Source organism: Sparus aurata, chromosome 1, assembly GCF_900880675.1.
Source record: "Sparus aurata chromosome 1, fSpaAur1.1, whole genome shotgun sequence".
NCBI lineage: Eukaryota > Metazoa > Chordata > Actinopteri > Spariformes > Sparidae > Sparus > Sparus aurata.
Genome location: NC_044187.1, coordinates 23,223,393 through 23,367,571, shown reverse-complemented (window position 1 = coordinate 23,367,571; position 144,179 = coordinate 23,223,393). Strand labels below are relative to the sequence as shown.

Sequence of the window (144,179 nt, the reverse complement as noted above, 5' to 3'; positions counted from 1 at the left end):
TAGCACTTGTAAGGGTTGATTTGTGAGTGGATGTGTGTAAGTTTTTCTATGAATGCATGATTAGTCAGATGAAGATGAGGCAGACATGAAGATAAATTGCAGTGATATTACATCAAAAAATAAAAATCCTTTGAAGGTGAATTTTGAATTTTTGTTGAAGACATAAAGAAATTGGGGGAGGCCTGATCAGAGGAGCTACCTTAGGCTAGGCTACGCTAGGTCAGGCATATGGTGCTATATCCAATTTCAGTTTTTAACCTTCATAGTGAGGACCTTTTTCATCGTGAGGACATTTGTCTGGTCCCCACTACTTTAAAGGGCTGCTTGAAGGTTAAACACGCTTTTGGCTGGAGCTTGAGTTGTAATGGTAAATGTGATCGAAGGGGCTTGAGCATTTGATACACAACAATAAGGGTCCTCACAAGTATAGGAGGATGAGCATGTGAGTGTGTGTGTGTGTGTGTGTGTGCGTGTGTGTGTGTGTGTGTGTGTGTGTGTGTGTGCGCGTTCATCTTAACCCCACACCTTGTGACACTCTGCAGTATTTTTTTCTCATCCTGGTCCAGACAAACAGCAAAGGTTGTGTTTTCAGCACCGCTGACTTGAACCTTGTCCACTTTTACCTCGGTCATGCTCAGCTGCTACAAAAGGAAAGAACAGAGAAAAAGTAAATGCATTGCACCTGATGAATACATCTTTTGGAGAATAAAAAACAAAGAAAAAATGATAGAGGGAAGAGTATTCTTTTTAAACATATGTTTGCACATTGTTGTAGAATTTTACATGATTGTCATTGGTACTGCAGCTTGCCTGAGTTGTTTTTGTCTCTAAGTAGTAAAATACATTTTTGAGCTAAATATCAATCATTTAAACACTCCACGTTCTGCTGAGGTGTGTAATGACTGTCACAAATCAAGGCTCTAAATCTTAATGGGGTTAAGAGATTAAGCGGTGACAGTGAGCAAATAATATTATTGTCTGAACACAAACGAACAAAACAGACTCCAGTCTCGCCTCTGTTGTGGCTTTTTGTTCCATCAAGCTGTCAGTTTGAAAAACCTTGTTCTCAGCATATCTGAGATGAGAGATTCAGCTCAGATGCTTTAGAGATGCTATCAAGAACGCATTGAGGTCTCTGTCTTTATATAGAGAATGCATTGCAGAGTTGTTTGTGAAAACGTGCTGCCGCGGAGCATTCTGAACCACAAACCACCGAGATAGGCTGATGTCACGTCTAGCTCACCTGGTTGTAGCCCTTCTTGCTTTTACCACTCTGTCTCTTCAGGACTTCAGTCATTGTGAGCTGCAGGCACTCCATCTTAGAGTCTGACAGAGATTGTTTCAAATAAATTATGAGGACACTTACACAACAATTGCTTATTATCACCTTGTGCAGGTATCAAAAGGAAAATATAATTTACAGGTAGCTGAACCTTTACAGTTCCAAGGAGATGTAACATACCTAGTTCCTCAGGATTCTTGCATGCTTTGGTTAAGTTTACCGAAGTACAAACTTTGGTTTCTCTTTTCCACTGGCTTCTCCCACTAATCACCACCTGAATGGGACGGGAAGGAAGAATGGAATTATAGCTGTTCTGGAAAAACACTAATATACTGGGGACTGAGACACAGATTAAAGAGTATGATTGCAGTCTAACTAGCACAGGAATTTTGTATTGGGAATATTTTTGTAAAATATGGGAAATATAAAAGACTAACAGCTATTATAACAACAGTACAAGAGAGACATCTTAGTCTCTAATGCTTCATACCACAGACAGAGACCACTAGCTTTATCAGTTCGAAGCACGTGCGCATTGCTTTTTAGCAGACTTTGCATTTTATCACTACATTTTCATGTGTCATTTCCTGTTGGTGCAGAAGTGTTTATAACTGAAACCACTTGAATAAGAGCAAACAGCAAGAGCCTGCACCCTCCTATGTGATCGTATGTGTGCACATATGTGTGTGCATGATATCCACTCTCAAACTAGACTGTGTATATATGGATGTAAATGTGTTTGTTGATGTATATATATACATATATGTTTTTTTCTTCTCTTTTTCTCCCTCTTTCCCCCCTCTCGCTACACTCTAATCACTCCCTCTGGACACTGACCGACCCCATTATGTTTGTTATTGTTTGTATTTTCTGACCATAATCAACCATGTTTGTCTTCCTCATTGTTGTTTGGGGTTTTATGTTCCTTTTCCTTTTGTTTATTTGTTTTTGTTTGTTTGTGTTTGTGTTTGTGTGCTTTTGTTGTTTTGTCTGCGCTAGTGTGTTACGTAAACTTTATCACCAGTAGAAAAAAAGAAGTAACTTGCACTCTAACCAAAGAGGTATAGGAATTTTTTTGTGTTGATAAAATACTGTGCTTATGAGGCAATTCTTGCAAAATTGCAGCTTCAAGATACCAATTTTGATAGAGAATAAAATCAAACAGCATCTTACCCTGTTGTACACCACCTCCAACTTCAGAGGAACTGCTTCTCGGTCACCGTCAATACCAAACCGTTTACTGGCAGCACCTATATGAAAAATGAAAATAGACACATTGGTGAGCAAACAAAATAATGCTTCTGTACTGTTAAATATGACTACTAACGTCAAAGGAGCATCCATCATGTTTTTCGTTTTTTGTCCTTTCCTTCAGTGTTTTATATTGGTTCTTGTGTATGTAAAAGAGCTTCAGAGTTCTTAAAGAGACAGGAGCTAAAACAGAGCAATTCATGTCAGAGGATGAATACAGTGCTGCGGCACTGGAGAGTATGAGTAAACTGGCAGGTATTTTTGCATTGTGACGGATGTTTCACAGACTTTTTGTGTAAACAACATATTGTGAGCGACGGTAACCACCCATATGAGGAATAAACAGTTTTCCCTGAGTTTTTTACCCTTCAGAGGAAATCAAAAATCAGAAGTGCAAGTAGTGTCGGCAACAAGTGAAACCAAAAAAAAAGTAGAAGTGGACTGAGTCACAATATAGAAATAGCAGATGTTCCTCTACCATAAATTTAGTCCAGTCTGGACCTCATAAAAACTGATGATGCATTTCACTGCGTTGAAAATGTGGAAGATTTTATTTATTGTGGCAAGGTTGCTAGGACATGCGGGTGTGTTTGGTGTGTGTGTGTCAAACTCACCCATGGCCTTGATGGCTCGTGTTCCTGCGGTGTGACCCAACTCCAGGGAGTGGACGAACACCTCAGTCCTCCTCTCTCCACAAGCTAATGTCAACTACAACAGCAAAGATCCTCAGTCAGTGACATCATTTGAACCAGTGTTTCAAAAGTTAGTAAAAACAGCCAGAGGGAATCAGGGTCCTATTTCTGCTCACACGGGTGCCAAAGTCAGGATACCAGGGCTTGTGTAAGTTTAAACTTAGCATAGTAATGATGTAAATATTATTACTAAGTTGCGATTTGTACATTATCATGAAACTAGTCGCATCAGGCAGATACGATACAATATAACTCAAAGTAATTTTTAAATGCATTGCTTATATATAGCTGGCGCAAACCTTGGGCAGAAAAAAGTCAAGGAAAAGGGCTGTAAGGCAAAGATGTATACTGTTTGAGAGCTGTGTGAGTGTTTTTGTGTTTCTGTGTGAAAGCGTGTCTGACCTCAGCCTGGTAGAGCTGGATCAGAGCCGGCCGGGCAGCGTAGCGGCAGTAGTACAGGACCAAGTCCGCCAAGATGGGCAGACGCTGCTCGTATGAGCTATCATATGATTCTGACTCTGTCTTTGAGGTTTGCTGCAGAGAAATACAAAACATTCTAACACTTAACACATTTAGACAGCAGGACGATTAACGCCATACAGATTCTTTGACTACATCAGAAATTAGTCACGTTCTTAGTTGGATACACCTGAATAACAGACTTTTGGATTGGCTTTGATCATGCAATGTAAAAGTAATATTGCAGTTGTACCTGGCAGACAACGTTGGCGGGCAGTTTGAGCAGGCTGAGGGTGTTTCTTTCGTACCAAGGGTCCAACATGCCGAGGAGATGGGCGATGTCATTAGTACTATCCCCTGTGAGGGGAAGAACCTGCTGGAGCAAAGGTAACAATTTCAACCAAACAGTGTAGTTCTCCTATAGTTACGTGTTTCATTGCATTAACATCTGCTGTTTTTCTTCACTCTGTACCCAGCTCTTTGACAGCTTAGTTAATATGGAAAACCTGTGTTAAATGTATGGAGTTTGGTTAGCTGTTTCTTCTACTTACATTAGATATGACTGCTCCTTTTCCAGGACTAGAAGACCTCCGACCCCCTGGCCCTGCTGCCGAGTCCTTCTTCACAGGCACAAAGTAGAACTGAAGCTTGAAGGCCCTGCTGAGACGTGGACAAGCACTCTCCTTCCTCCTTAAGCTATTGTAGGCCCGTGCCACCTTCCCTGCTACGTGATCAGCACCAAACACCACCACCCTCAGCGTAGTATTCTTACTGTCCTCATCACTACTGAGAATAGGCCTCCTTCGGAAGCAGACATGTCTGAGAGTTTGACTTTGTAGTTGGGGCTCAGGGCTACGTAACTTAACTTGCTGTGGTAGGGAGTTAGAGCGCTTCTCTCGCACCACTAAAATGTCTTTTGATTCTGTGTTTCCTAAGCTTTTGGCCCGATACAGTAACCGAGGGCTCTTGGGTTTGATGAACAGCCGGTAAAAGTGCTGACTGAGTCGAGCAGACGTTTTGTTGTGAGACTTTGGTGAACACTTGTCAGCAATGGGAGAGGAGCAGAGATAGTCATCCGAGTCTTCATAGTAGTCACTATCAGCTCCAGAAGCGACGGAGTAGAGGGACGGAGCGTAGGACTCCGAGGTCGCTGACAAGGTTGAGAACATGGAGTCTTTGGAGGCAGTGGACACCGAGGAGATGGTGGAGAAGGTGGAAGCACGGGGGTTGGAGCTGTAGCCAATAGGGATGAGAGACATTGAAGGCAATTCCACTCTGCGCTCCTCATTGTCTTTGTCTTCTTCCTCCTCCTCCTCTTCCTCTGTAAGATCCTCCTCCTCATCATCATCATCTATGTCTACATCCTCTTCCTCCTCAGGTTGCCCGTTAGTCACCAGTTGGTCAGGGTCATGATCCAAAAGGGTGTTCAGAACATCTGCATCAAAGTAGATACACCAATCATAGTTAGCAATATTCAAAAAAAGACACAAAATCTACTCAAATACATTAAATACTGGAAATATGATTTGGATTTGTCTTGTGTTAGATTTGGGGATTGGATTCATGATGCTGAAAGAAGGAGGGGTGACTGATAATTCCCATATATGAACAAATAGTATCAGTGTCACGCAGAGTACTTTACCAAAATTATCTTTTTCCCAGTGAAACATGTAACATTTGGCTGTAGGCAATGGTAGAGTCTGTAGCATTCCTGAAAACAATGATAGCAAAAAGAGAGAAAAAAGGGAAATAATTGAAATTGAACATCATTGCCATGTATAAACGTTCTATATCATTTCCCCCAGTTCATGAAACATGCCCTCCTACCATCAGACTTCCTCCCATTGGATGCTGGGATTCTCATCCCCTCCCTTAGTAGCTCAAGTTCCTGGATCACATGACTGCGGCCCTTCAGAGGGTCGCTCATTGCAACAGCTGCCTCTAAGACATCAGTTACAGTGGAGAAGATCTCCTCCAGTTCATGCACAGTTCTTGCCTGCAAAGAGTGTTCATGATATGGTTCAAGGTTCACGTCTTGACACATTCTTGTATTGACATATTGTCTTCACACTTACAATCAACAAGCTTTTTGCAGTAACATATCTTTATGAAGTAAACATAGACTGCACGATGCAATGGTTATAGAATAATGATCTGATTTTTGATGGCTTCCCTTTAAACCTTGCTTTTACAGTGTAATCTTGTCTCCCACTGGGCACAAAGGCTGTTGCCACCTTGAATGATTACACATTTTCCTCTTCCTCAAAAGTATGGATGCAATGAAGAGTACATTTATGATACAGATTTTGACAAGTTGGGAAACAGACTCAACAATCAACTTTCTTATAAGTTGGATTTTAAATTTAAAAGAGGAATCAAATCAAATCCTGAATCACGACACTACAATTATACACTAATGAAAACAAAATTACAAATATTGTTTTCCATTTCTTCTTAGAGATACACTTAAATCCTACACACCTGACCTTTAATGGACAAAATAGTTCTTACTGATGGGTCAGATTATATCATAAACTCTGCCTATAAAATAACAGTTTATTCCATAAAGTCATGGCATACCGCAAAGGACATTATTTGCAAATTAAACTTAAAATATGATGTTTGTATCTTTGAGAACTCTCTGCAGATTCTGACTCTGCTCTGAGAACATACCTGCAGGGCTCTGTGGATGTGATCAAGGGGGTACTTGGGGCCTAGTGTGGACTGGAAGGCGTGTTTGATCAGGGTGATGTAGGTCTCCCTCTGCGAGTGCTGAACGCGACTGAGCTGCTCAGCCACTGAGAGAAAGTCAGCGGGCACCTCACTCGGCTTCATCAGCAGCACCGTCCTGCAAGGCAACAGTCGGACAGAGTTATTGTTGACATAAACTCACATGGTAGAAGATGCAAACAGGTTGCTATTGCAGGGTTAGATGGTATTGCATGTAGAGGGCGATGAATGGGGACTTACCTACTGTAAGTGCTAACCAGGCACGTGCCATAATTCAGATAACGGGCAAAAAAACTGTGCTGATATCTTAACAGTAAAAGTACGGCACCAAATCAGATAAGTTTACTGTGAACTACTGATGTGTATTTAAACAAGAAATCAGAAGGTGTAAAGATATCAAACAGGCTGAACTGGACTGGAAATAGATTTTGATGAAAATGCAGTGTTTACATGCGTACTGCATGTTCTTTGCGAATACAAAATGAATATGCATGTGTTAAGCATTAAAACAAGAAGGTCTTCTCATTCTACTAGACATCCTAAATTATGTAAACTCTATAAAAAAGTACATTGAGGTTTGTTGTGTCGACTTACATTGTCTTGGAGCAGTGTCTAGAGGTGATAAGGCCCTGCTCCTCTCTGACCATCCTTTGAAAAGAAATGCCTGTGGGGAAAACAGAAAAATAATTAGATTTTATCTATAGATGGTTTTTGATGAAACAACTTGACCTAATACAATGTTGTGAATCTTACAGTCCTGGTGGATTGGACACATGAAAATACAGCATTTAAGACATTTTGATCAATGAGCTGCTGAAGAAGTCAGCGTTGTATTTGCTCAAAGAGTCAAAATAGTTTTAAAGTGCTTACTGTAATTACCAGGCTACTTCTGTCTTCATATGTGTCATGAAGTGGGTTAAGTCAGTAATGTCACTGAAATTTCTTTAGAAATGAACGAATAACATGTTTTAAATGTATTTAAAAAAGATACCTAAAAAACACAATCTGACATTAATTCTTTAGGTTAATTAATGCATTCATTCACAACCGTTGCTTTGTTTTTTGCACTTCCTTTCACCCGTCCTCTGAGCTTCACCGCGGGTGGCTTCCGCTTTTTTGTTTTGTAACTGCTGTAAAAAGTTTTATTCACATTCAAATAATTATCAGCCTTATCATCTTCCTGCCATTGCTGTTGTTGATACCAGTGTTTATGCTATAAGCAGTGACCTTTTGACACGTGTCTCTAAGTGCATTACTCTAAGTGGTCACAAGGGGGAAGACCATTACAAGAGTTGACAGACAACAGCATACTAGAGAAATAGGAACACATAATATCGCAGAGCGACCCTTAAACAAAATGAATCTAAATGTATTTACCTGGGGCCTTCATCTCCAGCTGTAGTGTGGAGAGGAGGTTCCTGCACACACTGCTGTAAGGCTCAGGCCAGGTGAGAAAGCAGCGAAACACCTGAATAGCTTCCTCCAGCAGCTCAGTATCCGGTGGACAGTACGGTGTCTGCGGACAAACCATAGATCACGTATTTTGTGGTTTATATTTGGGGAAGAACCTGTTTGAGGCTTCATGGGTTATTGTTTTGCATTCAGGGGGATTTTTTTTATGTTTGGTGGACCAATACCAGTAATTGATTGACAAAAATAAGTTGCCACACCAAAATACAGCCTTTTTCCCTCGCCAGCAGTTAAAAGACTGAAATCAGTGTGAAATGCTAAACTTTGAGTATAAATGAATGGACTAGTCACTGGACCAATCACTGGTCAGATGAAGCAACAAAGTTTGCCTCATAGCAGCTTACAATAAAATTATTTTACATAAATGACTCTCTTGATGGATCTAATATTTGATAAAATCTGTAAATTCAACCAATGGCTTTACTGAAAAAATAGCTTAAATGGACAATATAACAACAATATTGGCTTATACGACTGATTCCTCTTCTTCTTATCCATTATGACATCATTAACCAAAATCACGTCACACACCTTTTGAGGTAATTCACCCAGTTTAGTGTAATAATGTGCTTTTGTTTCACTATCCAGTGTTTTAGCATATTACAGGCTTAATGACAAACAACCAAAGGTACATTCGTCACCTCATTACAAAACCTCAAAGCTGTAACATGATCTGTTGCTACACATCTCAAACTGAACTCTTGGTTCTCACTTCCTACTGAGCAACACAACGCAAAAACACAAGGACAGTCGAAACAAGTTTGTTGCATTATAGTCAAACAGGTTGATGAAGGTTCTCAGTCATCCAGGTCATGGTAATTCTAAGTGCTGTATCGTAGGCAACTGGACGTGTTTTAGTTTCTTGAAAATTCCAAGTCTCATCTTAAAGGCTTCTTCAGTTTTAACCAATTTACAGAGTCGTTAAGGACACATATGAGCTCTGGGTTTCAGAGTTATGGGGGCCACTTGCACGCCGTTGATCCAACTGGCCTTTATGTGGGTTGCTAATGCTAGGTGGGCCCAGTTGTGAATGGTTGTTGAGCTGCTTGGAACACAGTACTGCATTGTAGGTGGGTGGTAAGTAGTGACGTAGGCCACCTCCTCTGTTCAAAGACAGTTCCAGTTCCAGTTTGGCATACATGGATTCTCTATTCCTCTTTCATACCATTATGTGTATAGAATCCTAATAACCTAATGAACCTAACGAAGCAGTGTTGGCTCTGACAGCCCAGTGTGTTTTCTCTTCACCAGCCAGCTGTCTAACCAGCAATCAATGAATTAATCAATGAGATTTCTAAAGACATTCTTTTTTTGCTAGACGCTTGTCTAACATTAACAGATTGTAGTGGTTTGAACTGAGTAACTGAATGACCTTTGGATGGACTGTGCTCTACAAATATGAATCATCCTAATGGTTAAAAAGAGGTGTCAAACTGTTGAAGGTTTTTATAACATTTGGATGATTTCTACCTGAAGCAGCGTGGAGGAGAACATGATGGCGAGCGGAGCCACCAGCTCATATTGACACTGCTCCTGAGCCTAAACACACACACATTGAGAGAAACAGAAAGACAACAAGACATTAATACACAAACCATACAACGCACAATGCATCCTCTTTGACCATGGACTTTGACCTTTGCCCTCTCACCTCTTTGGTCTTCCTGATGATCTGTTGTAAGAGGATGAGGAAGTTCTCGGGGTCCCTCTTCACCATCTCCTCCAGGCTCCAGCGGTTCATTGACTGACCCGCCGAGCACATCAGCACTGAAGGGGTGGATTCATGTTAATGCACAAATATGACTGCACAGAAAGCCACACAGTAAACACTGAAACAGATACACAGAAGTGACATGGTTTTAGGCTACCACAATAATTTTGCTTTACTCATCGCTGCGTGTGAAAGCAAACACAAAACCTTCTCAGGGCAGTAAAGCTTTCATCAGTGTAAAATCTCAAGCCCCTCACTTTAACCATGAAATCTTCTGAGGATAAGAATAATGCCACACCATATAGATCAATCAGTGGGTAAAATTTAAGGAAATACAACACTACAGTTGCAGGATTAAGTCTCACCAGTGCAGAGGGAGGGTTCAAACTTTCTAGGGATGTAAACTCAACGGACTAGTTGTTTTTGTAAACTGTAGTTATATCTGTGTGTGACCATGAGTGTAAAAAAATACATTATTTACTGTGGTTATCACTTCTTAATTGGGCTGGTGTATATTTTGACAACAGCAAAGCGGATTATAGAACGCTCTGCTGAGCAATGTATTGGTAGTACAACTGAGCAGGTTCTGGACAGTCCAAAAAGAACATAGAATTGATAAAGAGTGCTCGTTTCCAATGTTTTAACATCTTTTAGCAACACTGGGTAGGACCATTAGTGAGATATTTGGATTCCACGGCCATATTGGTTTTGCTTTCTGAGAGTATTGGAACCAGTCTAGGTGGAATTTCTGAATCAAAGTCACCCAGTGAGGTTGCCTATGCACGCGCAGTGATGACCACTCATTTGTAGCATTGATAACACTGATCGATGGTGTACAAGTGGTAAAGCGTAAGAGCACAACCATATACAATAGGTTAAACACACTTTCTGCATCTTTCAAGAAACAAGAAGGAAATAATAACACAAACATTTACTGTCTACTGCAACCTGAAACTTTGGTTCATATGAGGTATTTCATTTCCTTTGTGAAATCATACACATCTTAGCTCAAAACACTGAAAGCGCACACACAACACTGTGTTTACGAAGAAGGTGTCAGACAACATTTGGGTCTCAGCTCTGGCATGAGGCATCTGCAGGTTTTAAGTTACTCACACCAGGGCTATAAATCTCATAACTGTCAATTCTGGTCTGTCTTCTTTATCACCCTTTGTTCAGTGTTTCAGTTAGGATGTTTGTACACTGGCAGGACAGATTTCCTGTCGCAAGAAAACAGAGTTAAGGTATCCTCCCCGGAGACAGTGTTTTGGAACTTTGCGTTTCAAAGATAAAGAAAATTTGAAGAATCAGAAAGACAATTTGCAGTTAACAAGGCCAAATAATAATAAAAGAGAGAATAATCAGACTCACAGGTTGGACAAGTTTACAAACTGTTAAATAACTTTTTTCCAATAAAAGTCAAGGATCAAGCTCTGATTGCAAGTTTTCGACCATAGGCTGAAATGGATACATTATTTACAGAGATAGAGAGCTGCGACTACAGTATCTCAACCACAAAACTGAGTGTTTGCTGACTCCTCACAAGCGCCACACTTTCCATTCCTTCCCTCGGTCTCAACGACTCCGAGCGCATCTCTAAGGAGCTCAGTTTCCAAGGAAGTAACACATCAGCAGTTGTTCGGGTTACAGAGAAATGTTTTCCAAGAAACATGTCGGCTGCCATTTTTCTCTAAAGTTCTTTGCACCCATCACGAGTGTTTACCGAGGGACTCTTTGGGTTTATTTATTCATAGGACACCAGCACTGGAAATGAAGTGGCTGTGAGCTTTGATGATCCTGGTGATGTGTCAATTTGATCATCTCAGTTCTTGAGTAGATGGCTACTGGCTAACAAGTGCAAATTGATGACACAACATACACAAACCTAGAGATCTTCTAAAGAGACACTAGAGTCATGAAGGCCTATGTCATGAAAAAGCAGTGAAGTGGAGACGAAATCATGAAAAACAAACTTGTTTTGAATGTCAAAATCACGCCGTGACAACCTCTCAGCATATAAAACCAACAACGCGTGTGCACATCACTCCACCTGGCACAGGTTGGTGGGCGGGAGGCTGATGCCGATTTGATCTCTCGACATGTTTTCACACCCTGCGCCACATTGGCTCCTGCCTCACGATGCCTCACTCACACACTGCGGTCTGTGCCACCACCACTTCCTCCCAGCTGTCTATTCACACAACTTCCTCCAGCACCCAATAACACGGTCCCCATATGATCTTAGAGCAACAGTGTCATCAACAACAAGCTCAGACACTTCTTATGCTCATATGCCTTGTGCGCCTGTCACACGCCGCGCTTGTGTTGAAAGGGTGAGAACAAACAACTGCCTTCTGTTCGCATCAGCACTGCAAATGGCACGTATGACATCCAAATGTGTGTACTGGGGTCGAATTTTCTGAGAAATTGTGTTGCTTTTAGTACCTCCTTACAAACAGAAAATAACAGGTTTAACCTAACGGCAAAGCCACAAGGACCTGAGCAGAACAGCTCATTATCTGTTAGTGGCTCTAGATCAACACAGCAGTCGAAAAACATGAATAAAAGGCTTATATTTGATTTCAAATTCATTTGGCTGAGTTGAATTAAACTTTCAGAGTTGGCATTTTGACTTGTTATGGCAGGAAACACACAATAGCTTTTAAGATCTCCACACATAGTAATACATGAAAAACTAATGTGGGTCTGACGTGGGTTTTGCAGGGAAAGCAAGTATAACAACCGTCATGATTATGATTTTTGGTGAGGCTGTTTTGTGTGTTTTTCTGTTCTCAGAAGTGCTCTGCAGTGGCTGGGCGTGGCTTTCCTTCTGGTTGGAGCTGCCCACTCTCCAACACCTGCAGCACATCTGATCATCAGTGTCATTTTAAATACTCTGCTCTTCTCTCTGCTCACTGCCAATGTATTGCGTCTCCCTGATGTGGTACACGGCTTCTTCGATTGTGCTATCTCCTGTGAACCTAGTCTCTTGTGTCATTTGACCTCTCCAGTGATCGAACTAGCTCCAAGTTCCAGCGTCTTTGCCACCCTACCACGCCTCTGCAACCTGCCTACACTCCACTGTGGATCCTCGGTGTTACACTTTCCAGAGCCTCCACCTACACTTTTACACATTTAACTGCTGGAAACAAGATGTCTTCTTCACAGTAAAGTCCATTTTCAGGGTAGGAACACTGTGAGCTTCAAGTTTCCAAATCGCATGTCATAAATAACACTTGCAGGCGTAGATAATGTACTGTTTTTTTAACCTTAAAATAACAGCTTCAAATCATGTTGATGGTGCAGTGTAAGAGGGTGAATGGTGTCTCTGTCTCGCTCTGCCACTTAAGCTCAAACATTCGAATGAAGGAGGAGGACAAACACATGTTTGACTGCAGGAAGATTTATAGACTTATATAGGACAATAGCTCAGTGACTCAGAAAGGTATTCCTGTGAACTGGCACACACAGTTTGGGGACATCCCCTTAAGTGGAGGGCAGCCATAGTTAATGCTATTAAATACACTTATGCTTATCCTGCTATGACATATAAACATTCCTGCTGTGAAAAAGTTGATAATCTGCTCTACCACCTGAGCCACAGCGGGCTGCAAACACTAGACATAGGACAACTAAATTAAACTGTGAAACAGCGGTTTGTTATTTATCTTGAAAGGCCATGGACCAAAGAACTGATATGATTTGGTGTAGCTGCAAATACAGTTTACTTTTTTTTTTTATGCAGGTCTAGATGCAGATGTGGACAAAAATTGTTCTCTTTATTAAAATAGATTTAAAGGAAGTTGCATATCGCCTGAGTTACACACATTTAACATGTGTAGCTGGTAGATTTGGTTTATTCACCAGCCAATGGTAATCTATTAAGTAGTGTGTGAAATGTAAATATCCACTAGCTATTTGGCCTGTCGATGAAAAATTCCTTTTGTACACAGCAAAATAATTTCTAGTCAAAAATATCATATCATATTTTTAAGAAACAGTGACCTAGAAAGCAGCATTTCAGTGATAAAGGGTTAGTTTGTTATAAGTGGTATTTTTCCAGCGTATGCAACTGATTTTGAAGTATTGAAGAGGTACATGCATTAGAGAAACATTCCTACACCATCAGACACAGTCTAACATATTTTTTAACCACATTTTCTCACCTCTAAGAAGGAAGGTTTTGACTAAAAATTAAACACAGGAACTGAAGCATCCTCATTGTTGCAGTGAAAAAACCTATTTAGTCGTTACACGCTTCACTGCTACCTGCCCTGACAGTCAAATCTCAGCTGTGGTTCTAATCACTACTGCAGTCTTACCGTTCCAGTGGTGTGCAGCTGTGGGGCTTTGTCTCAGCCCGTCCAGACACCTGTCCAGAGCGTGCTGGATCCTGTCCTCTGTGCACGAGGTGTGCTGCATCTTCACCGCTCAGCTTCTGTGGAGGGATGAGAGGTCGAGTGGATATTTAGCATCAAAACATGTTACATAACTCCACTTACATTCATGGATTCTGCGGAATATTATCTCTATAGATAATATTGACATGCATTCACAAGGGGCATTCATAGGCATTATGGGCTGCAGTATGTTTTGCATGCGATCAGTTCACCCGCTGCGTATGGAAATTAGTTGAGAAAATTTGATACACAAACCATAAAAGGAGATTTCTAAGGGGAAGGAAAACAGACAAGGGGTTGCTTGTTTTGCTTTTCTGTTGTCATAGTTCCTGAAATGTCAGTACACATGATTGACCTCTGTCTCTGAAACTCCTTAAAAAATATCGACGGATGTCACATTAGCAAATAATGTCCTGTGATGTGTTTAAATATGTTAAATCGTACAACAAACCACATCTACCTCTGGATGCAAAATACATCCAGACATTTACATTAACAGATATACCCTCACATTGGCAGTAAATACATTATTAGTTGTTTGTTACCTGAATGAAATTTTAACTTTACTCAACAACCTTTGAAAGCCACATTTAGGCAAAGAAAAACAAGCCCACTCAATTTTCACTGTATGACTTTATTGTGAGAGAAAAACAGCCGTCAGTGATTTCAGTTATTAGAATCAGTTGTGAAACAAAGCTGCAGATCATAGAGACGCATTGAGTAGTGAAATATATAATTCCAGTATGACCACAACATTGTAAGTACATGACGGCTCCACCACACTGACTCATCAGGACATGCTGAACTTCACTTTTATAACTTTCAGTCTATCAGCGCATTTGGCCGTTTTTCACACAGCATCTGAGGACAACACAGGTGTGGTGACTTGTTTCAGTTCTGTTATGAACACATCCCATCAGAAGCTATGTACATAGCAAGGTGCCAGGGAAGTCCCATCAGTGACTTAAAAGACTTGAGTGACTGATTTATGAATCCTGGCGGGCTTTAGAAAAACAACACTCCTGGTTCGTGATATCGCATAACAAACTGGAACAGGGGTGTGACCTGTGATCAGTTGAAAGATGATTTAAACAAACATGTTTTTAAGATGTCTGTCTGAGCAATGAGACATAAATAAAGTCAGAAATATCAGCAATGGGGAAACATCTGAGTGAATTATGAGTGATGTTGAATTAAAATAAATCTGATATACTTTGTCAGCGTGTGTAAGACCTTGTTGTTTTAGATATTAAACCAGCACTAAAGATATACTGCAGCGGTTCATAAATACTCACTGGGGTGACATCAGAACAGAAGTTCCATGGTGGTTGGTAGCGTGACGTGTCACTGCTTGATATATTTTTAAAGTTCCTCTTACCACATGTTAGACTTTTCCATATTGTGTATATTGGAAAACATCCAAATTTAAGAAGCAGAAGAGACATAGTTCCCAAAATAAAGACAGATTTATCAAGATTTCCTGTTTGAGAACTTGAGCAGCTCAGCATTTATCTGCTGTTGTCAGTGACACATAAAGCCAACTTCTCCCAAAAATGGAATTCTCTTCATTGGCTCTAACAAACGTACGTTATTCATCAGCTTGTTTCGATGATGAAAAATGAACAATCCGATTGATTGCTTGTTAGCGGAGTTCTTACAGAGTGAAGTCAGAAATGAGACAGAGGTGAGAAATAACATCAAACTCTGTTTTTGCCTGATTACATCTTGTCAAACTTTCCCCAGAACGCTTGACGAACTCCCCATTTCACATGAAAGCCAGAAATAAATGGTGCCTGTCAAATGAGTGTTAATGGGTGACTCACTTGCTTTTAACCACCCACCCACCTGATAACCCTACCTGACACACATGCTCACACACACACGCTCACACGCACACACACACACACGTTCACTGACTGCACCCAGCTGACAAACCCTGTAAAACAACAACGTTTTGTTTTTATTGTGTCCCTTTAAGATGAATCAAACAAACAAGATATAACTTATAATACATGAGCTTTAGAGATGTATTTTGTCACCCTGCACAGAGCCAGGGTAGCCCTCACTCCACATTTTCAGTTTTAATCCGTAGCTATTTCCCATCTAATGCTCGACAAGAAAGCTAAAAACTGTCGAACTGTTATTTTTAATGCACAATATGTAATTCTTTTTTGTGTGGGGAGTGATGGACTGCAGATATTCAGAGAGTCGGGGGCAGAGCCAAACCTTGGGGATGCATTAACAACTGCAGTCACTTCGGATTATGCTCTAATTTGGAGCCGTACTCACACACGTAGTGTATGCTTGCACAGACATAGTACACAGTACTGCCACACACACACACACACACACACACACTGTACAAACATCCGACCCACGATCTCATCATTACCACCGGTGAAGAAGTGGGGCAGGAAGCTCGTGCAAACCCAAGTTCAGGAGGCCAGAGGAATGAAGCTCAATTATCCCCCCCACCACTTCATTCTTTTTCCTACAGTTACCATTCAATAACAATACCAACAGCTCAAGACATAAACACATCCATGTAGCTCCCCTTTTCTCAGCGGTCCCACCTCCCCTGAGGGGTATTGTGTCTAAGAGGTGTCCCGAGTGGCACTGAGCAGGGGTATAGAGCCAAGCGTGTTGGACACTTGTGCTGAGGGCTCCGGTCATTGTCAGGGTCGGACAGAGCTGGACGAGAGCCCGGTGAGAGTGGAAGGAACTAATAAGTCAGAGCCGTGATGACTTCTGCATTCAGGATGCAGTTCAATGGACATATGTAAAGGTAATAAAAGAGGTAATGACCTGATATGTGGTGGCACCATCCAGTGAAAGTGTTGTTCTCAACTCTATCAGCACTAACTGGGGTAATATTTCTGCTGACGTCAACAGGGTACTGATTTGGTGTATGTGTACCTGCGTTTTTCCTCAGAAAGCTAAGGTGCCATGGTAACACAAGTAGTGCTTCAGTAAAGTTCTGTCCCAACTCCAGAGTGTCAGGACAGTTGTTGACGTAGATTTTCTCGTGGTGTTGCAAATGCATGAGTCTGTGGTGTTTCATAAGAGGATGTATGCAGCACATCCCTAAGAGTCAACAAGGTCACTTCCACTTTTTCTACTCACAATAGTCAGACAATAACAACCAGCGTTTGTGTGGTGGAAGAACAATTTGAAATCGTCCTTACAACAGATTTACACTGGACTGTCTTGTGGCACTATAGGCCATAAGTTGAATTCTGCAATGGTGCAACATTTTGACCTTGAAGGTCAGGCAAACATCCATGTGGGCGACAATTAAGGCACAATTAAGAGATCACACGAGGCAAAATAACATCCATCATCAAATGTTTGGAAGGGATATTGCCTCCTCAGCCAATTCACACAAAGACAGAAACCATCCTGATCCTGACCTCAACAAGCAAACGATTCAAGAATAGTTTTTGTGTCTCTCATGGCCAACATTGCATAAACTACCAATCTTTCACCCACTAATGTTTGCTTCCATACCATTTCCCTTCCTTTTTCGCTTACCTCAGTGGTTGTCAAGATAAAGTTAAGCCTAAAAAAGCACAAAACTTCAGAACATGATGTTGTGGAGACTCTCCTGAACACAAGTGAGTACATTGACCCCCAACACTCAAACTTCTATGAATAGCTGTGAGGTATTACAAGTTTCCCACGCAGACCGAGTTTTGCCAGCACTCCACCTCCACCTGTGTTTTTCTGTCTCATTCTCATGCCGATCTCTTTCTCCCCTCCTTCCATCTCCTCACAGGCTGCTTCCCATCTCTCCCACTGATCCCATAACCAACTGCTTCCTAACAGGAAGAGAGCTTCCCTGCTCAGCTGAGGAAGCAGGTGCCTCCCTATTGTTGTGGTGTGATCAGACTCTGAGATATACTCCCACAGACCAGGGAGGAGAGCTTATGTGTGTGTATATATTTGTGTGTGTGTACAGTATGCGTGTCTGTCATTTTAACTGAACTGATAGAGTCTGATATTCACATCCAGTCTTCCTCTGCTGGAAAGGGGGGGTCCCTTTCTCTCCACTGACCCACTGGATGTGAACTGGCCTCTTATGGCTTTAGGAAACAACAGTGGTCCAACTCCAAAGCTCCACTGAAACTAAGTGCTTCCTTTTAGTTCAAACAACCGCTACCGGTGAGAGCTCAGCAGTCACATAAACTTAAGCTGGAGTTTAAGATGCATGGCATAAAACAAATCTTTTGTTTTTGCCCTTGCAGAGAACTGCAGTAAATTTCGCAGATGAGTATTTAAAGTGTATCCTTGATATATGAAACAGCGGTTGAGTTTTCACTCATATCACGTGATCAGCATCAGCAGCAGACAGAGTTGTCATGGAATTGCAGATGTTGAAATTCCCATTTTTCTTGTTCATGTTGGTCATTAGGAGAGGTTGTTCTTTCATTCTCAGATGTAACTTCTGCCGCTAGGGGGCTCTCTACCAAACAAAACAAAACAAAAGAAAGTGTTGCATGGAGGGCTGGGTGGAGCGGGAGGGGACAAGAGCCGCTGCCTAGCTGCTTAAAGCCGGCACCTGGAGCCCCTTCAGACTCTGCTCTGATCCAAAACCGTTTACAGACAGGGCAAAAACTCAGAGATTACTTTGAAACTTTTGGGATTACAAAGTGGATTTATCCTCACTCCTGTTTATCAACCTGACCTATCAAGCTGATATCCATTGGCAGGTGTTTATATACTGTACTGTTGTCGGCTGACATCACTGTTGATGTACACACCATTAAACAACCACTGCTGCCGATGAAAATCTATCTGACGTGACTCGGGTTTAAAAGTTTACAGTTGAGGTAATGTTTTCAAGTTTTATTCACCTTAAATCTAATCTTGTTTGCCTACTTTCTTATCCTGGAAGTATCAGGAGTGATAAATGCTACCTGACGTTGAGTAAACTTGTAGATTTCTCTGGGATGATCATTGTTAGAAACATCTGGGATAACATAAGCACGCAACTCAATAAAATATATTAAGACTAAGACATACAAATGAGAGATTTAATGCAAAATTAATGCATATTAAATCTTAAACCCTTTCTTTAAGCTTTACAAAAAAAATATTTCCTTCAATATCTTTCTGCGTCTCTTATTTTATCTGTTTTACCTGAAACTTAAATAAACCTATAGTGTCTTCTTATTTGCTACTGCTAAGAAGTGGCTCAGGTAGCTTTAAAAATAAAATGAGTCGCAGCAATCTAACTTCAGCACCAAAGCATAGAGGTTGTTTTGTCGCTTAGAGAAGAGAGAGACACTCTATATAAACTTTGGTCTCCACTTCCTCAATAACCCAGATAAACACATGATGAAACTATCATGAATGCAAATATCAGACGGTGTTACATCAGTTTATGACACGGTGACAACGGGGAGTCAGTTGTGACCCTGTTATAGAGTTCTTGTCTGCTCAGTTTTACACTAAACAGCACTGGGTTCATCATGCAAAAATGATGAGGATGAGGGTATCCATGATTTCCAGTTGAAATCCATATCCTGTAAAAATCTGTTCTAATATGTGCAAAAAATGTTTGCTTATAGTTTACATCAATGAAACTATGTAGTTTTGCAACAACAGGTGTGGTGTGCAGAAATGCATATGCACGCACACACACACACACACACGGGGGTGTTGACCTCAAAGTAAGTGCCGTAAAGGTGAAATGCAGATTTTAGTGATACCACAGACGTAAAGAGACAAACAGGAAGCAATGTTGTGAATAACACACAAGAGTGTTGCACCAGGATACAGTCATCCTCTGCTAGCTGTGAAATAAGAAAAAAACAAAAAGGCTCTGACAGAGTTTGCTCTTCATATCTAATATATCTGCGGTAAACAACAAAGAGCGGCAATATCTGCCGCCTCCAGTGAACGTCATCAATCTATGTATTTTTTTCTTCGTAAGCCCGACACATGACCTACACTGGCAGTTTTAATTTCTCAACAGGAAGAGAGCTGGTACTCAAACCGATTGTGTAATTGAAGCATTTCTAAGAAAATAAGATGATCTCTTCCTTTCGTTGCACAGGAAGGGTGTGTTGTCATCTGACAGGCAGGCATTTAATGCTTCGGATTTTCTTACAGAAAAAACTTGTAGTATTGGATTTTTTTCGGTCATTACATAGTTGGCTACCAATGACGGAAATCAAACATGAGGCAGTATGTACCTCAGGGCTATGGACATTGATCCAATTTAAGTTAAGCCACTTGTTATTTTGATTTTAATCCAGAGCAGAGCTGTAGAGATTGTGAAAATTGACAGGTGGACTCAAGTCAGAATCACAAAAATGGGAATTTGTGACTTGAAAATTGGACAGACTCGATGGGTTGGTCAATTTATTGAGAATTTATTGAGAAAAACTGGTCCTAGATGAAGAAAACAAAAAGCTTTGAAGAACAATAAAGACCAGTTTACAGGTCAGCATTCTGAACTGAAAGTCCTGCCATTTCCTTTCTTATTTGCTTATGAAGATCTGACTTGGATCTTGTTTTGTTGAGACTTGAGACTTGACTTGGACCTGACTGACTGAAGACTTAAAGGGAAACCACTAATTTTACACTTTTCAGCTGTTTACTACCACTGCATATCTGAAAAAAGTGTTATAAAGCCTTTTGTTGCTCCAGAGGGAACTGAGTGAATTACCTCAAGTGATGCCACTTGAGTCGGTGTTTGTCTGAGGACTACATGTTTGAGCATAAGGAGTTAGAAAGAAGTTGCTTACTTGTTCGATGCTACATAAGCCGCCACGGGCATCACACACCTGAAAGTTCAACTGAACTGGTCGAGTTGAATTGTGGGTAATGTAGGCGACAGGTTTTGTGAGTGATGAAAAAGTATTTTTGTTTTTTTTTAAATAGTCCATCGTGAGTCAAAAAGAGTGACAATATTTAAATGGTAGAGAAGCTTGCTCATCTTGTGACCTGAACTTGACAAATAAAATAAATGTTTAGTTCTTTTTCATATGGTAATTTGTCCCTTTAGGCAACAATTCACCATCTTTAGTTATTACCACTTATGCATACCTGAATTAAGAGTCAGTTCTTGTACTTGTACTGCACTTGTACTGCTGCTTTTGCGGCTGAGAAGTTGTTAGTTTACGTAGTAAAAAGGATGTCGAGTTCAGGCGTTGGCTAGGTACAGTTTCTATGGGGTGGAGTCCTCAAAGATCACTGACAGACTGTCGTGACAGACTGAACTTCAGCTTCAGTGACAGTTAAGAAGACTCAGCATCCTGGCTGCCACTTTTCAGTGGAGTATTTGTAAAACCAACTAACTAGCCAATGAACTTACCCCACAACCCTATATCACCACATCATGCGCTTTAAGGTGCTGACAAAGATCGTGCCATCTGACATATATGTTCCCGTTAATAGATCCAAACACAGACACAGATGAGATAAGGCAAGATCATGTCCAGGCGACTAACACGTGCCTCTGCTTCTCTACTTCCTCAGTGGTTATTGAAAACATGAATCATATTGAGCTTATGAAAAAGCAGAAGTTCCCAAAATGGTATCACAGTGGGGGGTCTGTGAGCTTACAGAGGGCAGAGCTGTCGACATCAGTCCCTCTGACAAAAAACGAGACGGCAGAGGCTTTCACATTGCAGAGAAATAAAAAACATATTTATATGAATCAAAACAAGATGACACAGAAAACTGACAGACAAAATCAGCTTTGAGTCTCCAAGATGTCATTATAACATCATAATAGATTAATGAAGCTATACAATATTGTCTCAAACCGTCATATTCTCAGATATTCATATATCGATGCAAAAATGTTAACTCTAGTTTAGTGTTGGTCAGGGAGTCACTAAACTCATCAGGCTGACAGTCAGTGACTGCTGTCCCCGTCCAAGCCCAAAGAGAAGGGAGCACATGCCCTTCAAAATAAAACAAACCCATCACTGCCTCGTTGTCTTACCTGCAGTTTACTGTCCAGCATCCATAGTGTCTGTATGTGTCCAAAGAGTCCCAGGCAAAATGTCTCCAGCTCAGTGCCGCTGCCATTCATTCACCACGTAGACATCGTTTAACAGACAAACCCACATCCTGGGCACAGCGGAGGAGCAGTGCAGTCAAACAAGACTGAAATCAGCCCTTAGTATCTGGTTGTAGCTCTCTGCTGCGTTCAAACGCTTCTGCGCTTCACACTCACACACTGCGGCTCACAAACAGGGCAAACAGGAAGTGTATGAGAGAGGTGCATGTGAGCACAATGAGGGAGGCTGCTGGCGTGTATAGGTGGGAAGTGCAATTGTGTGTGTGTGTGTATGTGTGTGGTTCTACATGCGTGTCTGAGAAGCTGCATGTGGATTTTGAAGGGATGTTGGCCCCAAAAAGGAAGTCATCTGTTTGACGTGTTTGTTTTCATGCTATTTTCACAGTTGTGAGTGAAGTGTCTTTGTTCATTATTTTCTGAAGCTGGACCAGTATTACTAGTTTAATTCTTTTAACACAATAAAAACAAAATTAGCTTCAGTTTTTTGGTGATTTTTGACCCATCCAAAGTTAAAAAATCAGTGACCAAGACCATTAAACATCTTCTAATACTCTCTTATCGAATGCTTACAGATTGTGGCTATTAATACTACTAGTGCATTGCCCGTAGGAAGCATGTATTCCTATAGAAAAGTGGGAGGTTAAGTAGCTTTTTCATGGATGGCCAAACGAGGCTGTGTTTGAAGGTGGGACGTCAGGGATATAATTGGCTGTTTTTGACTACTTTTGATTATACCATTATATTTCACCTTAAAAACTATTTACCTTGCCTTACTTTGTGTAATTATTTTGAGCACAACCTCACATGTGTGACTGTACAGTTATTTTTTCATTTTAAGGTACTATATTAACACTATGGACCTAAAATCACAAAATAACATAAAATCAGAGTAGAAAAAGTTATTTTTTTTACTGTGAAAACCACAAATATGTTTAATGAACCAATTGTATTAGTTATAATGCAAATATAAATTGTTGTTTACTAAATTGGTGCATAAGTTTTTGAAATTTACAAAGTTATGTGTAACTATTTACATTTAAATGCAGGCAATGCCTCAGGCTCCTCAGCTCATTCCTGCCTGTTCCACATTCAGCCGTCTCCTCCTTGGTTTGCCTCACAACACGACTCCACTACTCACTAAACACACCACACCAAATACTACATAACACACTAACTATACACTCCAAACATGCTATATGTCACAAATCTCTCAACTCTCAAAACTCGCTATCTCTGTCGCCGTCTCCAACACATCACTGCTGTTGTCAATCATCCGCCGATGTCCCTCCCACATCTTCCTGTTCCTCAACAACCAAACTTGCTGCTTGGACACTTTCGTGACAAAAGCACATTTTTACTGTTTCTTCTTGCACCAGGCATAAAGCAAACGTAACGGCAATGTTCGCGAAAAAGCGTGGCGGACATTATTTACCCTAGGTCCGGTTTTGGATGTGCCCGTGCATCCGCTCCGTCAACTCGGGAGGTGGGCCGTGTGGGTCGGTTAGCGGCTAGCAAGCTAGCTACACACGAACATCCACAGATTCAGATCCCACATGGTTGACCGCGCGTCTCCGGATCTCCTCAGACCCAAACAGACTCGGTCTGGACTTGTTTAATCTCATTACAATCCACAACAGTCAGTTTAGATGCACAGAACAGAACGGGACCGAACCGCCGGCAAAATCCCGGTCCAGCTCGCGCTGCTGCAGGTATAAATCCGCTTGTGACAAAAGCGCATTTTTACTGTTTCTTCCTGCACCAGACATAAAGCAAACGTAACGGCAATGTTCACGAAAAAGCGTGTTGGACATTATTTACCCTAAATCCGGTTTTGGACGTGCCAGTGCGTCCGCTCCGTCGACTCGGGCGGTGGGTCGTGTAGCTAGCGCTAGCTAGCGGCTAGCTACACACGAACATCCACAGATTCCGATCCCACTTTGTTGTCCGTGCGTCTCCAGATCTCCTCAGACCCGAACAGACTTGGACTTGTTTAATCTCATTAATGATTGGCTCTGGTGCGCACGTGGCCACGGTGTGCAGTGGTTGGCTCTGGTGCGCACATGACTGTGGTGGCTCCGGTGGACAATGCTTGCAGAATTTGTAAAGCATTTATGAAATAATTTATTCACATTATCATTGCAGTCCAAGCAAATGCTTAATTGCACACCACTGAACCACGCAGCAGCCATGTTGAAAGTCTCAGGTCAGTCTGATCCTGATCCGCAGAGATATTTGAGGAACACACACACACACACACACACACACACACAGACAGACAGAGATTTCTCGCTTTTATTGAGAGATTATATACAACATGTTATTGTGAGGCTACAACAACTTTTTCTTTGATTTTATTTTTATACATATCGAATTGTGCGTGTTAAAGGGGCACTGTGTAGTTCTGAAAAATAACTCAAACATTTTGCTATTTATAATATTAATGATAATGATGTAATAATGAAAACTCAGAAGTATTCATTTTTTCCATAACTGAATTATCAACCTGTTCTCAGAGAAAAATAAGGTCCCCAGGACACTGTGTGAAGCTAGAAGGGTGGAAGGGTCCGCCAAATTCGAAACAAAGTATGAAGTATAAAACAGTATGAAGCCGTGTTGTCCTTTGAGGTGAGTTTGTTTATTCAGTTTATTCAGTCATGAAAACAAAGAGACTTTGTTTGTTGAGTTTGTTTAGGCATAAAACGATCTTTCTCTTCTGATTAACTTTATTCCCCACAGTGCACCTTTAACTAAGAATGCATTTGTCCTCCATATTTATTTCCACTGAGTTCGTGAGATCCATATTCCCACTCTCGCTCTGTAACCCCCTCAGTCAGGGAAACACTGGCCTTACTTCCCCCTCCTGCTTTGCCTCTCATTTACATTTCATGTATTAGTGCAACTGTGAATTCCCCTTCTCTTGAAGAGAGGGAAACGCGTTGACAAGCCATACAAAACAGTGACAGTAAACCCTGAATAGTGTTTTAGATTGAAGAGTATGAGCTGACCATCTGAACTCAAAGCTCATTTTTCAGTATATGTGTTAATGAGAAACTGTGATTTAAACAGGTGAGGAAACATAACTATAACTAAATGGATGATAATTAGAGAATGTATCCTTTTTTTTATTAGGAAATAATCTTTTGACACAAATGTATTTGAGCTACAAGGTCACTTATCTGATGTCAGTCAGTGTAATCATACTTTATTTGATCATGCAGCCAGGTATGCTATCCAAGACACTAAGAGCTCCACCAAAGAAATGATAAGTTTACAGGAAAATGGCTGAAAGAAAGTGAATGCAAAAGAGAGAAAAAAATAGGTTGTGATTAAAAAATCCAGAAAGATGAAATTGAGGAAAACACAGAGAAGCAAGGTGCTGACTCTTAGAAAGAAAACAAACAAACAAAAAAAAACAATGAACAGGCTCCCAAACGAAGACATAAATCTGATATTATTGTCCACAATAACAGAAGGTAAATCTTAGCAAACTTTTTTTTTACATCTTACCATTGGCAAAAACTTTGTTTTCTTAAGGTCTCTTTATGATGTCCACAAGCTTATCCATGTGTAGGATTTTCATTATGTTCAAATGAGTCTGGTTAATTTCATTCTCCAAAGTTTTCTTTTTTTTTAAATGAATTTCTCTTTTACATGTCTTTCAGTTCTAGATGATTTACAAATAAAGGAAGTTTCACAAAATTAAATTGAATACACATTGTGTGTTTCATTATAGCAGTTATTGTGTGGTCCTGCCGTAGGTGTAAATTTATTGTTTCGCATCAGCCTTCTCGGCCCTACATGGACATGTTATTCACCCCAGAGGCCAACAGCTGTCTCTTCCTAGCTGGTGAAGTGTGTCTCCACAGCAGAGCTGAACTGACCGAGATAAGATAAAACTGTTTTACAGATATGAAGCAAATAGCTCATAACAGTGAAACAGAGAAGTGAGGGCAGATAATTCCTCTTCATACCTGAATATGGGAGGAGGAAGGAGAGTGGAAGTTAGAGAACTGATGTGAAGGCTTTTGTTTAAACTTTAAACTTGTATAACTTGTGAAACTCTTTTTATAGCTACTTATTTACACCATGATGCAGCCTCTATCTTTATACAGTGTTATAACTACTTATACACACTGTGCTCTTGACAAGCGATCCTATGTGCTTGGTTTCAGTCTCGTAACACTTTATTTCAGAACAATGAATTCGTTCAGCCTCTCTGACAGGATCGGCTGGTATTGTTTTCAGTTTGTGAGTCTGTGTGTGTGTGTCATCTTCGCAAAATCTGGTCCCGGAGACACCTCTTGTGGCAGGAACTAAAACCGAAGCGATATTCAGTCGATCCTGATACTGAAGCGATACTGACTGTCTGTGCGATAGAGTCACAACTGTGCAGGAGACTGTCATTCAGTTTTTACTGGTGTGCAATTCACATCAATATTGAACCATTTCTTTCTTTCTTTCTTTCTTTCTTTCTTTCTTTTTGATTCAGCAGTTTGAGTGCTCTACTCTTAGGGGCAGACATAATTAATTTATATATTTTGTAATTATTTAAAGTTGAATGTATCAATAATAATTAATAATACAACATTTGTAACCAGGACAAAATTTGACAGAAAGGAGTTTGATGTAACCAAAGCCCTAACTACCTGCATGGTTTGGTTACCAAGTAAACAAATGAGAAAATCTCTCTTGTCATTCAGATTGGCCAACTATACCTTGAGATGTGACTGTAACTTTTGAAAGAATTAATAAAGTTTTTCCACTTTTCAATGACAAGTTTCATAAACAACAAAACCAACGCAATCATTGTTTTTGCTTCTACAGCCGTACTTTATATTAATTTTGGTGCATTTAATTGCATTTATTTATTTATTTATTCATTCATTCATTTATTTATTTATTTTGTTGGCAGCTTTAGTCCTCCATACAACACAAGGAAGGAATATGATATTAGATGGAATGTAACTTGTTTAAATTCTATACAGTTAAATGAAATTTAAAAACACAACATTTTCATGAGGCCTACATGATTTGTACTCTTATTATCAAGTGTTAGCGGGAAAATCGTAGAAATGCAGCGTTACCTCTTAACATTAAAAGTATCTTGAATTCTGACCTGCTGTCGTGCTGCATCAGCCAATCAGCTTCACGTTCATAAAAAACACGGTGTTTTGCCTCCACCGCCTGGGAGAAGTGAAGAGAAAGCGCTTTCTGCACGGCTTTGTCTTTCTACGGACACAAGATGGCGCTGTTACCTCTGTGGCCACATTCAACAGGTCCGAGTGAGGCTGCAGCAGATCGGACTGCGCCAGGCAGCCACAGTACAGCAGGGATGTCTCCTGCAAAACAGCGCGGTTAAATGTGGTCTGGAAACGCTTTTTCTTGTTTGTTTTTTGAAGACCTAATGTTTATCGCAGGTAAGCAGAAGCTTTTAGCGTCACTTCATATCCTATTAGGATAGCTGGCGCCCAGCTGATCACGACTGTGAGGGGTTTGGATCAGTAAAACCTCAGGTTGGAGAGCCGAAAAGAAACAAAATACCTGAAAATTGAATAATTCACCGCAACTGCGGCCAACAAGAAATTATGCAAACAGCCACACGTCGATCAACGTCATACTTTTATTTTGAAGGAACTCCTCCATATGTTCGAAGCTGGACAGTGACTCGCTCAGGTGCTGATCCGATCATCTGGTGTGTTTATGGTTTTCAAAGTGGCTTTAGTTGATAAGGACATTTTTATTTTTATTTTATCTTCTGAAAACACCACAATAATCACGTTGTATAATTATGTTTGAATAATCATAACCCGATAATAGCCTTGTTGAGACGTGACAACAATTAAATTCTTCAGGCAGTGTTCATCACCAGGATAAATAAATAAATACAGGACAGGCACAAAAATAATTATAATAAAGAAAAGAATAAGTAGTTGATGGTTTATTGTGTAAACGGCGAAACTGCAGTAATTATCGCTTGTCTGTAATTTGCTCGCGGTATAACAGGCCTAATAATAGTCTCTTGTTTTGGTTGCTCGATGTGCTTCGCTGCACATCCAGGTGACCAAACCACAAATTATCGCAGGTATCACGATGCAGTCGTTTGAGCCAATCTCCTGACGCGCCACCGGTGGATGGCGGTGCGTCACCCCTCGGGATGAGCTGACCTGAAGCACCGGTGCCAAGACAGATCCGAGCCGATCACACACACACACACACACACACACACACACACACACACACACACACACACAGAAAGAGAGACTGAGACTGTGTGTGTGTGTGTGTGTGTGTGTGTGTGTGTGTGTGTGAGAGAGAGAGAGAGAGAGAGAGAGAGAGAGAGACTGAGACTGTGTGTGTGTGTGTGTGTGTGTGTGTGTGTGTGTGTGTGAGAGAGAGAGAGAGAGAGAGAGAGAGAGAGAGAGACTGAGACTGTGTGTGTGTGTGTGTGTGTGTGTGTGTGTGTGTGTGTGTGTGTGTGAGAGAGAGAGAGAGAGAGAGAGGGAGAGAGAGAGGTTGTGAAAAGACCGGCAGGAGGAGTGGGACTTGCTATAAGGACACTAGCGACTCTTAAAATCCAGCCGCTCTTCTGTTTTCACACAGGAGATTTGGGGAAACAAACAAGAAAACAGGAGCAGCTGTGATTGAAACCCGATAGAGAAACAGTGTTTTGACAATTCTCTTTTTTTTGTTTTTCTTCTAATTATTCTCAGGTAAAGTGAGATTTACAGACATGCATGCGGTGTGACTGAATGTTACTTTTATCTGACTGTCAACTACTAGATTCTCGCCCCGGGGCAGCCCGTCCATGACTGTGCCATGACCTAACTTAACTCTCTCCCTCTCTCTCTTTCTCTCGCTCTCTCTCTTCCCACATGCTCTCCACTGTCTCCCCCGGCGGCACAGACACTTGAGGACCTACCATGATAAGGGCTGTGGATATTGTGCTGACTGCGCTGCTCGCCGCGTCCCTGTCGTGCCGGAGCGCCCTCGGCGGCTACGGGATGAGCCTGTTCGCGGCGCAGACGTCCCCCCCGGACCCCTGCTACGACGAGCACGGCAACCCGCGGCGCTGCATCCCGGACTTCGTCAACTCCGCTTTCGGGAAGGAGGTGAAGGTGTCCAGCACCTGCGGCAAGGCGCCCGGCCGCTACTGCGTGGTGACATCGGCGGAGAAGGGGGACGAGAGGACCAGGAACTGTCACACCTGCGACGCCTCGGACCCCAAGAAGTACCACCCTCCGGCGTACCTCACGGACCTCAACAACCCGCACAACCTCACCTGCTGGCAGTCCGAGAACTTCATCCAGTACCCGCAGAACGTCACCCTGACTCTGTCCCTCGGTAAGAAGTTTGAGGTCACTTATGTGAGCCTGCAGTTCTGCTCGCCTCGACCCGAATCCATGGTGATTTACAAGTCCATGGACTACGGTAAAACCTGGGTGCCCTTTCAGTTCTACTCGACCCAGTGCAGGAAGATGTACAACAAGCCGAACAGAGCTGTTATCACGAAGCAGAACGAGCAGGAGGCCGTGTGCACGGACTCCCACACCGACATGTACCCTCTAACCGGCGGGCTCATCGCCTTCAGCACGCTGGACGGCAGACCGTCGGCGCACGACTTCGACAACTCCCCGGTGCTGCAGGACTGGGTGACGGCCACCGACATTAAGGTCATCTTCAGCCGGCTGCACACTTTCGGCGACGAGAACGAGGACGACTCGGAGCTGGCCCGGGACTCGTACTTCTACGCCGTGTCGGACCTGCAGGTCGGAGGGAGATGCAAATGCAACGGGCACGCGTCCCGGTGCGTAAAAGACCGGGACGGGAGTCTGGTGTGTGAGTGCAAGCACAACACCGCCGGGCCCGAGTGCGACAGGTGCAAACCCTTCCACTACGACAGACCGTGGCAGAGAGCCACAGCCAGGGAGGCCAACGAGTGTGTCGGTGAGTCAGTCCTCCGTGTGATGCTCAACGTGCTGGTTGCGTTTTATTTCTGTTTGACGGGCGATCTCGGTTTATTTAATTAACTGCAGATTAACTGCAGCCGAAATATTTCAAAGTATAATGATAGTAATAATAATAATAATAATAATAATGATAATAATAATAAAAATAATAATAATAATAAAAAGAACGATCAGGAATTCATAGATTGATAGATGTAATGTTTGTAATGTAGCTGCTGGTTTTTTAATAAATGTAATACACATAATAGTACTACTACTACTAATAATAATGTATATTTTATGACTTATCTGCGACTAGTTTTACAGCTTCACTCCATGAATCCCCAAACTTGATCGCTCCCTTTTCTTTTTTTTTTTTTTTGGAGCATAAAATTGCGCTGAAGACACGTGCATCATGAACAACGGAATCCGACAGTTCATTGAGCTGCTGCAGGCCACGATTGAAGCTTTCAAACCACCTCAAACGGGACCATTGAGCCCTAATCACCCACAGCAACATTTCTCAGAGCTCGACGCAATAAAGCGACGCCTTTTTCATTTATGTGAGGAATCCGGAGACAAACTTACCGCAACTGGTAATTACACGCATATTTCTGTATAATCACGCAATTATTTTCCACGTCGAAATCGAGCTGACAGGTGTATTAAAGTGTCAGGTAGAACATATATGTGTGTATAAATTATGAGTTTATTTTTAAATTAATCAAAATCGTTTTCATAATTGCTCATTCCAATAATGCCACTCGGATCAAGTTGCACTGCATCAATTCTATATTTTAAATATAATGAACAAAATAAGAACAGGGAAAATACTTGGAAACAACCTGAGAAAATGTGCATTTAGATATAGAGTTTATATATGAAAGAAAACGCTGGTGTCACCAGAAAAAATAAATCTCCTGATCTTATCTTTGTGCCTGAGAGCCAACATGTTTCATCAGCTGCTGAGAGATCAAAGTGATCACAGTTACAGTAGTTTCTGTGGTTTTATTAAGACCTGGCACAGTGTAGCAACCTGAAGGTTGCAGATCCTGCAGGATCCACTATCACTGGCCAGGTTTCTGTCAATTATGAAGCCTCTACTGTGCAGATACACAAAGAAAAGAAGCCTGGCGTTGTGAGGGGTGATCGGAAGATTATTTGTACGGATTGTTTGTGTTCTGACTGGAGTGTGCGTCACCAGATTGTGGGAATGTCACACAAACTGTGTTTCAAGTGTTCCTGTGTGATGAGCTCTGTAACCACCCTCCACCCTTAGGCCTGTGATCTTAGCCTTTTCATCAAATTTACTGTTTGTTTTCATTTAAACAATATATATATATATATATATATGTATATATATATATATATATATATATATATATATGTATATGTATATATATATATATATATATATATATATATAGCAACGTGTATGAATTGTAACGACTGCAGAGTAGCAAAGGCTTGTTGTCATTTGCACGAGATGTGCAGTGAGGAGGATGAGAAGGGGACAGAGGGGCAGAGACATCTTCATAGAGGACAGTCAACACCAATGTAAACCTGTCTGTTTCTGCAGTGAGAAGAGGATCCATATTGTTTGACTATCATGTCAGCCGATTCGACACTTTGCAGCCGTCTAAAAGCTTTTTGTGCGTTGGCATTGTCCGTTTCTAAAGCTGTGGCATATTCTCACTGGCAGACGTGACGGTGTTGCTAAACCAACAGCCGTGGTTTCGTGGAAATGTGCATACTGTCAGTATGTCGAAGAGGGCAGTGAAATTGAGGAATAAGGTGTTGTCTCGCTCCTTAAATTTGGGTTGTTGTGAGGTAACAAATGGCAGTTTGCAGGCTCTTTTTATTATTGAAGCCAACTTTGCCCGTCCAGTAAAATTAGATGCCGTTTCTACACAGGTGGAAGTTTTCAAAACTATATTTCAAAGTGTTTTGCAAAAAGAAGACAAATGAAACTGAATCAGAAAGTAATTTGTTTCTATTTGCCTGATAAATCTTTCTCTCCATCTCTCTTATCAAGAAAAACAACATAAAACACTTTAAGTTCTTACTGGCGAACATTAGAGGCATAACATTTCTTCTTCCTGTTTTTGATATCCTTTACACTTTTTTTTTTCTGGGCCACTATGTGTATAATTTCATACTGAAGCCATGGAAGCCTGTCACTTACTTCATCCATCATGTTGTCAGCAAGATAGTTTTTGACATTGCGTAGGTTACGGAAATGTGTGTCTGTGTGTGTCTGAGCTAAAGCAAAAATCTGAGTCCTGAGGAGAAGAAGAATTAACCCCTCTGTCAGTGCCATGAACAATGGAAGGAGGTGTGTTAGAGCTATGGGTGTGTTCAGTGAGACAACTTTAGGGATCGCGCAGAAATTCAAGAGATTGTCGCTGGACTCCCATTAATGACGGAGCTGTGAGTGTCGCTGGGCTCTCGTAAGGATGCAGTTATCACAGAAGTGTAGTAAAAGGTCTGGCACTGTGTGGGGTCAGAGCTGACGTAAGGCACTGACTCCTCCAACAGTCCCTGATCTTCAATTCCGACCCAAAAAAAGCAAAGAAAGGCAGAAAAAAAATCTCAAAAGCACGTTCGAACACAGGGGGTTTGTCTTGAAGTGCACTTTGCTGATTGCTTCCATCAAGATGTTAAAGGACACTCATGCGCTCCTGAGCATTCACCTCGATCCATTTGGGTTATTGATTCCTCACAGCAGAGGAAAAGCTTCTAATGCAATGAGTTCAGCAGGCAGCAGTACAGACATGACAGAGACCTCAGTTTCAGAGGTGTTAATCATGTATCAAGCAACGGAAATGTGTCGTTTCACTATCAGAAAATTATGGGTGCACCGTCAATCCTCCTGCAAGCTCCTCCGCAGAACTCCCACTCAACTCAGGGTGACATTGTTTCAGCTGCAGTCAGAAGAGAAAATCCTTTCACTGCATATGAACTCTAGATGTCATTTTTATCCCCTCAGCAACCCCGTTGTCAGGTTTGTAGTTTACTTTAGGTGTTACAAAAAAAAAAAAACAGAAGTAGAAGAGGAGAAAGTCTTGAATAATTCAGGGAGATTAGAAAAAGACAGCTTTAGGGCATGAAGAATGAGGCGACCGGCACTGAGAGAGAGGGAGACGCAGAGACAGAGGGAGGGGCTGGGGACAGAGCAGGACGACAATAGTGAAAATGAAAGAGACGGACATAAGCGAGAGGGGGAGTATGATGAGGAAAATGTGTGAGGTAGAGGAACGGGGTTGAAATAAAGAGGCAGGAGAGTGACACTTCCATGGCCTGTGGGCCAGCAGAGCATTTTGACAATTGTCTTTTTTTTCGCAGGTGCCCCTTATTCAACCAGTGGGAAAGTAAATGCTGAGGGGACAGAGGAAACTTTTTCTTCCTTTCTTCCAGTTCACGGCTCTTTCGCTGCATTGTTACTGTAAAGGATCAGTGACTTTGAAAAGATTTGCCGTAACCTTCTTCCCAGCCTTGCTGCTGTTACCTGTATGCACTTCTTGCATACTCATAAACCCATTCTCATCTGGATGATTTGAACAGACCTGCTGCTTGTTTTTGCCTCGCTGTCTCATAATCTACACTGCACAAATCAGACTCAAATGTTGCCAGGTGCTGCTCAGAGGCATCTGACTGACAGGAGCAAACATGCAGTGCAGAAAAGTTGACATGGCTGATTTGATGCCCATTAAAATAATTGGGTTTTAAAGCCGCATTTTAAATACTTTAAGTCATTATAATGCCCTTGTGATGTGTGGGTGCATTTCCAACTTTGAAAAAGTCTTGAACAGGTCTTTCTGAGTAGCCTGACGAGATGTGAATATTACCTCAAGCAAACATACACAACCACTTAAAAACAGCTGTGCCTTAACTAATGCTTGGTAGTGTATTTTTGCTTTTTTCAAGGATTACCGCCCGGACCTTAATGAGGTTTAAGATAATTCCAGAACAACTTAAGTGGACTTTGATAACAGAACATTTTCCAGGAACAGCCAGTTGAGGATTTCATGCAGTTTTAAAATAAAAGACAGAGTTTCTTGCTGAGTGTTGTGAGCCAACTTTTAACTCTTGGTTAGAGGAGAAATCTAGCGCAGGAAATTGCAGAACATCATCAGATAGGCAGCTGTTGCGCAAGGATAACATTTTGGCAGGTACCATTGCTGCAAAGCACGAATACCTTCACATTTTCTATGCCTCATAGGCCACGTACCATATTGAGGTATGGGAAGGTGGACAGGATGTTGGTAGGTACAGGCGAGAGGGCTGCCAAGCCAGTGACCGCTGTTCAGGACTGCGTTTCAACATTTTTATGTGTGAAACCAGTGGACGTTAGCTTTGGTAAAAGAGAACCCAAATGCAGAACACCGAGACAAATGGGTAAAAATAAAAGGCAGGCAACAAAAACGACAAAGGTAGGCTGGAGCAAATGCAAATAACTAAAGAGAAAGACAAAGCTAGATTAAGTACCAACCAGGATGAAGCTCGGTGAAAACACAAGCAGAAAACACGAGAAGCAAACACAGAAAGTGACATGAAGAAGAAAACAGACATACTGACAAACCGAATGAGAAACACACACTTAAACCCTCAAGGGAGGGAAGACTAATAGGGGGCAGGTGAAATGAATAGGCCATCCAAAAAGGCGGGGGAAAAAAACAAGTACTAACCAGTACATTAACCAAGTATTTTTTGTGCTTAAAACCTAACCAGAGCATAACCGTAGAGTTGTCAAAACATAAAATTGAAAATGGAAGCTGGTGAAATGTATAATTGCAACAAAAATAAATGTGAAGTTACAACATATCCGCGGTTTGAGGAAATGTACATTACAGAGTTGCCTCAACTTACGATACGTCGAAAGTTGTTGAGTTTGTTTCTATTTCTTGCTTATATTCTCTGTCAGATGTTGCTGAACTCGAAGAAACGGGCAATTCATGTTGATGAAAAGTTATTTGACAAAAGTCCTTTGATAGTGTAAATCAAGAAGTACACTATCAAAGATGTAGACAGTGTTAAAATATAAGATGGTGTTTTTTTCCTTTGTAATACTTTTTGCTGATCAGATAATGATGATGAAACCTGCGTTATGTATGAATCTACCAGTCGGACAAGTTTGCACATAGAAGTGATGCTTTTCATGTAAAACGCATCGAGCCGGTGGGGTAACAGAGATGTTCTACAGGCCTTCCCTCAGACACATCCTCGCTGTCATGTTCATTCAGTACCTTCCAGACGTGACTGAAGGTCTGGTTAATGTTTGAGCTTCTCACCGTGCACCATTATAAACCGGCATCCTTCATCTTCAAAGGTGCCGGCGTCCTGATGCATTGTTAGTCCCAGGCCACAGCAAACAAAGCTGGGAATAAACTGACTGAGTAGCTTTGTACTTTGCACTGACTTCCTCACCTCCACTTCTTCTCCCTCAGTCAGCACTCACCTCTCTCTACGCACACCTGTAAGCATTCACGCACGCACGGTTTCTCCTTCAGGTCTTTAGCCGCCAGTTCAAACAGGGGGGAACGGCCTCGCTCTCACTTCAGGAATCTCTTTTCGCCTGAGCTCTTATCAGTGTTTATGACTCGTTTTGTAAACCGCCGCAAAAAATAAGTCGCTCGTGGTCCAGACGACCGGCTCAGCCTTCTGTTTTAGATTCTGAGAGCTGTTATATCTCTCCAGCAGACAGAAACATGGCCACTGAGCCAGCACATACTGTAAGCAAGGCTGACGCTTCGGTATATCAAGTGCTGAAACCAAACAGAAGGAAGGACAGCCAGAAAGATACACACAGATGCACACCAACACGCAGTGAGGAGGCAGGAATGATGGGAAACTCTCTGCAGCATGGTTTGGGATTACAGGAGACTCTTTAGTTCCGCATGTGTGCGTTGAAATGTCCATTTGTTGGCAATGCGGCCCATCACTAAAAATTACATTTATTCATATCATTTAATTTATCCTTTCAAAGCTCAGCCAATGATGTGCTCTGAGGCAAAAAGGGAAAATTCAGGGGTCAGTCAGATTTCAGGTAGGACCAGTACCCCTGTGCCGCGGCCCCTGGATCAGCACGTCGGAGTATCGGGTCATTGCTTTTTGCCTTGTGGACTGAAAATAGATTTAAAAGGCCTGGTTGGTGACCGGAGGTAAATTATGTTTCTGGCCCATGAATCCTCCTCTTAGAGCCAAAATAGTCACCAGGCCTGGGTCAGAGGAAGACGGGAGTAAATCCAATTTGGATTTCCAGCGTCATGATTGTGATGTCTGACTCGAGAAGGATATCAACGATACTGGTGATTAAATAAAGCCATTACAATCAGAGGACTTTCATAAAGCTGCTACTTTGAGCACTTCTGTAACCGCAGACCATCCACTCCCAGAAGTGAGATCATTTGTAATTGCAATAATTCAGGCTCAAATGGAAGCAATAGATGTGACAAATAATGCAGATACTGTTGAGTATGTTGAAGCCTGGGAGATCTTGAAGCTATTAATGTCAGTGTTTGGCAGCAGCTCCTGTGAGCTGGAATTTTGGAGCTAGTTGTTGCTTGTCATGAGGCCTGTTTAAGAAACAATTCAGTTTCAATGGAATTCAAGTTTTCCACAGATAATAAATTGTGACAGGCCTTTGAAGATTGTAAATGAGTTTGGATTAAAAAAAGTCTGAGGGTAATAATATACAGATAAGGTAGGCAGTAAACATGCAGAACGGTAATTAGAAAGTGCGCATGTCTGTATCTGTGCTGAGAGAAATACAAGGAAGGCTGCCACCATTCAAGCTCCAGATCCAAAAGACATCTGTAACTGTGTTTTATGGAGCCATATCTGCCTGTGTTCTGGTGTCAGTCTGCAGTGGGAAAAGATCGTTTTCATTACAATCCGTTTGAAAAAGCTCAGGTGACACTGCTAGCGGTGTTGGAATGTGTTCACTTGTCAGAAAAGACAAAATCTCATCTGAGATTTCACAGTCAGGGTGACTTGTTGAATTCAGGGTCCTTTGGGCAAAGTGAAAATTTCTGCTGCTGTGGTTTTGTTTCATTGCTTTGGCTACAGCACATAATGCAACACAGATCCCACTCACAGTGTGAGTCCGCATTTTTCGCCAGTGCCTGTGTCCAAGAAATGGAACCTCGGCCTTGTTTTTGAGAAACGGTTTGGTCAGGAGCCATATTAATTCTGAAGGAAAGCCATATTGCGTTACTCCGTTGGCTTCTGGCCTGCACTCACTTCCTCTTGTCACCCTGGCTGGTGCTTGAACTCAACGTGGACTGTTGCTGGTTTATCACAACATTCATCCAGGCCAGAAACTCATGATTGTCCCCGTCGTTATTATCATTACTCTGCAATTTGTTCTGATCAGAATTATCGCAGCTGCACACCTGCTGTAAAACGTTTGTGTCCAACCTGTGGCGGACCAGCTGGTGGTAATTGGATCTTTTTCTTTTTCTCTCTGTCCGTCAAACACTCCACACTGCTCTTACCAGTAGTGCAGAAAGAGCTCACACTCACACACACTTCCGTACTGTGTTTTTACACTGTCAGGTGTGTTCTCGAGAGAGAACTCCGGGCGTGCTGCACACTCAAGATTTTCATCAATCTGATTAATCTCTTTCAAACCACAGACATGAAATAGGCTGTCTTTACAGCGATGACAGCTGTTCCATTATTTTCGTTGGACGGTGTGCTCTTTGACAGCGCCGATCGCCTTAGGTGAAAAAAGTTAAATGCATTACAAATTTACCAAAACAGTCCTCAAACATGACCGGGATGGCTCCCAAATATCTGCAACAGTGCCGCTAGCTGTCGCAGAAAAAAGTGTTTGAAGGACACGAGGTACACAGGCAAGGTTTTCACACACACTTGTAAACACTACTCAACAGGTCTCTCTAGACACAAGATGCTGTCTCTGTCTCTGTCTCTGCCGCTTAACTGTTTATGTTTGTGTGTGCGTGATTGTGTAAGTGTTTCCATGTGTCTCTCTCCACCGCCAGTACATTGTACAGCGTATTCATCTTCTGTACAGTTAATGTGGGTGTGTGTGCGAGAGAGAGAGAGAGAGAGAGAGAAAGAGATTGTGCAAGCATGTGCAAGTGTGTCTCCTAATCGGCGTTGTCTGCCAGTGGGTTTTTTTTATCTACAAACACTAATTCTGTCCAGGATGTGAGCAGCTATTCAGCGCCTGGGGAGGCGTCTGTTAATGAATTAATTGGTGACTTGATGCCATAGTGAAAGCTCGTATTAGCCGAGGGAGGATCTCTGTGTGCTGTGGGTTTGGCATGAACCGTGGTATGACTGTGTGAGAGACTGAGCACGAGAGAGACAGAGGTGTTTGTCTGTAATGGAAAGGTTTGGTGGGTACCAGATGATTAGGGGTGATCAAAAGCCACGCCAGACAACATCAGCATGTGTTCACACATTAGACACAGTGCTTCACTCATCAGCTCTATGAATCACAGCCTGCCTGTCTCTTGCATATATATCAAACAACCACATTTTGCACCGCAGAGTAAATGCTGTCACACAGAGGTGACAGATGCTAATCAGGCCATTTTACTGGAAGTGAACAGTAGACATGTTCTGACAGTGTTTGGAGCTCCGTGTCTTGGACTTGGGGAAATGTAAGAAGAAAAACAGTTTTCTGTGTCCTTGCTTTATTCTTTTTGATACAACAGCTGGACACAATCTGTACATAAACAACCCGCGGAGCTTAAGTCATTGTTACTATAAATGTGAGAAAGATACAGAAGGCTTTACTGCACGCAACATTGAGTTCATGTTGCACCAAAGCTCAAATTTTGTCTTCCATTCATAGCGCCAAAAGAAGCTTTTTGCCCCCAAACGCTTTTGTGAATCACAGGGGATAAATAGCTGGGCACCCAGTGGCCATGCTGGAAGATAGAGTGAGGATTGATGCTTAACAAGAGACTGCTAAAGTGGCTACCGCTGCAGCTGTTTCATTTCTTGTTAAGAGTCCTCTGCCAATTTAGCATTGCACTCCTATTACATTGTTGGGCTCACAGTGGGAAAAAAAATAATCAAAATCAATGCAGCTGAACCAGAGAAACCAGCGTCTTTTTTATTCCGCGCATTCTCCTTCCAAAATCAACAGTTCAGTCAGAGATTCGGGCGTGTAATGCTAGTAGCGGCTAATGTAGCCTGGAGGTGCTGTCCTACATCAGGGATGAGGATCTTTCTTACACCACAACTGCAGATTTGATTCATTTTCAAACTTGTAGACTGCAGCCCTAGCTGATGCTGACTCAAGTGACATCACTTGAGTCTGTTAACAGACTTCGATGAATAAAATCAGTGTAGTTCGCCTTTAAAATGGCCAGTTTATGCCTCAAACCAGCATCACTCATTCATCCAATCATCAGGTCTGGTAGCACCATCCGGATTAACTGCTGCCATGATAGAAAAACCAGAGCGCTCTCACTTGTTAACAGGAGGTCATAAAGGGACCAGTAAACAGGGAAGGAAAACACCGTGCGTGAGTGTCTGTGACAGCGCCTGGTCCTGTGCATGTGTGTGGGATGATGAATACTTGCGTGCTGGCAGCTTTTTAGAGTTAAAAAGCAGCGAGTGTGTGTTCGTCAGTGTGTGAGACCTGATCCCCAGGCCGGGGCCAGCTGTGCTGTAGAGGATCAGGCTTGATGACCTCAGCAGCTCTGTGTGGCAGCGGGTTACTGCACGGTTACCAAGAGGAGGGCGAGTGTTTGCTGCCAAAGCAAATACTGTATATAAGGTGGACTGGAGGCAGAGACAGAGCGAGGAAGTAAGGAAGCGAGAAGGAGTGGTTTTAAGCTCTGAGCTTTGCCTTGCAGTGATTATTCAATGGTCATTAATAATGAAATTAACTGTTAAATATCTGCATGATGCATTCCTTCCTTCTCTACTTTCAGGTAGAAGAAACACATCACAACAAGCACTGAGGCCGGTGCTGCATGTGTTGTTACATTGCGCTGAAATTATCCGAGTCTGTTCACACTTAAAAATGAAAGCCTTGGCACTGCTTGTTACAACTCCTCCAAACTCTCCCCGTAGCTGATAGGGGGCTGCAACAGCATCAACAACAACAATAAAAAACAGACCCTTGTGTCTCATGCGTGTGTGAGAGAGAGAAATAAAAGAGAAGGAGGCTTTTGTGTTTGCTGCAGCACAGCGTTTGATTCAAGGTGAAAGTCCTGGCAAAAACGTCCCTCTGGCAACAGTCGCGCTGCTCGCCGACAGGACCACCTAGCACGAGCGTGAGCGCATCGGGCCCAAAGCAGGGGTCCTTAACACTCACAGCTATCGATGATTAATGGTTGGACGAAGTTAAACCCCCACACAGCAGCCGGCTGTGCAGATCAGAGCGCCCCCCGCTGTTGCTGTAGCACACTGCTGTCGTCATCTGAGTGAACTGTAACCAGCTGGAACCTGCCTCTGAGGGATAAAGTGTCTGCGGTGGTTAATTATGTTGTAAATGTTTAGACTGTAGATGCACATTAAGTTGCAATGGGTCTCTTTAATGATAATGGATTTCAGTGAGCTGAATATGCACGAGTTAATCTGTCCATTTTTCCTTTTTTAAGCATCTCCCATGCACATTTTCTCTCTTTCTCTTTTTCTTTCTCTCTCCATCTCAAAACACAAACACACACAGAGTCGCAGAAAGCACCTGTGACAAATCAAGCCGAGTCAAACAATTTCATTTTGCGTCAAACATGCTCACACGCTGCCAGAAAAAAACCTTCCCAGGAATTTCTTGTGCGTGGGGATGTGTGTGTGTGTGTGTGTGTTGGTGAATAGCCGGCGGTGATTTATCACCAATGTCTTTGTCTTTCCCATATAAGTCATGGCACAGGCTGTGTGTGTGTGTGTTTGTGTGTGTGTGTGTGTGTGTGTGTGTGTGTGTTCTGGTCACCAGAAGTTTGTTGCACCCGGTAGTCATGGATGCCTTCAAGTCACAGTTGCATTTGGTTTTGTTTGTGTGTGTGTGTGTGTGTGTGTATGTGAGTGTGGGCCTGTGATTGTCTCTGTCACCAACAGTAATGAAGGCAGTTGCGAGTCATACATCAGCTTTTCGTCTTTGTTTTATAAGGACGGCAGCCTCTGTTGGACTGAAAACAGGCTGGTAGATAAATTTGCAGGCAGCAGGTTGACACGGTTGCACAAAGAGATCTCAGTCAGCAGAGGTCAGTACAAAGTAGACAGATTTACAATAAACTGGAGGAAAGGATGCTGTGAATGCAATACTCTCGCTGGGATTTATGTGCGTGATCTTCTAATTAAAGGCGAGAATCTCATAGCTTGTTCACGGCCATCAGACTTCACACTTTCTTTGCGGTCTTGGCTTTTGGTCTTTCTTTCAGTATGTTGGTGGTGGCATCTGGCATGCTGTGTTGTCTTATTTAAGTTTCTATATTATAAATCATTGGTTATTCTCTTTATATGTGATCAAATTGATACTTAGTTTGCAGGACAATTAAAAAAAAATAGGGAAACGTCTATAAAAGGTGAAGTCAGGTGAGATTGATTGAACTTTTTAAGAGTGACATGAAGAACAATTTTGTTTAGCATCAAAGAACCTAAAGTTTCTTTCAAATCAACCTCTAAAATGATTCTTTGTCAACACGTTCTCACTCCCAATGAAATACGCAGCAACATCAGTGGCCATTGGCTTCAATCTATGACGCTCTACTTACCTCTCTACGGTCGGTTCTGTACATGAAAGGCTCTACAGTGAAGTTACCGTCGTCGAACTGTCATGGTTGGGTGAGGTTTAGGCAAGAAAACATCTTGGTTAGATTTAGTGAAAAAAACAACTTGTTAGGTTTAGGCAACAAAACTACTTGCACCGTCCAGTTAGACTTTCACAATCAAGCTTTCTGCCAAACATTTCACATATAATTACATCTGATGACAATTTTAGACATTTCTGACATTGTTAAATGGTCATGGTTGAGGTTAGGTGTAGGCAACAAAATTACTTGGTTAGGTATAGGAGCCAGTTCTAGACTCAGACTCAGACAACTTTTTTAATCCCACCAGGGGCAATTGGTTTTTTCTACTGCAAGAAAGTATTGTACATTACCCATCCTGACACCCCGACTTTGACTTTTCCTGCTCTTTACTACACTAAAGGGGAGCTTTCAAAAATGACTTTGAAGGGGTACCTACAGCATCAAACATGAAGCGCAAGGGTAGCGCATGTAAACAGGCCGCTGTATTTTCCACGTTGAGAGTGATGACAGGCTGTCATTATGGAACTCCTTATTCTCTGAGTACTGAGAACTTGAGGACTTTCAGGACCATTTGAGAAATTACAAATTTGTATAACTTTTTTGCCTAATGATTGACGTTATAGCCTAATCTTTACGGATCCCTGCTTTTAAGGAGGATGAGATTTTCCCGAGAGAAAATAAATCACCAAAAGCCAGTGTGTGTATGTGTGTATTGTTGCTGTGTGACGTGGAATGCAGACTTCAGGCAGGGTGCTTGGGATAAGTTTGCGGGGTCATCTCAATTTGCCAGGGGTGATCCCAGGTTAATCCATCACTCATTAGCTCTTGCAGATAAGACACATAGTGGGGTGAGGGGCTGCGAGTCCATACTTTCTCTCAGACGGCGTACATGAGAACACACAATGTTTTCCTTCTCTGTCTTCCGGAAAAAGACTCATAAAGGAGAAATGCAGAGCATCTGATGAAATGAATGAAAGCCATGCCCTCCGCTGCTTTGCCCAACACTTTTTCTCCCTCATTAACCTCTTCCCCTAGCTGGCCCCGCTCCCTGTGGGACAATGCAGCCAATTAATTAGGCTCGGTGTCCAGCGGAGAGCAGAGAGAAGCAGCTGATTTAGCTCCTCTGTGCAAGGCCCATTATGGAGAGAGAGGAAAGAGAAAGAGAGACCATGGGGTGGTTTGACGAGGCAGAGAGAGTGAGGGAGGGTGAGAGAGATAAAGACAGAGAGGCTCTTGACTCAGCGTGCTACCAGTAAGTGCTGCTGCTGCTGCTGCTGCATCCGGGTGTTGCAGCATGAGGGCTGCCTCTGTAGGCATAATGTGGTGTGTGTGTTTGTGTGTGTGTGTGTGCGTGTGTGTGTGTGTGTGTGTGTGTGTGTGTGTGTGTGATAGTGTGTTACAGGGGCTCCCCAGCAGCTGTGGAGGCAGAATCAGTCATCAGGTTCCTGTGTGAGCCCCCTCTTTGCTTCTAATAACAAAAGGCCTGTATCACTGGAGGATGACAAAGCAAACAAATGGGAATAATTACGGGGGGGGGGGGGGGGGGGGGTGCATAATGAGGAAATTATAAGGAAATTGAGTCATTCATGGTAATATTTGTGTTATGAGATGATAGTTCATGGTGAAAATTAATTTCCAAACGGGGGCCCCTCTGTGTTTTCTCTGAGGCTAAGACCCGGACCTGTATGTCACGGGGAGAAACACTTGGCCTCTGCCTCGTTCTCTCCGTCTCTCTCCTGCTTTCTAACCTCAAGAGACACTCGCCGATATTGAAATGATTATGCGCCAGGTCTCTGTAGATATCCAGATGTCCATCGGACGATAAAAAAATAGAGCCTGGAGAATGCATTTTAACCTTCTTTTATTCTCCCCTTGGAGCTGCCCTCCCTTGTTTTGGTTGGCTTTTTTCTTCTCCTATTTTCTCCTGCACGGCCAAGACAGGTCCTTGGCTAGAGATGAAAGTTGAGGTGGAGCATGAGGGATAACCGACAGGAGATGATTCTCCTGACTCCAAGGGTCTCGGAGGAAGACGGGAAAAGCGGGGTGAAGAAAGAGGTAGATGAAAAAAAGAGATGGAGCTCAGCCAGAGGTAGCAGTGAGGGGATAGAGTGCTCCCGGCGTTCTCTCCTCCTCTGCCTCATCTTTCCCCTGGTCTGTGGGAGTGTCAACAGTAGCTGATGCAGCCCATGTTCCTCTCAGTAATTTGTGGCTTTGTAGTATATTAATGCTGTCTTTTTTATATATATATATAAATATATATATATATATATATATGAAAGCGCTCATTTATTCTTACAACCCTTTCTCCCAGAAAATACCCTGACATTCTTTGTAGAAATACAATTTTTGCCTGAATTATGTTCCCTGACAAGATTTTCTTTTCTTCTACAGTAGCACTTCACTTATGTATGCACTGTGTACAGGTCATTTAGAGGTGGTCAAGGTGGATGTCAAGTTTAATCAGGTCACTTTCATTTATATAACTCAGAACCACAATCACATAGCCTCAGGGGGCTTTACAATCTATACAATATGTGACAGCCTCTGTCCTTAAAGCCTCAAAGAGAACCTCTGGAAGTCGGTTGTGCAGGATATACAGATGACAGTGACAGAGCTTCCAATACAAGATGCATTCATGAAACCTCTCGCATATATACAAGCAATATACCATTAATAAATTATTATCGTAGTAACAGTGTGTTCAGTATACTTGTGTTTTTTATTCAAGTGAACTACAAGTACATTTTAAATATACTTTAAATTAAGCAAAAAAAAATCATAGTTTTGTTGTGATAAGTTCTCTATACATAAAATATATTTTTTATTACAATAATGTATACATTTTTTTCTACAACGAAGAACAGGCCACACACAGAAAATAACACACAAATAACAAAACAAAGGCAGCCAGATTTTAATGACAAAAAAAATAACAATATCAGATTGTAAATTGAGCTGTGACGCATAAGAGCCAACATCTGCACGAGGTATCGACAGCCAGGAGAGAGAGGAAGGTTCGCAGGCAGACGTTTGTCCAGCATGTGTGCGAGAGAAGAGGAGATGAAGGGGAAAACTGGGAGAAAAGAAACATTTTTCGCAACCCAAGTCTTGCTTGAAGTTAGGTTTAGGCATCGAAGGCACTTTTAGGCTTAGTTTGGGGAAAATTGTGCTTTCAGTTAAATGTTAATATTTAAGTGACTTATTTAACCAAGAGCACAATCCTTCCCCAACTCTCACCTGAGTGCTGCGGGGGCCTTAACAAAGAAAGAAGAGATAGCAGATAACAAGAACATGAATTGTATTTTCTAGGAGACAGAGTTGATGCTTGGTATTTCAATGGTATGCAAAAGTATCCTTTTACATGCGAGTCATGCTTCACTTCTTAACCTTTGAGAAATGCAAGAAATAAGGCGCAAAATCAACAATAGAGACAGGTTTTTGTTCACAACAAGCCTTTCATTAGTAAGTGATTTAATGATTGCACCATTTTTGGCAGGTTTTTGACTTGCAGGTAAGATAATGTATGAAGACATTTCTAGTAATTGGTTATATGTTAGATATTTAATCGTTGAATCTAATGACTGTGCAACATTTTGCAGTGATGTTTTGTAAATCAACAGGTGGTTTCAGTACGTCAACTAAAATGAAGAATTACTTTGAGTCAAGGATCCCTGTCAGGATGTTCTTAGACATTTCATTACTCTTCCCATCAGAAGAGTTAATAACTGATTTGTCTGACGGATACTTAAAGAACGTAATGATTACTTCAACAGTTAGTCTTTAAAGCGCATCCTGTGTCCTGTGACAGCCACCGTTTTATTGTCCAGCACAGTTTCCTCTTTTAGAGAGAAAGACAGTATTGGGTTTCTGTGAGCGGTTTCCATAGCAGTGGGCGGGAAATGAAAATTAACTCAGAGCCCCAATAACAAACAAGGTCAGTGAAAAAATAAAGAATGAGGTGATGGCAAACAGAGATAGAGAGAAAAGAGAAACAGAAGAGTGGGATTTAAGGAAAAGAATAACATTGGCTAGTGTTTGGGTTGCGGCCTGGGCTGATGACCTCATCGGAAATGACACCTCGCTTGCCAGCACAGAGGATTTCACATTTTAGACACAACAGTGCAAACTACAGTACAATGGGCATGTTGTGAATGTGTTGACGGGGGGTATTTGCACAGATGGGGAAATAGATATCGAAACAAATGTTTTCAGAAACACAAAAAGTTGATCTATATTGACAACATGATCACACTGATCCATATCAAATGTCATGGAAACAGCCCTCTGTTGGGATTCATCAGCTGCAAGATGCTTAGACAAAAAAAAATAAAAACCTGCATTAAGAGGTCAAACTATTTTCTGAAGTCACTTTCATTAGACTAAGTTTAAGTGGCCTATTTGATAATTATACTAAATTTTCCAGGCCCACTAAGCAGCGCAATCATCCTGTAGCTGAGAGTCAACCTCCTGCCAGAGCAAGTATAAAGGGCATCTACAGTTTCCTTCCATTCGCACAAAAACTGCATTTGTGCAATGAAAAGAATATTTTTAAATTTCCTTCAAAAGTGCAGATTTTTTAAAACTCCAGTCCCCTCTTATTCTTGTGGACATGCAAAATGGAGCGTTTGGAAGCGTTGACGTCATCGCCTCTGTAATGACCATTCGGCTGAAACAAAAACAATGGACTACCAGTTTGTTTAGCACCAATCTGTTAGCACCGCTAGGACTTTACAAGTTAGCGTTTTCTACACTTTTGGGTCATGGATCCCTAAGGAGGTTAAGTTTTTCCACATGTCCGTTTGCTTGTTGGTTGGTTTGGATCGTCAACAGGGTTACTAAAAAAAAACTACTGAACAGATTTGCACGAAACTTGGATGTAGGATGGGTCTCGGCCCAGAATAGACCCCATTAACATTTTGGTGTTGATCCTGAAAAAGGGACAGATCCAACCATTTTTGTTAATTTGTCGCAATAAGAATAACGCATGGCTCTTGATGTACAAAATGAGGCATATTCAGTTGGCTGGTATCTATGAGTGAGTACAGTTTGATTTGGATCATAATGAAAATCCAGATCTAGCAGAGTTAAAGATGTTGTTTTAAAAAGGACTGGCTGGCCGTTGTGGAGGTATGGGAGTGCCATTCTAGCGTTTTGGATCGTTTGTTGTTTTTTCGTGCTGTTGGATTTGAATAAAGCATCATGTGCACGTTCAAAGTGTTCTTCTCTGGTATTTGACATATTATTGGAGTAGCACTTATTGCCACCTACTGGTTTGGCACATTTTCTTGAGAGTTTGGAATTGTTTTTGCTTTCTCGTGTGTGCAGAGATAGTTTGTAAACCCAATTTGTGTGTATGGAATTTTTTTAAAAGAGTGGGGGCAAAATCTTGAAAAATATCTGGAAACATTTGTGTTTTAATTTTGTTTGTTGGGCAAGAGTCATTTTTTTTGGATCTCTCATCTTGAAATGAATCCTATCATACAGTGTATCCACAACGATGAGATGGACTGAGAGGTGTAGCTCTTTTGTCACCCAGGACAACCCAGTTCTGTGGCTCCGCAACATGTAGCTGCTGCAGTCGTGTCCAGTAACTGTGAACTTTTGGCCTGGCCTTGTCTGCGTGAATCCTCGTTTGAAATGAGACATATGACAAATAGAGAGGCGTTCCAACTCTTGCCTTTAATCTTCTGCGTGATAGGGGGATATCAATAAATCTTCAGTTCATTTCCCCGAGCAATGCGGTCTTTCTGTTCAGAAAATGCTGCTAGCCTCCTGTTTGCTTTTTCTTTCCACTAGGATAAAACTTTCTTGCTCTTTCTTTCTCAGTTTCAACTTGCATTTGCTATATTCCCCTAGGAATAACAACCATTGTCTGTTGTCACGTTATTAGCTCGGCAAAAATGTGGTTTCATTACAAAACGCAGGGTTTGCTCTCAGCGTCTGTCAGCCGTTTGCTTGCTCTGGCAAAGACCAGTCCTTCCCTCACTAATTGCCTTCTACCGATGACTAAATTACAATATGGGTTTTGGGTTTCTGGATCAGAGGGGTCTATTTTCCTCCTTCTCCACTTCCCCAACTGTATCCTTCCTGCCTGAGTCACAAGTGTCACATTCGGTTACGGAAGACATGAAGTGCTGCGACTTTTGTTTCCCCCTTGAAAAAAGGGAATCAACCTTGAAGGGCTACTGTTCCAACGCTGCAGCTAGAGCAGTGGATGTATGTAAATGTGTGTGTGTAGAAATATCCGCCAATGATTGCTCATGTGCAAGAGGACAAAATTCGCACCGGGCAGTAGGCACTGTGCCACAGCAGACGAGTGAAGTAAATGTGTTTCTGGAGCCAGTACAGTAAAAACATCTCGGCTCCATCAGTGTCAGAAACAATCTGGATGGACCAAACCAGCTGCCACACCGCCGTAACACACAGAAACCCGTCTGGTGGAGCTGCTGCAGGTGCCAGCGCACTCCTGTTTTTACACTCATAATGAACCCCGCCGAAATTTTACAGAGTTATTGGCAGATTCTTATTCTGAAAGGGAGCTGCATACTTCTTACTAAATTAAATGTGCAGTGATAGAAAAATCAAGTCAATAATGAAAACTAACCAAACTGAAATTAACAAGAATGTGGATTCATTCAAAAAAAAAAAAAAAGTCACTAAAATGATCAACTCAAAAACATACACTTGTTTTATTTTGTATTTTGTTATTACAGAATATTAAATGCAGAATTTATGTATGTGTTGCATGCAATATACTACTGCTACTTTGGGATTTTTAATTCTCATTACTTTTACAAATCAATTTGATTTTCTTTTTTCCTCACAGTCAGATTAGTTAATTGGATGAAAATGCCAGCTGTTCCTATTCAAAGGACATAAATTAGATAAATAGATGAGGTAATAATACAATTTGGGAAATAGTTAGTTGATACATTTCCATATAAACAAGCTGTTATGAGGGAAAATTGGTCCCCAAACACATTGTTTTAAAGCTGGAAAAGTGGCTATTTAGAAGGGTCCTGCAAATATAAACACAGTAAAACAGTGTTTCCCTATTATTATTCAGTTTATTCAGTCATGCAAATGAATCAGTGAGATTTTTCTCTTTTCTTTAATTTCTTTCCCGAAAATTCATAGTGCACCTTTAATCCTGGTATCACCTTCCTGCAGCTTAACTCAACGAAACACTGACAATAAACATGACAGATCACACTATATTCTGTCTGACTGTGTGGTTTTTTTCTTTGTTTTTTTCTGTGAAACGTGATTTCCAGCTGTAACTGAAGGTGGCTCCTCTTCCTGGTTCTTAAACATCATCTCACTGAGTAGTAATCTACTATGAGATGCTCTGACAAACAACACCAAATGTGTTTGAATTACATTTGTAGCATCAAACTCCTGATGGCCTTAGATGTTGAATCATGAAAGCGGAGTTTGAAAGACTTCTATTTAGACCCCAAAGACAACATGTGGCGTAAAAGTGATGCATATGCATGCGCACACTCTCGCCACATTCTGATCCTTTTGATCCTCTCCTTCTCTTTGAAATGGTGCTGCGCTGTTATGCCTCTTTGCACTTACTGTCACTGTGCATGTGCTCACTTTTCACATGGTTTCGCGGGACAAACATATTTACGTCAAGATTGATTAAAGTTGTATGTTGTAGTGAGTCTTGTTTCCACCCAAGAAAAACAAACAAACAAAAAACATTTTGTATAGCACCCTGTGAATCCATACGTATTCTTTCACGATTTAAGCAGTTGTGCCTGAGCTAAGCTATGTACCTCAACAGCAGAGTCCATATATTCACACCAAGCTGCAGGTTGTTACATAGCCGTGCTCCGCCATCACTGTTCACAGTTCCTCTCGTTCATTATGAGCCCAACTGCGGCAAAATCATCTCTCTGCTCTCTGCTGCTACTTTCATGAAATACGCCTGAACTGTGACAGATGATTTTCCTGCTACTGGCTTCAAAACCTCCAACATGGGTGGAGAAAATACAGGCTGCTACAACGACAAATTGTTCCCGCCCGCCCACACACAATCTCAGGTAGACAACCAGAGGGGTTATAAATAAAAAAAAAGTGTGCAGGAATTTGTGTTAAAGTTTAAGAGAGTGCCGTTTATATAAAAGTGGATGAAGGCGGAGGACAATATAAGGGGAAGGGGAAAATGAAAAGAGGACAATAAACGTGTCACCGAAGTGAAAGAGCGGTGCTGTGGGCTTTTCTGATTTATGGCTTTCAGCAGCTTCCTGCTCACTCCCTCGTCTGGATAGGAGACCCGGTGGCAAGAAGTCAAAAATGTACGGCGTGTACACACACACAAAAACACACACAGAGATCTCTTCAACTGCACTTCCCTCATCACGCTGTCGTCTACATGAAGCCTGCCTTTGAGGCCAGATGCATTAAAGAAGCGCGATAAGTACCAAGATGACCAGTGACCTCAGTTTGAGATTTATCTCGGCTGGGACCGTTCACACGTCTCTCTGATTGCACACTTTCACATCTCAGCCTTGCTGAATGTTTAGATTGATGCATTGCTCCTATAGAACACAATGCTGTGTTTTGTTATTTTTTTTTACTTTATTTATCCGGGAAAGTTTGTTGTTCTTTCTGTTCCTCTTTGGATTTCTTTTTTTGAGGGAGTGGGTCAGTTGATGATTTCAGGCAGCTTGGCCTTTTGCGCTGCGAGTGAAATACTGACATTCAACCAGCAGTTTGGAGAAATCCCACAAATGTGATGCGCAAGCAAGCACGTGTACTGTCAAGACGCCACTAAATCGTGCATTTCCACGATGAACTCCCGTACTCCCAGTGATCAGGGAGGGCTGGTGAGATGATCTTCACTGCAACCTGCCCCTCCTGACAAGTGTTAATAGTAATTGTCAGCTTGTAAAAGAGCCACAAAAGGTCAGGCAGCTAAGTAGTGGAACTTCAATTCATTGTGAGTTTCAGCAGGAGGGAGGAACACAGAGGGATGAAGAGAAGGATGAGCACTGCCTTTTTTTTTTTTTTCAAGAAAGAGTTGAGATTTATTTATTTTCCACTCCTCCGTTCCCCCTTTGTCACTGGATGAACTTGTGATTCAGATAATTCAACTCCTCTCCGCTCTGTTTGACTGCCCAACTGAAGCCGTTTTCATGGCCTATAAATTTTATGGAGAAATTTGTCTCACAGTCAGAAGGAGCCACACTCACTAATGACATCTGCAGCAGGGAAGGCCTGGTGGTTTCCCCCAGAGGAAAAGGGAGAGCAGGAGGAAGAGGAGGAGGAGGAGAAGGAAAAGGAGGAGGAGGAGGAGGAGGGTCACGGCCCATTTCGGAGGAGTGGTAACGCAGCGATGGGGACTTGACAAAGGAATGTGGGGGGTGTGTGAAGGTCAGAGGTTTCCCACCTGCTTAGCATGGCCACGGTGCTGTGGTTGCTAATGAGCCTCAAATAAAATGGTGTTGAGCCTAAATTAAGCATTTACTGCCCTGTGAGGTTGAGGGCACAGGGTTTCTGTGGGCGCAGGTTATTTTTATGATCAGGAGCATCCAAAAGTACTATTTCTGTCTGTATATCAAAACAGGTGCATAGGAAAGGAAGGGGTTATGTGAGAAGCAGCGAAAAAAGAAATAAAATTAACTTTAAAAAAAAAGATGATATACATAGGTTAATGTGGAGGACCCCTCGTTATTAATACCATTTTATAATCGCAGCCCTCCAAAGTAAAAAGAAGTTTGGGTGTCCCTACATTATATCAAACATCACAAATCATTGTAGAAGTGACTCATAATGAATTTTAAATAGACATGTGTTATGGATGCTCTTAAATAGATACAAATTAGAGATTGCTGGTAAAATATTAGTTACTTTTGTAATGTTTTATGACTGTTGATAGCGTCAGAAGCACTGTGTGGCAGTCTGGTCATGAGGGATTATGAATGGATTAAAAAAGACTACACTGCAACAACTCAAAATCTCACCAAGAATACTTCTCTGAGCAAAATATCTCTTTACACTTTATATAAGACACAATCACCAGGAAGGTAGCATTTCACTGAACTAAAGTGGCATTTTTTTCCGGTCACTATGTGCACTATAGATGTTGTCCTCATAGAGAGCATAACCCGCATTTTTTTCACTGAGAATTATGTTTCCAGTGTCGGTTTGAATGAAGAGAGTCCTCAAATTGCTCAGATGAAATGAAAATTCTTCAGAGAAAGATCGTGTGACTTGATCAAAATGTCCACAACATTTGCGAGAGTTTGCTTTTGTTTTGTTTACTGCAGTTTTCTAATGTCAAGAATGAACTTCTAGTCTAAATGACGAAACTACCTGCATCAATAAATTTTGTCATATTTCAGACACTTTCGAGAAGAGTGCATCCAGGTCTTTGGCATTTGTAAAGTGTATTTTACTAAGGAGTTGAAGCCATAAACATTTACCCCACGGAATGAAATCCAAGAGAGGATTCCTGTAACGTCCTTGATCCAAGACTCATCTGCTTATCCTTAAGGCTGAGCCTGCTCATGATGGGAAAACTTTCCAGAGCAAGGTAGGGAGCGCCTTCTCTCACAGGCCTCTCTGTAGGTATTAAAAAAAATAAAAAATGAAAATAAAACCAAGCGAGAGAGACAGAAAAAGATGAACAATTATGATAGTTGATGAATATTTCCAGTGTCTCTCTCAGAATCACAGAGGAGGAAACGCCCTGTCTTTTCCTGCCCGAAGGGCCAAATTAACTCATCTAATCTTCTAATCATCTAAGCTTCAAACACTGTTTATTTTCTCAGCTCACAGCCGCCAATCAGTGTTGGCCGACTGCTTTTCTGTTCTAATTCGACGGATTTAAAATCTTTAGTTAACGTTGTTGGAGCCGAGTGATTGCCTTAATTGCGGAGGCTGTGGGATTAGTATGAATCACGGTTATGGAGGAGCGAGAGTGAGCCCAGTGTAAGCTCCGTCTCATTGTCTCGCACTGACAGCACCGGCCCATCCCTGTCAGCCTCCGGGCCAGCAACGCACAGGACGACCTGCCAGGAGTTATGTGAACCCTAAACACTGCAGATCTGCTAGTCCCATAGAAACCAAACTCTCAGAGTAAATAGACTGGAGGTGATGTTTGACATGAGCAGGGAGAGCTCTTGTTTAGGGAAGATTTGGTGATCAGTCTCGCGTGTTTCCGATGCGCGTCCTCTCCGTGAAAGCCTGAGCGTCGTCCTGCGGATGTGTGAGGGTCTAGGCGAAGGAGACAGGGTTAGGTAATGGCTGGATGTAAAACAATAGAGAGGCCAAGGCTGTGGAGAAACCTTATTATGCTTGGCTTTGATAGCCAGATTGATGGCAAGGAGCTGCGCAATTGATTTACAGCAAATACTCAAGGAGGAGGAGTCCGAAATAGTTCACACTGTGATTATCAGATCAGACGCTGATGGCAGAAAGAAACGTCAGCCACTTGTTCCAGTAATCCGCCTTCACTTTGAAAAGGAAACATTGCTCCATCAGTCAAACACAATACATTTACACACCGTTCCCACTCATAGTCTTCTAATAAAAACAGTACCGCTCTATAAGTGAAAGCAGAGGTTTTTCCTGCTGAGGAAAAACTGTAAATCCACTTAGTTCCAATCGTCATCACGCTCGCGAAGGTTCTTTTGCTGTCGTGCCACCGCATCCGCTCGAGATGATAACGTCTCTGCCAGCGCTGTCAGCTCAGGTTCATTAAGGACTTACGTGTGAGAGAAACGTACAGGATGCGTCCAAACTCTCTGGCAAACAGTGCAGGATCCTGTTAGACTGTATTATGTTGTCACACAGCGGAGCGTTGTTTGGACCAGGGTTTGCACGGATGCTGCTCTGATCAGCGCATCGCTCCTAAAGCTGTCACTCCCTCACGCTATTAAGACAGCTGCTCTTAGTGGGTATTGTTCAGCGCCGAGCTGTGGGGACCTGACAGGCCTAAGGAATCTTTTTTTTTTTTTTCACCCTTATGGGCCTTTCACTGTTATAGCCTTGAATAGGACCTGCCAATGTCATCCTCCACCCATGGCATTTTTATGGCATAGCTGACACACACACAACGCACCCTCGTCAGGCCTCCATTTACCCCTGCACTGTATGTCAGCTGGTGTTTTCCCATAGACATGAATCGGAGGAGATCTTTTCCAGGCTGCAACACTTTATCTTGGAATTACTCACGCAAACACTCACGCAACACACACCACACACACACACACACAGAAACACACTCTTGAGAACGATGGACGCACAAATACAGACAGATGGGCAGAGAGAGTCTCTCTCAGGCATGTGCACACACTTCCATGCACACACACCTTCTCACACACACACACACACACATACCACTCAGACAAAAGAGCCTTGATTACTCAGCAAATGGATGCACCACTGATCACAGGCCAGCCCTTTTACAAACTGGCCTATTATGCGGTCTCAGCGTGGGGTGGAAGTGTTGCAGGGGCCTGAGGCTGTGTGGCTGTGGAGGGCTGAAGGACTGGTTTGGTGTGTGTGTGTTTGTGTGTGTGTGTGTGTGTGTGTGTGTGTGTGTGTGTGTGTGTGTGTGCACATGCACTGAGGCTGAGAAGTGCTCCCATGCTGCGCTGCCTAACGAGAGGGCAGGTCAGCCATTAAATGGGCACTAATGCGGGAAATTGGAGGCCATTAGGCCTTTCTTTGTTGTTGTGCCTCTGTGTGGCTAGTTAGACTCTTGAAAAAGGAAAGGCCTTATTAGCCCCCACATGAAGACAGAGAGTGAATATATGGGCCACTTTGCTCGGCACAGAGCAGGCCGGCGTGCTGCTGGAGGCTGCTGCAGACAGTGGGGCCCTCTGTGCACGAAAGTAACGCACAGTTGAAATGGTGTTAATGTGTCGAAGGTTTTTCCGGTGGCGTTTGTGTTTTTCATTTTGTTTCTGAAAGTTTGCAGATTGGTAGGAGAGTAGAAAAATGCACTTAAACTTGAGCATTATGCTGGTTTCTTTCATCAAATGATCCTATGACAAAACATCGAAGAACACATTTTATTCCCATGCAAGTTTTTTCTCCAGAAGAGCTTGCACATTCACTCCAAAGTAAGACGGGCATGTTCATGGCTATTTATTTTGTGGAGTAGTAATTCCAGCTTTATGTGCCTAAAATGCATTTGCTTCAGTGTGAATATACACAGCCTGAGTGTTCTTCTACAGGTCTGCAGGATTCCCTAAATATACTGTATGTCCATACAGAAAATAGGCAACAGTGCAATAACATCATATGTAAAAAGTATGATTTCTATAAAGACTGCTGCTATTATAAGTGACTTTTTAAAGTGGCAAGTTGCGTCGCTGCTTGCCGCACACACAGGAAAGTAAAAGCAGGGATCGAGGAAATGACATTGATGCGTGAAGGACAAGAGAACGAGCATTAAAGCTTACAGAGCGACAAAGAGAAATAAAAGAGAGAAAACTATGAAAGGTGGACATAATGATAGCATCAAGTGATGAAACACCAGCAGGTTTAAATTGTGTGAGATTTGATTATTGTTGGTTTAGTAGTTTATTCAGTCTGAATTACGGCAAAAATGAGTTTTCCTGTACTCAATGATAATGATTTTTCTAAAACTTAATACAATATTTTTTTTGTATTCTATTTTGACGGTGTTCAGAGTGGAGAGGAAAAATTGCACTGTACGGGGAAACTTTCCTTCAGCTGTGCATGTGACAATAAATGCTTTGAGTCTTGAGTACTTGTGCTGAGCGGTGACTTGTAGGAGGAGCTGTATAGATATTCAGTTGTGTATTTACTTTTCAGTCTACTGGTAAATCCCTTGCTTAACACTAACCTTCGCTCCGCTGCTTATAGCTTCATGAGGGATCCCTGCTCTCTCGGAGGCAAGGCGGTTCTCATAGCTCTTTAATTGTGTCAGTCTGATAATCAGACTATTTTATCACCCTCTGACAGAATGTGCATCTCAGACTCTGTCTGCGCTGCTGGGAATCGCATAATTTTACCAAATATGAGAAAACATCTGAGTGTTAAATAATGAAATGGAGAAAAAGGAGAAATAAATAAACAGTCAGACCAGTGTGTGAAGGCAGCCTGACGGCGAATGGAATCTGTCCACTGGAAATCAGTCCTCACCGCATATTTTATCTGCCTTTGATAACCCTGCAGGACTGATGAATATTCTGTGTGACTTGATCTCAATTAGCCAAGTCTCCTCGAGTCAGGTCTGGGATTTAACAAGCAGCGGCCTGATCTCCTTCCCTTCCTCTGTCCACCTCATCTGTTCTATTCCCCCCTCTCCTTATCTCTCTCTATATTTCTCTCATCCTTGGTACAGTGTCTGTGAGGGTTATTAAAAAATACAGCTGCGGCGGTGAAACATGGCCTTCTTTGGGAGCAGCTGAGCTCCAGAGTTTAGTTGGGGTCATTAGAGACCGAGTGAAGAGGGCTGGAGGGCTCGCAGGGGGCTAAAGTGCTGCAGCTAATTGGCTGCAATAAAATAATTAAATTAGCCTGATATAATCTCTGCAGTGGGCGCCTCATCTCATCCTCCTCGCTCTTCCCCTCTTCCCACTCACCCGTACCCCTCGCTCCATCACACCGTAGTTTTGTGGCATTTCCAGCGCACACTGACCCGATCTGTGCACTCAGACATGCTGACCTTAAACTCTGCTCACAAACCGCTCTTTTCTTTGTTTGCACTCTGGATGTTTCTCTCACACCCTGCAGCATTGTGGACCAGCACAAATGAGAGGGGTGAAAATGTAATTGTTGGTTACCTCTGCCAAGGAGGTTATGTTTTTGTGTATTTGTTGGTTCATGAGTAGGATTACAATCTGACAGGGTTACTTTTCTTTTTAACCCCCCCAAGGACAGTAACTGAATATCAGTTAATCAAGAAAATAATCACCAGATTAATTGACAGTGATTAAACACCTTTTGTCTATTCCTTACTATTCAGTTAACTGTCTTTGGGGAGTAAAAAAAGGCATTATTTTCATATTTTAGGAGCTGGAATCAGAGAATTCTGACTTTTTTTCCCTTGAAAATGTTCTCAAAGAAATTGATCCATTGTCAAAATAGTTGGCAATTGTGGGAGCTCTACTTTGTGAAAGGTGTTTTGAACAGAAACCTTTGAAAATGTGTGTCATTGCTGTTATTTTTTTTAAGCCCACGTTGCGCTGCGTCTTCTTTCCTGTTTTTCTGTGATTGAATTTTTTTTTTTCACCGAGACTTAAAAGAAGAAATGCGTGGTGACGCGTAGCAGCATTTTAGAAAGGGGAGCTGATGCCTATCGGAGGAAAAACAAGCACAGACTTCCTGTGTCTCTATGAAGACAAATAACAGTTTAATTTATAAGGCGTGAAGACATTTGTAGATCCTTTCTGCAGTAATTGAACACAGAATAAAAATAGAATTAAACTGGCAATAGTAAATTATATTTATATAAGGCCATAATTGTATCCAAAGAGAACATTGAACACAAAACACAGAGCGTGTCCATCATCATCATCAGAAAGCCCTCAATTAGCTCTCATTTGATGTGGAATTTCCCGCCTTTATCATGCCAGTGACTGGATCAACAAACAAGATATAAAGCAGTATTGTTCTAATTTATAAGAGGCTAAATAAACAGCGGCCATGATTTATAAGTTGATATGTAACAGAAAAACATACAGAACATCCTGGTTACTGAGTGTGTATAAACATTTCTGTAATGGCTCGGTGTTTTGGCTCAACAGTTCTAATGGAGGCTGTAAAGGGAATTAATTCTTCAGTTGTTTTGGGAGAAACAGTCATTATCAGCCATTATTTCTTCATAGCGGCGTTCCATCATCGCTGAATCACATTTTCTTCATTCGTGTGGTCCGACGTCAGCCTAACGAGAGGCACCGGGGTTACTTGTCACCAAGGTGGTGTTTTTATATCGTTCCTGCCTGCCTGAGAGAATATCAACACTGAGTTAAGCTGGCCACAAAATGATTGTTTGTGATGTCTGCGTTTGAGAAGAGGTCCCAGACATTAAAGGATAATTAATGGCGCTGTTGTTTTTTTTGCCACTTTGTGCCAATCGTTGAAATGTTGCCCCACTATCTGTTACTTGGAGAAACATTTTTCTCCTGTCTGTCTACAGTCAGAATAGTTACACAAGTATGAGAAAACATTATTTTATTACAGTAAACATTGGACCAGAATTGGCTTCTCTAGATCTGCTTTTTCATGTTTTGTGTTGTGTTTTTAATACTAGTGCTGTACTCTGTTTGCTTCTGTGGAAAGAGGTGGAATACTGTACAGTAAGTATGGATGTATCAGATGTACTGTCAGCTTATTTGTTCTCCAAGACTCAATTTTTCTGAGGTTAACACACTTTTCACTCAGCTATTTTTTGATGGTTTTTTTCATGAACTCAAAAGTATGTTTCACCGTTACACGTTAAACAGCCTGACTGTACGTAAAATGGTTCAACAGGAGATTTGCCTCAAAGCACAACAGTAAAATACGGTGAGGTGACCGTGATCGCTGAGGAGGAGTTGGGCCACACTGGATGCTTGTGCAGTGCCTAGCAGCTGCGTGGCTGAGCTGCTCACTGCAGCGCGGCTCCTGCCTGCCCGATCTGTTTAGACAGAGTTTGCCTTAATATGATGATGATTATCAATTAATAAGATGACATGATTTTCCTTTACCCCTGTTGAAAGAGCGTGAAAGCTGGAGCAGGGGAAGAAAGGGAGGGAGGCAGAGAAAGAAAAAGAGAGAGTGCACAGGAAAAACAGTGTCCTTCACCTGTCAGGTGTTCGCTTCATGTCTGTGACATATTCTACAGATACAGACATTAAAACTGCAGTAAAATGCTGACTTGATGTCGATATGACTGCATACAGGTTGTTTTCAGGTATTTGCTGAAAAAAACACAGTTCAAAATAGGTGAGACTCTGAATCTCGAGATGACGCCCCGCTGCAGCTCGCTTGGCTCGCACTTGAGTATCAGGACTCACGCAGCCTGAAAGTCAGACTGAAGAAACCCCTTTGATTGAATGCCTGAGGCTGATGATGCATTAAACATAAACATTACTGGCAACTGAGTAATATTTCAGTCCTGTCACTGTACCTGTACTTGAGTACAGATGTTTTTTAGTGCTCATTCCACCACTGATTCTGAGTGCATTTGCTCACAATACTCGCGCTCTTTTACTTGTAAAGGAGTGTTTTTTGAGTTTACTGTTGCTACTCTTACTTAAAGGATCATCTTCCACCAGCGCTATTCAGTGACTTGACACCTACAGGGAGAAATGAGAGTCCCTGCCAAGAAATAATCCTTCACACGTATAATGCTTTAACAAACTTTTCAGCTGGATTTATGTCTTTTCATTTATGAGGTTTTCATTTTGTATGACTGCAGACAGACAAAGTATTTTCAATGCCTTACTGTGGCTTTGAATTGCCTTGTTGTTGAAAGGTGTTGTGCAAATAAATCAGCGTTGCCTTTAAAAAGGTAAATGTCAAAGAAAGAAGGGAAATAGGCAGTTTGACATCGATATTCTGTAATCTGTAAGAAACAAATAAACATTAAAACTAAAGGCAGGGATTTAAATTAATTGCTTTGTGCCCAGTGCCTGTGTGCGAGTGTGTGTGTGTGTGTGTGTGACACACGACCACACACTAGTTGCTCACACATGGATTGGATCTCCGAAATGGATCGAAATATGGTGTTTGGTTCGGCACACATCTGATCCTTTTGCTGCAACTGGCAGCAAACTTCCCAAACATGTGTGTTATGTTTCCCCATCATCCCCCAGAGAGAGAGAGAGAGAGAGCAGGCATTAAGTGTGTGTGTGTGTGTGTGTGTGTGTGTGTGTGTGTGTGTGTGTGTGTGTGTGTGTGTGTGATGGAAAGATGGATGCCTTACAGACTGCCATGATTTAATTTAATGCACCATACTGTACAGGGAGGTATCAAGTTGTTCTAGATATTTCGGGGGCACAGTTTATAAAAACATTTGCAAAAATTAGTCATATTGAATATATACGTCTTTAAACTCTCTGTTAAACCTCTCCCGACCCTGAACACGGCAACATACATACATATACTTATTGGGATTAGGACACCCAATATTTTTTTGAGGAGGGAGTTTAGAAGTTAATCTGATTACTTTTGGGAGCGCCCATTGGATTAAAAGTCAACTGTTCATGTGCAGACTCCCCTTGGTGTTTGTTTAAAAGTGGGGGACAGAATAGCAGAGCTCCTGCCGCTCCCCGGCTCACAGGCCGGGGTGTTGGATTCTGGTTTTCTGCCCTGTTTTGAAAGGAGCAGTGGCAGCAGGGAGGCTGACATCTCCTGAGAGACTGTGACCTCCTTAGACCTCACAAAAAGACCGAAAATATCTATTTGATTGACAGAAAAGACAGGAGAGTATCGGTGTGCACATTAAGTTTTCTGGGTTTATGCAGCTCTTGTTTCTTCATGTGTTCCCTTAAATTTTGGGGGGGGGGGCAGCCACAAGTGCAATCCAGCAAGTGAAATGAGCGTGAAAGTGGCAGAGATCAGTTGTTTGAGTTTCTCTTCAGACCAAATCAAGGCTGTGACCGACATTGCTCAATTACCAGGCTTATCGTTTAAGTACGACGAGCTTAACCTCAACCTCCAGCTCTGCTGCTTGAATTTTCCCTCTAATTAGCGTCGGGGAGACTGCCTCCGCGCTGCCTTACGAGGCTGAGGTCAGTTGATAGAGGCTGGGAACCACTCAAAGAAACTAATTAGCCAACTTTCCAAAACACACTCAGACACGGCGCTCAGGCCCACGTGTTTCTAGGATGAGCGGGAAACATCAGCAGCAGATAAACAAATCAGTTTCCTGTTAATTCTGCACTCGGAGACTGAAACAGCGGCAAAGCAGGATTTTTTTTTTTTTTTTTTTTTGTCATTTCTGATACGCTGCAGAAGGTGTTGAAAAGCTTTGGGTAAGCTTAGCTTTAACCAGATAACTCAATTACTCTTGTTTTAAAGGTATCAGTTCACACTTGTTTTTACTGCTCACCTGGGGGCGGTTACAGCCGCACATGGACACACTGATCCAGCCTGAAGCAGTTAACTTGATTGAAAACAGGCCAAACATTTTAGGGTGTCCCATAAAGGAAATGTAGTCTTTGTTAACATGAATTATGAAAATGAAATCTCAGCACTTTATAGATTAATAGAGTTACAGAACAATTCTAGAGTAATTCTCATGTGATCTAATGTAGTCATATTAACAACTAAGGGAAATGTTGACTCACAGGAAGCTCGGAGCAAAACTCTTTAAAGTGCACCTGGTGTGCTCGGCATGTGTGAGTGTGTTTTGGTGTGAATGGCAGCAGTGTGGCTTTTGTTTGCTGTGAAGATGTGTGAGCTGATTGCTTGGCTGAAATAAACTTCAGCTCAGCTTTTGTGTCACACTGAAGGGCAAGAGCCCTGAATCCTGCTGCTTGTAAAGTGCAGCCGCGAGGAATGTTGTGTGCTTCTGTGTGTGTGTGTGTGTGTGTGTGTGTGTGTGTGTGTGTGTGTGCGTGCGTGCGTGCGTGCGTGTGCTTTTATTTTTGCGGTCGTCCTTAAAAAAAAGATGGCAGGTATTTCAACATTGTTTCCTGACTCTGGTTGCGACACAGAGGATACCTCCCCTTCAGTATTGTGCTGCGTTTTTCGAAGCAGTGCACAAGATTTAACTCATTTTTTAGTCTTTCGAGAGCAGCAGAAATGATCTCACTTTTTTACATTCAAGGATCCAGGCCATTTTGTGCAACACTGGGTTGCACAACAAGATTTTAAGATTGTGGTGCCCTTCATGCGACACACAGGGAACACACATATTGAATTTAGTGTAGAAAAATAGCAACATAAACATTAACTTATATACATACATTAGAGCTTGACCAATACTAAACATTTGCGGCTAGTACCAATATTAGGGAGCAAAATCCTCTATCATTCCAAATGTTCCTGTGTATCACCCAGTATGCACACATGTTTTGCAATGATCCCTCGAATGTGGTTGTTGAACACAAACTGTGTAATGGAGGCAAAGTGTCTGATCATGACCAGTAGTGTCATCAAACACAAGATGATTTTTACCTTGATAAATGAAAGAAAACCCCACATGAATGGATACCAATGAGACGTGTCACTGACAACTGTTTGTTTTCATAACGCTGCAAGGTATCTGCAAAGCTCCTACTTTACAAATCCTCGATCATTTTTAATTAAATGTTCCTTAATTTGGACGAGGTTGGGATGATGTAAAGCTCATGAGACACTTGGACCAGCGAAAACACCGCTTCCTACTTTGTTTTGTTCAATGTAGACGGTGTAAGGGATATTGTGTGAACAAGCTCCCATCATGCTCAGTGTCAGCGAGTTTAGGTAAAGTGCCTCTCACTCGTCCCCATTATCTGACATAATACCCTCTGAAGCTTGATACCGTCGAACACAATGTGGCCTCCTGCCCCACACCTTCACATCCAGCCTGTCACCTCTTCAGTGTCCAACATGCCTCCCAGGGCAGCAGCGTTATTCTCACCGGGGCGGTGTTGTCCGAAAGAATTCCCCCATCTACATTTAGCCAGGGTGTGAAACAATCTTTGTAGTGTAACAGAGACGTGTCTGTGGGTCTGAGGTCTGCTGTCTCTACAGTGATCCCTGTTACCTCCAGGCAGGCTCACAGATAGCTTTCACAGACTGTGGCCCGGAGAGACTGAACCTGCCCTCTGTCATTTGCGAGCTGGATTGACAGCCGGCTCAGGTGATTCCTCACAGTGACACAGATCATTACAGATCATTTCACTGTGTTATTGATTTATCTCTGTGGATGAAAAAAAAGGCCAATGCAGTCACAAAATAACTATGAAGGAAGGGAACATTGATCCTTCAATTCACAACAGTTTTTTGCAAAGACACACAGACACAGACACAGACACACACACACACACACACACACACACACACACACACAGAGGGCTGTGAGGGGGCTTTAGGGGTTTTCCAGTGGGGCCAGGAAGCAAAGAATCTGCCCCGCTGTATGAAAGGCGGACAACATGAGTCATGCTCAGGTGTAAATCAAGCTTAAGACAACAATGAAAACATCAGATCTGTGTCACTTTAAGGTACGGACGAGACCAGATCCAGTCAGGTGAGCCAGCAGGAGTAAAGATGATCGTTTTGAAGCTGATTTTCCCAGAAAATATGACGAAAATATCATCAACTTGTGCTCTCATTGCATTAAAAGTCTTCACACTGAGGCTTAAGACCAACAGTGTGAAGCAGAGGGAGAGCAAGCAGAGACACATCACTAATTAAACCCCTGCTGTCCTACAGGAAAGACAGAAAGTCACTACTGATAAGGCACAGAGCTGCTCATGTGCATGTGCGTGTGTGTGTACTGTATGTGTATTTTAGAAAAGATATTGTAATTAGGTCCTTGGAGTGGAGAGAAGGAGTCTCTGGGGTCCACACACAGGCACACATCCAGAAAAAACACAGCGAGAAACTCACACACTACACACATACTCTCTCACACACACACACCAGTTAGAAGCCAGGTTGAGGGATGGTGAAGGAAGTGAGCGCTGTCCCCCATCGTCATCCATTATGACGGGCAAGTGATGAGAGGAGCCGCGCGATGAGGTGGTGCAGAAAAACATGCACGGATGAACCAACCAGGGAACTCCAGCTGAACCAAAATTGTTCATACACACACACACACACACACCCACATGGTACAGTATGTACCCCCACACAGCCGAGCCACAAACTGTATCAGAAGTGTTGCAGTTAATAATGCATGAACGTGTCTGCGGTGCTGGTGGAGGACCAGTGTCTCGGACGGCCGGCCCTAATGAAGTTGGGCACGTCTGCCTCAGTCCGCTGCCAGGGAGTCATGAATAAACATCAGCCGGCTAATTAAACTCAGCGCGGGCAACTGTACTCATCAGTAAACAAGCGGCAGCGAGGGGTCTTGCACGCGCTCGCAGGGACTCGCAGGGAGCAGAGAGGATGGTAATGCCGGGCCTTCACTTTCTGTTTAGTACAGTTTGGACTCCAGAGAGACCGACAGGACCTTGAGGACAAAGAGGGAGAAAAAGGGAGTGCGGAGTGGAGAAGTAGTTGAGTAACGGATGGAAAAAAGGCAGCTGGAGAGAAAAGAGATGTAGTGTTTGACCTCATTCTGAGAGGAATTTAAAATCTCCCACCTTTGAATGGCCGCGTTACCGTCCTTTAAATACCTGTAGGCCACTCAGTCTGCAGTGTAGCTGGTTTTGTGTTTCACTGACTTAAATTCAGCATTTTTGTGAAAAACCCAGCGTACTCCTGAAAACTCAAATGTAATTTGAGCGTCCAGTTTCATATCTCAGCCCAGTCTCTGTTCATACTGTACATGTAAACAAACTTAGTGTTATATCTGTTATCACACCATCAAAAACGTGCAGGGCTCCAAACCTCCGCTGACTTCTCGGCATCTTATCAGCACCGTGCTGCCCAGATCTCTCTGATCGTGTGCGTTAAAAACATCATGACGGCATTATCACCTGTCACAAAACTACCACAGTATATTTAAATTCGGACCCCTTTATAGCAGAATAACAGAAATAGAAATATAACCAAGGCATAGTCCACTATACAGAATTTACATCGACTCACATTACACATAAGCATTAAAATGTCTTAAGAACCAGACACTTGTTATAGATTTGTTGAGTTGTGTACTTACATCTGAAGTGCGTGCAACAATATTTAAACCCTGAGAAATCTCAGTTTTACTTATCTTATCTTATCTTATCTCATCCTTTCTTATCTTATCTTATCTTATCTTATCTTATCATCATTATTGATTTATCTTGTATCCTAGCTGTCCTAATGCTCTCTTTTTAATCAGTGTGCTGTAATATATTGTTTTAGTTTTTTTTGTTTTGTTTTGTTTTTAGGGTGCCTATTGTCATCTGGCCGGGGACTACAGCAGGATATTAGCCATGTTGGCTAAAGCTGCCCTTTTTACTGTTGTTGATGCAGTTAATTAATTGGGATTGTCTTCGATATAATAAACTAATAAACTAAACTAAACTAAACTACTCGAGGTAACATCGTGTTTGAATTGGTGGCTATGACTTGTGTTGCTTTGGGAAAGACCAGCAGAGAGTGAGGGAAGGAAGTCAGCCAAAGTGACTGAAAAGTAACTTTAGTAAAACTTTAATGCATCGCGTCATTTCTGCCTGAGTCACATCAGATAGATTTTTAACTCTTTTAACGCTACTTCACGATGTCATCAGACTCCTCATATCCAGCCTTTTGTTTCCATTCTTGTACAGTGTTGTACATTGTTCCACATAGCAGCAGAAATGACATACTGTGCATTTTAACCAACTGTATATCATCTTGAAAGGGGTGTAGGTATGATCGTGAATGAACTTATTCCAGGCTGTCTGTAGTGCAGAGCTCATTGGATGTCCGAATATCATCACATTCTTGCAGGATGGTTATATCACTAACTGATACAAAGGCTATAATGGATGGATGTGGATGGATCGACGAATACAAAGGCATTATTTTTCGTTCATGTCGATACAGTTCAATAAAAAGGAACAGACTTTATCATAAGGAGATGGATGATAGGAATAACTGGCACAGTAACCTGTTTGTTTCCCTCCTTATGTAACCTGTTTGCGTCCTGTTCTGTTTCCTCACGCACAGCTTGTAACTGCAACCTTCACGCCCGAAGGTGTCGTTTCAACATGGAGCTGTACAAGCTGTCGGGGAGGAAGAGCGGAGGAGTCTGCCTCAACTGTCGCCACAACACAGCCGGACGGCACTGCCACTACTGCAAGGAGGGCTACTACAGAGACCTGTCCAAACCTATCTCACACAGGAAGGCCTGCAAAGGTAAAGTGCTCTTGATATGTTTTCTGGCCACCACGCTCACCTCTATCCATTTCTCGATGTGTCTTTAACTTTTGCAACGACATGATTGGAGTTCTCTCGAACTGTAGATACTTTCCAAGCTAAAATCTTGTGTTTCTACACACTCAATACACTATTTAGGTCTGATAAGAAACAGTCTGAGATGAATTACAGGAAGTGGGGGAAGCCAGCAGTCTTCATTCCAGAGCCTGTCTCGCCCTCATCTCCCTCTGTCAGCGGAGATGAGTTGGGGGTCTGTTGGGATTGTGGAGGTCGTGGTGGTATGGGCGGGTCGGGCTGGGTGTTCCCTCATCGACAGTTGAGTTATTTGGCTTATTTGCGAGGGGGAAGGGGGGGCAATGGGATGACAGGACAAGCAAAACAAACAGAGGTGAGGTGTGAAGTGATCCCTGGTGCAGGTCAAAGACGAATGAGGACCCAGGGAAGATCGGTGAAAGAGGGCTGCAGGACTGAGAGGAAAGGAAAGGAGGAGACAAACCTCAGGTCCAGATGGGGAGGCGAGAGAGTGAAAGATGGCAGGGAGGAAAGGTAGGAGGAAGAGGAAGAGAGGAAGACGACAGGGAACATGCCCCCACGCAGGTGTGCTTGCTGCTAAGTGCTGGATGAATCGCCTGCCATCAGCCCTCACCGTGGCTAATAAGGGTCAAAGAAAGAGAGGAGGAAAGGGGGGGAGGTGATTGAAAAGAGAGAGGGTATGTTTTCTCACCTCTTCTATAGCTGCGGGGAAAGATAACAGGAGCTGAATCCCTGTGCAAACAAGTCTAGAGACACCTCCGAGTCGCTCCGCATAGATTCAGCTCACACAGAAATACATGCATACCTGTCCGAGGGCTTCAGAGCGCTCACGTCCGAGGGCAGTCCATGAGGAAACATAAGCCGCCTACTGACAGTTTAAGCCCAGAGTTTTCTCACATCATTCACCAGGGAGTAAATAAATAAACTGACCGTATAGTGAGTTTGACAGGAGGTATGTCTGAAGTGTAAAGCATCCGCAAAAGAATCAGACAAGACAACGATCAGTAAAGATGTGTTTTATTGAAATCATCTCACCTGAATGGTTTAACAGTGATTCCTTGATTCAATTTTCCGCCCTTTTCCTTTCACAGAGAGCGGATTTGCTTCATGCTGCTGTAACAAAAACATTTATCAAATGTGTATCCAACATGCTGCAGCCAACGAGCACATTTCATCCTCCGCATGAACATAAATCCATAACAAAAGCTCTCTGACTAATGCATCCATTTATTCACCCCTCCCCTCATGAGCGATATTCCTCCACTGACATTAACACCTTTCCGTGGCTTTGGGCCCATTCTCCTGTCGAGCAGGAATGCAAACACACATTCATCATGGCGGGACGTTGTGTATCATTAACCCCTATCCTCTGCTGTGTCTAGCAGGGCGAGCTAATTGTGGAGATTTAACCTCTTTTTTGTTGTTTTTGTTTTTACATCCCTTCTCATGTGTCCGAGACTTGATTCTTTCAGCGTCCCATAACTCACTTTCATGAGGGTTTGTTTCTCGAAGCAGCAGAAAAGGTTTCGATGCCTCGAGGTCCTGTGGTGCATTTCACTTGCAGACTAAAAAATACAGTTTACAACATGCAGTAGACAAAACATTAATGCAAAGCATAAAAGCTTAATAGCTGTTGCAAATTGGGAACATTTGTGCCAAAATACATTGTTTTACCTGTCTTCGTTTTATGTTCATGTCTTGTAAATAATTCAGTATTATTTGAATTAGTAATTAATTGTATTATTCACTGATTCTTTTGCATTTTTAATCAGCAAACAAATGACAAATTTGACGATTACTGACTGCTTCTCATTACTGTTTTATACTGCTTAGTATTTTAATCAGCTTTAACGAGAGACCTCGGGAAGCAAGTGGGAACATTCGGTTCACCAGAAGAGAGCAAATTCATGATCAGTTTTGCCACAGAACCAAATAAAAGCAAAAAAACATGAGTGAAAACCTCAGCTCATGTAACGATAAAATGTTTTCACCACAGCTAGAAAACGGCCTGCCCGCGGTAAGAAAAATCAGTCTCCACTGATGTGGAAATCCAGTCTCATACTATCTCATATGATGACTGTTTTGATGTCTAGAAACTTTGGATAAATGAGCCACGAAGTGAAAGTCAAAACAGCGCGTCAAAGTCTGTGAAAAATTCACCTGGTATGGGCCTCTGGCATGTGGAGTAAACTCATGTGTAGTGTATCTGGATATGTGGGGCTGGCTCTGTGTTCTATGTCTGTGTGCAAAGCTTTCTGATAGCTGGTGCTACTGATTTCTGAGCCTAACAGGAACTCCTTCATCTTCATCTGTCCTCCGTGCATGGATTCCGCTTTTCTCATCTGTCCGACTCGCTCTCGCTGAGGGAAAACATGCCTCTTGTTTGACATGTACATGCATCATTTCGTCTTATTTCTTGTGTGCATTCAACTTTTACAAGGAAACTTGTATTAACTGTTGGAGCGCCGTTGTGAGTCGCGACCACCTAAACAGAGACCGAGTCACAACAAAGAGTGTCCCACATTGCATGATACACAATAAAATGTGGAACTTGCAAAACATAGGCTCTCCTTAAATTGATCTGATCCATATTTGCATCAAAACACCCACAGGAGAAAAAAATGAAAATTCCTCTTCAATCGTCTCTTTTATTGCCGTAATAAGTGTACCATGAGATATAATAATCAGAAAGCATTGCCGGGATGAATTTTATGTGTGGGAAATGTTACTGTTCTGTATACACAAGAAGGAGCTGAAATCAACGTAACCATCTTTATCAAACACACTCTTTCCATGTTTTACCATTGACCTAACATGGTACAGTGTTTTTTGGGCAAGCATCAGGGTTTTCTGGGTCACTCTTGTCTTGTCATAGAAACCATCATTAAGTACAGAATGCATCAAACAATTCAGTGATATCCCCGCAGTGTGTGTTCTTGACTGGTCTCAAAATAAATCCAGAGTCCTCTTTGTCTGAGACTAGACCACAATGTGGTTGTTTCAGGCAGGAGACCTTCAAAAAGTGGTTCGAGACCTTTGATAAGACGAAGACCCACACTGTGTTTGATTGACTCGTAATCTTGTGCTTGTTAGCGCTCAAACAGCTACAATAATGTTAATTAGAAAACGCTATTAGAGCTGAAACAAGTCGATGTATCAAGTTTTATTTTAGCTATATAGCACCAAGTCACATAAAGGTTCTCTCATGACACTTTTCGCATCAGGTGTAGACCGCAAGTTGAAACAATAAGATGACAAATCAATCAGTATACTGACCATAATTCTGATAATCAGTCGTACTTTGAAATTCCTGAACATTCTCAACTCTCAGCTACTCAACTATGGAGATTTGCTGCTTTTCCTGCTATTCTATGATTTTCTTTTTGTTTTGGACGAAACAAGAAATCTGAAGACTTCTGAGGCCTAAGTCCAAAAAAATCAAAACTTCCAAAAGGCAGTCAACAAAAAGGCAACATGAGCATCCATGAGCGAAACGAAACAATAATACAAAAAAACAGAGGACGAAATGTAAAGGGATGTGGAACAAAGCATTACGTACATGAAAAATAATTGTCGGATTGATCGATAATGACAATCGTCCTTTGTTGTAGCTCACTCAGTCATTACTCTGAACACCATTCATGTTATTCTCATTACTTAACATCAGTCCCGCCATGAGTAATTTCACTGTCATCAACTTACAGCCCAAAAGTGTGCCTCAGCATCAGCTCACCGGCCTCAGTGGAGTTTCACACCATTGAAATAAGCTTTACAATAGTATTATTGTTATAAGATAATGACAGTCCCATTGGATCATAGCAGGAGCTCAGTCACGTCACACACTCATTACATCAGAGTCTCCACGCTAGTGAATGCTAAATCTCCTCACCCACATCAGAGACTCACTTCTGACTCCCTCACATTCTCCGCTGCCTCTCACCGAACTAAAGTATAAACACATTTCATCATGATTTATAAAATTGTCAACTTACCCAAACTGTTTTGTTCAATTTAATCCATGAAATTTGCCAGAGTTTTTTGCGCCTCCCACCTTCCCCCAGCCATGTGTAATAATAAGCAAACACTGTCCAAGTTCTACTGAGGTATTCAGTTACATCAAAACAGACTTACAGTAAAGGAGCTGTGCTAATTACTCCGGGCTGACAAAATGATACGAAGCATGAACTGTTTCTTTTGCCAATTAAAACATTTTTGCGAACTATATTTGGAAAGTTACAGATGAAGAGATTGAAGACTTGTGTCACTGTGTTACATAGTCTCTCTCTCTCTCTCTCTCTTTCTCTCTCTCTGTCTGTTAAGGCTACCACACACAGCTTTTTCCCTGCGTCAAACACCTATACGTGCTGTCAAAGTTTCGCCCTGCCAAATTCTCTCAGGTTTACCACATCATAACTCAGGATAATTCAATGAAACTTAAACCGCAGAACTAATTTCTGTCCGCTCCTCAAGCAGCACGAGTGCTGCGCCGAAGTGACAGCAATTAAGAGGTTTGGTTATTTATTGAACTGGCGGAGAAAGAGAAAGAGTGAGAGAGAGAGAGAGAGAGAGAGAGCGAGCCCTTTCACCGTGTGGCTTTTGGAGGAGAGTGAGTGCAGGTCGAGGAGCACAAGAGTTTGCTTTTATATGCGTAATACAATCCCCCCCCAGAAAGCAGCTCATTTCCATAGGAGGCCATTGCAAGTCAAAGAGAGCAGCGGCTCATCCGCTGAGGAGCGAGCTGTGCCCGGTGGCTACATTCACACGCCGAAATGTTATAACTTCACCCCTCGTTGAGTAAAAGTGTAAACACAGAGTGTGTTTCAAGCAGCTCTTGTTTGTATCTTGAACTGTTTGAAGGCTCTGACATGCACGAGTTTAAGTTAAAAAGGTGGTGGTGAGATGTGAACAGACAGCAGCACTCTGGGTGGTCTCTCAACACTTATAAATCAGATAAGGAACATCACTCTTCCCTGATAGGCTTAATCAGCTGTCAGTCATCCCTGTTTGTCATCCTGTTACTGATTTTATAACCCTGTCTGCAGTCTGTTTTAAAAGTTACTGCTATGAATGTTAGAGAGACTACTGCTGTTTCTACCACAAGTACTGCAGTTGTTAGAGTTAGTTACTACTTCTCTTGCTGCAAGACTTACTGCTTCTGTTACTGCTATAACTAATACAAATACTACTTTACTACTGTTACTGTTACTACTGTTTCTGCTTTAAGAACTACAAATACTGTTACAACCAAATATCACATATACCTCTACTGTTACAACTAAGAATATGACTGTTGACTACTGCAGTAACTACTACTTTTACAATTACGGGTAGTACAAATAATAATGCTACAACTATTACAAATACTGCCTCTACAGTTACTGCTATAACTACTGCAAATACTACTACTGTTACTACAGTTACTGCTACGAGTACTACAGATACTGTGACTGCTGCGATAACTACTACTTAACTGATTGTTAGTGATTTTCTGTTAACAGAATGACAGTGATAACCACACAAGAGGCCAAATAATGAGCCCTGCTCCTGATTAGTCCTCCTCAGAGGCCTGACTTGTTCACAGGTTGGCACTGTTTCTGCGACTGAACAACTGAAATCAGGTCTTCAAATTGGAATTTGAACATCAACCATCATATAATTACATCGGTCAGTGGTATCATGAGGAAAACATTTTGCATAACGACAAAAATTAGGCTTTGATTGAGGGATGGTCTGTTTCAATCAGAAGAACATGCCTAAATCCCCTCCACTTCCCCTCTCTTCAGCATATGTCTTCCATTGACTAAGTAGGGTTTTTTTTATTGACCGCATTAAAATGTTTTCTGCTTGGGATTTGAAAAATATTGTTTTTCATGATTTCGCTCTTAGCTTTGGATTTCCATCAGGCGTGCTGGCATCTGTGTGTTTTCAATTTAGACACATGTGCATCAAACATCATTCACAAAACACGCTCGCGTCCAAGATTTCGGTTCTCGCTCTGTGGCCAAAAGCATGACTGTTCAGGCCCATTATTCTGATCAATAAAACAGTAAACAACATAACAGGCGAGACACGCCCTCTTCGAGATAAACACGTCATTCAGAGAACAACCTCATAATGCTATCTCTTTCTGCTCTCTTGCGGAGGAGCAGAAACCTAATTATAATAGAACACAGACTTGGATAGCTTGGCTTCACTCCAGGGCCAACAAATTATTCTTATTGGCACAGAGCACACAAAACCAAAATAGGGGGAGCCGAGTTCAGACTTCAAACACCAGCTTTATGGTAAACGATTGGCAGAGTTCAAAATTCTCACATTGTGCAATCTCAGACTCAAGCTGCCTTTGAAAACAGGCCTTCCACTCCCCCCGTTCACCCAGAACATTTTTCATTCTTTCAAATGCATTCCGGGCTCTTAGAACTTTTTTTTTTAGGACTTCATTTAGAAACTTGACAGCTATGCAGGGCTAATCCCTTAGATTCTGCGTTGGAAAGGAGCACCGGTTCTCTTAAATACACACACCTTCGCTTCTTATCATAAACTTCTGTCACTTTTCCTGAGACAAAAAAGGGCCTGTCTTGCTCTCTCGTCCCCGTATCTCCCAGAGCCATCTGTAGTAGCCATGAAGCAGAGCACACAGCCACTTAACCGTTAAGTGGACACACACTTCAAGCACAAACTCTCACTCACACCTCCGGAGTAAAGCCGGTCCTTGAGCCAACAGGTGGGTCATCCAGCACTGGGAGTCAGGCGATCTGTCATGTGAAGCGGACAGCGGGTCAGGCAGTCAGAGTCAGAGGAGAGAGGGGAGGCTGGAGTGTTTCCCCACCTGTAGACCATGTGCTGTGCACCTTGATTTACTGGCAGGCTGTGGTTGGGAGGCAGACGCTCTTTAAAAATATAAAGAGAGTTCTCTGAAGCTTCAACCAGACACGCACTCTGGCCTTCTTAGCCTCGAACTCCTCTGACATGCTCAGAAAATTTACAGGCCTGACGACATGCTGCACCCCTTTCCACGCTGTTTATTGGGTTTCTTAATGTGTGTGTGTGTGTGTGTGTGTGTGTGTGTGTGTGTGTGTGTGAGCGTGTGTTGTGTGTGTGTGTGTGCTGTTCCTTCTCACTGGGCTAGACACAACTTAGCCATGAGAGCGGTGACAGATTTGTCTGATAAAGGTACCAATAGATACACACACTTTTAAGGAGGCCTTCTCAGAGTCTGATAAGAAGGTGCTCAAACACACACACAGATACACACACAGAGGACAGATAAGAGGCACAACAGAAGCTGAATCACAGGAAACAAGCAATAGAGATAAAAGCAACAGTGAATGTGTGTGTGTGAGGAGAGAGGAAGTGGTCTGCTGAAACCTCGAATTACAGGAAAATGGAGCTGTCTTGTCGTACTTCATTTATCAAAATATCTCACAAAACAACAACTATGTTGTTACCAGGAGGTCAATCATAAGGAGAACAGATTCAGTGTTACATTACCACTTTACAGCAGTCTTTTCCCTGAGGCCTGCTGTAATGTGGATCTCCCAGAGAGCATGTCTCTCACACAGCCTGACTTGAATAACAACGCTCGAGGTCAAAGTAAAGCTAGAGAACAGATCGCACTTTAAACGATCAAGCAAGTTATTTAATCTATTAAATTAGTATACAGTAGAAGTCTTTGGCTAAGCTTTACAATTAATTAAAATGTGTTTTGACATTCATATAAATTACATGCTGATCCTTTCCAGTGGGCAGAAAGAAACAGATTGTTTTGAAGCTGTAATTTTGTACCGTGGGTTGAACAGACTGTGCGGTTAAAAACAAAACAGGCCAAACCACTAAATACCCCTCCGAAACCTCAAAGAACATAATTCAGCTTTGGCTTTGAAGGCTTTCATACTGACAAGTGACACAACGCAGAAAAAAATCTTTAGGGAGGGGTGGCGAATGAGCAGACCCAACCCTAAGGCAGAGAGTCAGCATCGCTAGTTTTCCATAAGAAATAAAAAAGAAAATGTAACACTTATGTGGTGGGAATTATAGTGGTGATAAACAGTGTTTTGTCTTTGGAGTAAAGAAATGAAAATGGTGATGGATTATCAGGACTTGTTCTGGTCTGGATTTACTGTACGCACTGTGTAAAAGACTATTAATTCCACTACAAAACATATCAGATAGATGAAAAGAAACAGCCCTCAGACAACTATTATTCAATGCTGATTCCAAACCTGACAGGGGTTTGGCTGTGAAATAAATTAAGGGCTTGCATTGGGGGAGAGCAATTGGAAAATGATTACATTCCTGGAGCATATGTGTTCGATAGACCCCCCAGTTTGGGAGGAAGTGTGACAGACGTTCTGGGGCTGACGTTCAAAGCCCGGCAGAAATCAGAAACAGGCAATTAGGATTATCCTCCATTATTTTATCATTTGGTAAACATGCGCAACCCTTTTTCTTTACCTCACACACACAGCCGCGCTCCCACAGAGTGCTCACACACATCATGGCCAAACAGCCACATGAAGAGGACACACACAAACGGACACTTTTGTGTCAGGGGTATGCTGATACTGTATCTTTGCAGCTTTTAATTATGGTAGATGTGATGGTTACTATTTTGCAAATAAGTAAACATCGGCAAAATATCAATTTTCCAACAATGCCAAACTGTCAATTTGCCAACAACACCATAATATCAATTTATCAACAATGCCGAAATGTCAAGAATAGTTACCTTTCATGTGATGATGCCACACGCAATTCAAAATGTGGCGCTGTGGTGTTGTCTGTCAGTCTGTCTGTGCACGCCTCCACCTGTCTCTCACCACTCTATTATTGTTGCCACCACTGCTGCTGTGTACCCACCTGCACTCTTTATAGATAGTATATGTTTGTATCTCCTCACATGTGTGTGTGTGTGTGTGTGTGTGCGTGTGACCACTCACTGTGCCTCTCTTTCTTCCTCTGTTTCCTCACAGCATGTGATTGCCATCCCGTGGGTGCTGCTGGCAAAACCTGTAACCAAACCACAGGACAATGTCCCTGTAAAGACGGCGTGACTGGTATCACGTGCAACCGCTGTGCTAAAGGCTACCAGCAGAGCCGCTCGCCAATTGCCCCCTGCATAAGTATGTGGAAACCAGTCTTTACCACACCTGCCTCACTGTAGGAGCAAAGCGGTCTCTACAACATGTGCACATTTAAACACATAACACCAACACACACTCCTACACTGCTTAAACTCTCTCATCCTTTTCTTCAGACAAGTGCTTAGTGTTCGACTGTTGGTTTTCTGACCAGTAAATCTGCACGCTTAAGTATACACACCATTAAACTGAGGCTCAAGGTTACGGCAGCGCAGCCTTCTCGGCTTCTTGGTGTCCATAAATCTGAGTAAAGACCCGGAGCTGTTAACATCTCCAAGCCCTGAAGTGTCCCGGATAAAAGAAAGCTTTGGGTTGAATTACAAAATCAATCTTGTTCTCAGCATCCGGTGACCATTTATGAGCCAAAACATGCCCTTGTACTGTGGGCAAAATGATGAAAAAGTATAGGAATGCCTGAGGGGGGCTTGAAGACTTAAAGCTGCACAGCGAATTACAATGTGTGGATATTCATTGCCTCTTTTGTCTAAATGTGAAAACCCATTTTAATTGGTGCTCTTTTCACCCTAATTAGATACTAGGAATTAAATACTTAGGAGGGATTTGCATGGCTGAGATCGCATGAAGTACCAAATTAAATCAATTTATCAGATATTTTTAATTCCTGCAAGTGGCTGAGGTGTCAAGCATGCAGTGATCCCCACCGTGTGATCATGTTTAAACTCTAACAGCCTGACGTTGGATTCAGTGATAGCGCTTGCCAACTTTCATTTTGACAGAGAGTCATATTATATCTTTGACTCCATGCACCTTCCGGCGCTGTCAGCCACAAATCTGCACGGGTCGATCATGAGAAACAGGCTCCTTATTTAAACTGGCACGCGTGGCGGCTGAATGCTGACGGAAGATTACTGATCAACAACAACATCAGCAGAGGGCCCTCTGGGCTTCAGGCGCCGTTGTTTTGGCAGCAGTAGTTTTTTTTTCTTTTCATTATATAGATTGATTCGTCATGGGAGAAGGCCTAATTATGTCCATAGCTCTACACGTCACTCCACGGATTGTGATTTATGCTGCACAATAGACATACATGTTCAGTACTTTAAGAAAGTTGGAGGCAGGTTTGCTCAATCCCAGCCGAGAGACTTTACTCGATCAAAAGACTTGATTCTTTCTTTTCCCCCTCATACACATACTCGCTCTTTGCACAGCTGACACCACCACTGTTGTGCACCTCTTTCCTCTTTCTTTGCATGTGTCTCTGATACAAATCTGCGGTTTTTGCTTTTCTTGTGCCCTTGGACGCCCTGCACAGACTTTTTGATGAGGCCTCTTCTCTCCCTCTTGCCCACAGTAACAAAAAGTCATTATATGTGTTTTATATCTCCTGTTGCCATCCTGTTCCTTTGGAGATAAGAGAGCCGCTCTTCATGCATGGTTTCTCCGAGTGTCAACTTCCTACCCACTTGTGAATAGGACGGAGTATGATGGAGGGCTGAGAGAATCAAGTCTTTGGAGGATCACACGGCTCTGTTGGAGTTTTTTCCACAAGGGAGGAGGATGAAACCGAGAAAAAACAAATCATGATGAAAGGCTCATTTAGAAATATTTATTGTGGATCAAAACAACAATAGTCGACATCTAAGTGGGATTCAAGAAGCAGTAGGTGGATGATCGAGCGTCATCAGCATTAGACAAGATACAAAATTAGGGGGCAGAGAGACGGGTAACCAGAGAGCAGGATTTTCCTGTTTGCTTCTGTGTCATGCATTCATGTGGAGATGTAGAGAAGAGGAAGCAGACTGCTACCTGCAAAACAGACAGGAAGATAGCTATTAGGACAACAACGCTTAAAGCAACTTTCACCTTCCTGACTGTAAAGGTTCTGCAAAATAGGAGACCTACCATCAACACTTATGTGTTGGCATAAAAATGATTTATATTTTAGCATGTTATCATTCAAATGTTTGTGTATATTAAGTGCAGTATGCGCGGACATTGACAGTATATTGTGGCCACCTTTAAACATCTCCCCCGGTCAAAAATCCTAGAACCGCCTCTGACAAGAAATAATTTTAAAAAGTAAAGAAAATAAAAGGGCATTGGATGAAAACAACGTCATTCATATGCAAGTTCATCCCTGTGCTAGGATAAAATGTTGGCATTGTACGAACTTCTTTTACATTTTAGACCAATTATATCAACATATCTACAATATGTATCATGTTACATTCAATTTACAGTTATATGAGCTGACTTTCCTATCAGGAGTAAGAGCCAAAAGATGGCCATGAACCCTAAATGGTTTTATGCCTAAACCTAACCAAAGAAGTTTCTAGACAAGTAAAATGCCAGTATTTGTTCTTGTAATCGGAGTGAGACATCATACAAATTATTGCCCTTCGTATTTCAAGCCATTTACACCTTTTTAATGAGAGTAGAAAGAAGAGAGTTGACACAAAATGAGGGGAAAGAGACAGAGAACGCAATGAGACTTTTGGATGTTGCAATGTCGTGGTTAGCTTCTTAAACCTCCTTTTCAATCAGACATATTTTTGTGAGAGTAAAGAAGAAAAATATAGCCACCACAACACTCAATATTCAGTCGGTTTTCTGCTTACCTTCAACTACAACATTCACACTAAAATCTAGTCTGTTGAAAAAAAAAAAAAATCACAGAGCAACTGATATATTTTCATTTCTTTGAATTGTTCTGCCTCAATCCTTTTCTACTCAGGTATGCACATTTACGCACTGCACCAACATGCATGCACACAAAGACAAAAACATGTGTGGATTGACATAAACATGAAACTGATCTTCATCTGTGTCTGTCTTGTTTTTTCTCTGGGAGAAGAGATTCCGGTCGCACCTCCCACGACCCCATCCAGCAGTACGGAGGAGCCATCAGGTGAGTACCGCAGAGAGTCAAACATTTATTTTGCTTTTTTTTCAGTATTTATCTTTTTGGGGCCACGCATGCACACAAGATCAAATAAAGATGAGCAGAATATTGTGGAAGTATAAACTGGATGTGGGATTTTTCAACAGTTCCAAGTGTGTAAGTGTGAAAAAAAAAAACGACTGCTGGATAAATTGGATCCCTCATGCCTTCACCCTCCTTATTAGGGCTTCATGAATATTAAATCCATTAGCAGCAACCCTGGGATGTGCCTCCTTTAATCTCTCACACTTTCACAATTAATCAGTCTAACTGCGGCACAGTGGGGTGTTGGTCCGGTGTACAGCGCCGGGGCCTGGCAGTTTGTTTGATTTGAGCAGTTTTCATCTCTTTCCCAGTCTGAGGCAGGGAAGTGAGGGGCAGGACTGTATCCTGGAATGTAGCACAGGATTCAGTTTTACTTTACTTTCATTCATTCGCTAGATGAATACGTTTGAAATTATAATGGAACTTTGTCGATTTTGCTGTGAGGATAGGATATGACGTCACGATCAGTTGTGATACATCAGATGATAGAGCTAGAATTAATGCAGTATGACTGAGTAAGAGATTCTGGACTTGTGGACTGGATTGTGAGCCAATTTACTGGCTGAGTTTCTAGTTGTTTGTTATATTACATTCCAGTAGAGTCATATGATATTATACAATTACAGTTGCGCAGTTTGTGGCATGAATTCTGCAAATGTGAGGCACAAAAAGCTGCATGTCGTGCTCACTGAAACATACCTGTACGAACCCTGTCGGAATAAGTTCCGCATTTTATCTTTTGGCCTCATGGTGGGAAAAATTGAGTCATCTGGCACTGCATGTTTGTTCTGTCTCACCCGTGAAGTTAACAGGAGGCCCGAGGTATATGTGTATGTGAGGCTCCTGCAGCTGTTGTTGGGCCCTCTGAGGTCCCAAACGTTCCCCGGACAGCCTCGATTGACAGCACAGTCAGGATACCACAAACCCTCCTCCACCTCTTTTCTTTTCTCCTCCGGTCTCTTTTCACTCTCCTCCACTTCCTTCGTCTCCCTCTGTTTCACGCTTTGTCTTCACATAACACTGTGGGTGGTGCCGAACTGGAATATCTGGAGTTTCTCTGGGCCCCCTTGTCAGGAATCTGTCCACTTTTTGTGGTGTAGGAAATTTTCCTCACCTCATTGAGGGATTACTGGATAAGTGAGCGAAGGACCTGTATTACTTTATCAACTTGACTAAATGAAAAGTTGATCAGCGTATTTATTGCTTTTCTGTTTTGTATGAAAGTGATATCCTTACCTCTCCCTCCAGTGCCTGTTGTATGAAATCTTTGCCTGTAGCTACATCCTGGTTTAAGGCTAGTAATCCTGTTGAATAGACGCTGTCATTGAACTAATGTAAACACATCCTGAAGGAGACTGTGTAATGACTCGGGCAGTGTAGCCATACACAGATAACCTAATCAAGGCAGAGAGTTCTGGGAATATGTGTAATGGGCACGAGACCGTTCAGCCCAGAGGTTGAAATCAAGCAGATTGCAAGGTGGAGGACCTTGATGGACGTCCCGCGTCGGCCATGTCAGAATCATGAGTAGCTCAGGGTCCCACAGGACCACCTGGGCTTCAGGCCCAGAGGATACACACATTACCCTCGGAGCCTCCTCAGAAGAACGACTAAACGCACCTCTTGCTCGGCAGCTATGATATCACCTAGTATGTTATTGCAAACAGATGTGGTGATTTTATCAGAACAACAAACTATGTTTTAGTACCTACACAAGAGTTAATATTTAGTAGTAGTAATAATAGTGGTAGTAAGAGTAGTTCATGTCATGGGTCATGAGTATGAAATATATTTACTCAAGAGAAAGGAGAAGAAGAAAGGTGAGACAGTGGTGGAAAACTACTCAGTACATTTACTCAAGCAGTGTACATTTATAGTTTTAAGATAAGCTGCTTGTACTTTGAGTATTTCCTATTTATGCCACATTATACTACAATTTGGAAGCAAATCTTGAACTATTTATGCCACTGCATTCATTTGACAACTTTATTTTTTGTAGTTACTTTGCAGTTTTTGTTTAATAACAATCAAATCGAAAAATCAAATACAATCAAAAGATAAATTATAATGTAACTCTGATGAGACCTGAGGGGAAATTCACCTCTGGTTAGCAGATAAATGATGTAAAGTAGCCTTTACCAGCTCAAACATTAAGTGTTGAACACGCTGATGTATCAATAATTATAATCCAAGAATATAATATATATTATCCTGATAAAGGGCCATTTTGCATAATGAGTTCTTTTACTTTTACTTTTACTTAAAAGTCGATTTTGATGTGAATACTTTATTTACAGTGATTAAAAGTAACTAAGCACTTTTCCTCAAATACTGTACATAAGTAAAAATGTTTTTGGAACTTGTACTTTACTTTTGTATATCCATTTTGGGTAAATATGATAAAATATAAATAAAATATAAATATTAATCAATTAAAATTGTGTTTTTACTTTATTACATTTATGTGATAAATGTGATAAATCATTTATGTGATAAAATTAGTTACTAGTTACTTTGCAGATTACATGCTGCATCAGAGCCAAAGTAGTGCATTTTAAGATAATTTAATTCACAAAAAAAACACTGATTCTGATAAATCAGTTGACCCTTAGTACACAGTGTATGCACACATGTAAATATACTCCATGTATAATTTACCTTTACTTTACTTTACTTAAGATCGCTTTTTCTCCAGTACTATTTGTGCAGGTGACTTTAACTTTTAACAAAGTTATATTTTAATGCAATATCTTTACTTCTGCTCAAGTATGACTTGTGAGCAACCCTGTTTATTTAAGTCAAATTTGAAATGCATGACTTTTACTTGTAACAAACTACTTCTATCCTGTGGCACTGCTACTTTAACTTCAGCGCAAAATCTGAGCACTTCTTCCACCTAACTGAAAAAAACTAATGAAAAGAAAAGAAAAAAAACCTAAAGGTAAAGAGAAAGAGCAGGGGAGGAAATATAATCAAACTAGAACACATTTTGAGGATTAGGTAGGACATGTAAACAGATCATTTAAAAATTAATGTGGAAAAGTGAAAACATGAGTGTGTGTGTGTTTGTGTGTCTGTGTGTGTGTGTGTGAGATACTGGGGGGTGCTGGGCTGACAGCTGTGAGGCAGGTGCCTTGTTGAAGGGGGGGAACATATTTTTTTGTGGCGGGTTTTGGGGGTGGGGGGGGGGTTGGCAAATGGAGGGCGTGAGGGAAAATGGAGTGGATATTAATTTGTCTCCTGCAGCAGGGTTCTCCCCCTCTCGACCACACGGAGGGCTGGAATGCATGGAGAATACCTCCGATGGTGTGGCCCAGACAAAACACACATTGTGCTGGTAGGTCACGGATGGTGTGAGTCGCCACTCCCACGGGTCGTGACAGAGACGTCTGCGCAGCAAACGAAAATGTGGAGGAGATTAACCGCTGATGACCTGCGATGGCCGCCCCGGCCCTGTCAGGATACACAGGATGTGAAAGTAACTAATGATGATGAGGAGAGGGCGAGTCGGAGTGACGATGATGAGGCTCATAAGGGTAACGAGGTTCAGTTTTAATGTGTGTGTGTGTCTTCTCCGTGGCTGGAAGCGATCAGAATCTGTAGCGCACCCCTCCTTGGATTTTTTGGACATGAGTCTTGCTTCACACTCCCTGTTACTCGCCAGCTCCAGTCAGCTTTACAGTCCTACCAGAGTGAGTGCTAACTGTATGAGAGAGGAGAAATAATAGTAAAGGACAAAGAGCCAAAAATAGGACAGCGTTGCATCAAATTCTCATAATCAGTATAAATCTTTTGCGTGTAATCTGCCCTTTTTAATGGCATGAAGACCCCGATGGGTTTATTTCCCCTCTCTCGGTTTGTACTCTTTGGGCGATAACCAACAGGACTCCCCGCTAACTCATCTGAATCTCATCAGTTACAGTAACAGAGGGCGACACAACTCATCAGAGCTGAATGCACGCCACCCGAGAAGTAAAATCTCAAATCAGGTCAAGATCTCTCGACAGCCTCTTCACTGGCTGTTGTCTGCTCACAACAAACCACCTTTTACTCTCTGACGACACAATGAGAGAAGACGCGAACAAGGGACTCCCTCGCTTTTTTTCCTCTGTTCTCGGCCCGTCTTTGCTGGACGGGATCCAAACTCACAGCTCTGGTGCGAGAGCAGAGTGGGGCAGCACACTGGGCTCCATAATCTAATTACATGCTTTATTCGCAGCAATTTGTTTCTCAATCAGTCTGGTTGAGGGAGAAAGCCCTCCTCCTGGGCTGGCATTTACACCGCTGTGCTGGTACCTCTGATGCCGCCCTGCCTCTGTGGCCACGTTCACACTGAGATATATCCAGTATGTCTAGATTCATTTGATATAGATAGCTGTTCACACCTGGCGTTGACTCAAGAGACCACTTGCGCTCAGATTTCATTCCGGCGAGGCTACTTTGTATTTTTTCTGTGTGGAATCTATGAGAGCAGCTGAGCAGAAGCAACAGAATGCAGATTTGTATGGGGTGGTGGTTATTTTGAAATATGGACCTTCAGCACCTTTCATATTTGACAAATCACCATATAATGGAGGGGTGTTGTGTAATATTTGTGCTTCCCAGGACACCTCATTTGTGTCACGGGTGCAAGTTTTTGACATTCTACCATACTGTACATGTGCAGCCATACAGTGTGATGGAAGACAGTTATCTCTTGGAAATCCCAAGATCTGTTTACTGACACTGCAGGAAGTAGTGTGCCCTTTATGTAGTGAGGTGGAAAGCAAAAAGTGTTGGGGGGCATAGTATGTGGGCATGTAGCGTGTCTGACTTTCTGTCCCTTTATACACCTGCAGAAACACGGTCAGGGCAGGCAGCCGAACGCACATAGACCGCAGATACCTTGATCGGCGAAAGTTCGACTTCACACTTTGTTGCGTTGTGCAGTGTGTCACCTGAAAACCCTAAGACAACGCAAGTGCGAGCTGCAGTCTTGACCGTTGCAATCTGTGGGAGAAATATTTCAAGAGAAAGGCGAAACCTTCTGTTTGTTATAAAACACTCTGTCACCACTTCAACAACTTCTCTTATCTCCATGTTTGTTTCTCTTTCTCTTCCTTCTGTACAGTAGTCACAGCAGTACACATTCCTCCACCGGTGTTTGTTTACTACCATGGTAAAGGAAATGCGGCAATTCGCTCTATATTGGCTGCTTAAGGACAGGCGGTGCATAAGAGTGGACACATATCGGTGCTAGCTAGGCCAGGCGTTGTCATTCGCGTTTGCACACTTGTGCAGACTATGTTTCTGGCCTTACAATAGTTGCCATGCACGGATGAATGAAGTCAGAGGGTTTTGCTGAAATCATCGATCAATATTGGTGTTCTTTTCTTGTTAGGATTGCTTGAAATGTTTATTTCTTCTGCTAACGTCTGATCAAAATACAAAAGCTCAATCTGGTGCCAAGTGTGAACAAGACTGATGTTACATCTGGCCTGCAGGGAGACCAAACATCTCAATAGGCATTCGGAATACACAATGGTCTATACACTGAATAGGATTTTACATCTCTTTATCTTTGGGAAACTATTTTATCTTGCATAGCAACAATTGTGAGCTAAACAGTAGAAATACAACATCCACATAACATGCATTTGATTGGCCAACTCAGCGCCTTGCCAGGTGACGTAGCATTGCACTGTGGCAAAAGTTGAGCCAGGTTTTTTGCCAGAGCCGCCGCCGCCTCCTCCTCCTCCTCTTCCTTCTCGGCACCCCGCTGTGCCACTGGACTGGCTTCATTCAAATGAACGAGGCTTAAGGAAGGAGATATCTTGAATGATTATCTTGTTGGAATAACTGAATCTGAGTGTTACAGAACCCTGTCGAGTTCTTCTTGACACGAGGACAAAACTCGGCCTGGTGGTGGTTCCAGGGCAGTTGCTAGGAATTCTGGGCCCCCTGAAAGAATATCGGTGTGGGCCCCTCTACCCCATTCATTGCCACCTTCAATTTTCTTGTTTTTCAATATTCTTGACGGTGCCTGGTGTAATACACCCAATTTGTTTCCTTTTTTACGATTAACGACTTAACAAGTCAGAGTATGATTATGTAAATGATGTATTATTAGTTGTCTTATTCTCATTTCACTGATTTGCAACACGTTATTACACCTCTGATTGCAAATACATTTTCAATTAACCACTCAACAAATAGGTAGTGGGTCACTAATAAACCAAAACAGCCAACCAGTGTGTACATCACTCACTCACCATCAAAGGCATCACTGGACTGCTGGGCTGAGCGTCTGCTGTGGGGTCAAACTCAGATGAAGCAGCTACTGCTGATTCTGGAGCAGCAGGGCATAAAGGTTTATTGTTCCATTATATATATTGTAAACATTATATGTTATTTTCAATGGAAAAACTGATGCAGAACTAACCTATTCTTGGACAAAATCTAAATGGGCTTCTTAGTACCATAGCTCTAGGTGGACAGCTTCACTTTACCAGGCAAAAAATATTTTTAGACCATTCAAAAGTCGGTGTAAACTGTCCAGAATTCTAAATAGTCTTGTTCGCTATTATGGTGTCTTTTATTTTATACTGCTATGAAAACAAACAAATCTTTGAACATTTAACTTTTTTGTATTTAGGCTATTCAAATGTCCCACTAATTACACATTTTACAAGACCACATTGAACACATCATGATAACGTAACTGACCTTCGTCAGATGCTCATAATTACTGAGTAGAACTTGAATGCGTCATAATACAATTCAATGCAGCCTCTGAATGGGCGCATACTGGAGCACTGTCCAACAGTGATATGTGTGAAACACACAGTCACTGTAGTAGCCCCTAAATTAGTAACGTTCAGTTATAGCTACTCTAGGAACCGTTGCTCTACAATGAACTGGCGACTTGTCCAGAGTGTAGCGCGGCCAGATGACAGCTAACGTACGCTCCAGCCTGCGCCCCGTCAAAGGTAATGTTACAGACATTAAATTAATGAACAAGTAGGCTAATTGTTTCAGCCGCCCTCGGTAGTTTTACTCTCACCATTCTTAGAAAATAAGTTGTTGATGTCCTGGGCCCCTGCTCTGCTGCTCCTACTCCTGGCCTCCTTCTCAACTCTCTTCTGGTGTCCGGACTTGTGCTTTTTGGTGGGTATCCTAACCCTGCTGGAGTTCGCTCGCGCTCACTTAATTTCGATGAGGAAGAACTATGGGAAGAACGAACCACGGTGTGGACCAAACCATTTTTTAAGAAGGGGCTAAGGGGGTTATTGAAATGATTAAAATTAGAATATTGTATGACTTGTGGCTTTGTTTTAATTCGGATTCATTCGTATGAATATATATTAGTTCAGTGTATGCATAACCATTTTGTCATAGAGGCTCCTGGGGGCTGTGTGTGGGCCCCTACAGCGGGCTGTGGGCCCTTAGAATTGTCATCACCTTTCCCCCCTATACGACGGCGCTGGGTGGTTCTAGACTTTGCAGTGTGTGCAGATTTCTGGGCTGAATGTTGAAGTTTATGCACACCAGTCCTGCTGTGTTGTGGAAAATATGTTTGCTTGATGTGCCTTAAAAAAAGGGTACTTGTTCCCTCTGTTTAAATCCTGCTGTGGATGAGTGGGCCATTGTCTTCCAGATTTTAGAGAGATGTCAGGGAGTTTGATTCTAAACATGTTGGTTCAATATTATTGGCACATTTTCATTGTCTTCAGCGAAGTCGCTGTAGTCGTTGCTCATTTTGTGGCCATAGTTGTTGTCTGAGTCTTGATTTTAAATATCTTCTGTATCTTCTTTTGTAAGTTACAGCACAACCTAGTCATCAGGATAAACATTTCTGCAAAACCACAGATCAGTTCAAATTTGATGTTTCTTTATGTTGCTGCTTTAGGTTTGTTTCGGTTGAAATTTCAACACTGTGCTCATGGCCTGCTTAGAAATGTCCCCCCGTTTCCTGAAAAAAAACACCCAGTTTTGTCATCACAGGTAGGCTGGACATGTCCCCAGGTTTCCCCACAAAAACGACTGAAGATAAGCATATAATATGAGTGTGAAATGCCACGTTTGGTACAAATGTCAACCATGGACGTGCTTGGGGTTTGTACTTGGCTGGTTACCTACACCCCAAATTCTGTTTAGGGTGGATGCAGTCGATGTACACAAGCATATACACATCATCGATCTATCTAACGCTGGCTACTGGACCTAACCCAGGCCTAGTTTCACTCCCGTCTAGCTTCGGTTCAAATGCACAGAACTGTACAGTACTGTATTTTCACTCGGAGCAGCTTTAGTAAGAAGCATCCCAAATGAAAACGATTAGCTTAGAGGGTTGTGCAGCACTTTGATAGAAGGGCCAAAGGTCCACCTCTCAGTTACACACTCCTCCATGCTCTGAAAGGCAGTGAAACAAAGCGCTGTAGTAACTACATCTACTCAGAACACCCAGAGCACATTTTAGCTCCGTGCTACAGGACTGCTCCCACTTCCCCTGCTTGTAACGCGCGCACAAAGGGAACATTTGTCCTCACGGTAGGGGACTGCCTGGCCCTAAATGGGGATCTCGGGGTGCTCTCAGCGGGGCCCGGAGCTCTGTCTCAGGGGTACACTAATGGGGAGCGAAAGGCTATCAAAGGGAAGTATCATGATGGCATCAAGGGGGGTTATGAGAAAACAAAGCTTCCTTTCCACAGCCCCCCCTGCCATCATTTACATGGTAATCAGGTGCAGCTCATATAGACTCCACTGTTTCGTTTACTTTGCCTATTTTTGTTACTCTCTCTATTTACTACCACCAGCTTCAGCTTTGCAGCCTTGCGACACAGCTTTTTGCTGATTTGGGGGTTTCACGTGAAAATCCTGATCCTCCTCCTCCTCTGTGTCTTCTACTTCTTCCTCTTCTTCTTCTTCTTCCCACCCCCCTGATAAACTTCACTCCTGTCTTCTTTTTTCTTGTCAACCTCTCCACCCCTTCGCTCTCTTACCAGTATCCATTCTTCCGCCTCCCCTCACTGCATTTTTTCTTGCCGTGGTGTTCCCCCGGCAACCTCATTCAGACAGAGTATAAAGGAGGGTAAAGGCATGGAGCAAAGATCTGGTCACAACAATGAAGTTTGTTCATATTCAGGCTGCCTGAAAGCTCCGATCCCTCTTACACCGCCACTCGCTGTCCGTCTATCTCTTGCTGCCTGCATCCTCCTCTCTTTTATTTTACCATACTCATTATGACTCGCAGTGCTGAAGTGTAAACCGAATCAGTACTCTGGATTCAATTTATTCCAGTTGGGAGAGCGCTGAAGGGGCAGAAAAAAATATGATAACTATTTTTTTTCATTACGCTGGCCGGCACTGTAAGTGTCTGGCAGCGTGACAGCATAGCATGGGGCAATCAACTGAAGCTATATACTCTCTCGATTGCTGTGGCCGGCAAAGTGGAGTGAGGGGTAGACTGGTGCCTCCCTCACCTTCTGGTAATCTATCATAAAACTGATGGCACATGCATATCCCCATGACACGGAGCAGTTATACTCTGCAATGCATGTGCGGCCGACAAGAATATTATCATCCAATGGAGATACAGTACAGTATATAAACAAACTTATCTTATGTATTGACACTCTCAAATACCGTATTTTGGTTAATTTCTAACCACAAAGTAAGTTGTTGTATTATTATTGTACGACTCATCTTTTCTCCATTTTCACATGGAATATTCAAACTTGATTATTGGCTCTAAACCTGGTATTAAAATAGGATCTGTAGCCGGATAACTTATTTGGATTGGAAATAATCTTGCCTTAGTTTTTACACCTGGTAACCTCATTGAGATCAGCTCTCTAGTTTCCAGAGCAAAACCATGAGTCACAGTTTTAGTCCCCCCTTGTAAATTCGGAACATTTAAAACATTATGTTATTCCTTTTATGTTTCAGTTTTATTCCCTCTGCTCGGACGCGTAATGCGTCTTTTGGAGCGTTCATGTCACGGAACAGACGTACAACCGGTAATTAGAGGCACGTCTCTTTCAACCCTTGTCCTTTCCAGCTCTCCAAATAAAAGCGCATATTTTACGTGAGCTAAAAACAACTATCTTTACGTGTGAACAGATTGCGTTAACATCTGAACACAATGAGAGCCAAAGTACTTCTAGATCAGGCTTGGGGAGTTACTGTGCACATGTAAGGGAATATTCTGAATTAGGATACCAACAATGTTACTATAATCAGGTTGCAAACTTGCAGAAAAAGAAGGTGGAGTTAGATTACAACATATATTTAGTAAAAATGTGTATTACTAACCTGATTACGATTTCAAAAATAAAGGAGCTCGTTTGTAACAGATGACAACAAGTGTATATTCTCACAAAAAACACCAAAACCAAAAGTAAGTTTTGTGATAAATGGATTACATTACAGATTACACATTTTTGTAACAGGTAATTAGTAACTGTATCAGAACACATTTTGAAGTAACCCTCCTGATTAACATGTTTTTCCTTATTTGGATAATGTTTACAGTCACCGGGGCTGCATGATACGGTAGAAACACGACATTGCGTTGTGTTGTGTTGGGTGCGTAAGGGTATTTGTTCACAGCTCCAGAGAAGATCCCCCCCCCCCCCCCCCCCCAAAAAAAAAAAAGGCTCCTCTGCCTAACGCTTCATGGATGGCTAATTTTCCCTTCCTGACCTCCCTTTGTGTGTTTTGACCCCCTTCACACCCCCCACCTTCCACTCCCTCAAATAGCTGCCAGCCGTCAGCGCTCTTTCCCCCTGTCCGCGCTGCAATAAATGCAAAAGTTTGACATGGTCCTCGCTGGGGCCTTGAAGTGATCTTGGGGTGATTTTTTTTTTTTTTTTTTCGGGAGGTCGGGGGCTGAGGTGACAAGCGAGGTGAGATTTGGAGGGAGGCGGGGGGGCTGAACTGGGTAAGAGGAGGGTGGTCCGCACAGGCCCGACTCATTCCCACAGTCTGATAGGCAGTGAGTGTGTTAAAGGAAGGTTTTCTTCTCCATCCTGAGCTCCTCACCGCCGCACATGCAGGTTACAGACTTGGTTGGAGGGTAAAGTGCCGCCAACCACAACCAAAACACACAACACTTAATAATTCCAACAGTGGCCCTGCAGACAACACAATCAGAGCAGACAGATGTGTGTCAGCCAGTCAGCCAAAAGAAGTGTTGCCAGAGGTTTTTCTGTCTCTTTGTAAGTGACAAGACCCCAAAGCAGAGTCTGTCTGTCTGTCTGTCTCTGTCTGTCTGTCTGTCTTTTTGTTTTCTTTACTAACTTGCATTCTAGTGATCAGAAATGCCCAAAAGAAAAGCACATGATAGGAAAAGAACAGAACACGAGATTGATTCTTCTGAAAGTGGTTCCAAAGCAGCTGTGTTAAAATTCAGTGTTAAACTTGGATATTTTGTTCAAACTCTGCCATTCATTTCAAACGTAGGCCCAGTAGAGGAAAACATTTCATACACTTCGATATTGTATAAATTATTAAGTTCACTGTGGTTTGGTTTTTAACAAAGCTCATCTATGTGTTTTTAAATTTTACTCTTTAAAAAAAATTTTTTTCTAAATAACATGAATAAATGTATGTTTTATATTGCAAATACTTTCCTAATTTGTTTTTTGTTTTGTTTTTTGAAAGAGGACATGTGGTAGATCACTTTTTTTTCGCAAGGGGAATTTTTTTACCAAAGCCATATAAATCCTTATTTTCATCAGTTTTTTAAGTTCAGAATAAATGATTCATTCTTCTTGGTTTTTTTTTTCACAGAATTCTGGGCATAACGTTTTTTAATCATTTGTTGTTTTCTTTAAGGAGCTATGCATGCTGTGGATCTGAAAAGATGTGCATGCAAATGGTTTTTTGTATTTGTTCTTTACCGTCTCAAAATGAATTCTTAAAGTTCACAAAACCCTGACTAAAAATACATTTATTTTCAGCCTCCTTACTGTATTCTGTTCTTTCACATTCTTGCAGACTGCGACTCTTATTGCAAGGCGTCTAAAGGCAAACTGAAGATCAACATGAAGAAGTACTGCAAGAAAGATTACGGTGAGTCAACGGACGATGCGCAGTCCATTTAATGACCTGGGTTGACGTTCATTTTCGACAGGGAAGCTTAAAAAACATGTGGCCTGATTGAAGAAACACACAGTTTCCTGTTTCACTGACTTGGCTCTGGATGAAAAACAAGTTTCTTATTCTGCACGAACAAATAGTGTGTTTGAGATATGCATTTATTTTGCTGTGCGCCAATTGTCTAGACCCAGAAACACATACCATCTCATCCCAGTGCAGCACGTTGCTGTGGAGCTGCTACAGTTTACAGGGGGAGGCATTTTACTGATGGCTTACTCCAGCTTTCTGAGGACAGGGACAAAGGATCAAACAGAAGACAGCAGATCTTCAAGGCGGAAGGGAGAGGCAGACAAACAGAAGGGGAGAAAGGGAAGGATAAAGAATTAGGCAGAGGTGTGTGTGTGTGGGGAGGGTTGTCTCCGAGCAGGCATTTAAGACCCGGCAGATAAAGCAAAGACAGTGTGACGGACAGTGGGTGCTCTCTAAGAGATCCTCATTAAGGCAGCCCACCTCCCCCCACAATTGAAGCGCTTCTCACTGCATTCCTGTGGCCGTCCGTCCGCCACGCCATTCAAGGTGTGGATAAGACGTATGACCTCTCCCCTCTTCCCCTCCCTCTGTCCCCTCCCCTGATTGAAGTCAGGCTGCTGAACCGGTCAACCAAGCAGCAGCATCCTGCAGCATACCTCAGCAGCTTGACGGACAGGCCCGAGCTTTGTTCTGCAGGGATTTGGGGGAGTAAGGGGGTCAAGCTTATAGACACCTCCTCTTCCACCAGTGCCTTTACCTTGCTGCTGATGTCGTGAGAAGGGCCTCGCCTCGGAAATATGTATCAGTTCATGCATGAGTGGCTGTGTTCATTTACTGGACAATGTCGCAGGTTCCATTTTTTTCGTTTAAGACTGCACATAGTGGAGAAGTAAGAAGAGACATGAGGATGTCCTGCCGGAGAAAGCATCATTCATCATGTTGCTGAGTACCCTCATGCATGTACGTCTCAAGAGTGAAATGAGCTGAGCCTCCCAACTGATTTGGCATGTGTTGTGAGTGTGTGTGAAGTGTAGGGGATCTGCTGGTATTGATGGTTGAGATAACACCGAGCAGAGGACAGATGGAAGTTCCTCTTTTTCGGCCAGTGTTTGTGTAGATGCAGGATATTTTTATGTGTGTGTGTGTGTGTGTGTGTGTGTGTGTGTGTGTGTGGGGGGGGGGGGGGGGGGACGACAGATCGTGGCAAAGCATTAGGGGAAACTTTGTGGTTCAGTGGAATTCAATTACTAGACAGAAGGGACTGTTGGTACTCATCGGGTCAACACATGGACAGTAATTATAAACAGACACAGATTTAATGTTTTTGTATTTCAAAGAAGTGCATATGATCAGAGTAAATACATTTTAAAATATATGCCGTCTGAAGAACCATGCAGGCAGGCTTGGGTCAGATACATTGGAAATATAATCAGTCACAGAATACAAATTACAGTGCCATTTTGGTAGTTAGTATCATAATCCATTGGATTACAAAAAAATTACTTTCAGTATTTTCAGTGGAAATACAATTCATGCATATTCAGAAAAGTGTGCTGTGTGCATTTGACATCATGTGGGATGCTGTTTTTTGTGTCTTTTGTTGTTGTTGTTGTTGCTGCTGCTGTTTCTTAATCCAGCGCTTCATGAAAGAATTTGCTTTTATAATGCATTGCGAAAGCACATGAAAAACTGTATCACAGATGTGCTTCTCACGAGTTAGAGCATTTTTTATAATGAAAAATACTCTGTGGTATTTCAAAGATGTAATCAAAATTGCCCTCTAGTAACCCAGACAACGGTAATTACACTTTTTTCAAATTAATCAGACTGATTAGTTACTTATTTTTTGCTGTCTAAATGTGTAATCCAAATCGTATGTAATCCATTCCTATCAAAGCCTGTAGGTTTTTAAAGATTTTTTTATATTCATGCTTTTGTTGAAACACCTCATTCGGTCCATCCTTCCACCGTTACATTTACATGCCACATCATCCTCTGTGTAATCCACTTTCTCCTCGCCTTGCCTGCACCGGGGGGGCTTTGTGCTGCCGATGTGCACAAGAGCATTAAACTTCTTGTCATATCAGTCCTTAGTTTGCAGCAGCATATTCAGGATTCATAACAGACTAGAACAAGTTCCCTGTACAGTATTTACCGCACATGAGCTCAGCAAAGCTGATCGAAAAGTCAAACATAATGTAAATATAAAGCATAAGTATGGAGAGCCACAGCTTTGGACTGTTTTGAAAAGATCAGCAGGGGAGCTAGGCTTCATGCTGCGTATGGAAGCGATGATACAAGCTTCTGTGGTTGACATACAGATGCACATAAAGAGTCACAGGAGGGAGCTTGGTGTAGGGAGGGGGTAGAAATGTCTGAAAAATCCCTGGTACACTGCTCGAGGCATTTCAGTGTACAGTGATTGTTGACTAAACTCAAACAGAGAGAAACAGCACTTGGTGGCAGCTGGTTGGGGCGAGGTGGTGCCGAGGTCACCATCGGGTCACAGACGGGGTCTCAGTGGACGAGCCGTACAGCCAGAGTGAAAATCCGCTACAAACACCAGCAGAAGTACACATCAGAGTAACAGCCCCAGAGAATTGAAAATGGGCCGAAATATTTCGGTGGTCACTGGTTCGAGAAATCCCATGCATTTTCTACACTGACAAACTTGATCAGGTAGATCAATTTTACAGCTTGGATGCACATGGTATTTAAATCATCAGCACAGAAGATCAACAACTGAATAAGAAAAGACTTCTTCTTCTGTTCTTTGACAGAAAAAATACACCCAATAGCTACAGATTACGCTGTTGAGACCCCAAATTCACCCCACTGAAGAGCAATAATTCAGATTCAGATTCAAATATGATTTGGGAAGCAGCAGTTCTTCATTGTTGATGCAGTTCCAACCAACAGTTTCACATTAGGAAAAACCCAGTATGATTTATGAAATATCAAAGAGGAGAGACAGGAAAAAGCCATTCATGACTGCTGTCACAGCATCTCGAGTCCTGAAGAAGCTTCGCCAAATGTTTAACTGACTGTCAATGCAGCAAAAATATCTTAACAGTACTGGAAACTAAAAAGTATTACCCAGAAACAGTTTTCTGTTTCCCCAGTCAGTTTTCAATGTTCACCATCCACAGAGTGCGACTCCCAAGATGGTGATCCAACAACATGGATATGGATAAAAACCTGCTCTGAATACAGGATACACTTCTGATACACCGTCATGAGATTGAGCTCCATTAGCTCAACGCTGAAGGTGAAACCGGTGACCCTGTAACACGGTGGTTCATTTCAAAAGCTGTCCCCTAAGTACAGTGGAAGTATAATGGGAGTTAATAAAGATTGAGTCAATATAAGACATATTGATACATGTCGGGTTAGGATCCACGAGAGGCAACCATCTCCTTCCTCCCGCTCGCTCTCTGAGGACCATCATGTGATGTCACTGAGTGTCTTTCCAGCTAACGTCTCAAATAGCTGTACCCTGCCTCTTAATCACATTACAAATCACACTGCTCTGTCAGTCGTAATGGCCATAATGCATGTGGAGCTGCATATGTCATAGCTAGACCTAGACCAGCCTTTTTCAATTGAGGATAAAACAGTGGCCAATCGATGTGTGTCGTAGGCGAGCCTGTTGGTTTGCTGGTTTCGGAATAGTGTCGGATGCAACCTGGGCATTTCAGAAGCTCTAGGACCCTCTAACAAGCATTTAGTACGAAGCAAACTGACCCTGTAAGACTCTTTGTTTGCTTTAATGCAGTGCAACTGAAGAAATCCTCTGCAAAAGAGGCTTTTTGGAGGACACTGAGGCCGAAACAGCGAGTCCTCTCAGAAGGTGTCAGAGCACTGCGGACTGTGACATGATCCCTCTTTGCCTCCGCATGGGTCAGCACTCACTGATGTGACTTTAGCTGCCAACTCTACGCTTGTGGTTGCAAGCCGCGAGGACGGAGTGTGCTGATGTTTGAATAACGGCCACATTTGGAAAAAGGAGTCGGCGTGCTTGAGGGGAAAAATGACCCTTTTCCTTCTATTGTGACAGAGAAATTTCAGAATGGTGTTTCTCCAGTGATGCAGCAAACAGAGGCAAGAGGGAGTTCTCATAACAGTAATAAAAACAGCTGCAAATCTTCATGCACGGGAACGGTGCTCAGTTGAGCTACAAAGACAAATATCCAATGACAGAGAAAATTAAATGGAATAGAAATTGTAAAAATGGGAAAAGTCTTCTCCCTCAATGACCTTGTTATAGCATGGAAAAACCATTGAAATGAAAAAGTAAAAGCACAGCATGAAGCAGGAGGCTGTGGACAAACTGACACAGCTGTCTGCAAGCATCGTTACCATACTTTAGTACGTCTCAAGACATAATATGTCAAAATGCATTATGCCAAAAATACCTGGATGTCCAAGTACATCCAGCTGCATTTTGCTGAATGCAAGCCATCTTGCTTTTCTGGCTATTCCGACCCACAATCCTCTGCGCAGTTGAAGATAGATCACATCCACTGAGCACAGACGACCATACTTTCTGATTTTCCTGGGAGACCCACGTCTTTCATTGACCTCTCGCATTTCCTCCCAGCCTCACAGTTCTTCTGCATTTCTTCAAATGTTTACACAAAATTAATGAAATGCATGAAAACTAATGAATGTGAGTTTGTATCAGGGATTTACATTAGTTCGCACAGGAGAGGGAAATTATTCTACCATATTTTTCTGATGATTCAAATTAGAATAAAAGGTTTTTAACATAAAAATGCTGCTGCAGTGTAGTTTTTTTTTGTTGTTGTTTTGTTGTTGTCATTGTTTTTGAAAACTCATCAGAATGCAGGAAATACAGTCTCTAAAAACACATTTTTTGTGAGGGTTGACACAAATGAAATCTTACTGGCATATTCGAAATTAAAATATTGCGCTTTGGACTGCGACAGATGTGTTAGCAAGGGGGTCTCAGTTTAAGGCGCAGTGACAAAGTAATATCGTGCAGTTGTCCGCATACTGCATGAAAAAGAACAAGTCGCCAATTTGGTACGCATCCACTATGTGCTTCCAGACTCATATATGTTAACAATCAGATGGATTGACATGACATTTTGAACAGACATCGATAAGATGAACTTAGTGATCCACTGACTTTTCGACAAATTACAGGCTCACAAAGCCACTGGCACGGCTGGAGACCCCTGGTCTTGTTGAGAAAGTAACCTTTACTGCTGAGATTCATTTATGTGCCATCTCTTCTGCTCCCTAACTTCACTCCGCAGCTGTCCAGGTACACATCCTGAAGGCAGAAAAAGCCGGCGAGTGGTGGAAGTTCACCGTCAACATCATCTCCGTCTACAAGCAGGGCGAGAGCCGCATCCGCCGCGGGGACCAGTTCCTGTGGGTCCGCGCCAAAGACGTGGCCTGCAAGTGTCCCAAGATCAAGCCCGGGAAGAAGTACCTGCTTCTGGGGAACGACGAGGACTCCCCCGGGCAGAGCGGAGTGGTGGCAGACAAAGGCAGCCTGGTTATCCAGTGGAGGGACACGTGGGCACGCAGGCTCAGGAAGTTCCAGCAGCGCGAGAAGAAAGGCAAGTGCAAGAAGCCATAGGCGGGAAAAGATGGAAAGGATGCCGGAGATGGGAGAGGAATTCAAGAGGAAAGCTGAGCGGGTCATTTTGAAAAAGATAAATAAATAAAAAAAGAAAAGTGAACGAGAGGACCACAGACAGACAAGAGACTGTTTATGTCGCTGCTTTTTTGTGTAGAAGCATGAAGAGAATTATTTAGGATGATTTGTTTTTTTCTAGTGAACTTTTGTTGAAGGAGCTCACCTTGCAGATTTGGTTTTATGGTTTATTTTACTTTGAGATTTTGTCTCTCTTGTGGATTTGCCGAATTTGCACCTATTACCAGCATATAAAGTTATTTGTGTTTGTTTTTTTCTTTATCTCAGTATGAAATCATTATATTTTATGTTTTAATTTTATGGACAGTTTCTGCTGGTGCAAAAAAAAAAAAAAGACAGAAAAAGCCACTTAATTACCACTGCACCTTGCCTCTGCATGGTTTTTCTTGATGTATTCTTAGCTAAGAAGCGAGCTTGTCTTCACTGATCTGATTGAGGCAGTAATATTTCCTCTGTTGAGAATTGTGCCATAAAAGCTATTTGTTTGTAAGCCACAGAAATGCATAATACGTTTAGCTGTCACTGAGACTCCATTCATTCCCCCCTGTTGTACAAATTCAGGTATGTCTGCAACTCCAGGAGCAAGATCTCTGTTGTCCCACATTTTTAGCTGTCATGACATGTAGAATAAGCAGGTGACAGAAGAGAAGCAAGGATACAAATCAGTTTTGACTTCGGCATATTTTCACTCCATATTTGCCCCTTCAGACTTTAATGGTTACATTTTGTACAATTTATTGATCAGTTCACTAACTGGTGCTGCTCGTGGTACTGGTGTTAAAAGTATGCTCTTATGGAGGACGAACTGCATTTAAAAATCTCTGATTTCCCTTTCAGTACTTTGAGTAACTGTGATTAAAACAATAATAATAATAATTTCACGACTGACACACAAAAGTACAAGAGGCCCACCCCGTCCATTGTGATAAAATACTACGAACATGTTCACAAAATCACGAGTGGTTCTTAGGTAGCACTAATAGGAATAAAAGATAACGAATGTGGGTTAAGTTGCTCCAAAATAAAATGTCAGATGTTTGTTTTAATTCATTCACATTCACACTTTAGAGATATTATTTACGTGTTCTACCACAAAATGATCAGAGCTGTTACCCGAGGTAGGTCATCGTGCAGAGTGGATGCAACGTTTATTGCTGTGCAGTGGTAAGTGCTGCATGTTCTCAGAGGATACTGACAAAGAAGTGCATATAGTATGTCACGATTATGCAACTATGCAGATTTATGTGTTTTATCTCTTTAGAAATGTATTACTTCACACCAACTTATATTACATATCTTAAAGAATTTGAATGAGTGAGACAAAGGAAGAAAGTCCTCTCACGTATCTCGCTGAGATACTAAACTAAATCAAAATAATTTAAAAAAAGACTACAGGATGTGCTTATGCGGAACAAGGTGTTTTATCAAACTTATCAAGCAATGAGAATGATCATAGCAAAAAGGAAAAAATGTCCTTACCTCACGCTGTGCAGAAATGAATCCGAGTGCATTAAAAATAAAAACTTTGCCGCGAGCTGCGCCTTGAAAAAGTGCTCAACAATTACTTAAATGTATTTCTGAAATCCACCTCACACTGGCTTGTATTCATCTAGAATAATTCCTACAATACTTTGAGATTGCAGATAAATACCGTTACAGTCCACACACTCTTTTGCCAACACAATGCATGATTGTACATTCACTAAAAAAAGGACACTGTGCGACCAGTCAGGGGCTGCAGTCTCCCATTGACCTGTCACGTTAATTCTCTTCACTTCAACACTTGCACAGGGAGTGAATTGCATTCACTTGACGCTGCTCGATTCAAACCACATTACTCATTTATTTGTATGCAGTTCAGTTTGGATTCCTCCGAGGAATGCGTGGTGAAAGCTCAGGTTTGTAAAAGCCCACGGCGCATCTGATGTATCATAAAACTGGGGATCCTTTCAGTCCGACCCAAAACACTTTGAGCGAACATGTCTGATGTTGATGGTATCTGTATTTGTAACACCTTTTAAAAACTGTCCAACAGCATGACTAACTGTACGAAGGGTTTTAAGATCTTTTCAACACACATGGTCTTAATCAAACGGACTTTACTTCCTTTGTTTTAAATGGGAATAATTTCTGGTTCCATTATCTCATTAATCTACTCGGGAGATTGTTTGTCCGGGAATTGTCTGTATGGACCGAAATGCCTCCGAGATGACGACAAGTTTGAAGGGCTTATTAAACCATGAAAAATCAGAATCACCTGGGTTCAGTCTTGGATAAAGAGAACAGATGACCTTGTCGCTGAGGTACCTCTCAATATTTACATTTAGGGTTTGACAGAATTTGCTCTTTCTTTTCTGTCCGATCGATTGATCAGTTCATCGCGATGCTACATGCTGGTGGATTCTCCAGCACACTGACATAAAGAGTATTCACATCTTCATCGTATAACGGTACATGTTTTCTGTTTGGCACAATGTAATCAGTAATCACACCTCTCTTAGTCCCTGCAGCCTCATCCTGTTCAATTTACATTTGTCTCCTGAGCAATGGTTTGACAAGCTTCCTCATGAAACGCTACACACACACACACACACACACACACACCTGTCAAAGCATTGCTTTGTGTTCATACTATGAATTGTAAATGTTGTTTAGTTGTCATCATTGCCAAGACTTTTTGCAATGTTGTTTTACAATGCGTACTAATATATTATGGTTATTATATATGAATATATTTAATGACACAAGACATTGTGGATTTTATTGTCTTTTTCAATTTTTTTTTTTTTTTTTTTTTTTTTGTACTTGTTTGTGGTTGTTTAGATTGTTGCCATTAAAGAAGGAAATAATAACTACTGAACACACCAACCTGGTAGAACTTAATTCAGATTTTCAGTTGAAATAAACTCTTGTTACATTGAAAAACCATTTGCCTCTGTTAATGTGAATTTCTTTTGTTTATGTTTTCCAGTTATTGAGATAATATTAAGGTGTATAGTAGGGCTGCAACTTTTGATTATTTGCATTATTGATTAATTTTCTTGTCTATATAATGTCAAAAAAAATGCAAAACATTCTCATCACAATTTCCCAGAGCTCAAAGTGACTTATTCATATTGTTTCGTTTGTCCGACCACCAGTCCAAAACCCAAAGACTCTTCATTTACTATCATGAGACGAGTAGCAAATCCTTACAACAGTTTAACAACTGACCCATGAAAGGACAAAAGGCCGGCCACATTGACTGTTAAAAAATACGATTGACAATATTCATAAATGCTGAGTGGTTTAGAGCTAATAGATAATAATGAATGTAGGTTCTTAATTTGCGACAAAATAAAATGTCAAATGTTTGTTTTAGTTCATTCACATTCACACTTTATAAAGATATCATTTACTTGTTCTACCACAAAGTATTTGGTAATCTGCTGGCTATCTCCACAAATAATTGTTCAGTCTTTAAAATGTTATTAGACTGTGAAAAGTGACATTTCCTTTTAAACCAACCTACATTCAACAACCCAAAGACAATCATTTAGGAAGCTGGAACGTGCTAATGTGTGACATATTTGCTTGAAAAGTGACCGAAACATAACATTTTAATAGATTATCAAAATAGTTGGCAATTGACTAATCAGTTAATTAACTAATAGTTTCAGCTCTAGTAAATAGTCAGCTTTACTATTATGCAGATATAGCAAAGGAAATATGGAAGTGGTTCTAGTATGTTTGAGCATTTGTCAGAGGTCCGCCTCAGCTAAATATCATGTTTCAAAACACTGCGATCTTGCAGCGTAAGCCCTGAGCCTTAACACAGACACACTGGAGTCCAGGGACTATTAACTGGAAATGTCATTTATTAGAAATTACAAGCTGAATTGATTTACAAGGAAAGAAAACAGGCATGTTAGTAACACAGCCGAGCTGTTTGTTTTGGCTGAGAGCTATTCCGTCAACGTTATAAAATCCCAAGACAAATGATAACATTACAACCGTTGCAGTAATGCATGGGTAAATATAAGTGAGTGTGAATATTGCAAAGCTTGCGGAATTACCGTACCCAGTCAGAGCTTCAGGCCAGACCACAGACAGACGTATGAAAGGAAAGCTCCTGCTGCCTGCGGGAGGTCCTACTGTTGGGTCAACATCAGCCACAGTCCAGGCTAAAAATATTTTTCAAAGGCTTACAAACCTCCAAAATAATTTAACTATTTGGATCATTTAATGAGCCAGACACTTATTAAAGAGCACAATTGACATGTATGTACTAAATCTATAAAAACACATTTTCTGCAGGGTAACCAGTGTATTCAATCAAAGCAGAGGACTTAATGTATTGGACAATTTAACTGTGCACCTATAGCTCATTAGTTCACATCGCCTTGGCTAGGCAGTCACCAGTGACCTTTGAATCAATGCGAAGCGAAAGAATAAAAAAAAATAAAATCTTGATGCGAGACTGTGCTTAAATGAGTTTCTGTACATGTTTGCACTGAGGATGCAAAGGTTTAAAACATTGTAGTTGAGCGCAGGTCCTGATCACCGCTGTACAGGCCATACAGCGATCACTACGATGGCTATGAGAAGTAGTACGATCACCACCAGCATCCCTGAAACACAAAAAATTAGAAAAAATTATAAATCAGATGGCAAAAGTCAAATCAGTTGTGCAAAGTTTTTTTTTTTTTATGTAAACAAACCCCATGAAAAGACTCAAACAAACAATGAACCTGCTGCCAAATCATGTATATCTGGTGCAGCTCATTCCTATTTATATGACCATGGTAGCTTCTTGTTGACTTGATCCCAAAAGCAATGTCTCTGTAATACAAATGTATATTAATCCCCAACTGAGAATAGTTCCCAAACAAACGCACAACTTCATCCTGTTTGAGTAACATTTGCAAAAAACTACAGTGCCCGGCTGTTTTAGAAATGTAACTGGCAATTTGCAAAAATAATGAACCTGCAACTTTGTCACCTAGTTTTTAAATCTCTTTCTGAGGGACACAGAAAGAGTTGGGATGCATTCGCTGATAGACTAATGCATCGTTGGTCTTTTCAATGGACTTGCTACGACTAAGATCAATACAGAAAACTACTGTTAGCTAACCAGTTTGCAATCATCTAACGAGAAACACTCTGATCTGAGCACTCTGCGTGAGAATGATTTATGTGTGTAGGTTATGCATTTTATGTGACACTTGTATGGATGTAGTACCCTTTGACTTTCCAACTTTGAAAAACTGATGAAGTCACAAGCATGAAAATGAGATCATTGTGCTGAATATATGTGCAGTGAAAAAGGGGAAAACAAAGGTAAGAAGTGTTTATTTTACTTTTTTATCCCCTTTGTGATAAAACCTTTGCAGTTCACCTAATTGTTCCTTACTTTATTGTTAAAAATCCCAAATGTCAAGCAGCTGAGGAACTCCAAGTTAATTTGAGACAGACTCACAGGGGAGTGGCATGTAGCAGACACAAGAATACATTTGGAAGAGGTAAGAAGCCTGCATACCTCTCTACTAATTTTCAAAGTCCTTGATCTTACCCAAGTCCCAAGTGCATATGCCCTCACAGCACATCACCATTTTTCTCTTGATGACTTAATGCAATTTACATGCGTACAACAGCCACAAAAGCTTTATTGCCACAGATTGCATATGGTGATAGGCATATGTTTCTGATTCGGCCTTGAGAGGATAATCATTGTTTTTCACTGATACTATGGAAGCAGAGAAAAATGTGCAAAGGCTCACTCACACTTCATCAAAGTGCTTTACCCCAGGACATGAAAATATTACAGTTTTTATTGTAGCCACCACCCAGGGACAAAAAAACCCCCTCTCTGTTGTAAAAAAAGAAAAATCTACAACAGGTGGAATTTTCATCCTTCGTAAAAAGACGGACGACTTTTGAGAACTTTACAATCTAATTTTATTGGCTCTGAATCACTTTGGATACATTACTGAATCTAGTTAGGTGTAATCTTTAATAAAAAAACACCAATAACAAAATTCTCAGGGTATTTCCTGAAATGATTAACATTCAAAGGACTTTCATTGTCACGACTTTCAAGGACATCTGAATAGTAAAGGGATATAATTGATGTCTGTATCGTTTAGTGCGCTTTTTCCACTGTGACAACACAAAATCTTTGCTCATTAAAAAGAAAGGAGATCCCCTATTGGGTGAGAGACGAAAATCAATTAACTGTTTTGAATGTAAGCAACTTGGAAATGAATCTAGAGCCAAACCAGGCTGACGTTTTCACCATTTTGCCAAAGTGTATCTCCATCAGAGAGATACTTCAATTAAGTCCTTATCTTGTAAAAATGAGCCTTTAATACAAAAAAATATGTTTACGTGAAGCATTTACATGAAAAAAAAAATTTATATCAATACATTTATTGAACTCCCAAATATCAACAAGGCGAACAATTTATTTATTTTGGTGAATCCAGCAATCTTGATGTGGCTATAGAAACTCAATCCTAGAAAATCAAATGTGCAAAAAGAGAACTGTTTTTAATGTAACAGTGTGTTTTAAATGGCACAAATGGAGAAATTCATTGGTGATTTCAAGTCCAACCGTGATATTTTGTGGCCAGTGTGCCCACCCCTAAACAGAATATATTCATGTGGCCTGGCAAGTACGGATTCTTTGAGGTTATGAGATAGAAGCGATGGTGAGTGGCTTTATATCATGCACATCACAAACACACTCAAATGCCTTTAGGATATGTTGGTCTATCTCTCAGTATAGTGCAATTATTCAATAACCTACACCACCAACACTGCCGCACACATATGGGATACAGAAAATTCTCCAAGGGCGAGTTCACCCACTGGTCCCCCCCTTCGAGTACGGCACAGGGGTGAAGATTTCAAACAACTGCATCTCTGGCTGGTCTGAGGGCTGTCGACAGTCCCCTCACTGACTCAAGTTGTCCATTGTTATTTAGCATGCGGCTGGTATTTTCCCCAGCCTTTCACTTTGGGTTTACATTTCTCTCATTCTTTGGCTCTCTCCGCCTGTGCTCCCCTCCGCGGCCTAATTGGTCGTCTTTCCCACAGGGAGAGAGACAGGGGCGAGATATAAGCCATGCTGAACTAATTGCTTGTGGTGGTAGTGGTGGTGTGGTGGTCTGATGAAATGTGAGGCTGATGCTGGTTCCTTTGCCAGGATATGGGGTATGGCAGTAAGGGCTCCAGATGTTTTTTGCGCGACGTGTTTCTATCTCTTTTGTTTCTTTTAGGTATTTACGTCTGATTGTGTCTTTCACTGCACATAGTTGATTCTTTCAGCACTCTGTGTTTCTAATCTAGTTGAGGGGAAGGTGTTCGTCTATGGATCCTGTATGACGAATAAGTTATCCAAGTCTAGACAGAACCTCTCCCACTGATAACTTACACATGTGAGCATAAAAGAAATGTGAAAGTAGAAATATAAATAATTTTTGTGATGGCTCTTTAAAAGCCTCATGCTTAAAGCAAATACACACACACATACATTCCCGGCAATTATCTCTGTTTGGATGTAAACGATACCAAAGCAACACCCAGTCCACATTAGATTCAGACATCATAATCTCATTCAGCCTGGTCAAACATCTGTCGGCACCTCTACATGACAACACCATAGCAACAATAGCAATAAAAGCAGAGATGTATAACACACGCATATGTTAGTATGGAGAAAGGCTCTCACACCCTATAATGTCGTATAATAGTCAGTCACGAAGCCGCATTAGACACCCACAGTGACCCTCACCCTCCTGTTCTCCCTGGACCAGCCCCGTCTGCCTCAGTAACTAAACATGCCACTCCTGACCCTCGGGAGGCCTCCGGAGACTAATGACAATAATGTCGTTTGCTTGCCAAATAGATTAGGGCTCTGGTGTGACACTGACGCTGAGGGAGATAGTTGGTATCTGCTGACAGACTGACCACCCAGGAGTTTTGGAGGCCAGAGTCTGGGTTCATCCCATCTTAGCGATTTTCAGACACATCAGTAAGACAAATCGCGGTGAAAACGAATAATTGGCGAGAGCCACGGACGGAACGAGACAACCCCTGAACCTCCCTCGCCACTCCCTGTGTACCCCCTGCTTATGGTTCAAAGATCTTTTTGGAGCACAAAAGGCGACGATGACCTTTGAAAGAAAAAGGGACAAATTTTATGTTAACAAGGTTAGTGGGATGCTCATCATTTTTCTCGCAGCACAATGGAAGAGGACAAAAACTTTAAGGGCTTTTGACTTCAATTATTCGATACATATCTAAACATGGGGATATCCTTATTAATTCTAAAAGAATAACAGTGTGAGCATTTGTCCGAACACTACAACACAACAATAGTAATATTCTAAAGCAATGGCTTTCAAACTTTTTGTGCCCAAGGCAAACAAAAGGGCAAGCCAAAGTCTCAAGTCACAAATACTCTATACTGTCATAATAATCTATGGCCGTAACTTCCGATGAGACTTTCTGTAAAAATATTGACAGGACACCTTGAGCTACAAGCAACTATGGCTCTCTCTGTTGTGAACTTCTGTGGAGATTTTATCTGTATCCTCTAGCCCAGAACCGTGATTTGAAAATTGTGAAACCATCACAGTGTATGCAAGTATTCTGACGGAGCAGAGCTCGTGGCCAGGGCCAGCAGGAGAAACTCTACTGCGTATATTCAGTGAGCTGCACACCCAGGACGAAAACCTGATACTATAAACTTTTTTGCCATATGTAACAGCCAGCAAGCACACTTTATCATGGTCACCATTTTACTATCTTGTTTTTGCATGCTAACATTTGCTGACTAACACTAAACACAACACACAGCAGAGGCTGGCGATAACATCAGTATTTTTAAGCCATAAAGCAAAGCATTTTGACTTACAAAATGGACTAAATGGAAGGTCAGCTGATCATCCTGAGGGCACATAAATGCTTGTACTAAATGTCATAGGATCCAATAGATGTTGAACATGACAATAGCACTACAGACGGAGCAAGGGGGATCAAAAGTCAGCAGAACAAAGATTGTTAGGATTTATCTTCTGGGCATCAATAATGTCTTTGTCAAGTTTCATTCTGATCCAGCTGATAGCTGTTGAGATATTTAAGTCCGACCAAAGTGTTGACCAGAACAACAGACTGGCCGACCTTACAATCTATAGAGCCGCTAGCATGCCTAAAAATTCTTCTTTGAGTTTTTTCATAATGTTCTCTCACAGCCATTCCGTTTGCCTCACTGGTATGCCAATAAATCACCTTGTTGAGGTAATATAAAAATAAAAAGTCAGATATTTAGCTGGTAGATGAAACCATATGTGCGATGGTGTCATTTTGTGGTGTGTGAGCACAATAAGTAGAACTAAATTGTTCTCGCTGTAAGTCTGGCAAAAATGAGATGGGAAAAGTGTTTCAAATATTTATAGATTTTTCAAGGCAAGTTTAATTTGACTTCGCTAAGAGGAATATCAGATGTGGTAACATCATTAGCAGGATGTATTACTTTAAGCAATGCTTTCATCAACCATATGTAACATAGTCAATTGCATTTGCAACAGTATACAATATCAGGGCATTAAGAGGAGCTGGAGAAGAAGATCTGACTGATAAAAAGTAAAAAAAGAGTTTTTGAAAAGTTAGACCCAGAAATGACATGGTCAAAAAAAGATTAAATTGTGGCCACAATATAGCTATAACATGCTCACGAAATACTTATTCATGGCCACGAATTAGTTTCATGGCCATGAAATACTAATTTTGGGCCACAAAATAGGTATAACAAGTATACCCATTTTTGAAAGTTTTGAAAGTTAATCTTTTAAAGTTTAATTTGACTTCCCTAAGAGGAATATCAGATGTGGTAACATCATTAGCAGGATGTATTACTTTAAGCAATGCTTTCATCAACCATATGTAACATAGTCAATTGCATTTGCAACAGTATACAGTATAACATTCCTTGACAGCTGGGTAAGCAAATCGAGCGCACCTTCTCTAGAAACTGCAATAGCCTACGTGATGCTCTTAAGGTGAGTGTCTTTAGGCCTATGATTGATACTTTGTTACAATGGGTAGCCTATCTGCTGACATCTCACACGACTTACAAACTTTTTATCCTCATCCTGTTACTACATGTTGTTTTGTTGTGCTAATGTGTAGCCATGAACTCATTTGTGTGTGCAGGGCTGCAGCTCCTGCACACACAAATGAGTGTATGAGTTTATTACAGAATAGAAAAAGACACTCACCCTAAGGACATCATGAAGGCTATTGCAGTTTCTAGAGAAGGTGCGCTCGATTTGCTTACCCAGCTGTCAAGGAATGTTATACTTGTTTCGAATTAGTATTTCGTGTGGCCATGAATTAGTATTTTGTGCGCATGGTATAGCTATATTGTGGCCACATTTTTTTATTTTTTTTTTTTTTTACACCATGTCATGTCTCGGGCTCTGTACTTTACAACTAAAGATGTGGTATAAAAACATGGCCTGGACACTTTTCTCCCAACACTGTCAAACGCTGCCCCTCACCCACAGTCTCTACAAACTTCGCCTCTAGTCCAAACAGTACAAACCTACTTGAGATGCGAGCCACCTGCGGGATCCATGGGGTTGCAGAAGTGGCCCTCTACAAACTGAGGATTAGCTTTGTTGAGAAGGGCCGCTCAAGCACTGATGTTGCCTGATGGTGATGCCTAAGCTCTGGGGAACTCGCACTACTCTCCAAGAGACCCTTTGGTCCCGTAGACTAATCTGCCACACTAATCCAACCAAACTCAAAGCCTCCACTCCTCTATTCCCACCATCAGCATCTAAAATAAGCGACAATGAGTCTGTGAATAAGGCTTAGCTAGTTCAAGAGTAAAAAATAAATGTGCGTTTCTGTCAATATAAGATTCTAAATGTATACAATTCTATTAATAATAATTAGCATTTAAATTAGTTATATGTTTGATGAAAAAATAAGTCTTAGGACTGAGCAAGGCAATTCTCATAAACACTTCAATACAAGAGGCTATGTACGCATATGGACAACACTCAAAAAGTACTCAGGATCAGATCATAAATGTGCTTATGAATCCTCTGTATATTCAGCTTCTGACTATATTTTTTAAGTTTTCATAAGACTTAAAGTTTTTTATTCATGTGTCTGTTTTCTCTCTTTTTTTTATTGGCCTTTTTTTGTGAAGACCATTACAGCTATTGAAAACTTGCATCTTCTGAATAATAGCGAGGAATTTTGGCAATAACAGATAATTGGGAACTAAGTTATTTGACTTAAATCAAGCGTTAATCCTGTGTACATTTATTGTCTTTACAAGCCTGCCTTGTAAAGGAATCCAGTATGTTTGAACACATGGATGTTTCACAACAATTTAAGCACCAGTCATGCACAGTACACCACAGGAACCACGGTCGAGCAACATATGGGTCCTTCCCTTCAGGTGAGATGATCCTTCTCATAGCTCAGCTTACTCTTGTTTAGGAGACCTCTGGTGCAAGCATGCACAAAAAAATTTTTGCCTCGAACTCAAGAGTGCAAATGTCTGATGATTAATATTGATATTCCTACATTTTTCAAATTGCTGGAAATGTTTCCAGCTTTTAGGACAACTTCAGCCTGTAAAAACTGAGATTCCTCTTTTACAATGAGGCAGCTACCAATAGTTATGTTAAGTATTCTCTCGCCTGTCAAAGCCAGACGTTTCTAGCTTTAATGGGACTCGGGCTGAGACATAACACCAAACGCCGGCTTTGGATGAGAGGTGGTTTCAAAAATAAATAAAGCCTTAAAGCTAAGGAATTATAAACACGCTGCCATGGAGAAAGGGGGAAAGCCCTCTAAACAATTTGTGGCATGTAGTATTTTCAATTCTTTCTCTGCTTGACACAAAGACGAGTGTCAAACAACTGAGGAGACGAACAGGGGGATGACAGAGAGGAATGTAAAAAAGAAAGAGCATTGAGGTGAGAGTGAAGAAGGCCACGGGGGAATTTTCCATCCAAAGAGTTCTGAGAGACACACGCATACACACACTGCAATACTGGATGCATGTGCAAGAATATATACTTTACAAAGACTGCTTGAGTGGATAAAATATGCACATGATACATGTGACACATATGGACATGAAGGTGCACACAGGCATACACATGCTCCATGAATATCCTTCAGCCTGGAACTGAGGAGAGGGAGGAGGGAGTTCGGGTGGCAAAAGAATGAGTTAAGCAAAACGAAAGACAGAAAGAAAGAACCTGATTCTATCACAATTTGAGCTCTGGGATCTTCAAACAAACTCGCACTCGGGCACCATGGGGACACAACCAACAGAATGAGGCATCCTGAGGGTTGACCTCCCTTGTTGCCTTCTCTGCTTCTGTCCATGACTGCCAGTTAGCCAGGTCTCCTAGCACAACAATGCAGCCTTTGCCATAGCAATGCTGTCTGGCGTTTCACTGGGCAAACTGAGCCTGGCCCAAGCTCCCATTGATTGGCTTCAGCCAGCTAATACACCTCTGATGGCAGCCATTTTCCTCTGAAAGTCATAACTCACAGAGAAAAGAAAAACAAGCCTTTCTGTAAATTTGAGCAAACAAAAGTTAAACAAACTGAAGCAGACCACTGGTAATGGCGAGGGAGGACCATGCAATCACAAAGCCTTTCAGCGAGATACTCCATTCACTAAACTCCGGAGACAACAGAGGCTGATGGCTTTCCCCCGTGTACACACTGGAGGTGTAGTGTGAGCAGCAGGTTACCAGAGGCTCAGCAGCTATATCAGTGTCTACACAGCACGCGTTCAGGCTCAGTATTGAGTTGTAGGTCGCATCTTAGCAACGATCAGTGCCAAACACCCAATCACTGCAGCTGCCTGAGTAAAATAGAGGTGAACCATCTTGAATAATAATAATAATAATAAACACAAGTACATAGTTTTCTCTAATTTAAAAACTAAAAAACATAAGTAGTGTGGAATTATGGGAGTAACTGTCTTCAAATGACCAATACTGTCAATGAAAATCTGCCCTGACAGTGTCATGAACGAGGTGATTTCTAAAAGTATGCAGCCTGTATACAGCTGGATTGATGAAAAGAGGAGTGTAACTGTTCTGTCCACCATACAGGCCTGATTTGCAACCCTCAGTACACATTCAAAGGGAGACCCCGTTTTGAAGTCCAGAACACGATGTTAGCAGGCGTGTCAGACAGAGCCAGTCCTGCCCACCATTCACCACCCACATCTTCTCTGCCAAGAGGGCTTCTCCCCAACAGCATCACTTTTCTACTCCGTTAAGCACCACTCTTTCTGGAGAAAAAGGCCAAAGCAGCAATTGCAACAACATTGCTTACTTTCTGAATGGTGAAGATATTCAGATATTCAGATAGTGATAACTTTGTAACAGGCCCTGTATGACGAATAGTCTACAGGAAGTGCAATTGTTTCTATGACTCACACCAGCTACAGGTGCTTCTTCTACAAAAGCTCTGTAATTGTCTGTTAGACATGTGAACTGCTGACAGAGCAAGGGGAACACAGGAGAAACCTGATGCTTGGTAATCTCTCACATAAATAAACAGATTCATTTTGATTTGTTATCAAGAAGAGATCAGATCAGATATCGAGCCTGCGTAGGTCCCTGACACAAGGCCAGAATCCTCCTTAAAAAAGAAAATAGGACGGCTCACCACAGGAGGCTGACTTTGTCTCGACCAGCTTCACCCTTCGTGTCTCATTACGAATCCGGCCGTCTGTATTGTCCACAAGATGTGCAAGGTCGTCAATGATTTCTGAGAGAAAGAAAGAGAAAAAGAGGAGAGAAGTTCAAAAAAGTTCATTTCTGTTTTGTATTATGCTGCTATTTGCCAGTATTAAAACTTCATAGAGTTCTTTCATTTTGTTTTATTACATAAAAGACCTCACAATATGTTTTGTGTAATGAAAGAAAGTACTCAAAATGAAAAAGTGACAGCTTCTGTAGGACTTAACACTAGAGCAGTCAACAACTTCAAAAGACAGCGGCTGCCAATGCACAGACACAGAAGAGTGGTGGTGTGTGAAAGCACTCTCCCCTCTTTCAAATGGTTTCACTACTTCCTGAATCCATTCTGGATTTAATCAGGCCCTTATTGTTCAATAATTTTAAAGACGTAAGCCCAGGCTTCAAGAACCATGCCTGGGCCTCCAAAGAAAGAGAGTGTGTGTTCCGTGTGTGTGTGTGTGTGTGTGTGTGTGTGTGTGTGTGTGTGTGTGTGTGTGTGTGATTGGCTCTGTGGCTAGGGTCCTCCAGCAGGAGTTCCTGACTTGAAGGTCATCCAGATGGAAGCCTGTATGATTTGTTAGAGCTAGCCACCGTGTTGACATAGCATCTCCAGAGGTCTGGCCCAACAACAAAAACAGATAACTGTTGAAGGTTTTCCAAAACTCTTGATTTGTTCAGGTTAGGAATTGAAATTAGATATTGGTTGGAGAGAATATTAACTTTGAATTGTGCTTTTGAGTCAAAGGACAATCATAAATTGCAAATGCAACCCATGGCTAACCTTTAATCACAAATATGAAGTGATTCCACTATTACTTCATCAAATCTGCACAGGGAAATTAAGGTGGGTGTAAGTGTGGGTGATCTGATGATTTGAGATCATGATTGATCCTTAAAGCCTACTTTCTATGCAGTCTACTTTCAGGCAAATCATAGAGATTGTCATTTAATGTCCTCTCACTTCTGTTTTCAAACATTAGGTGACCTCAGTAGTTGGGAGAGCTGCACAGTGTACGCAAAGCATTAGTGATTGAGCCAACTAGATATGCTGACAGGACAAATTACTTCACATATATCCTCCTGGGGTGATTCAGATAACACGAGTCAAAGCTAGCAACATGGCAAATGAGGAGCCTTTGCCAAGAAAACTATCTTAGAACATTTAAATATTTACAATATTGTGTTTTAATGACACAATGGAGAAATTCATTGGCTTTTTCAAAACTACAGGACATTTCAAAATGGAGAAAAAAAGATTGCAATTCAGATCGAGGATCGTGATATTCTTTGGCCTGATCACCCACCCCGATGTAGGTTTCACGTCAAAATCTTTAGACTAGACTCCATCAACTCTCATCACTTAAGCTGCTGCAAATATGCAAAACCTAACAATAAATTCATACTGAAATATGTGAGTAATAGAATTCAAGACAACAAACTTTTGTTATAAATCAGGATAATTAGCACAATACAGAACTCAAATTGGCTATTTCATCTTAAACATGTGTGTGTGTGTGTGTGTGTGTGTGTGTGTGTGTGTGGAAGTTTAGTTTTGTCGCCTGTTTTTTATTTCTTCTCCAGAAGTGATGAAAGGTCCTTTCCAAGAGAACCTTCTGAACTGAAGCAGACAAAACAAAAACAAAAAGAAGTGGCTGAACAATAAAGAAGCTAGTAAAACAGAAACCAAGGAAAAGCCAAAGAAAAAGGGATGTTCTTCACAGAATCGCATCAGCCTCTGATAAATGGATGTTTTACAGGAGTGGGAAGCTAGACTTATCCACAGTCACGGCTCAGTGCCAAGTTAAACAGACTGTCCATCCAGGGAGGGAACAACCTTTTATTGCTGCTGCTATATGGTTAGAAAAAAAAAAGTACTCAGTCAGTATGATCTAAGCTTTTTTTTGTTGTCAAAAAACTGGGCTATGTGACCGAATTCCCGCAGGTGGATGCTCAGGGTCATCTGCAGCATTTAACTTGTGAGCACAACTGTCTTCAGCTCTGGTTGCCTTTAAATTGGACTGGTGAGAAAACATGTTTCTTCAAAAAGGAGCCATCACTGTTTGACAAGACAGTCTGTGTTTCAGCTGACATCAGGTGATTAAGTTGCATGAATAATTTGAGGAAGGAAAGTTAAGCCTGTCAGCTTGGAGGGCCAGAATGTGAAGGGGCAAGGACGAGGAGATGGGAGACGTGAGAGCGCCGTATGTACAGTCTCCCTGGAGACCCCCACATCATCAACGAAGCATCAGGCAACAATTTGGAAGGAAGAAACTCTTCTTTTACTGGCAGGGAGGGGGTGTAGACACTGAACCATTTGTGCCGCGTGCCACTTCAACTAGTCATAAAGGATGTTTTCTGTTCGCCGCTGCCAAGTTTTTTGATTCAGTTCTGGCCCTGCAATAACATCTCAATTCATTGATGAACTCTCAACCATGCCAGGGAGCAGCAATGCCGGGACATGACCTTTAACTATGGCTGCAAAGAAATGCTTTTTTTTTCCTTTTTTCTTTGTATGTCACTTGTAAAAGATGTTTGTTTGCTTCTTGTGTCCTCGTGATCTGTATTTACTGTTTTAATGTAATAAAAAAAAATAAAAAAAAAAGAAATGCTGAAATGGTATCTTAACAAAGTACTGGCATTTCACATGTATAGACCTTCAATTCGCTCTGTTATCAAGTCATGTTTCTAACAACATAATTCTCAATTTCCTCCTGTAACTTTTGCTTCCATGTATGCCAGCTGCTGGCCCTGGTTTGGATCTCCCAGACCACAAAGAAGGCCTTATTTCAGGCATGGACTGGTTGTTTAAAATGCTCTTACACTGGATAAACTTGCTAAGCCACAGTGTGGGAGAGCGTGGCATATGCATAAACATACACACAAACAAATTTTACTTGCCAGTTGCTTTATGATGCATTTATGTATGCTAATTTTCGAGAACAGAATTGACAATGTGCGTCTTCACTCTAAATCATACAGACTATATGGAAATGAATAGGACTATACATTCTGATTGCTGGTTCTTAAAAGTCTTCAGTCCATATTAAGTCTGCAGCTTATTAAGCAAATTGTGTATGCAGAACATAAAAAACAGAAAACACACTGACATGACTTTACTAGAATTTTCTTTTTTTTATTTAATACACATCAGTAATAAATAAATCCAAATTAAATTCTTTATGCCATTGATTAGATGTTTATGTATATTATGTTACAAACATACTGCCTGAAGTGATTATCACCTTGATTTCACAGGGGATGGTTTTATGACATTGCGTCTGCAATGTGGTTTTATTTTATCCTCTGCACGGCTTCATACCTCGACAAGGGTGTTTCAGAACTGAAGCGTTTTTGTCGGCCCAATTTCCTGACTTATGATCGATCACACGTCTTTTTTTGGGGTCTGTTTTCAAGGTCAGGAGGTTCGCACAGAAAATTAAACTTCTGCTCTATGCCGTTCCTCTATTTGTCTTCCTGCCCAGATCAACTAGTTATGTGCAGCTTCACGTGGCATCTATCAGAACTAGACTAGGCGCATAATTTAACCTGAACCGATTGGAAAGTTGCTTCTAGGTTCTTGTGAACTGCACTGTGGCGTGTCTGGTGGAATCACAAACATTGTCTAGAATGGCTGCAATCATCCGGAGAGCAACATACACGTGCCTGATGGACTCACTCAAAAGGAAAAAGTGAAAATGGGTCTGTGATCTTGAGAAAAACTTTCAAATAAAGTCTCCTCAAAGCTCTTTCTGTCTGCACTGTGGACAGCAACTGAATATATAATCAGCGTTTCCAATTGTTTTGATATGGAAGAGTTTTACCATGCCATTTCCTAATTATATCAAGTGCATGTACAAAACAAGGACATTAGCAACCTCTCTTTGGGCCAAGATACTTGTTACCATAGTCTCTGTTGTGTTCTTTTCACAACAAAACAGAAAAAAGGGGTTTTGTGAATAGTCATTGTGAAAACGGGAACAATTTCTTGGCAGCCAAGAGACTACGCCATCGATACTACGACTGGCAACAATTTTGCAGCACTAGGCCAATCAAAGTTCAGCTGAAACACAGATGGGGCCTATCACAAATATTGTTTGAAGGAGATGACACATTCTACTTCCTGTCTGTGAATGGTACTGGTATTTCTTTGTATGTAGGTTCCAATTTGCATAAAAGCATACGAAGTCCATGTTATTATCGACGTATATCAATTTTACCAGAATACTAGGTAGCAAATTCTCCCAGAGCATAGTAACGTCTAAATACTGCTACCAACAGTGCCTTTTATTAACACAAAAACAATGTACGTGAAACCTGGCCCTTCTGTGTTGAGGCACGAGCGCCCAGGAGCCCACACACCCACCAATAGGAGACAGATGCTGCTCTCATATGACGTCACTTACTCCCTCACTCTGCTGACTCTGCGCAATTACGACGTCATTTCATTTCTGTTCCAAAACTTTGCAGCTTTTATATAAACAGCTTCTCACCATGGCCATCCTGCCCAACGGGGGTCAACAAGTTAACAGGTCATTTTCCATCAATGCTTTCAGCGTTATGTGGAACCATAGACAGACACCTTCTATCACAGGATTGGCTACTGCTGGTCTGGACTCAATGATTGTTTGGTGGCCAAGGTGCGGACTAGAAGGAAATATTTAAGGGCCACTGAATGTCTTAAGTCCCTCACAGTTTGGGTATACTAGTCCAGGGTGTGCAAGGGCAGATGTAGCCTTCCGTTCTTAATTTCTGGGTGTTTACAGAATTCCCACTCATCAGCCTCATAGCCAGGCTGAAGGTGTCACACAGACACAATAGTCCCTACAGCTGGTGTCTTCTCTTAGCTCAGCGCTTGCAATGCACTGCAATCTGTAGCCGCTAACTAAGCTCCACAACAGGAGCACGCAGAAGAGGAATCGTCACGGGTTGGCTGCAGTTGAGAGATGTTACCGCAGCCCGCTTTGAGGTGGAGCAGGAATGTTTTGGTCCCACTTCGGAGAAGGCCCATCTCCAGCGTGGCTAGGCTCAACACAGAGAAGTAAAACTGATCCGTTCAGCCCAGTTCCTTCATCAGAATTCATAATGGTGATAAGGTACCTCACTGAGTGATTAGTGGACCGACTGAATCAACTTTCCAAACTGGAACAGCAAAACAAGCCAGATCCAAGGTCTCTGAAGAACTGTAGTTCTATGATACATTATCCAGACTGACAAAAGCAATGGGAGGACAAGGATAACAGAAAACAATGTCAAGCCAAACAAAAACAGACAACAAACAGACCCAGCTTATAATTGTAATAGTATGTTGGTCAGTAAGTTTTAATTATTGTTCACTAAACAGAAAGAGTTATTAGACATGTTAAGGTACAGGGATTTGTAAATATAGCATCCTGTTTGGAATTTCCTCCTGAGGACATGATCCTGACAGGTAGCCAAGTAGCACTGCAATGCTTGTGACTGTGCAATTGAGACAATCAAGAATCTTCTCCCATTCCTTTACAGATATTCACTGGATTCCACATTGGTTAAATGCAACTCGAGCATGAGGCCTATACATACATTTTAAAGTAAATGTTCACATGACACGATAAAGTCTAATTCAAGTCAGACAGCAAATACAACACCCACACGGAGGGGGCATGGTGAGTAGTTTGGGAGACGGTCTCTATTTTAATGATTAAATTCCCACACCCCAGATCTATATCTGCCCCAGGCCTTGAAAATTGCTGACTCATCTTCATAGAGGCTATAGCAGTGGCGGTTTTGGTTTCGGTGTGTGTGCATGTGGTGGAGGCACTGCCATAAACAGTGACACCCCAGCGTGCCTCCAGGATGTGCTGTATTAACTCTGTGTGTTATTGTAGGACTCATTCCCAGAGCAGGCATAGCGCACAGAGAAAATGCTTGTTTTCTCTCACCGATTTAAACACAATCTGACTCAGTGGGGCTAATTCTGTTGTGCTTATTCAGGACATGATTTCTCCTGAGGACTTGGAAGAAAGGAGGACGTAAAGACAGACAGTTATTTCACCCAGTCCTCATCTTGTACCCCTTGTTGTAGTGCAGGGGGGTCCAACCACAACTGTTACCAATTGGCCCTGGTGTGACTGACTGTGTATAGAGGGTAGTGCTTTGTTGCCAACCAAAACACACACATCTCTGGATGTAACTGGAACTTCACTTGGCACACACAGAGGCACTCAGCGTGATGATACAACTCAGGGCAATTATGGTATTTACAAGAAGTTGCACAGCCTTGGAAGAGTTTCTATCAACTTCTTTTCTTTTTTTTTAGCCTGCTTATTGTAAACAAGCTCACCCCGAGGGTCCGTGGAGAGTGAGGATTAGGGGGAGTTTCACTAGAAACCTCAGTGTTTTACCAGAATTTAAACTGGGTGCAAAACCCAACAAATCATTTGAATGCCTGCCAAAAAAAAAAAAAAAAAAAAGTGCAATAACAAAAATAGAAATGTGCATATATGTCTACAGACGATGAATGTCTGTATAGGAAGAATCCTAAAAATGTGTTTTGCCAAGCCGACATTTTTAGACTGAGAACACATAAACAAAGCCACTTTTTTTTCCTAACCATCCTGTAGCACAACAGTAAAAATGTCAGTTTAGTTTTTTCATAATGGGCTTTCCATTATTGTTTAAATATTCAGACTGGTGATGGATAGCTAATGACTTGATTTCTGATGTCTTGTCCAACACCAACAATTCCGGAAAAGCCATATTTTTCACCCAGAGGCCGACCCTTCTTAACTTGATACTGAAGAAATCAATGAATATTAAGTAACATTCCTCTGAAATGCAATAGGAATATGATACACAGAAATGCCCACTTAAGCAAATAAGACAGAGAAACCAGCAGTATTATTGCTGTTGGAAACTATGTAGGTTACACGGACCATTTTCTCACTTGTCTGTATCCAATCCCCAAAACAGGTAACATCCCAAGATAGGAACAGATCCATGGCAATGTATATGTAAACACAGATTCCAATTACACAAGTCATTGACCCATTTTTAGGTGAACATTGCTACACATCCTGCCCTGTAAGCACATTTAACTCCATATTTTCTCATCATCTTCCCTGTTATCGTGTCTCTGTGAACAAATTTGGCCACATGAGCGGGAAGGGTTTTGCGAGGGCATCACCATACAAACAATTCGTCCTTCTAACATCTGGCCTTCTGAAGTGCCGGCCACATGTGTACAGATTAGTCTCACTGCTGGACAATATCGGGCCCCACTGGCCCCAATGAATCTCTGCTTCCCAGCAAAGAGACTGACAGGCTCCCCCGGTCAACACATTGGGGGTAAGATATTCTTTATTGCATCATTAGACATTTTCTCCCTCAAGGGTAGCTGAGTTATGATAAACGTCTTGTTTTATGCTGCTTATGCTAGGGTAACGTGCCAGTGATCAAAATATATTATGTTTTAATCATTCTATGGTGGCAACACATTCTTTCAGTGAAAACTTTGTGTTGGCACCGTCTTTATAAACTTTGGAATAAATGTAACTTTACTAGTCCAGTTGGAAAACCTACTGACACCTGAAAGAAGTAGACTTCCAGCTCTGAATATTGAAAGAACAGTATTGGCAATGACTCTCAAGCGGACTTTAAGAGGTGTAAACTTAACAAAAGACTGGACCAGTACTGACCTACCACTCTGACTATCATTACATACTGTTTTGCCGTCACATTTCCAGCCTTAATCCTGACCATTTGTGTGCCAATTTGAAACTGAAACCGGCTGTGTGTCCATGGACATTTTCACCTCCCTAACCCTGCTACGGTTACCCCCAGATCCATCATCCCACAAGACAACAACAAAAAGAATGACAAGCTGATGAATGAATTTCTCAAAGTTGAGCTTCCATTTGAAAGAACACACTTCAAAGAAAAACACATAAATTGAAGAAAACCTCCACACTAGTTCAGTTATAGCACGTACGGACCATTGGGTTTGTACTTGCTAGACTCCAAAGACAAAGTGCATGTGAATTATGGGAATGAAGTCCACCATAGTTCTGTTGGAGGACGCCATTAGTTTATTCCATTCATACATGCATGACATGGCAGGAGAAGTCAGACTATGATTCGAAATGGCACAGAAACTACAACACACAGGAGCTAAAGAGCAGTTCCTACAAATTGTAATGCAGGGTTCCATGGTGTGACTATTTTTGTTGTCTGTCAAATGTGGACGGGTCAGGCTTCACATTTGACAGACTTTTATTGGACACGCCGGTGTGACTTGATATCAGTGGGTCAAATTAAATAAAATGTAGGAAGTGCAACCAGTGTACAAAGTTAGCCTGGAGCCGTGTAATGTCATCTAATTTTCTATTTAAAGCATTTTAAGAACATTATTAGCATGTCAAAAATACACATCATGGTGATACCACTACACTGTTTCCTTCAGCCCGACATGAGGCTTTAAATCAATCTATTCATCTTTATATTTCCTCTATAGTTGCCCATCCTAAAATGCCCCAATGCATCACTGAGCACTGACAGAATAATTTAATCTGCCCTTGAACATAGGAAGTATGGGCCTTTTCAGAAGCATGATGAGAAAACCACTCAAGCTTTTTTTAAACAACCTGGGGAGTTTGAGTTTGAGTCTGTAAAGACTAGAAATGATGAGCATCGTGCAATGCGAGTCATGCTGTCGTCTTATGATACCGGCTGAATAAAAACAAAACCTCATCGGCAGAATAAGAGATGTCATCAAGATGGTTGGGCATGTGTTGACCATAATAGGTTGTCCAGGACAGCTGGAAACCATCAGTAGGGTGTGCAGAATTAATTAGGATCGAACCCATACTGTCAGATGCCAGATAAATAAATACACCTTGAAAGAGAAAAGGAGTAACATCTGTGTGGGGCTGCCAGAAAACCCCAGTATCACTCATCTTATATTGCATCACTGAAAAGTAAATGCAATGAACTTGAACTTAAATTACCAGTGTATTACATACAGTTAAGTCACACTCTGTCATTTCAGAATTAATGAAAACAAGGATTTGAAAATATGAAAACACAGTGCAACGAGTCTGATCACAACCATGATTTCCACCGTCACCCCTCTTATGGCCAGGTGCCACCGAACAATGTGTGCGTGATGAGCATGAGGGTGCCAGCAGCAGCAGCAGCAATGTGAGGCAGGGACCACCCTGTCACTGGCACGGCACCTCCAAACCAGCCGCCGTTACACTTCATCACTACCATCACACTTCATTAGCAAGGACACCCAGGAGGGGGTGACACATTGAGAAGTTAGAGCGAATACAAAACTTGAAACGGAATAGGTTTGATTGGATGAGATTCATATTGCATGAGAGTCAAGTGCAGAGTTGATTTTGGCACAGTAACCAGTTTCTCTTCTGTACTGTCTGCCTGGTTACTGGGCTGCCATTAGATGATAACACGATTCAATAACACCCAAACAACGTCTACAAAAAGTCATTTCAGCCATTCATGTCAGAGGAAAAAACAATTACTTTTGAAGTAGGCCATTTCATCACTGAGTGAATAATTGTCTGGTTGCAGACACAAATTCTAGTAATCACAATATGTTTAATCTTCAACAAGGAGTCCCTGAAACCAGTAGATTTCTACAGCTAGTATAAACACCAACTGGTTTACTATCAACCTGAGAAAGAGACTCAAATATCAACTATCTTTGATTCCAACAGTTTGCCTGCGTTAATGTTACACATTGTTGCTTTATTTTTCCACCTGAATGCATGCACACTGGCATGCCACTCCTTTTTATTTTCTCTCTACCAGCAACTGTATTTACCTTGTTCGTCAACAGTGAGTTTTATAAAGTCTACAAAAAACCACACCTCACATTTAGGATTCTTTTCACCCACATTTCAGTTGTCATGCTAGCAGGTGAGCCGCGTTTGGAGGAAGCTTATTGTCAGTTATGTAGCAGATCAAAAGCAATGTGCACCAAACGACATCACAATAACCAGGCGCATTTACATGATTGTAAAAACAAAATCATAAGTAGGCCTAGATTAAATGGGAAAGGTTGCATCATAATCAGGGCATTTTGAGGAGGGGTGTAACACCACATAGCCTCTTTCTGTCTGCATAGCATGTGTGATTGACAGTAGACAGGAGGGGGGAGCGAGAGCAGACTGTCCACTAGTTAATTGATCATGGAGGGCGTCGTTCTCTTGGACGGCATTTAAAAATGCTAAAATGGGTTGCCAAATATACTTGGGCTGCTGTTATTATGCCGGGACGGCTCTCAGAAGTAAAGTCTCTCAGTGGGAAACAGAGACTAGATGACACTAAATCTGAGACATAGTTCATAAACTCAGTGATTATAAAGAAGCAGATAACAGTTACGGGTTAATCAGGATTTCATGCTTCAGGTTGTCTACGAGACAAATTTATTTGTTTATTGTGTATGAAATTTAGGGGTGTTTCTCAATAACATTACTTATTTGTCGTCCTGAATGTTATGGACCTAAGTGATGAAAAAGACAGAATGCAAAAGAGACACTGAGTTTCTCACTAACTGAACAACTGTGCACTAATTGAAATGATCTGACTCTTAGCATAACTCAGCATCCCCCCATGGTGAGTGGAGCTTCCTGGCAATACGCTGGCTGGCCGACTCACCGACTGAGGAGTTATGGAGGGGACTTTGATCTTTATGCCAGGCTCTGTTTCACTCATAATGCACTCACACGCATGGAGACACATGTGCTCCCATGCACAGACGCTGACACAAACACACGTGGATACACTCTGGTCTATGAGCATCATACAGACAGGCACACCCTAACAGCCACGCAAATAGACGAAGGCACACACTTCCCGGATATGACACGCTTCCGACAAACATTTGCATCCCAGACTGAGGAGTAGTCATCTCCGCAGTGTTACTTCACACTGCTGTTCAGAGGGAGAATGGGAGCAGTGGGAAACAAAGGGCTAGATCACCTCTGATAGAGATGTTTTATTGCAGAAAAGTGAGTTCAGGGCCAGCTGGTATTTATCTGCTGGAGATCAGTGGGCATGCGGAACGTGAAACATCACAGAGTTGTTGTTCGGACTGGAAAATTCTCAGATAAGGTGGGATCAAATCTGGCTGCTGTCAGTGGACTTTACTTTGGATCATGCACTGAGCATGAGAGTCATTTTGAGAACTCTTTCAATATGGATCTTAAGTTCAAAGTCCTTATAAGAGGCACGTCTGATAGAGAGCTCTATCAGTGGCTTCAAAATAAGAAGCGGTTTATGAAAAGCAGGTCAAGTGAGCCTGCTCAAGCACACGTCAAATACAATCCAAGTGTTATCAGATCTTTGAATATCATTGTTGCGTCATGGCAATACTGTAGTTTTATAGAGGTATAAAGGTGTTCTCTCCAAATTGCAGCATTTGCAGCTGACTGAAATATGACATATGACTATGAAAGCAAATGTTTGTATTAGTGACGGTTATTCTCATATTGCAAGTGCATCAGACAGAAATAGAGAGTGGTCGGAAATGGGAGGAAGCACATAAATCGGTGATGAGGGAATCATGGCGCACAGACAGGCGCACCATGAACAGAGTGAGTTGTAGGCCATTTCTGGTACATTTTACACCCATTCTGGTAATCCCCTGGTCAGTGGCATTCTCCTCACACTGTGTTGGAAGGCGAATCCCCCAAAAAACAACAGGTGCAGGAGAGGGACAAACCTCACACAGCCGCAGGTCAATGCTCCATCCTTCTTTGCACAGTGTGCTCACATGAGGACAAAGGCTAAAGAAAGGCGCAGACAAATAAAAACCCAAGCCCTAGTTGCTAAGGGCTCAACATTACTTTGACGTCCATGAATTATGCTAAATTTTTCTATACCTAGTCCTGGTTATATTCTCTCCTTCTAGAACTTGAAATAAGATGTTTGGTATTGTTCAACGTTATGTCAGTGACATTTTGAACTTTTTACAGCCTGACCCAGAAATACTGAATACACTGATGCCAGTAACATAACATAGAGAAGGGCATGGCTTACTGGGGTGGCACATGAGATGCTCAATAATTGCTGAAAATCTTAGTGAGTATGCAGTGGATTTAGGGTAATTGCTCTCTACTCATGGAGGCCAGAACAAATGTTTGGCCAACAGTGTGGCTGAAACAACTTCCCATCCTGAGAGGAAACAGCCTCCCACATAGCTTGAGGACAGCTAGGAGTGATGCAGGGCACTAAGCAAACATCAAAAATATGACACAACGAGCCCACATGCTTCACTGTGGGCTACGTGAGCTGAAAAACATGGCTGAATGCACAGACAGTTAGACACAGAATAAAACCACATGAATTCACACAGTTGCACACACATTAGTGTGGACATGAGTGTAGTCTTAGTAGCTGCATGCTTTTCCCCACACAAGACCCCTGAATGAACGACACACGGCAACACTGCAGTCCAAGTCTCATCATCATTCTGTGTAGCTAGGAAGTCTGATGGTGCACTATAAACTGCAGTCATTTAAACAGCTGCACCTACAGCTGTCATGTAATAACACAGCTCCTCTAGCTGATGAGCAAAAAGGAGGAGGTGCTGATTACTGGAGGAGAAGAAGCAACCTCCTTGGAGGAATTAAACAAATTAACAAATCTTCTGTGAGATCCTGTGACTCCACCTTCATCCGCCCTATACTTGGTTCGCTCCACCACCATAACACATCTATCCCACGGAAGAGAGAGCACACAGCCATTAATCATTCCACTTGGTAGGTGTAAACACCAAGCGTTTCACCGAAGACAAATAGTGTGCCGCCACTGCCACCCTCTACTGCCCACTAGTGGGTTAATGTATGGGCTGCATGAGAGACAGATTGCTATTTCAACTCATGATTCTCCCCCATTTTAATTCCATTTCATGAAAGTAAATGAGCCAAATGCTTAATTAGGGCAAATTACTGCTGAAAATGTGTACTGGAACCAAATGAGACAGTAGTCTAATAACACAATATGTATCATAGCAGTAATTCAGCAAAAAAAAAAAATGTGTTCCGTGATTCCTTTATGGAATTCTTACATGAGCAGATACAGTTTTATAACTATTTGAAATAATTCTTCTAAGTGTTCCTAATTTGGGCTGAAAACAACGATTCTGGCACTTTACAATATCAACAACAATCAACCTACAGACGCTAAATGACCACACTATAGTAGACTGTCGCTTTGAGTAATATCCATGAAATGTACATACAAAAATGCCATAATATTAAGGAAAACTCTACCCAAAATTATAGAAAAAATGTCCAACAGTCTCACATCTACATCATTTCTAAAAACGCTGAACATTGTGTGCATGTGTGTCACTGGTCTGGTCAATCCAGGTCTATGCCCACACTAAAGCACACCGCATAGTCCGTCTCAAACATGAAACAAAACGGAAACAAAATGGGAGGCTGGTATTCAGCCAAGTTTGAAACAGATGAGAATGATTAGATAACAGATCAAAAGACTTTCTAGAAGCATGCATTTGTCCAAGCAGGCTAGATCTGTGCATGTGTCCATAACACGTCAAACGGACGTCAACATTTTACACAAATACATAAGGTATTTTAAATTGTGAGGCAAAACCAGGCTGGGGGGCTGTAGATTGTGTCTGATTGCACACATGCAGGTTTATCAGATAACAGATGAGATGGATGGGGACATGAAGTGTTTCTCACTTGAAAGCTTTTGTTGTAGAAAGGTGACATTTTGTAGCATGATTTAAGACTTGTAACAGTCTCTAAGTGGACAGATAAGTGTGGTGTTACTTTGAAGGTTGGTAGACAGCTACAGTTTGAAACACCTCCTGTCAAATCCTTCTCAAATGCAATAACAATATGTATGTTATGTCTACTCAAGATTTGAAATTTAAGAAACATTATTGTTAATTGTCTATATTGACAAAATATTTTTTTTTTGGTGAGGGCTTAAAAAAATTCACACCTATGAGACAATTAAAATCACATAACAGTTCCATAAATCAATAAAAGCATGAGTACAATGCTATGAACTAAGGGTCTATTATGCCATGTTTAAAATGCACATAGGAGAAAAATTCTAAATATATAAAAGTTAAAAGTTGACAGTACAGTTTTCACCAAATAAGTGTATGTCAAACATCAAATGCTCTTTAAACTGTAATGTGAGCTTGGCGTGTCTCTTTTTTGCGTCTGTGTGCGGTCCTGCACTTACATCTACCTCAAACTCCATCCCATCTCAGCCAGGCCAGTGGCCTCTGAGCTCCTCATGCAGATATAAATATGGCCCATGTGCCAGTCGCAACCTGACAACATGTGCTGGACATGTGGTGTAGACTTTCAGTACAAACACAATGATCTCACACTCAGACAAGGCACTTACACTCTCAAGCATGCGCGCACACACACGCGCACACACACACACACACACACACACACACACACACACACACACACACACACACACACACACCGGGTGCAGGCTGCTAAATAACAGATGTATATATGTGCACTTGCACACACACATAAACACATAAAAATGCACAGCAGATGAAGGTGCAATCTTCCCCCTGTGCTCAAATGGGAACCACGTGCTGGCTTTTGGTTGAGGCAGACTTAGTAAAGTAAGTCCTTCCACTCATTATGTGGGATGACCCATACTACCCTGAGGCTGAGGGGAACGCGAGGCAGCTCTCTGCACATCGGCCCTTTGAACGTGGCCTCCAAACCGGCGCGGTTAGCAATTAAATAAACAGAGGAGGAGATTTGTTCCCGCTGTCACTTGCGTTAGCCAAAAGGAACCTGCCGGGCCAAGCTTCAGTCAGTCTAAGGTACCATTAAATGGCAGGGAATCCTTTGCCCAGAGCCAAAGGAACTGGCAGCTGAAACTGCAGAGGTTCCCAACCACCAATACCACCAACACATACGGCTAACGTGCTTCCTTGGACAATCTACCCGCAAGAACTCTCTAGGGAGAAATTACAACACAGTATCAACATCGGCTTGCCGTTAAATTGTACACATACCACATGAACAAGGCAATCACTCTACCTAAAAAAACAACATCGCTGAGGCTTGGCTGTGCAAACAAAATTCAGTCAAATCATAACATCCACATTTTGAGCAGGTAATCCTGTGAGGTGATGCTTACTAGTGGACTGTGAAATATCTGTGCATGATTTTTTTTCATATGATTGATGTATTCCAACACAGTTAGTGTTATACACTGCTGGCCAATGGTGAAGTCTTTATATCTCTTATACTAGGATACTAGTAACAATGCAGCAATAATGCAATCAAATGTGCACTCTATCTTGGTAGTGCTACATTGAGAAGGGATTTTGGGCAAATATTAAAAGGCTGTGTTTACATTATGAATACATAAAACTCTGTCTCAGCTGCTTCTCCAAACAAATTCAAACAAGAGATGTAGTTTAGCTCCAAGCTATTACTACTTTAGCTGCTTCTTCATACAAACTTAAGTAGGCTATGTAGTTGAGCTCCCAGCCTACCATATATTTTGCATCCTTCAAAATCACCCCACTTTACAACTATTCATACTTCAAATAAATTAAAGCACATCAATTCTTTTTGTCAAATATTTCTTTGTATCTTCCATGACTCCAAAACCAGTTTACCATAATGCTAGCACTGGTCATAAAGGTCTTGATGGTCTGCCATACCTGACTTTACTGGCTTCCTTTGATCTATGGTTAAAGTACGTATATTACCTTAAAAAATCAAATACAACACTTAATGTTATATGTTAATACTATTAAATATAAAACATGCGTTTGCATTTCAAATACAGATATCATTTATATATCTGTATCTTACATTTTCTGCACTTTGCTCAACCCAAGTGGTATGGTATGTAATGCTGATGTAAGACAGTAGGAGCAGCTGCTGTAGTATTAAGTAGAAAGTCAAGTTAAACCCGTGAATTGGCAAGGAAAACTCTCCACCAACTGGTTCAATAAAGAAAGGCAGACAATAACAGGGCTGTGGCAGCCTTACTCAGCATCCCTGATGGTGTGAGTTAAGTGTCTGGCTACAGTAGCATGTCATATGTCCACCATGGCCCCAGGCACCCTGCAATAACTCAAAAAACTAAAATATGAAAAAAGCCAGCTGAATGAACTGTAGAATAATAAGTAGAAGTAATACGTAAGTCAAACGGTCATTTACGCTTTTTCAAAACCTTGACTCAAATCATTCATCATGACCCAATCCAAAAGCTAAGATTAATATAATAGACGTTAATATAGATTGTACAGATCACAGTATCAAGGTAAAAACAGATAATGCTGGCTAAAACCCCTCTAATGTCCACTAAGACAGTATTAAAAAGACGGATTACTCAAATACATGGTAATAAGACCAAACCCTTTCAAGAACACACACAGCTCAAGAGGTGTTTGTTTCCAAGTGTTGTGTCATCCTCTGCTTTAAAGACGGTGTTGGGAAAGAACCAGTGAAATCATACCTCCCTAGATGTTTTTTTCCTTCCTTATTAGTGTATGCGTTTTCTGGGATAATGCACAATTGATAGTTTGTGAAAAAGCTTGCGACTGCCAGCTTGGTGGCTGTGCGTGTTGTGGAGGATGGATGGAGTAGGGAGTGGAAGGGAAACAACCTCGCCCAGTCTCTACACAGGCCTGTTGGCGGACATCTGGATGTGATCCGGGTCTGCAGATGAGCTGAGCAGAACTGACCGCACCTCACTCCTGCATCATTCTGTATACTGGGCCTCTCTTGGTGTCCGTCTGCATTATATACAGAAGGACAGAGGTGTGTGAAGGTAAGACTAATAGAAAACTTCAGTGTTTAAAGGTGGTCTTGCAAATCTTTTAGCTCCGTTGATACCTTTAAACTATAAAGTGGGTTGGAAGTAGAGAGAGCCAGCAAGATACTTAAACATTTCAACATGCGGACATCTCCAAACTCCCAAATACAATACTAAGACAAAAGCATCCGACGACTGAGCTGCCTCACCTGACATTAGTAAAATCAGGTTGTTTCTAAATTCAAAACATATTTCTTCTTTTCATTTACAGCTGTATCGGATACATTACAATCCATAAGGCATTACTTTCAATGTATTTATGAAGTGCTTCTTTAGCAGAGGAAAGATTTTGAACACTAAAGAGTTTGTTGTCTATCAGGGTTTAAATGTAGTGGATTGAGTGCAGCATCTAGTGGTCTGGATCCTGTTAGGGCTCTCTACTCTAGCCATTTTGTTGTATACAGACACTACACACTGATAGCACCACTTTCACTTTCGTTCAGTCAGCTGTCGTGCAGCTTGAGCAGTTCCATGGTCCAATTTCCATCGCAGATTCTGTCAAAAGATTGATTATAAACTGTCATGAGCTTGTATAAATGTTATGGAGGGATTATTTCACCTTTTATCTTTAGAACTGTAGTTATAATAATGCTGTGTATCATGACTTTATTTGCTTGCTCATGAAGTCAGGAACTCTTCACGTCTCCATAAAAATCTAACTACCAAACTATCCTGTGCCTTGAAAATGAGATGCCAAAAGCACTTAGAACAAACCTGTCTGCTGTCATTTATACAATTTATGTGCCGGGAAAAAAAAAAGTCAGCAAAATCCACTGCTTTCTAATTGTTTCTTAGAGAAGTGTGATGGCACTAGTGCTGTGCTAAGCAGGCAATATGTGAGTTGAACAGATGCAAATGGGAAATTTCTCCTTAGCCATTTCAAGGTAAAAACACCCAAAAGAAACATCAGCTCCCCCAAACATGCTGAATCAGGATCATTTGATCCACAGAGCTGTGGGGTGAATAAGTCCTAATGTGCTTAATATCCCTAACACAACAGCACAGAGAAAGATCCAGAAATTAGTCACTGTGGTCTATGAAATTGTGATTATCTTATCGTGTCTAGCGCATTGTCTTAAAATACAATTACACAGATCGCAATCCAATGTTCTCTATACCTTCTGCATATTTTCAACACAGATTTAACTTAACAGAACCTTTTATCTGCCATCTACTAAGAAACAAATAACCAGGCCTCAAAAAAAGAAATCAGATCTCAGAAATCAAACTCAGATCAAAATGTGTGATCACATTCTTGTCAAGATGCTGTCAGATTATTGGTTCCATAAATAGCACAGAAGAAATGCACAAAACATACAAGAAAGTATTTCCTGTTTTGATAAATGCTGGAGGAATCGTTAACTTTGTTTGCTTATCAGTATCAGAAAGCTCCTCAACATTTGGGAACAAAACTGGAACCAAAGTTTTCAATCCTTTATATTTCAGTCAATGGTTGCAAGGTCTAAAGACAGAAATTAATTTGGCTCTAAAATGTACATGCTTTACACAAGCAACTACTCTACCATACATAAATAAGTCCTAATGCTTTAAACTGTATATGGGGTGCCACCTTAATGACCATTACTAACTATAACTATATTGAATAACATCTCTTTTAAATATAAAGTGAGTGTGTGATGAAAAATGAGCTGTTGGCACGGAGGCATTCATTCAGAAAAAAAACACATAAGGAAACATTCAGGCAACCTTTTTACGTACAGATTTTTTGTCCAATCCACTCCAAAGACTTTCACATTCAGATCAGTCACTGATAATGGTGCCATTACATGACCATGAAGAAATTTGAAACAATCAAAGCCAGAATCAGTTCTGTGCACTTTTCTGACATCCATCTGAAACTCTCAAGAGAAGACACATAAAAAACTATCAGGGACATAAAAACCGGCTGCATTCCAAGACAGTGAAGAAAAAGCAAAGTCTAAACAGACACTTTCTGAGTGATAAAAGGGGGCACCTATCCACTGAGAAAACAAAAGAAGGCATGATTGATGAAATGTCTTGAGATGTTTTCCTGAGCGTCCCAAAATGTTAATTTCCTTGCAGCTTGGCAGTGGTTGATGTGACCCAAGTCCCTCGTGTCATTGTTAGCCCCCTCTTCTCCCCAACTCTATCAGTGTGACACCAACAGGCCAAAGACAGAGATGGATGCCGAGATGGATAGATAGAGAAATAAGGACACAGGGACTCATGATTGATTGTTCCCTGGTTAGGACACGTCACAGGAGGTTTGGCCTGGTGACTTGTGGCACATCTTCATTTGGCCAACTTTTGTCATTCCATCACATTCCCACAAACCACTATAATCTTCAACAAGCGTGAAGAGCGCACGTTGATTAAATATCAAATAATCTGTGCAATATCCAAAAAGTAGTTAAGGGGTAACTATTTCAACCTGGAACCTTTTTTCCTATGTTTTGTGTTCAATTGTCAACAACAAGAACAAACACTTAACATGGACGTGCTTTGACGATGTGGAATTGTGTATGGGGATTTCATTGCAGCATGTCGGCCTGTTGTAGCTGCTGGCTTCAGCGGTCCCACTCAATACTGGACCAATTTAATACGTCACTTAGAAACATAAAATGGGAAAAATGGAAATTGGAAATTGCAGTCATGGTAAAAATAAAAAAATAAAAAAAAAAATAAAAAAATACGATTTCTGTATGAGTCACAAATTGGAAACTTAATCTACGGTTCCCAATTACCTGCTTAGGAAATCAATGAGATCAATATAGATGGTTTTATGATATCATTATCTGTTAATCAATCCCAGATAATTGCGAAATATGGGCTCTGAAATAAGACGATATTCATAACTTTATCACAGTAATTCGAAGATGTTTTGTGTCCTTTTCATATCACTTGTTTTGGATACTGACTGTTTTTTTAAATCTTGATTAGACAAAATAATCACCTGTCATACACCCTATTGGGATTTGATAACCTGTAAATAGGCTTTTGTCACAAATTTCTAGTTCATTTATTTTAAAAACATTCACAGAAGGAACAAAGAACAATGTATATAAACCTCATTCGCAGCTCTACTTGTCATAATAACGCACGTACACTAAAAGGTTTTGGCATGCATGTCTAAACTATACCTACATTAGTTATTCTGAGTTGCATTTCGAGAGCAGCTTAAGTTTGCCATGTTCTTGTGAAAAATGAGACAAAACAATATCACAGTGTGGGTGGGTTGTCCCGACATCATCTATAGTTCTTAATAATTCACAAAGTCAAAGGCCAGCCAGCGAATCCACTGGTCAAACAAAATGATGTGGCTCATTGGAAGCTTGACATTCCTCTGATGACAACACTCTTTTGAACATCACATGCCGACTCTCTGCATTTCCATGCCATCTGGAAAACACTACTCACTACTACCAGCCTCACTTTCAAGTGGAGCGAATCAAGCAAACAATAAATCAATCTACAGCTCTTACGATGCTGAATTTCTGCCGAGTGCCATCATTAGTATGGTTTATTTGCTCACCGAGCGGTTTCTTAAAGCAGAAGCAAGCAGGGGCCTGAGTTCTCTGGGGCGGCTGCTGATGTCACTGTGCTGCAGCAGTTAAGTGCCTGTCTCCTCTCACTCTACTGTTTATTTGGAAGTCATTAGTGTCGTCCAACTTGGGCCCTCTGCTGACGCAAAATCAAATCAGTGATCTAATTATTAGCCAGAAGTCCATCATAGGAGCAAAGCCAATTCTGTTTCTTAAGCGGCTAGCCGACTAACTGAGACGACACTTGGAAAGTAACACAATTATACTTTAAGAATAATCAGGCTGGTTGACAAAGTGATTTAAAAACACTCCAATTACCAAAAGGTCACTAACTGAGTCAGCCATGTGTTCTTATAAAGGGGGTCCACAAATGACACATGATGTCCAAAAAGGGGGAAGTACTTCATTACAATTACAAAAGCAGCCAGAAGAATTTGGCTTACTGATGTAATAGCTATTGCTCTGTGTTTAATTTGTTGCAACAGAGGCTCCCACTGGCAGAAGCAAGCCTTTTATATTCATTACAAGGAAACGGCCAATAGTTTCCCTTGTTTATGTTGGGTTACCCCAAGGCATTACACAAAGACTGGTAAAACAATGAGAAAGTCTGGACTCAACATCTACCTTGTCTTCCTTAAAAAAACGAAAGCATTTAGTGAGGATAAGGGTTTAAGGATCAAGAATTCAGAAGCGTTGTTATACTCGTATTTTCAGTGTTTTTGCCCACTTATTTGAGTTCACTCTGTGCTAAATCACTCTGGATAATTGTGAAAGGTAAGTGAATGGCAAGAAAAGGTTGTTAAATAAGCAAAGGCTTGTAACCAGACGACACAAGATTCAGCCTGGGCACGCTGCTGAGGCAAAAAATACAGCCTTTTTTTCTTATCTCAGACAAAATGAGAATGCACATGTGGTCAGACCTGTCACAGAGCCTAAAAGGAAGTATTTCTTGCCTCTATCTAAAATTTGTTCCAGAAGGTCTCAATCAAAATGAGGATCTGTTTCTGTCCCAGTCCCAGATATACTATACACGTTGTGGTTATTGCCGTATTCTCTGTAAAGATATGAATTGCCAAAGTAAGACCAAGCAGCCCGAAGACTTATTATCGAAGAGAGGGGAAAAAAGGGACAGGACATGGAGAAGCAGTGGGTGTGATAGTTAATGTCAGAACACATCTGCTAGAGCTGTCAGAGGTCTAATCAAAATGAGATCTGGAGGTGGAGACAAATACCCAACAAATACAGTGGCTTAAATCAGTTGAATCAGAGGAGCAGATTGAGTTTAGCTTGAATATAAAATAAACTCCATTGTTCCATCCTCACTGCATAATGCCTGACCTTGAAGAGGATACACCAGAAAATGCCCCTCTTTTGAGTGTTATTGTGTCCCTAACTGTCTCCATCACGTTTTCAATCACTGCCACTTCAGATAGGATCCCTTTACAAAATTTGGCTTATGTCAGAGATGTAGTATCACATCACCAATACACCAGTCAAATCCAATCCATAAGATGGCCATAAAACCCTGACAAATAAGACAGCCTCAAACTCTTGCTGTCCCCTTTCAAAACTGAGCAATTTTAACAAGCAAGCCACTGTCTGTCACTCACAAGTACTAGACATCGACGAGGAATGATGTCATTCTTCCAGGCCACAATCTGAGAAATATCAACACTAATAAAGGGGAAATTAATGTTGATCTTTCTTGGTGGGAAGTGAGTCTACTGCTGATGCAAGCCCTTTCGGCTGGTATGTGCCGGACTATTTTCTGCAACGTTTAATGTGGAAACAAAAATATACTGATCTTTAGTAACGTGGTAGAAATAAAAGAAGAAGAAAAACTTGGTGAGCACGTAATTTACGTAATTTAACTTATTTTAACCCACTAACAACAATGATTGAATTTCTCTTTTTTATTATGACTGGCAAGTGAGAAGGGAAAATCTTCAGTGAGCAATGGATTAACGTTATGAGCCATAAAACAGAGGCTGAAATTGAGGTAAACCGTCTGCACACTCATTTTTAGCTCTCAGTCCATTTTGATCCAGTCAAGTATGAGAGAGGACTAACTGAGGGCTTTGGGTTCATCTCCAAACCTCTAAAAAAGGGGTCGTCTTCCTTGCTGACCTCAGCCGGATTTGTTTCCCGAAAAGGAAATGACTGCAACCTCCACTGCACTTGTGTCATGAGCTAGACTGGAGCAGCCAAACTACAAAGAGCTTAATCTATTTATAGCAAAACAGTGCTACAGTACAGTGATCAGGGGTAAAAGGAACCCCACAAGACAGAAAGACAGTCAGACGCCAAGGTTACGCGCCAACTGTCAAGATCAACAAGGAGCTTTGCCATTCTCCTGCTTTATAACTTAAACCCGCTTTCCTTGCCTCTCTGACAACATTAAACTATCGCATTACTTTTTATATTGTCGATTTTGACATTTAATACGAGTAAGAAATGCAGCACCTACAAAACTGTCTTATGCAATAATCCAAGTAATTTAAGTACAAGTCTAGAAGGAAAACATTCCAGCAATTTTTATTTGTTGAATGCAGAAAACATTGACTCATTGAGACTCAATGTCTCATAGAAAGAAAAACACTACTAGGGCAGACCACACTTTAAACGTAGTTTGAGTCCCAAGTAGAGTTATTGCTATGATAACAAGGATATAACACTTAAGGAGACAAACTACATTCCTCAAACACTGGATAAACCACCACAGAGAGCTGCAGTGAGGCTGGGTCTTTAGGTTGGCAAAGGCTGAGGGTCTCAATCTCTTCATACGTATGTTTTTTAATCATATCACACTAATTTTTATGTTGCATTAAATCCAACTACCATAGCAACAGCACAACACTGAAAGTTTGCATGCCATGTAGTAACGGGGAAAGCCATTTTCTAATTTGTCTTGTAGATTGCCATAGCGACTCCAGAATTAATATTTACCATCAGCATATTTGACGGTGAGATTGTTCAAAAGCAGGTAAAAAACAAAACTAAAAGTGTAAATGTGAAACAAAAAAACAAGATGATTGAAAGCCAAATGAAAATGGCAGAGTTAAACATTGACAAAGACAAAAGGGAGCAACCTGCTGGTTTGCTTGTCCAACAGACTCTGAAAACATGACTGTCGGGGATGTTACATCTGTTTAGAGGAGTCGCTTTCCAAACGTTAGTCTGCACTTTGAACTGAAATTCTCCACATACTATTGAAACACAGCGATAAAGTATTTCTGAGGTTCTGTGATCTACAGCTACATGTATGATATATCCTTATTCTCCAACCTGTCAAACACTAAAGAACAAATATGTCTCCAATAACTCAGTATAAGACGATACAGAGGAGACACAGAGAAATGGAAGAAATGGGAAGAAGGATATAAAATACAGGACTGTTGAAAACAGACAAAGGAGAGCAGGGAGTGAGATGAAAGATGGAGGGGCAGCAAAAGGTCCCATAAAGGAAAGAAACACAGGTAGGTAAAGAAAAGCTGTGGAAAGCCAGAGCCCTGTAGGCCCTGTGAATCATTGCCTGGTGTCAGCAGGCCTTATGGACCTGAGGCTTGGCTGTAAATCGTGGAGACAGAGATCCAGGAGAGACTGTGAAAAGCTCGGACCGGTCCTTGAGGAGGATCAACCATCTGCATGAGCACAGGGACCAGTTACACTGCATGCACCATTAATGTGTTTTGTAATAAACAATAGGTCATGTTTATACCTCAGGATTATTATATCATAATACTCAGACATGCTCACCTTAAACCTGGGGAAATGTGTGCAGGCTACAAATATGTAACAGTTGGATTCAGATCAACACATGGAGCTTATTACAATTCCCACAGGTGGCATAGATATTTTTGGCCATTACAGAAATAAAGACTTTGGTTCCCATCAAATGTATATTTAATAGTTATGTGGGGTCAAAACACAGCAGTGACAAGCCATCGTTTCCAGGGCCAAAATCATTTGCCTTCTCCCTCATTTGGAGTGGAACTGCTGTAATTCTCAGTTACAGCTCTCCCATCACCCATTCAGGTTCATACTACTGGAAACAATGACAAAAGGCTGAAAAAACAAGAAGAAAAACACGCCAGTCGGAGCATTAGAGCAATGATCCATTTCTAGTTCAATACGGTAACAGGAGAGCGGGCTAAAACAATCAGCTTTCCTTTCTTTCCCGTTCCCTCTCCCATCGGTGTCAACTAAACATCTGCCATTACTTCCCAGCAGAAGGGAAGGTCGTTTGTTTCCATGCCGAGATCACTTGGTTATACAACCTCTGGACTTGTTTGGGTACGACTGCTCAGACAGGATATTACAGGATAGTACAACGCCTTTCTTTTCCCAACTGGAGGCTGGTCATCAGGGTCGAAAACAGACAATAACTGCCTGTGCTATAGGTGTGTGACATCTCCAGATAAACAGCTTATTAGGAATCTCGTCTGAGTTCACCACAACAATTAACAACATTCTAGTCTTTTCATTTTAATGTGTCTTCGACACTTAATATTTGTTTTATGGAGTCTAAATATCCCTCTGTTGGGATTTAGGATTCATTACTTGTTTCATTCTAACTGCACAACCCAGTGTAGCGGTATTAACTATCCCACTAATTAATCAAGCTCTGAGACTGTTTATTGTAAGTCTAAGTTGGCTAGCCATGGAGACAGAAACATCAAGGACTAGAGTCCACCCACTCCTTCCAGAGTGTCTGTGGCAAAGACTTGAGAACGGCTTGTGTCGCATTTTTCTGACAACCGGACCAAGTCCGAGGGAGTAAAAACCAAGCCCGACCCGAACTGGGCAGGCGCTCTGTTTGTAACAAACAAGATGGACCCAAGCCTTATGCAGTTTGTGTAAGTTGAAGCACTGAGTCTGTTTTACCCTGTCAGCAGTTGTAACCATGGTTACAGCTTGCCTGATTATCCTGTTTACAGACATGTACAGAGTGACCATGAGCATGAAGAAGGCATCGTTTTATGTCAACTGACGTGACCAAACCCGACCCAAACCCTGACATCATTTCTAAATTTTGCCCGACATCAACCCAGCCCATCCAGCCCGTCCACTTCCGACGGGTTCAGGTCAGGTATCCATGCTCTAACAAAAAGACCAGTAGTCGCCTATCCTAAACCCACACTAATACATTTTCATCTAAAAACAGTCTACGTTCAGATGAGCATTATAGCATTGTTTCATTAAAAGTCTGCCACGTGTAAACATAGCAAAAGTTTTAAAACAAAAACAGCCTAAGCTTCCACAGATTATCATAACTATCTGTCAAATTGTCCACTCCCCTCCAAAATCGACCTCCAGATCATGAGCTGTGAAGTTTCTTTCTTTATCAGAGGAGAAGCTGACAGACTAATGCATGTTCTTGTCTCACTGTCAGTGTAAACACCAGAGAGAGCACTCATGATTACATTAAAAAAAACGATACAGGTGTACATCCTCTTTGTAAGGTGACACTCTCAGGCCTTCGCCTGGTAACTTGCTGCAGTCGTCTGAGAGCGAAGCATTAAAGGATCTAATTGTTCACCGGTCGACAGATGATCGTCCTAAAGTCTTACATTTCATGTACCGCCTGTCTGAGCTTAATAACAGTCTGGGGCAATGCACTCCAGTCTGTATGGCAAGTTCCACCTCTGATGGAAGCTATTTCTGCACTGATGAGAGGCATTTAGCCAAAAATAACTCAAAAGTACCATTATCTCTGAGAAGATCTGTTTCCAGAACACAAAACTGTTTTTTTACTTATCTAAGTAGCATAAGGAGAGAGGGGTCACTTTGCTCTGTGGGATGCATGACAGAGGACAAGTTGTTAGACGTCGTCGTGACCCAGCTGCACTGACAATGATAGTTTGAGGGTGTGTGTACAGTACGTGTGTGTGTGTTAATGTCAGAGTTGCGGGGGTGTGAGGGAGTATCACTGTCCGGCAAGTGACGTGAGGTAACTCGTTCCACTGTACTGCAAGTATGTCTGATTGCTTTCACACTGCTGTGTGTAATCCGTCTGGAATCTTTTTTTGACGAATATGTACAGACGCAAACCAAACTTTACCGTTCTGCTCATCCAGCTCATTGCCAATCTCCTGGCCCATCATCTTCTGTCGGCTGATGACAGCGGCTAGTGCATCCAAGCCTGCATCCTGGGCTGCGAAGAGAGAGAAAATAATGTTGGACCTAAAAAGTGAGAGCCCCAGGATTATACAATGCAGGACAACAATCCAATCCTATGTCAAATTTAGCAGTGGGGCACGATGAACAAAAAAGTAAAGCTGCAATCCCCTTTGAAAACGCTTATTGTAAAAAGAGAGCAGTTAAGAGTATGCTGTAGTTCTGATATAATGAGGCAACTATTTGGGAAATAGGAATGACAGGCTGTTGAGGTCCAGCTCAGCTCGCAGTGCCACATGTGAGTCATTCAGTACTTTACCCCACTCAGCCTTACTCCTGTTATTATAACTGCGGCGGGCCAAGGTGGAGAGGAAAAACTGTGAAGCTCAAAAGAAGAAAAGGGAAAAGAAAGATTTGGCCTCTGTAGGTTTCCAAGTTTGACACACACTCCACCACTGGAATTTTTTATGACCGCAGGTTCATACGCTCACCATTACCCAGCTCGACCAGAAATCCCAGAGGGGACTAGAAATCTCCATGTGGTTTGGTTTCACTGTCTTTACAGGGATTTCTGATCCCAAAATGACAATAACCAGAGCCGTAATGGAGACATGGCAATGAAGTGTCACACGGAGTCAGGTGAACTAATGTCTGGGTGTTCGAGTCATATCAGAGGCATTCAGGGGAAAAAGTAGGTTTGGACTTACAATATGTTTTGTAGATGTTATTTATAACAACCACATTTTATGGATTAACATACAACAGCATATCCAAAACTGATAATACTAATAATTTGCCTAGATGCTCTTGTTATCTTTCAATTGTACGTTACACAACTGTCCTTGTGCACTTAACCAATGTTAAGGAAATGTGCATTGTTTTTACGTACACATTAAGAGATGTTACATATTGTGCATGATAAGACTGCCATACTATTACTGATTACAAATAAGGGAAGAAAAAACAAAAGAATTAATTTAAAAGCATATTTAAGAACACTTTTACTCGATTATGCAAAGACAATTCCTGCCATTTGAGAACTTTGCCATCTAACTGCAAGGATGGCTGTTCGGTCACTGGCTCCTCCAGTCCAATTGTCAAAGTTTTCTGTAGCAAGAAACTGAACCCCAAATGAATGGTAGACAAATTGTAATTCTAATTGTAAAGTGATTGGTCAGTTAAGATAGAAAAGCTCAATCTAAGTGCAGTACATTTACCATTTATTCAATCATGTGTAATTACCTTCAATGATTCGTTGTTGCTGCTGTTTGATCTCTCCAAAGTCCAGCCCTCTGGTCTCCTCTGTTTCGTTGACCAGCCAGGGGTTGGCCGCAACACCTCGACTCGCTCCTGCCCCTTGGGCCATCAAGGATGACCTGTGAAACACAATCATGATTTGATAATGTCGTTTTGAGAATTGCCTCCCCCACATAGATCAATAAATGTTTTAGAGATCATGAAATTACTATTCCTGCCCAAAAGCAGAGCACCAGCTGTTAAAATTCCAAATTCAAGTCACCCAACAGTGCCCTACAACTACATGTAGATGGAAAAAGTGCCTGTGTTGTCTGTCAATCACCATTCCATCACACAAGTCTAAAACACTCATCTGGCATCAGTAACTTTTAGCTGTATAAGTAAACACAGTTAGGTTGGGATGGGGTATAACGCACATCTGTACAACTCTTACAGCTAACACATCTGTACAAGGCATGTTACCCTTTCAAAATTGTACTCTTTTGAAGATTTTATTACAACAAACCCTTCAGATCACAGAAAAAAACATTTATTTACTCATTTTTTTTCTTCTAAGTGTTTTGAATGATTGAAAAATACCAGGTTAGCTTATGATGTGTGTAAACAAAACTGCACGCTAATCGGTCACAGCACTGTGGACTGCAAGGGAGGTTTTTGCCCAGACAAATTGACAGACCGGAGAGCTCTCTGCACTGTACTGTACTGTGCTAAACACCGCTGTGTGGTTTAAAAGCTATTCTTCTGTTAATAGCTTAAAGCTGTGCTGCCTTGCGGTGACGGGTTCAGAATCTCTGTGTGAGGCTGGATTTAACTAATGTCTACTGTGAGCATGTCGTCCCCTGGTCAGGCCCAGGAGAAGTGACCTGAGCCACGTGTAGCCTTATCAGAGACAGAAGAAACTTAACATTCCTATACTAAACTGTACTGCTGGGATTTTGGTGTCCTGCTTAAGAAATGATGTCTTTCATGGGTACATTTAAATATTATCTTTCAAATTCAAAAGACAAAAGCTTTTTGGTTAATCTCTCAAGGTATTTGAGCCTGTTTTTTGTGTGTGTTTTTTTTTTATTTTTGTAATGAATAATGCTGCTTTTATCTCACCCAAACTCACACATCTGTGTGTGATCACTAATTCCAGCATTTTTTGAAGTGCTAAGTAAAGCATTATGAGACCACTCACAGTGCTGGCTAGCTGAGACTGATACCATCAGAGAGGAGTGGGTGAAACAAGGCATTCGCTCTAATCTCTCTGACATGTTTGATTACTATGAGACTGTGTGCCAGCCCTCCACTTCCTCCATGCAAGTGCCCAGTGTGTGAAGATCCAATTAACCAGTCAGTGGGGAGCGCCAAAATCAGTCAGGCACATCTCTTGCACTAGACTGCCGCCATCGGGGCCCGAGCACCCGCATCCTGACTGAATGACTTAGACAGGTGAGATTTAACTAAGTACAACTATTTCCAGCGTAATCAAATACAAAGGAGAGGTTAGCGAATAGTGGAGGAAAGGTGGGTCCGAGGGCCAGCGGGGTGAACTGAGCATTCAAATGTAGGCGCCATGTCCTTTTTTTGCTTAGTCTGAAATGGAGATGCTTAAAATGTATTGTTTATGTCTGTAACCTCTATCCCATTTTCTTCTACCCAAAGTTCTCACAAAGAAAAAAAAAGACCAGCTTAGATTATCCAAGCATGGCCAATCCACCCCCTCCCACGTTCTGTCCTCAGAGACCACACAGTGGGAATAGGTCTTACCCACAAATCCAAATTACCCACCACATATCACTATTAAAGTAAGGTCTCAGTGAGCACACTAAAAACCATAGAACCACATGATTACAGTTCGCCAAGCTAATTTATTAGCAAATGTCATTTGAGATTTTTTTATCAGAGCCTTTTATGTAATTGGGTGTGTGGTCTGTAAAAAAAAAAAGAGATGAAAGCCTGTACAAAGCACCGCTAAGTAGATCAATCCCAAAACCAAAGCTTGTGAAAGATATCAGAGAAAAGCAGTCTCCTATCGAGGCATCCATAGAAGTGGTTCTCCATATTCTACTGATCTGATAAAACACTGAGGCCTGGTTTCACGCTTCTGTCATTTAAGGTATTCCGCCTGGCATACAGTAGTGTAAAGGAATCAATAGAGTACAACCACTATTACAAACAAGTTGGGACGCTGTGTAAAATGTAAATAAAAACAAAATGTAATCATCTGCAAAACAAAACTGACTTGACTTGAAATTGACTGGACAGAGGTACCATCTAAAAAACCCTAGTCTATAAAACAGACGTGAGAAACCGGAGGCAGTTAACAACATGACACCATTTCCTCTTCCTGTCCAAACAAAAATCACCTGCACCACACTAGGTCAAACATTACACAGAGGAATGACTGCCTGCTGCCTAAGGTTTTCAGCTCTGTCGCATTGACATGACATCAGATGATGAAGAGGATGTAAGATGTGACATCCAGCTCTCTGATTTGCTCCACAAGTATTCAAATAACTGTTCAGTGGAGGGTGATTAACTGTAAACTTATTCCTTCCATCTGTGTTCATCAAGAAACACACATTGCTCAAAATAATTAGTATGTGTGTGTGTGTGTGTGTCTGTGTGTGTGTGTGTGTGTCTGTGTGTGTGTCTGTGTGTGCGTGTGTTCTTTTTTTCAGGAGGTGCCAAATGTGTGATCAACAGTGCAAAACGAACAAATCTCCCAATAAAAAAGAATTAGCTATAAAGTTTAGGATGCCCTGTCAAAATGGCAGACGGACAGACTTCCTTCCGAGGAAGAGGTCACAGCACACAGGATGCTCAAAGACTTTCACAGAAAGTTAGTGAACGGTGACATCTCATCAAAGCAGAGAACAGAGCCTATGACCTCTCTGGTCAAGGACATAGACAAGAGAATGAGGATTCATTATTTTTAATTGGGCAACCAGCACCAGATATTATAAAAGAAAAGATCTCAGAGAGGAAAAAATCTGAAAATGAAAGGTGGCATGTTCTGAGCAGGATGGCCCCTGAAGCATCATGGGTCAATTCATTATTTGACCATTTTGACACTGAGTGGCAGTGACAGACAGAGACTCATGGTGGGGAAATATTGCTCAAATTTCTTGAACTACTTGGGGAAAAAAAGGTGGCTGTGCCAGAATATTTTCAAAATAAAAGTGCTTTAAGAAAAGCATCAATCCTGAGTACTATAAATACACCATCTGAGGCAGCAATGTAGCTGAGTAGTTTATGAAACCATCCTTCATATAAAAAAGAGGAAGATTCACACTCTGCACAGATGACGATTTGCTGGAGTTTTCTGTTTACAAACATAATAAGTGCTCCTTATCAGCTACAGGGGGCACATTGAGGAACTACTAGTATGGTTTTAAGCAAAGTATCACAGTGATCATTAATATTTTCATATGCTGAGATTCACCTAAGGCATTGGAAACAGTCAAAATGTCATACTTTATTAATCTGGGGCTGCAACTATTTTCACTGTCAATTAATCTGTTGAATACTTTCTCACTTAATCGATTAGTTGTTTGGTGAGAAAATGGGGGGAAATGTCCATTAGTGTTTCCAAAAGCCCAAAATGACATTCCCAAATATCTTGTTTTGACCACTACCTAAAGATAGTTTAATTTACTGTCATAGTAGAGTAAACAAACTCAAAAATATTCACTTTTTTTTCTTAAAATATCATTTAAATAAAAGGATTAATTTAATCGTCAACTAATTAATAATTTAGTGCAGCTCTAGTCATTGACAGCAGAGGGGGCTAAATGCAATTTCCAAATTAATACCTGGAGGGTTCAGGCTCCGTGGCGTCTCCCTTGAAGGTGGCGTTGAGTTGCTTCTCTCTGGTTAGCAGGTCATCAATAAGGTTCTGCCTCCTATCAGCCTCCGACTGCATTCTGGTGAAGCCACGTTAAAGTCATGCAAAAGGTCGATATTACTTCAAAAACTGGAAGTGATAGTTGGCAGATTGTCAGTTTTTAATTAACCCAGGAACACAGAAGCCCCTCTAATGGGAAACACTCTAGCAGTTAGGGCAGATCTTTTCAAAACACTCTACCCCCCTCTATAGGAATACGATTGCTACTGAAAGCATCCTTCAGTCTAAAATGTAAACTCAATCTCATGACTTCCACTGCCTAGGGCATTCTCAGAAGAAAGGATACATTCGCCGAGCCGATGATGCTCGCAACAAACCGTCTTTGAGTTGGGCAATATTCTGTTTGAGCTTCTGCAGCGATGCCCGTAGAGTCATGTTGATCTGAAAAAGACAGAAGACACTCACACCAAGTGGCAGCAAGCGAAACCTGACTATTCCTGAAAATATCTGTGGGCAATTCCACTTTGCCCGTGAATGCAACAGCTTACCTTTGCAGGGTTCCCCCCTGTTCTCTGCTGCCTGTTCCGTTCATGAATGTTTTCTGCTATTTCCTGAGACAAGCGACAAGTGGCATCATAATTCTGCAACCTACAGAGCAAAGAATAGGATAAAGATGTCACACAAATCATTAATGACACATGATAAAACAGCAGCCACAGAGTAAATTATAGAGCAACACAGAAAGACCTATGTTTAGTTATCTGGTTAATGTGCTAATGAACAAAACAGAGGCGAGACGGCAACTGTCTTATCTGTTTAGTGTTGAGCAACCTATAAAAATGTAAGAATTGTATTTTTAGAATGCCATACAATACAGTCAGTACATACAAGCTATTTTGCCCAACTAGCTCATGATGTTAAGTGTTCAGGCTGCCAGAGGGCTTGATGTCATCCGTTTTTGATGCTGTAGTTCAATCTTAAATATACCAGTGAGTGTCTAAAAACCCGTATGAACAATCCTGAGAGCCTCAAAAGCACTGACTGCACCTACTGCGAAGTGTTTGCGCCGTTGCAGTTTTGTTTAGTTGTGTAAAACGTCTGAGAATAAAGGCTTTATATTTATCATGTGACTCTTGGTTTTTTGCATCTCCTTTTCCTCTTCCGATTCTGCTAACGTTAAAGTTTGGGGTTAAATGGTTGCGACAGGATTGCACAACGAATCAGGGACCGCCATGATACTTTTCTCAACACATAAAGAGCTGATTTTGCAACGTTTTTTTTGAAAATGCAAGTTAACTTACTGCTTTTCGGCTAACGTAAGTCTTTAAAGGTAAAGACCTAGCTACTTCAGCTAGCAGCACACAGAGACAGTGGCTAACTGGGTTGTTTAACGTCATCCGTTGTAGTATATTTCACAGTTGAGAGGATTTATTGTAGCCTTCGAGCATATTACTTACCACGGATCCTGAGACATTTCGATAAATGTAAGCTACGAAGAGAAAATCCACTTAGTTTGAACCATCCGGCAGTAATCACCAGCAAACCTCGTCTTGTTTGGGTGCGACGTCACTACGGGTCACTGCGAGGAACAGTTGACTCTAGGGCCGCGGTTTGTACAGAAAACGTAAACAAAGGTAAAAATGTGCTTGAAAAGGGGCACTATGTTGATTTGGAGAAGACGATACTAATATTACAATATTAATGATGCAATAATGGAGTCTATTTTTCCATAACTGAATAAACAAGCTGTTCTCAGAGGAAAATAAGGTCCCAAGAACATTATTTTAAGCGGGAAAGGTGGCAGGCCTCCTCCACATATAAACAAAGTGAAACAGTGTGAAATTGTCTTGTCCTTGTGTATTTATTCCATTTATTCAGTCATGAAAACGAATAGAACCTCAGGTCTGCAGAGACTGTTGATATTTTTAAGGGAAGGTTAAAGACACACCTTTTTAATCAGGCTTTTAACTAATATTTTAAATTCTTATTCCATTCTTATGTGGTTCTATCGTATTTTATGTTGTTGTTCCTATCTTGTTTTGTTTTTGTTTGTTTTTTTGTTTTTTTTAAACAATTTTCATCTTAAATAATTTTTTTTTAATTATTTATCTTCGATACTATTTTATTTTATTTATTATTATCTTATGCATTTTATCCTTTTAACTGTTCACTACTTTAAATTATCTTTTGTCAGGGTTTTTATCCTATCTTATGTTTTTAGTTTTTAAGGGTTAACTCCAGAGTTTCCTCAGGGGGGTCCTCCACACTGGGAGCTGTGTCTGGGATGCTGCTGGGGGTGCTGTCCCTGGGTCCCTTTGGCCCAGCCATTCGTTGTCTGTCAGGGTCGGGGGGCCTGGGCACTGGTGCCCCCCGTGGCACAGCCTGTGACTCCTCCCAGTGTGGACGGCCCCAAAGGTGGCGTTTCCTCAATCCTCAGTGCCTTGCCATGTCTCCTTATTTCCTGTAGTAAGAGTGTGTGTGTGTGTGTGTGTGTGTGTGTATGTGTGTGTACGTATGTGTGCATGTATATAGTACGGAGGGTGGGAGGGAGGGGCTTTCTTTATTATTGTTTTATGTTTCCTGTGTAAAGCACTTTGTGCTACATACTCATGTATGAAAAGTGCTTTATAAATAAAGTTGATTGATATTACGTTTTTATAGGCATTAAAAAATCAGTTAGTAAAGATCTTTATCTTCTGATTAAAATGTCTTGCCCAAAAACTCCACAGTAAACCTTAAAATTCATTATAGATCATTCTTATTTCCTAAACAGCACATGGCTTCTGCTTCTGCTGGTTGTTTTCTCAATGATATGTAGGGGTAAGAAAGTCATCATGCAATGCCAGAACATAACTATACTCCACTAACTACAGTTACAGGAATATGTTCTGAGGCCGGTTAGATTTTCAGGAATAACATCGGGGGCAGTTTATGGTAGTTCTGCTCTGTTGAAGAATCCTGCCGCCAGCTTGTTTACGTCACGCTCCCTCTAACCTTTTGTGGCACTGTGTTGTGTGAGGATCAAGATGTGCCACAACTGTTAAGAAATAGATTATCAGCATAGGAAAAGTGCTCCCTAACACAGATTTGAACACATTTGTGGTCAGAATAGAATTTGTGGTCAGAAGAGATCAATCTTATGAGTGCGTAAAAAAATGGACCCTATTTAACTTCAACTTAGAAAAATGGGAGCAAAGACAAGTGTCTTGTTTATGTTTTAAGTGTATGGTTGACGGTTTTATGGGAGTTATTTGCATGTTCAAC

The 144,179-nt window shown here is 41.6% G+C and overlaps 3 protein-coding genes across 5 annotated transcripts in view; 1 reads left to right on the top strand and 2 right to left on the bottom strand.

Moving 5' to 3' along the window:
* Positions 1 to 22,239, bottom strand: part of pik3r5 (phosphoinositide-3-kinase, regulatory subunit 5) — a 23,441-nt gene extending 1,202 nt beyond the window's left edge. Inside the window, exons 1-17 of one of the 2 annotated variants that reach the window (XM_030435567.1) lie at positions 21,953 to 22,239; positions 13,918 to 14,033; positions 9,536 to 9,651; positions 9,355 to 9,423; positions 7,792 to 7,930; positions 7,009 to 7,078; positions 6,358 to 6,532; positions 5,512 to 5,680; positions 5,327 to 5,395; positions 4,236 to 5,119; positions 3,938 to 4,060; positions 3,628 to 3,759; positions 3,148 to 3,241; positions 2,456 to 2,532; positions 1,463 to 1,556; positions 1,244 to 1,326; positions 526 to 641 (exon numbers count right to left, since the gene is read on the bottom strand). In XM_030435567.1, coding sequence (XP_030291427.1) covers positions 526 to 641; positions 1,244 to 1,326; positions 1,463 to 1,556; positions 2,456 to 2,532; positions 3,148 to 3,241; positions 3,628 to 3,759; positions 3,938 to 4,060; positions 4,236 to 5,119; positions 5,327 to 5,395; positions 5,512 to 5,680; positions 6,358 to 6,532; positions 7,009 to 7,078; positions 7,792 to 7,930; positions 9,355 to 9,423; positions 9,536 to 9,651; positions 13,918 to 14,017 — 2,510 coding nt within the window. In that variant the 5' untranslated portion in view covers positions 14,018 to 14,033; positions 21,953 to 22,239. The remainder of the gene's footprint in view (positions 1 to 525; positions 642 to 1,243; positions 1,327 to 1,462; positions 1,557 to 2,455; positions 2,533 to 3,147; positions 3,242 to 3,627; positions 3,760 to 3,937; positions 4,061 to 4,235; positions 5,120 to 5,326; positions 5,396 to 5,511; positions 5,681 to 6,357; positions 6,533 to 7,008; positions 7,079 to 7,791; positions 7,931 to 9,354; positions 9,424 to 9,535; positions 9,652 to 13,917; positions 14,034 to 21,952) is intronic. The other variant, XM_030435575.1, reaches the window with a different exon arrangement.
* Positions 22,240 to 28,500: 6,261 nt separating this feature from the next.
* On the top strand, positions 28,501 to 98,481 carry ntn1a (netrin 1a). 2 transcript variants are annotated; one of them, XM_030434176.1, is made up of 7 exons: positions 28,501 to 28,740; positions 28,934 to 29,974; positions 65,424 to 65,612; positions 74,639 to 74,788; positions 77,622 to 77,675; positions 89,733 to 89,807; positions 95,147 to 98,481. In XM_030434176.1, exons 2-7 carry the CDS (start codon positions 28,951 to 28,953, stop codon positions 95,473 to 95,475), a joined length of 1,821 nt encoding a protein of 606 aa, XP_030290036.1. In that variant the 5' UTR covers positions 28,501 to 28,740; positions 28,934 to 28,950; the 3' UTR covers positions 95,476 to 98,481. The 2 variants fall into 2 exon arrangements, with proteins under 2 accessions (XP_030290036.1, XP_030290043.1); XM_030434183.1 differs by lacking the exon at positions 74,639 to 74,788.
* Positions 98,482 to 99,387: 906 nt separating this feature from the next.
* On the bottom strand, positions 99,388 to 142,528 carry stx8 (syntaxin 8). Its single transcript, XM_030435693.1, has 8 exons — positions 142,373 to 142,528; positions 141,464 to 141,563; positions 141,262 to 141,356; positions 140,884 to 140,994; positions 137,069 to 137,202; positions 135,771 to 135,863; positions 109,255 to 109,356; positions 99,388 to 100,163 (listed from the first exon to the last, which is right to left on the bottom strand). Exons 1-8 carry the CDS (start codon positions 142,387 to 142,389, stop codon positions 100,093 to 100,095), a joined length of 723 nt encoding a protein of 240 aa, XP_030291553.1. The 5' UTR covers positions 142,390 to 142,528; the 3' UTR covers positions 99,388 to 100,092.
* Between the last annotated feature and the right edge of the window lie 1,651 nt (positions 142,529 to 144,179).

What these genes read in the sequence shown, in the direction of transcription:
- stx8 (XM_030435693.1), bottom strand. An exon ending in ACGGAGCCTGAACCCTCCAG is followed by an intron (nt 137,203 to 140,883) that starts GTATTAATTTGG and finishes TGTGTTTCACAG; the next exon opens with GTCATCCTTGATGGCCCAAG. An exon ending in GCAACAACGAATCATTGAAG is followed by an intron (nt 135,864 to 137,068) that starts GTAATTACACAT and finishes CTCTCTTCGCAG; the next exon opens with CCCAGGATGCAGGCTTGGAT.
- ntn1a (XM_030434176.1), top strand. Translation starts at nt 28,951, where the DNA reads ATGATAAGGGCTGTGGATATTGTGCTGACTGCGCTGCTCGCCGCGTCC. An exon ending in GGAGGCCAACGAGTGTGTCG is followed by an intron (nt 29,975 to 65,423) that starts GTGAGTCAGTCC and finishes CCTCACGCACAG; the next exon opens with CTTGTAACTGCAACCTTCAC. An exon ending in GCCAATTGCCCCCTGCATAA is followed by an intron (nt 74,789 to 77,621) that starts GTATGTGGAAAC and finishes CTCTGGGAGAAG; the next exon opens with AGATTCCGGTCGCACCTCCC.